The sequence below is a fragment of the Heteronotia binoei genome, chromosome 13 (genome assembly GCF_032191835.1).
Source record: "Heteronotia binoei isolate CCM8104 ecotype False Entrance Well chromosome 13, APGP_CSIRO_Hbin_v1, whole genome shotgun sequence".
Classification (NCBI taxonomy): domain Eukaryota; kingdom Metazoa; phylum Chordata; class Lepidosauria; order Squamata; family Gekkonidae; genus Heteronotia; species Heteronotia binoei.
The window spans coordinates 65,348,471-65,491,118 of record NC_083235.1 but is presented as its reverse complement, the minus strand read 5'-3'; the positions used below and the strand labels follow the sequence as shown (position 1 = coordinate 65,491,118).

Here is a 142,648-nt window from a genome sequence, read left to right as displayed (position 1 = left end):
TAATTTTATGTTGACCAATTTTTGGAAGCCGCCCTGAGCCACTTGTGGGAAGGGCGGGATATAAATCCTAAATAAATAAATAAATAAGAGGTACCGAGGGCATGGGGTGCTGCCTCGCAGGAGCACGTGCTGCGGCCGAGGACAGATTTTCAGCTCCAGCGTGTAGCACCTCTGGAGGCTCTATGCTCTAAAAACCTACTGATAGGCAGGCCTGCATGTGCACAGTCCCTATGCATGCCTGCGCAGAAGATACTCGATGAACAACAGTTATGGTAAGAGCAACTCTGTTTTTCACGGCAAACGGCGAGCGGTGCTCAGTTGTGGGACTATTTCCACCTAATTCGTTGTTATTACCTAAGGAAGCAGTTGTGGATAGCTACAATCTGTTTTAGTAATGGCTTTTTTTGTAGCAGGAACTCCTTTGCATATTAGGCCACACACGCCTGATGCAGCCAATCCTCCCAAGAGCTTACAGTACGGCCAGTCCTCCAGGAGCTTACAATATAAACAGCAATAAAAAAACAATTCTTGTATTTTATTGCTGTTTATAATAATAATAATAATAATTTTTAATTTATATCCCGCCTTCTCCGCCGAAGCAGGCTCAGGGCGGCTTGCATAACATAAATACAGTAGTACAGCAATAAAATTCATAGCAATTAAAAGTGCAATTACATTTAAAACAGTATTTAAACTAATAATTTAAAACCACAGTATGATATGGTGCTGCGGTCTTGGTATATGCATATAAACATAGTTTTCACGGCGATGATACAATGGTTCCACCTTAAAAGGCCAGTTGGAAGAGGATGGGCTTGCAGGCCCGGCAGAACTGATTAAGACTCCACAGGGCCCGTACCTCTTCTGGTAGCTGGTTCCACCAGTGGGGTGCTGTATTGTATTGTACAATTATATTGTAAGCCACCTTAGTTTCCAAGTCAGAAGTCAGCTAATAACTGTTTTAAATAAAATAAGCACAAGGAAATTCCTTATGTTTAACTACTTCTCTGTGGATGTGTCTCACATGACTGGCGTGAAATGTGTGACTGTCACAACCACAAGGACCCGTTGCCTGGCTCTTCCTCGACCGGCTGTCATCCTGTCAAAGTGATGGTTCTAATTTGGTGGGAAATGCCCACAGCGGGACAGAATCATGAAGAAATTATGGCACAATGAGTGTGTGATTGGGGATTTTGGGAAGGAATGTCTTTCTGGTATGAAAAGGAATTCCCATAAGCGTTTGGTGGCTTAGGCAGTGCTTGGTTTTAACATCGTTTTGGTATAAAATATGTTTTGTTTGAATATACATACTGTTTGGTATTTTTGTGTAGCTCACCATGTTTTTGCAGCTTTTTAATCCCAGCGAAGGTAGCCTTTCTTGTTTTATGTTGCTTGTCTGTTTTCCTATATTCTTGGTTTGATGTATTGTGATTACCTTAGAGTGTAATAAAAAGATATTTTATATAAAAAGTAAATCAGTCCCGTTACTTACGCACTCTCTCCCTGTGTGACCTGAAGAGTTGGCAATCCTTGTGCTTCGCACAGGGCTCTCTCTAAGCTGAGTTAGCATGAGCTAACGCACAAATTTTTTAGAAGATATTTTTAGAAGATATTGGATTTATATCCCGCCCTCCACTCCGAAGAGTCTCAGAGCGGCTCACAATCTCCTTTACCTTCCTCCCCCACAACAGACACCCTGTGAGGTAGATGAAGATATTGGATTTATATCCCGCCCTCCACTCCGAAGAGTCTCAGAGCGGCTCACAATCTCCTTTACCTTCCTCCCCCACAACAGACACCCTGTGAGGTAGATGAAGATATTGGATTAATATCCCGCCCTCCACTCCGAAGAGTCTCAGAGCGGCTCACAATCTCCTTTCCCTTCCTCCCCCACAACAGACACCCTGTGAGGTGGGTGGGGCTGGAGAGGGCTCTCACAGCAGCTGCCCTTTCAAGGACAACCTCTGCCAGAGCTATGGCTGACCCAAGGCCATTCCAGCAGGTGCGAGTGGAGGAGTGGGGAATCAAACCCGGTTCTCCCAGATAAGAGTCTGCACACTTAACCACTACACCAAACTGGCTCTCCGAGTTTTTAGCCTCCAGCTCGCACATTTTTGCCTTAGCTCAGGAAGGATGGCCGCAAAACAACTTAATTTATGCAGTAGCCAAATTGCTCGCTCACAATTTTAATGCCAGTAGCTCACGAAGTAGAATCTTTGCTCACAAGACTCCGCATCTTAGAGGGAGCACTGCAGCACTGCTACAGCCAGCAGTGGGGGAGAAGACAACAAGTCTGGTTTCTGCCTGACTTCAGCTCCCAGATCTGCACAATTACCAGTTGAGAGCAGAGCAAATCCCTGAGATTCTGGCAGCTTGGATTGGGGCTTGGATTGCTCCAAGCACAGTTGACAAAATACAATAATCATCCTCTCCTTCCACCCCACCCACCCCAATTTTCTTTGCTGGCACATCAATTATCTTCACAGGTCGATGTTTTATTTTTTTTCTAAAAGGTTTGGGTACCCCCCGTTTTCATTTGAGAAGAGGCCATCCTGGAATGCTGGCAGGCTTTAATATTTCTACACTGGGCAGTCTGTTCTTTCCTCTCCTGAGTCCCTGTTTTCTTGTGTCTCTTTCCGTCCACAGGTGGGAACTGAGTGGGATCTCAAGGAAAGGATCTTCCGCAACTTTGGTGGTCTGATTGGGCCTTTTGATGAGCCAGTAGCGATGCAGAAATGGTCACGGGGCCCCAACCTCACAGCCACCGTTGTCTGGATTGATCCCACCTACGTCATTGCCACATCCTATGACATCACTGTTGATGCAGAGGCGGAGTTCACACAGTACAAGCCGCCCCTGAACCGGCCTCTTCGCCCTGGTGTGTGGACCATCCGTCTTCTCCAGTTCTGGGAACCCCTGGGAGAGAGCCAATTCTTGGTGGTCCCGCAGACCTTCAATCGCAAGCAGCCTCTCAGGAAAGGTGAGCAGACTGATGTGGGAATAGAGCCACTTGCCTGGCAGTTATTCATGATCCTGTGTCATTCTGGCAAAATCTTGAGTACTAAAGACTCTGGGCCACTCTGAGCACACTTGCTGGCATCAAGTTTAAGGATTATCACTAAATGTGCACTCAGCAGAGACCACCAGTCAGATCCTTTGAAATGTATGTTTGATTCTCACATTTAGGGTTGCCAAGTCCAATTCAAGAAATATCTGGGGACTTTGGGGGTGGAGCCAGGAGACATTAGGGGTGGAGCCAAGATCAAGGCTGTGACAAGCATCATTGAACTCCAAAGGGAATTCTGGCCATCACATTGAAAGTGACGGCACACCTTTTCAATTCCTTCCTTCCATAGGAAATAATGAAGGATAGGGGCACCTTCTTTTGGGGCTCATAGAATTGGACCCCCTGGTCCAATCTTTTTGAAACTTGGAGGGTATTTTGGGGAGAGGCACTAGATGCTTTACTGAAAATTTAGTGCCTTTACCCCAAAAAACAGCCCCCCCCCAGAGCCCCAGATACCTGCGGATCAATTCTCCATGATTTTCTATGGGGATAAATCTCCATAGGGAATAATAAGAGTTCCCAGCAGACATTTCCCTCCCCTCCCCCTGCTTTCTGACGACCCTGAAGTGGGGGGAGGGTCTCCAAACCGGGGGATCCCCTGCCCCCACCTGGGGATTGGCAACCCTAGTTGCCATCCTCAAGATAGGGCCTGGAAAGCTCCTGGAATTATAATTAATCTCCAGACAAAGGAGATCAGTTCGACTAGAGAAAATGACTACTTTGGAGGGTGGACTCTGTATCCTTTTGCTGAACTAAATTCCATCCCCTTCTTAAATCCTGCCCTCCCACCCCCAAAATCTCCAGGAATTTTCCAACCCAGAGTTAGCAGTTCTACTCATATAACATTTGTATATTTACACTTTTAAAAAATCTAAAAAACTCTCTATGAGGTCCCCCCCTTTGGTATTTTTTAAATGTGTGTGTTTGCACCTGGAAGGCATGGTTACCTCTGGCAACTGCCCCCTACTGGAGACATGGAGGATATTCAGAGAGGTGGCTGAATAAAGCCTGCCTCTGTCCTCCCAACTGCTGGTATTTCAAGGAGGTCTCCCATCCAAATTAACAAGAGTTGACCTTGATTAGCTTCTGAGATCTGATGGGATCAGGCTTGCCTGGGCTATCCAGGTCAGGGCAAAAACAGTGTATAGGTTTTGACCCTTTCTTGGAAAACAACGCAAAATTTGTGAGTGTTATCTAAAAACCTGTAAAAAAAGATGACACAAAAATGCATTCATACTGGGAATCTGCACGATTACAGTCCTTAAAGTGTAGGTCTCCGATGTGGTGCCCGCTGATGTTTTTCCCAGTGCCCACCAAGTGTTTTTTAGAAAGTAGGTGGAGCAGGATGGGGCTTTTGCCCAGCAAGGTTTTTAATTGTGCAGATTTTTTAATAAGTTGCTTGAACAGCAACTGCCACCATAGCCCAAAGATCTTCACTGTCAGACTGAAGATTTCGGTTAAAACAATTTTATTTGGTAACATATGGTAACAAATTATATTTCTTGCATCATTAATAACTTCTTTTATCTATCCCATATATTACTTTCTACCCACCCCTCCCCCCGTTACTAGTCTCTTAAAATTCTTGTTAATTTGTCCATTTCACACCATGTCATAACTTTTACAATCCAATTCCATTCCTCTGGTATTTTTTCTTGCTTCCACAACTGCGCATATAATGTCCTAGCAGCTGAAAGCAAGTACCAAACTATAGTTCTATCTTCTTTTGGAAATTTTTCCATTTGTAATCCCAACAGAAAAGTCTCTGCAACTTTCTTAAATTCATATCCCAAGATCCTAGAAATTTCTTGTTGAATCATCTGCCAATACTTTTTTGCTCTTTCACAAGTCCACCACATATGGTAGAAAGAACCTTAATGTTTTTTACATTTCCAACATCTGTCTGGCATCTTATTATTCATCTTTGCCAATTTCTTAGGAGTCATATACCATCTATACATCATTTTAAAACAGTTCTCTTTAATACTATGACACGTCGAAAGCTTTATGGAGTTCTTCCACAAATATGCCCAAGCTTCCATCTGTATTTCTTTATTTACATTAATTGCCACTTAATCATTTGAGATTTCACTACTTCATCTTCCGTAGACCATTTTAAAAGTGGTTTTTATAATTTTGAAATTAATTTTTCATTGTCTCCAAGCAGAACTTTTTCCATTTCTGTTTGCTCTTTTCTTATTCCTTCAGTTTTAATGAATTCTCCACCAAACTCTTTATTTGTTGCATTTGAAACCAATCATATTTATTAGTCAGCTCTTCAGCAGTTTTTAATTCTATTTTACCACTTTGTATTTTTAATAGTTGATTGTATGACAACCACTTTTCTTCACCCATCTCAGCTGTTATTTTTATCACTTCGGCTAGCACTATCCATAACGGTTTTCTCTCATCTCCATATTTCTTATATTTCATCCATGTATTTAGCAAGTTGTTTCTTATATAATGGTGAGAGAAAAAGCCGTCTATCTTTTTTTCCCCATAATACATATAAGCGTGCCAGCCAAATTTATTTCCATGACCTTCCAACGCTAAGAGTTTTTTGTTTAACAACCTTATCCATTCTTTTATCCATACTAAGCAAATTGCTTCATGATATAATTTTAAATCTGGTAATTGAAATCCACCTCTCTTTTTTGCATCTGTTAAAATTTTCATTTTAATTCTTGGTTTCTTCCCCACCCACACAAACTCTGAAATTTTTCTTTGCCATCTATTAAATTGTTTACTGTCTTTCACAATCGGAATAGTTTGAAACAAATACATTATTCTTGGTAGAATATTCATTTTAATTGCTATTCTACCCAACAGTGACAAATTAAGTTTATTCCACTTTAACATATCTTCATCCATTTTACGCCATAGCTTCTCAAAATTATTTTTGAATAAATCAATATTCTTCATTGTTATCTCCACACCCAAATATTTTACCTTGGAGGTAACTTCACAGCCCGTTAGTCTCTGCAATTCTTGTTGTTTATTTATTTGCATATTTTTACATAGAAGTTTTGATTTTTCTTTATTAATACAAAGTCCCGCCAACTCCCCATATTCTTGTATTTTGACTAACAACAAAGGTGAGACTTGTATGGGGTTTTCATTTATAAACATTATATCATCTGCAAATGCTCTGTATTTATAAGTAAATCCTTTTACTTTTAATCCTTCTATTTCTTTATCTTCTTGAATTTGCATCAGTAATATTTCAAGCGTCATTATAAACAATAGTGGAGAAAGTGGACAACCTTGTCTTGTACCTTTACTAATTATCATGTGTCCCGCCCAGCCCGGGCGAGGACTGCGCGAGGGGGACCCCCCGGTGCCTGCCAGCTGTTCCAGGCCCCCGGCGCCGCCCCGAGAGCCTCCCACACCTTCCCAAGCCCCCAGGGCGGCCCCACCCCTCACCTGGGCTGACGGGGCGCCAACAGCCGCCCGAGCAACGCCACACAGCCGACGAGCCTGTCTCCGAGTCCGCGGAGCCTGGCCAGAGCGAGACGTCGGGGAGCAGGAGAGAGAAGCTGAGCCCAGCGCTGGGCAGAGAGGAGGGGAGCCGCACGACCCGTCACAGCGAGAGACGCCATACCCCAGCACGCTGCCGAGGTCCAGGACGCCCGAGGCACTCCCAGGCAGCCCAGCCCCAGCTCGCCTCTCCCGGGCGTCTGGGGCTTTGAAGGGGGGAGGAGCTAGAGAGGGGTGGAACCCAGGAAGGGGGAGGATTGGGATGGAAGCATAAAGGGAAGGGAGGCAGGAGGTCAGGGAGGAAGCTGGCCGGTGCTTATTGAGGCTGCCTCGCGAGAGAGAGGGACAGGAGCCGCAGCACAGCCAGGAGGGGAACGGGGGCCTGCGGTGAAGTAACCCGGCTCCCACCCCCTGTTTCTGAGACCTCCGGCGAATGCCACAGAGTGCCCGGGAGGGGCGACGGTGGCACCGGGAGACCGGGAGGGGTGCCCAGGGTGCGACATGTCTTCTGTAAGATCAGCATTTATACATAGCCTTGCACATTGCTCAGTATATATTGCTTTTATCATTCTTATAAAGCTTTCTCCCAGCTCCATTTTCTCCATTACTGCAAACATAAAATCCCAATTTAAATTGTCAAATGCTTTCTCTGCGTCCGGAAAGAATAATGCTGCTTCCTTTTCTGGATGTCTTTCATAATATTCTACAGTATTTACAACAGTTCTGATATTGTCTCTTATTTGCCTTTTGGGAAGAAACCCCGCTTGATCTTCCTTTATAAAATTTATCAAATATTGTTTAAACCGTTCTGCCAAGATTCTTGTATATATTTTATAGTCATTATTTAATAATGAAATTGGTCTATAATTTTTTACATTTGTAACATCTCTATCTTCCTTTGGAATCAACAAAATAACAGCTTCCTTCCACATATTTGGTATTTTCCCTTTTGTTCTTATCATATTCATCAATTTCTGAAGTTTCGGGATTAAATTCTCATTGAGGGTTTTAAAAAATTTAGCTGTATATCCATCTGGCCCAGGTGCTTTTCCATTTTTCATTGCATTAATTGCTGCTTCAATTTCTATTTTTTCAATTGGATCATTCAAAACTTTTCGCATATTTTCTGCTAAGGGTGCTATTTTTATCTTTTGTAAATACTCATCCATCTTTCCTTTCCTTATTTTAACACCTTTAAATAACTTGGCATAATACTTAAAGAATTCTCTTTTTATTCCTTCTTGATCTACCACCTCTCTTCCATCCACCACAATTTTATTAATAATTTTACTTTCTCTCTTTTTCTTCAGTTGCCAGGCCAAATATTTTTAGGGTTTGTTTGCTCCCTGCTGCAATCTTTTCAGATTCCATTCCAGTTCTTTATTTAACAAATGTCTCATTTGCGTTTGTAATATTGTAATCTCCCTTATAATTTTCTTTTTCCCTGGCCTTTTTCTCAGTTCCCCTTCTTTTTTTCTTTTTTTCATTTTGAATGTCCAACATCTGTTTTTCTTTTGCCCTCTTATCTTTGTTATTCAATGTAATCAATATTCCTCTCATTACTGCTTTATAAGCCTCCCAGACCGTCTGAAATTCTATATCCTCTTTATCGTTTATTTGGAAGAAAGCTTTAGTTTCATTTTCTAGAAATGGCACTATTTCTTTATTCTGTAGTAAATCTTCATTCAATCTCCATCTTCTCAATTTCTTAGACAATTTTATAATCCACATTATTGGGTTATGGTCAGCCCCAATTTTAGGTAAAATCTTTTTTCTTTGTTATAAGGCCTAAGTCTTTAGTGCCCCACAACATGTCAATTCTGGAAAAAGTTTTATGTATTGCTGAAAAAAAGGTATAGTCCCGCACTTCAGGATTAAATTTCCTCCATATATCCTCCAAATTTTCTTGTTTGACCAATTCAAAAAAAGACTTTGGCAATTTTCCTTCCTTATTATTTTTTTTACCCCCAGACCTATCCAGTGTGTTCTTAATTGTTCCATTAAAGTCCCCCATTATCAAAACTTGGTCATAACTCAGATCATCAAATTGTTGTATAATGTCCTTTAAAAAAGCATCATTTGCACAATTTGGTGCATACAGTCCCAATAACAACGGGTTTTTTGCATTTAATATTATTTCTACTGCTACAAATCTTCCATCTTTATCTTTAAACACTAATTTCGGCTCCAATTCTTGTTTAATATAGACAATCACTCCCCTTTTCTTCTGTTCAGCCAACGAATAAAATTCTAGTCCCAGTTGTTTATTCCATAAAAATTTGTAATCCTTTTGTTTGATATGCACTTCTTGTAAACAAACTATATTACAATTTTGCTTTTTAATCCTATGAAACGTTGCCTTTCTTTTTTGTGGTGAATTTAGTCCATTTACATTCCAAGATAATAATTTGTAATCCATCATGGTGCAAATTCTTTTATGTTCTTCATAAAACCTACGCAGTTCCTGTGTGCTTGTAATTGTAATTCTTTTACCTTGCAGCTCAAAGCTCAGACCTTCAGGTATTATCCATCTATACCTCATTTCATTGTCACGTAGTTTTTCTGTCAATTTTTTGTATGCTTTTCTGTCATTTATCACTTGTCTTGGCAATTCTTTCATGATTCTTACTTTGCTGCCTCCCACTATCAATGTCTTTTCAAAATTTTTATTCAAGATTTTTATTCAAGATTTTTCCTTTTGTCATATATCTTATAACCACATCTCTTGGTAGATTATTTTTCTTGGCATATAGTGAGTTCACTCTATACATATAGTCATACATGCTTCTAGTTCCTTCAGGGTCTTCCTCCAAAAATTCTGCAATTATTCTTATTATATATCCTTTCAAATCAGTCTCTTCATCCTCAGGTACTCCTCTCAGACGTATCTGGGTTTCCATCAATTTGCAGTCATGAATTGCCACCTTTTCTTGCATTTTTAACAAGGTGGAATCATGTACTTTCACTCTCTCTTCCACCTCTTGCACTTTCTTTGATGTTACCACAGTCTCATTTCTGAGATCTTCTATATTTTTCCTTAGCTCTTCAATGTATTTTCTAATTTCTTTTTTAGAAGCAGTGATCATGTCTCTCACCCCTTTCATCATCCTGGCTTCCATTGCTTCTAATTGCTCTTGCATTTTCTCCATTGAGGCAGTCCTTGCACGAGTTAACTTATGCTCTGACATTTAAAAAAACACCAAAAATTTTGACCTCTCCAAATTAAATTTAAACTATCAGGTTTGATAGAGTAAGGCTTGCCCTTTTCAATAAGCCTAATTTTGCTGTCCTCAGAGCCTCCTGGGCTCAGATATTAATTTTTAAAGTTTTTATTTCTTCCAAAATGGCGGTCGCGACTTTCTGCTTCCCTTTAAAAAAAATTTCTTTCAAAAGGCTTCTAAAATAATTATCAGCAATAATGTCCAATAGTATTTACTTTATAATTGTCACCTCTGTCAGCTTCATCAATTTTTAGTGTCCCGAACACTTTAAAAACTTTGTTTAAATTTTGACCTTCTAGCAATAGCTGCCAATGTTTTTCTATGATATTATAGTCCTAGAGTAGGCTAGCTGCTTCAAAGATTTCCCTTTTCCATCCGACACTTCCTGCTTTTCTTGCCACCAAATCCCGTTTTCACTGGTAAAAGGATCTCGCGATGTTTGAAGTATTTCCTGTGTTGACTGTGAGAGCTGCAAATCTGTGACGATGGGGCTTTTTCTCCAAAACCGCAAGTAGACAAAACAATAAATTCCTTTCCACTTTTTAGCACTGTCTTTTAAATTTACAAAGTTCAAATTTCACCCCTTCTCCCCTTCTTCTTCCAAACTTTCTGAATCTCTATTTCCCACCTTCTGATTTTATTTTGTTTAACTTTAAATAGTCCCGGAACGAAGATAGTCATCAGTACCTTTTTCTGCAGTTATCCAGATCCAACACCGGTCTTGTATAGCTTTAGATGTTTAGCAATCTCAAAGAAGGTTAGGATCCTGTCGAGCTTATGTCAAATAAATGACTCTGGAAACTTCTGCTGATGATGAATATGCAACTCGTCTCCGGAGACCCCTCAAAGCCTCAAAGCAGCCCCCCCCCCCCGACTTCCTTTTAGCCAAGGTAAATCTCCTCAGAGTTTCCTGTGCATATCTTGGACTGATCTCTGACTGAGAAAAGTAGGCAGTAGGCATTAAATTGCCTTCCACTACCCCGAACAGAAGCCCCAGTCTGCTCCCCTTCTGAGAAGCAATTCAGCTCGACATTTTCCAACCCCGGAAGCCTCTCTGTCAGCCTGAAGGTTTAAGTTGCTTGCATCACATTATCATGGCAGTAAAACCTTTGGCAAGTGGTGAACACAAGTAACAAACCTTTTGCTATACAGAAAACTCTGAACATTCCAATGAATCTTTCAGGAAACAATTTTACCACCTTTTTTAAATGAGAAAGAACCCTCTACACCTCCATCTTTTACTCTATTTCTGGATAATTCTTCCAAATGGCCATTGGTTGAATTAGAGGAAATCTTTTCCTTAATAAAAGGATTAAAGTTGGGTAAGACTTATGGCCCAGATTTGATGACCCTTGAACCTTTAAAAATATATTATGATTGGTGGGCTCCAATTTTGCAATGTTTATGATAGATTCAACTGGCAAATTCCTGAAAAAATCCCAGACAATTATAGACCGATTAGTCTGTTCACTATTTCTTCTTCTTTCTTGCTGAGAAATATTCATCATATTTTGATGGGAAATTGTTTACTTCTTTTGTGGATCTTAGGATGCCCTTTGATAACATCTCATGCACAAGGCTTTGCATCATATTAAACCAATTGTGACTTCCTAAGTAATTATTACATCTAATTGTTTCTTTACTCACTTCAGCTTCCATGAGAATAAGGTGTCCTATAACTGATTATCTTCAAACCCAATTCCAGTTACAAAAGGTGTTCAACAGGGATGTATTTTTGGCTCCAGATTTATTTAACCTCTGCTTAAATGATTTACCAAACAAACTACAAGTTAACCATTCTCATGTTCCTAGCTTGGCTCCTCATCCTATATTGCTTCTACTGTAAGCTGATGATGCAGCTCTTCTTTCTTGCTCAAGGATAGGATTAAGATGACTTCTTCAAGCTTTTGTTTCATACTGTTGTGATAATTTGCTTTCTATTAACTATGTTAAATCTAAAACAATGTGTTTAAAGAAATATCAAAATGTTAAACCCTTGGATAGGCATATGATTGAGCAAGTGTCAAATTTCAACTGTTTAGGTCTTCATTTCTCCTCTTCCAACAAGTGGAAATTTCATTTTTTTTCATCTTCTCAAGTCTATTAGAGTACACATAGCTACAGTTATGAGATTCTTTTCACCACTCAGGAAGGTAGTTCATAACTTTTGCTCTGGAAGTCTACAAAGCAAAACTTAGCTCTTTCCTGCGTTATGGAGCTTCAGTTTGGTTTCCTCTTCTTTCCTGAATCTACAGTCAACATTTCTCCATGCCATTTTTCAAGCATTTCAAGCAATTCCAACTTATAGCTTGGTTTTGTTTCCATTTTCTTGTAATCATTGAAATGAAAGCCATGGTGAAATTCAGATTTTTTTCCTACTAAACTAAGATTTTCTTCCAGATCTTTTAAAATGGACTGGACTTGATCCTTTTGTGTCTTCTTGGACACAGACTTACATTCTTCCATGAAAGACTTATATTCTTCCATAAGATCTTCTTTTATTTTTCCATTGATTTCACACTTTGCAGTATGTTCACACATTGCCATTTATTATATTTGGCAAAAATAAGGCTGTTACCCTACCCATAACTTATAATTTAACTGCTGCGTTAAAGATTTGCCAAAAGGTATAATTAATTCACTTGCATACAGGTGCTCTTTTTGCACCGGAATTAAAGATAAACTGTGTGTATGCAAAAAAATATTTTTAAATAATACATTTATTTTAAAAGGCGACTTGTTAAAATGAGCTTCTGCCTGAAATGGTGAAGTGTTACTATTAGAGTTATGCATGACATCACTGCCTGAGATTTTGTGGCTGATAGCCATTTTGCATTTGGCATACCACGCTGGGTCAGAATTCCAAAGGTGCCTGTAGGTTCAAAAAGGTTAGAAACCCTTGCCTTAAGGGGAAAAAAACCTTCATTTTTGCAGTGCATAATCATGGTCTTCCTGACTGGAAGTTATTTTTTTCTATTGAATTTTTATTACATGAAAACAGATTATAGCGCTTAAAAGATGAGAGTGGGATCAGACATTTTCGAGTAGTGCTCTTCCAAGAATGGAATTGTTTCGTTTTGTTTGTTTTCTTCCAGTTTACTTTAGTTTTAATCTCAGTATTTTAGATTTATCTTTGTATTAACTCCTTCCCTTCTCCATTTTAGGAGGTAGGGGGGAAGTAAGGGTTTTAATAAGCGAGACGAGGGAACATGTGAGGCAGCTGCTGACGTGGTTCCCCATTTTAGAGTTTTTAAATTTATGTTACTTAATTTGTTCTCATCGCTGTTCTCTCCCTTTTATACTTCTGTATTTTAGTTGGAGTTCTGCTGGATTGTGGAATGATCAGGGAGGAAAAGTTCAGCCTGCAGAACATTTGATTTATATAAAGTGTTAAGGAGCATTCTTGTGAGCCTCTCTCTTTTAGCTTGTCATTCGATCAGCTATCTCATTCATATTTTATTTTTAATCTTTCTCTATCAATCCTTATTTTGTTTCACTTTTTCTTTGTAGATGGAGTCAGGGCTGGTAGCTGAAAAGCTCCTCTTTCTCTGTTATTTCCTCCCCCCCCCCGCCCCTTTCAGTCATTCAATTACTTAATGCTAAGTTTTTGAGAAAAGGAAAGGATCCTCTGTTTCGGTAGTGAGTTCATTTGCCATATATGTTTATCAGTGAGCCTTTTTAAAAAAACTTTTTCATCCTACGATAATCTTACTTAGCTAGCTTGTTAAATCATGAAAAGAAGTCAGGGCTATTAGTTGTAAGGCTAATTTGAAGAGTCTTCTTTGGAACCAGTTGTAGCGTCAGAGGGGGGAATAGTTTAGCACATGATGGTTATTTATTTATATCACCTTTTGTTTTGTTTTGTTTTTAAAATGGTTCATAAACTCACTATAATTGATTCTAATCCTGAGGTCTCCCTTCCTAAGCAGAGGAAAATTGATTTATTGAATTTTCCAACTAGCCCTTGACACTCCAGCTCCATCTAAACTTAGTGGCAGTGACACTCCCAGAGACAAAAATAGTCTTATCAAAGATTTCAGGTTTTCACGGCTGGTAACATCATTAGGGTTTGTAGAATCTTTCGGGATCAAGTGGCGTGTTCTATGCACAGCAGCCAAGAAGGTCTGAGCGCCTGCTCCGGCTGCAACGCCACTGAGGATGTTCTCCGCAGCTGAGAACGAAACGTCTGGAAGGAAAACTTTCTCCAGTAGAACACGGCACTTGAGCCCGAAAGATTCTACAAACCCTAAAAATAGTCTTGTTTCATTCATAAAAGCAACATAATGGACACAGCTAGTACTACTCCAGCAGCAAGATTAATGAGAGTCCAGACAAAAAAGGATAGGATGATTACCCAGGGTTCTCAGAGCTCTCAAATTAATTTACAGACGGACATTCCTGTGACTAATAGCAACACAAACGTTAATAATTTCTAAAACTATCCCCCAAAATTTTGAGGTCTATGACTAATAGTATCAAAAAACTACACTCAGCATTTTCATGGGAAGTAGTAAACCAAACATGTTTCTGTAAATTTAAAAATAGAAAACAAACTATGGAATACTGACAACCAAAATGTAGACAACCAAAACAGCTCCCATTTACATGGGAACTGTCCCTCTTGAAAGACCATCTGGAGTGTTAAAAACCACTTGAGTTTTTTTATTACAGATTTCCGAAACATGGATAGATTTCACTTCTGTTGACCCTCTCTCCCTTGCTTCTTTTTTTCAACAAAGCGTAGTTTTAACTTTTAAAACTTTTGATATTCCTAGGATGATTCTTTAAAAAAAAATGAGATGCTGCTTAAATACAGAATTTATATTAATCGAGTCTTTAAAAATAATTTCATCCATTCTCTTGATGTGACTGATTCATCTGATGGAGAGAATCAGGTTTCTGTTAATAGGAAACCACAAGAAACATGCATCCAGCCAAACATAACCGTACTGATATAGAAACTAATTTTTTTTTATCTCCTAATTGAGACTTTAACAAGTGAACAATACATTCTTGCTGAAAGGCTCTACAATTTAAAGGACAAAACGGGGGGAAAGTTAAGGGAAGTTATACCTATTGACTCTAACTCACTTCGGGCAGCATCAAGAAGAGACCAAGCTGTCGATGAAAGTGTTAGGAGTAATGTGACACAGTCAGATGCAGTACTTTCAAACAGCAAAAACTGTTGAAAACAACATACTCTATGTGGCAGAAACTTCTTTACTACTTTGCCAGATAGCAAATATAGTAATCTCTAATGTGTCCGTTCTTAAACTGATTTTATGATTTTTGAGAATTAATCAATTAAAGTCATATTGGGCTCTGAAGTAGGGTTGCCAAGTCCAATTCAAGAAATATCTGGGGACTTTGGGGGTGGAGCCATGAGACTTTGGGGTGGAGCCAGGAGTCTTTGAGGGTGGAGCCAGGAGACATTGGGGGCGGAGCCGAGAGCAAGGGTGTGACAAGCATAATTGAACTTCAAGGGAGTTCTGGCCATCACATTTAAAGGGACTGCACAAATTTTTAAATGCCTTCCTTCCACAGGAAATAATGAAGGAGAGGGGCACCTTCTTTTGGGGCTCATAGAATTGGACCCCCTGGTCCAATCTTTTTGAAACTTGGGAGGTATTTTGGGGAGAGGCAATAGATGCTATACTGAAAATTTGGTGCCTTTATCTCAAAAAACAGCCACCCCAGAGCCCCTGATACCCGCGGATCAATTCCCCATCATTCCCTATGGGAATCGTTCATAGAGGTGCATGATGGCTCTGGGGGCAGGGCTTCCCCCGCCGGCCAGCTGGCTGGGGGAAGGGGGAAGCCTGTAAAACCGGGGGATCCCCCTCTGGGACCTGGGGATTGGGAAGCCTACTCTGAAGTCTATAGTTAACTGGAATATAGCAAAAAGAAAAGAAATCTACTCAACCCCACTACCCGTAAATATCTATAATTGGATCGCATCCTTGTACTTCTTGATGTTTTATTTTAAAAACTGTGTTCCCACTATCTCCCCCCACCACCACCACCTTTCCATTAGGCAGGCATCTTTTAAGGGCAGGGAGAAGGTTTGGGACCAACCACAGGTAAAATATAGAGTTCTGTGAACTCAAGGAACTCATTTTCCAGAGAAATATTAGTTTTAACACCCCCCCTTCCTCATGTAGGGCTCCAGTGGAATAGCAGAACAAGCGCTGAAGAAGACAACCAAAACTATCATATCACCCTATAAAAAAAGACCCTGAGACCCTGGAGAGCCACTGCTACTCTGAATAGACAAGGGGTGGGAGAAGCTTTCGGTGCTCAGCCATTTCACGTTTTTCCTTGTATCCTGGGCTTAGAGCATTTATATGTTTAGTTTCTGCTGTGATTCTTGTGCTTCTTTTTGCTGTGTTATTTTTAAAAAATTGTATTGACAAATTTCAGTATTCCCCCACCTTTCCATTTTAGGCAGGCATCTTTTAGTCCATTCTCTCTCTCTCTCTCTCTCTCTCTGGTCTAGTGAAAATATTAAATGAGTTTTATGATTTCTACTTCAAAGAATATTTAAAAATAAACTTTGATAAAACAAAGGTACTAATCTTCTCCAGGAGCTCCGTGGTGCAGAGTGGTAAAGCTGCAATACTGCAGTCCAAGCTCTCTGCTCACGGCCTGAGTTCGATCCCGGCGGAAGCTGGGTTCAGGTAGCTGGATCAAGGATGACTCTGTCTTCCATCCTTCCAAGGTCGGTAAAATGAGTACCCAGCTTGCTGGGGGGGAAGTGTAGATGACTGGGGAAGGCAATGGCAAACCACCTCATAAAAAAAAAGTCTGCCATGAAAACGTAATGCAACATCACCTCAGAGTCGGAAATGACTGGTGCTTGCACAGGGGACTACCTTTATCTTTTACCTTTTTTAATCTTCTGTAAGGACACATTCTTTATCCTTGTGTGGGAGCTCAATCAAGATAGTAAGAAATTTCAAGTACCTCGGGGTTATGTTTATAGAGCAATTATACATTTGGTTGTCAGATATGCTGCTCCATTATGGTATACTGGCCATATAGAACATCTTGATTTTCTTCAGATCAAATTCTTTAGAAACTGTTAGGTATTCCACAATGTATCTCCTCCTCCACCTTGCAATTAGAGCTGGTGCTTCCAAACCTGTCTTCTATTATTTATCAATCACTACATTTCGGTTTTCCCTTTTCAAGCCATAAATAGCTCCTGTTTTGTTTCAGTTGCTAATTTCAGATACCTCTGTGTCCATCTGGAGTAGAAATTTAGATAAACGACTTTCTGCCCCGATAGAGTGACATAAGGATGTAAGGAACAGTACTAGGAAAATAAGCTGTAAAATTTTTCAAAATAAGATCTTAAATGAAGATTGGTCCTTGGTGTTCAAGGACACAAATCATAAGTGTTTGCCACTCTTCATCCATATAACCATCGTACTTTTTTCTTGCTGGACTGTTTCTGCTGGTTAGAAATTGGCAAGGTGTAACACCTCAGACTCAGCTGAGGTAGATACAGGGAGATACAGAAGAATTCCTGCCCTTATTGTTCAGATCAAGTAGACTCCCCAGCTCGTATTGTTTTAGCAGGTTCCCAGAACAATACCACATGAAACAAATATATTACTCTTTGGGTAAAGCAGCTAACAACACTTTCTGAAAAGGAGACACTGCACTATCTGCTATCAAACAGATTGGCAAAATGTGTGAGAGAGGATAAGATTTTTCTCCATATAGTGTCAAGAGGGAACTGATTATTATTCTCCCATGTTTTTCTTTAGAAACTGTGGATGAATAGCTAATGGTTGTAAAATCTAGGGGAAAATAAAGAAAAGGTGAAAGAGAAGAAGGTCTAGAAACAGATAAACGATTAACCTATTCCAGAAAATTTAACAATGCTGTTAAATTTGTCACAGAAATGGACAATCATTAGTATTGTTAATGGAATAGTGGCGTTCTCTTGGTTTCTATAAGGGAGAGATGGGTTTCTTGTTGGTTGCGGTGGGTGTTTTCAGGTCTGTGTATTCAGCAATAAGAAAAATTCTGTGCCAAGGAAAAGGAAATTCCACCTTATTATAGATCGTTTTCTTGTTTTAACGGCTGTAAACTATTTAATGTATTTTAATATTCATTAATCTTATTGTTAGAATTTTGTGTTGTGAGCCGCCTCGGTGGGGAGGGCGGGATATAAATCGAATAAAATGAAATGAAAATGAATTAGCTGGACACATTAAACAAATCTAAATCTTTTCGTTATCTGCATCATTTATTCTGCTCTTCTTAGAAGCAGGGCAAAGAGCTATACAGGCACTGTCCTCACCTGTGACAACTGGAATGCCTGCTTAGTAGCTTGTAACAAAGGGTAGTCCTGCTTTACAGCTATAAAAGCATGGTTGTGTGACCCGTTTCTTTTAAGGGTACTGATCTCTCTCTCTCTCTTTTTAATTAAAGTAGATACTCCTGACAAACTAAATTGTGTCCAATCCCATTTTGAGGCGTTTTAAAATTTTATTTACTAATTTTGTTTCCATCTTTCCCAAGGGCCTGTTACAAAATATATTTAAAAAATCATTTGCCTGCCTATAAGGTTTTTCCCCTCCCAAATAACAGGGCTGTGGATATTACGCAACAGGAGGGAGGAGAGTCTAATGGTGACCTGGAAGATAAGGGGCTGGAAGATAGAGCTATCCTCTTCCAATTGGGAAAGATCAGGCATAGTCCCAGCTGAGCTCTCTAATCTTCTCTCTTTCTGTCTTAGATGATGGCAAATGGCTGCACTCCGGTCCTCCCCGCAATGAATACATGGAACAGAATTTCCAGGGCCTGGCTGGGATCTTGAGCCTGCCACGTTTGGATGAAACAGAGCGAGCTGCCCATCAGCACACACAGCTGGTGGGCAAGGCTCTGGAGAACTGGACAGACAGCAGCATCAGCAGCTTCTGGTTGGTGGCTGGCCTTTGCATGGCAAGTCCTTCCAGTTGCTCCACCCTGGAGCTGTGTAGCAAAACCTCTTGGAGTTCACTTTCCCCAGACCCCAAATCAGAACTGGGGGCCATCAAGCCTGATGGGCGGCTGAGGTAGCAGGGGCAGCCGGCAGCACATTGTTGGGAGCAAGGAAGCATCTACGCGGCAGGTGGGCATACGTTCCCCTGCACACACAAACACACACAGGGAGAACTCCAGACTACATCATCCTGTGATAATGCACTTGGGCAAATGCAAGAGAGGATTCTGAAAGCAGACAGCTATCTCCCTTTGTCTGTGGTGCACAGATGATGTAAAGATGGAGGTCCCACCCACCATTCTCAGGATTGGCCAGAGAAAACATGTGGATGGGAGGAGCTTACCTGTTCATGAATCCAAGCAATGGAAACTGAGCTGGCAGGTAAGCTGCTGGCTTCTTGGCTCCAACATGCTCTTCCCAACCAAGGATAATGTTCTACAAGATCAGGACTCATTGTTCCCAAATGGTTGCTGGCAAAGAATTCTGGGAAATGGGGGGGGGAGGGTAAGTTGGGAATGCAGGCAGCTAGGCTGTCACTGTGACTGTGTCCTCTGAGCAGCTGGTGCTGACTTGACGCTCGATTCCCATCTTCCCACCCCATCCTTTTTGGTTCATATTTTTTTAAATAAATGTTACGTGTATGTATAAAGCAAAGTGCAATAGAAACCACGGTCATTTCCCCCCACCACCTCCAAAGGGAGGATCTCAGTGTCTCCATTTTCTTTTTATACTGTAACATATCTTGTTGTCTTTGATTCTGTAGGCATGCAAAGAGGGCGAAATGCTTGGTTTTCTCCTAATGGTGCTCACAGCTTGGCTCTTGCTACAGATAATTAGAGAGAGGGAGAGGCTCTCTCCTTTTGTCCAATGCAGAACTACCCCTCTCAAGCACACACTTTAGCTAGAAGCCAGGAAGGAACCAGGCCTCTCTAGCTACTGTGCCAAGCTCCCGATGAACAGAGCTGCTAGTCTGTGCCAAACTGATGTATCTGTTCGAGCCCCTTCAACAGTGTCTCAGAACCCACCTGGTTCTTCCTCCTTTTGTTAGCCTGAAACCTGGTTGGTACTGTATTTGGTGGCCTCTCTCATAGAGCTTGGTAATGACTCTGCCTGTCCAATGCAAAGGGTAGTGTAGGGTATCTGTAGATATGTACTAAATTCCCCCACTTGCTCTCACGACGAATTCTCTTTCCACTGGGTCGGCGCAGTCTCTCTGCACCTGCTACATCTGCCACAGGCAGTAGTCAGCCCTGACTCCCCTATCCTCCACTTCCCCTCAGTCTGCTGGTTGGGTTTTGGTTTTTCATTTAACATTGTTAAATAAGTCATAATTTGTGTGTCTTCCCACACACACATACACATGCTCACACACCAGCTCTCTAAAGCTGAATGCGTTCCAGGCAAAAACAGTGTTTTTTCATCCTCTGGGATTGTCCCTGTTCTGTATTTAATGTTGTCCAATGTATGATTATATGATCCGTCATGTACAGCCCAGTTTTTGAGTGAACCACCCCCCCCCCCAGTTGAACTGGGGACAGCAGTGCCTGGGGCTTTTTTTCCTAACAGTGGTTCTAAAACAAAAGTGTTAAGGGAAAGGGGACTCCCCTCGGACAACCTTTTCCCCCAATGTGTGCCATATCAAATTTCAGAGCGAACCCCTAGATGATGACTTGACATGGGGATGAATTGTTGTTGCTGTCTTTTCAAGGGAGTTTAGAAAGTGGCTCTTTGTTTTCAGTTGAGCTAGGCCTAAGGTTCAGAGTTCTGATGTAGACCTGGCAAGATTTTTGGATCTCAGGGTTTGGATTGAACTGACCCTTTCATGAGAGAGGGCTTGCCTGCATTTTCTCAAAACATCAGCGTTTTCTAGATCAGACATGAAGATCATAAACAATATCTGGCCTTTACTTTAAGATGGCTTGGGTGGTGCTAATGTTTTTTTAAAGGAATGGCTCTTTTGGAATGGGATTTGCCAGACCCAGAACTCCTATGCAGGGGAGGGGGCGGGGCTGGTTAATTTGTTCTTTTGCTTGAGATCTGCATATCCCTAGCCACCACATACTACCCATTGTTTTTGATAATGGTAATTAGCCCCTGCCTCTAGAAAGTGGACTCATGAAATGTATTTTTGTGTTCTGAGCCAAGGGGAGGGTTGGACTAGGCAAGGCATTAAACCTGTTCCAAAGAATGAATGCCGAAAGCTTTGTGTTGGAAGCATTGTGTAAAGTTGTCTGAAATATGCAACACAAATACATCTATATCTCTACAGTGTGAACAGTGTGAATTCTTGAAGCCAGTTTTTCTCTTCGTGTGCTCAAGACACACCCAAATGGGTTCATTTTGATTGTGTAATCTAGAGCAGGGTTTCCCAAACTTTTCTTTCCCGTGGCCCAGTTATTTTTACACTTCTCTTTTGTGGCCCACTAAAATTTGGGGGTGAAGCCGGGAGACAGGAATTATGCCATTTCCGGTGGTGTCAAGGACCAAGTGATGTCACTTCCGGGGCACACTGAACCAAAACTCCACCTTTTCCTGTGATGTCACTTCCATGGCAGCCCCCCAGACCTTCCTCTTCTTCAGAAGTAAATTCATTTTCAGAAAAATCTCTCTGAAACTCATGCTGAGCCAAAATGGGGGTGGAAAGTGGGCAGTCTTCTCACCTCTACACTTGCAAGCATGTTCATGTTCAGTTGCCTGCACCACCTACACATCCCTTCCTCAACAGCACTAGCCAGTATATGCAATTGGGAGTGCTGTTGCCATTGCCATCAGGAATGCCAGCACTGTGTACCACCCACACTGGGCCCTGGCAGCTATTCTACCTCAAAATATGCTGACACATTTAGTAGGCCCTTCCTTCAGCTGCAACTACTGGAACCCTGCCTCAAGCTACAACCAAGCTTGCTTGGTTTCAAGAAAATCTTTCAACAACTATTTTTCATACTTTTTGTTGTTTGAAACACAGGGAAATTGCTGTGAAAGGTAGCAGAGAATTGTATTGCAATTAATGAAATAATTTCAAGTTATATGAAGTTCATACAAGCTTTTCTGCAATTATCCCAAAAAGGATATTTATGAGGGGCTTGCAGCTTTTTACTGGCTGTGTTTCCCATGCCTTTAAAAGCAACCTGTTGTGCAGATACTTAGCCAGTGAACTACTTTCATCCTTTTTAATATCTACAGGAGGAGTTTAGTTTTGTGTCAGATAACTGTTAAAAGCAGAACCAGTAAAATGATGCCAAGTTCATAGTACCATCTCTTCCAGTGCTGTTGAGGTATACCGCAGTAATTTCCAATAATCTCTTTCTGCCTCTCACCTCTTACTCTCACTCACTCACACAGAAATCTCATAGAAGGCCACCTGGCTACAACTGGGGGTGCCAACTTTTCATTGGTAGAGCTCCTATGCAACAACAGTATGATGAACAGAAAAGTTTCATCCAGTAAAAACGGAAGGAAGGGAGGAAGGAAGGAAGGACATGGAAAGAAAGAACATAAACATAAGAGGAGCCATGTTGGATCAGGCCAGTGGACTATCCAGTACAAAATTCCGTCATACAATGCCCAAAAAGCACCAGTGGGACCAGGGCACTAGAAGCCCTCCTACTGTTGCTTCCCCCCCTCCCAGCACCAAGAATACAGACAGAGCACCACTTGCAGGGAAAGAAAGAAGGGGGGGAGCAAAGAAAAAAAAAAGCCTTCCTCACCATCAGATGACCCCAGCCAGCAATAATTCTGCCCAGGGGTTGTTTGGTTTTTTAAAAAAAATAGCTACTGGAATGCCCACTTCCCGCCCCTCCCGGCTGAAAAAACACACACCCTTCTTTGCCACCCAGGCCTCCTGGAGAAATCTCCCCAAAAGAACATACTGCAAGGCACATGAAAGCTCATACCTTGAAGAACGCTTCATTGGTCTAAAGTGCCGGTGGATGCTAGCTTTTCTCTCAAACACTGGGAGTGAGGGAGAAGGAAGGGGAGGCAGCACAGCTCCTCTCTGCACAACACGGGGATGGGGCGGGGCTAGCTTTGACTTTTCTTGTGACCCGGTAGTGAGGCTTCCGTGGCCCGGTACCAGGTCATGACCCTGCAAATGGGAAACACTGATCTAGAGAAACACCAGCCTAGTGACATCATGCTACTAGAATAAGATACAGGGAGAAGAGAGCCCAGTGGTCAAAATCAGCTTCCATTTATCCCAGCTATCTTTTTATTAGTGTGAAGTCTTAGATGTAGTCTAGGACCCAATCGTACTTCCAATGTAAAATCTTTGGGGTCCAGGCAGTCTTTGTGATTGAGAATGGGAAAGGGAGGTGCAGCGTCATTCCTACCCGCTTTCTCCAGCTCCAAAGTATCTCCTAGCTGGGGCTTCGGAGCTCTCTCATCTTCATTAAAGTGTTCCTAGTCCTTTGCCCATGTTGCCTGCCTAAATTCCCCAGGTAATATAACTCCTTTAGCCAGCACTGTACAAATTAAAACATATTTCACCTCCATTTGTATTTTTGTTTAGAATCTGAATTTTCTATTTTGTAAAATCTGGGACATTTTGGTAAAAAAAAATTCATAGAGCACCAAATATAAACCATTGTGTTGCCTTGTGTTGGAACTTACCAGCTTGGAGGTTGAAAGAAATTACCTTTGAAAATTATCTGAGATGCTATCTCCCCTCCCCCCACGAATGGCCTGTCATAGTATCTTCAGATTCACAGTAAATTGTTGCTACAAACTGGACTGTAGGGTCTTGTGTTCATACTGATGACGCAGTATGTGGAGATGTGTAACGTCAGATTTCATTTCCTGGTACGCTCTCTGTTTTTAATAATGACAATATTTCTAGTTATCACGGTTGTGGAAAACATGGGCCCTTTTGAAGTAGAGCTTGGGCAAGATTCAACAACAAGAAGAAGAAGATATTGGATTTATATCCCGCCCTCCACTCTGAAGAGTCTCAGAGCGGCTCACAATCTCCTTTACCTTCCTCCCCCACAACAGACACCCTGTGAGGTGGGTGGGGCTGAGAGGGCTCTCACAGCAGCTGCCCTTTCAAGGACAACCTCTGCCAGGGCTATGGCTGACCCAAGGCCATGCTAGCAGGTGCAAGTGGAGGAGTGGGGAATCAAACCCGGTTCTCTCAGATAAGAGTCCGCGCACTTAACCACTGCACCAAACTGGCTCTCCACAACAGTGATCCAATGGGACGGGCCGTGCCCATTTGCTTCCGTTATTATCTGCTCTGAGCCTTGGGATGCAGCAGGCTTGGAATCCAACTCAAAAAAACCAAAATGTGTTCCTCTTTGGCGCCAAATAAATCCAACTTTGGTTTATATGCAGATGGTACATGTATTGGGCACAGGTGGGAAGGAGCACATGAAAGAGATGATCCAGGAACTGTGGTTCTCCTGACCTGGATGGATGAACAGCAAGTGGTTGCAAGTGTTGAATGAGATCCTTGTCAGACCACTGTGAAGGAAATGAATAAATTAATCTTTGCAAAGTGCTCTGAGGCCTCTTGCATCAAAATTGGTGTAGCACTGTCAAGCGTGATTAACCTTGCCATATCGCCTTTATTACCAGCCTGCACACTACTGCACTCTAGGGGGGCTGAGCGAGGCTGCCTACACTCAGATATTGTAATCATCTTTTGATGAGCCTAATGAGGGCTCATTGAGTAAATGTGGCACTCTTCCAAAACCCATTCAGCAAATAGATTTTGTAACAGCACCAGGGAGACGGACTCCTTTTATTGGTAACTAAGCAGAGTTGGGGTGGGGAGTATTAAACAAAAGCAACTTCTGGATTTTTGTGTGTGTGTCTTCTTAATGCTAGGTAGACATAGATATGCTACCATACCTTCTTTTGCCTAGTAACAATTGCAAAGATTCTGAATTATGATTTCATCTTTTTTTCTGGCTGGTGTACCGTACGCCAAACGCACCAGCCAGCGCCTTACCGTCCCTGCTCGAGGCGGCGACGGGCTGGGCGTTGGAACACCCAAAGTTGGTAATCCTGGGTGACTTCAACGTCCATGCTGATGACCCGACCTCCAGTCAGGCGACGGACCTAGTGTCTTCCATGGCGACGCTAGGACTCTCTCAATTTGTTACAACCCCCACTCACCAGGCCGGGCACATGTTAGACCTGATCTTTGCGGCTGGGGTTACGGTGGACAATATAACGGCTGAAGTGGTGCCATGGTCGGACCACCTCGCCCTCAGGGCTCGTGTAGATATGCCACCCCAAACCTGTTTAGGCGACGAGCTCATTATGGCTCGCCCGCGGAGCCAGATGGACCCGGAACGGTTCCAGATGGCTCTGCAGGATCCCTGGTCCTCTGGCGATTCTCTCAATGGCCTGGTGGAGACCTGGAATAGCCAGCTCTCTAGGGCCATTGATGAGATCGCACCTCGACGCCCTCTACGACCTCGGACTAGGCTGGCCCCGTGGTATACCCCGGAGTTACGCCAGCTGAAACAAGGTCTTAGACGGCTAGAGAGGCAATGGCGGCGTACCCGTGATGAAGCAACTAGAACATCTTATAGGAAGTTTATGAGGTCCTGTGAGATGGCAGTCAAGGCCGCAAAGAAAACATACTTTGCGGCTAAGATTGCGTCTGCAAATTCGCGCCCGGCACAATTGTTTAGGATAATTCGGAATTTTACTACATTGCCACAAGGCAACACAAATGTTAAGGAATTGGAGATAGGCTGTGAGGCTTTTGTGAACTTTTTTGCAGACAAGATCCAGTCGCTCCGTCATGACTGCCCTGCCAATTTAGATACAGTAAGTGAACTCGAGGCCCAATGTGTGTCTTCTAGTTTGATCTTGGACTGCTTCGACCCGCTCAGCTTGTTGACAGAGTCCTTGTCACTGCACGCCCAACAACTTGTGATCTGGACCCATGCCCCACCTGGCTAATTAAGGCTTGCCAGGAGGAGCTAAGATGTCCTATACGGGACATCATAAATAGATCTCTTTCAGAGGGCTTCTTTCCAACACCCCTGAAGGAGGCAGTGGTCCGCCCTCTCCTGAAAAAAGCTACATCAGATCCGGCCGAATTGGCTCATTACCGGCCAGTCTCAAATTTGCCCTTTTTGGGCAAAATTATAGAGAGGGCTGTGGCGTTGCAGTTACAGACTTTTCTGGATGACGCTTCCACCTTAGATCCATGCCAGTCCGGCTTCCGCCCGGGCCAGAGACAGTTTTGGTCGCCCTCATGAATGACCTCCGGCAACATCTGGACCGAGGCGGCTCAGCGGTACTGCTGCTGTTAGACCTATCGGCTGCATTCGATATGGTCGACCATCGGCTGCTGACCCGCCACCTCGCCGATGCAGGAATTCAGGGGCTAGCCTTACAGTGGCTTTCTCCTTCCTTGAAGGTCGGGGACAAAGGGTGGTGATTGGAGGAGAGCTGTCCTAGAGACACCTACTTAATTGTGGGGTGCCTCAGGGGGCAGTTCTCTCCCCGATGTAGTTTAACATCTACATGCGCCCCCTTGCCCAGATTGCCTGGAGGTATGGGCTGGGTTGCTACCAGTATGCTGATGACACCCAGCTCTATCTATTGATGGACGGCCGGACTGACGATGTCCCTATAAATCTGGACCGGGCGTTGCAAGCCGTGGCAGGTTGGCTCAGGCTGAGTGGGCTGAAGCTGAATCCAGCGAAGACAGAGGTCCTTTGCATGGGTCGCGGCGGGCCAAGAGGGGAGATCTCCCTACCAACCTTTGATGGTGCGTCACTGATACCAGTGCGCAGGGTCAAGAGCTTGGGAGTGCTACTGGAGCCTTCCTTGACAATGGAAGCCTAGATAGCTGCCACTGCTAAATCTGCCTTTTTCCACCTTAGGAGGGTGAGGCAGTTGGCCCCCTTCTTGGAACGTAGCGACCTGGCAACTGTGATCCATGCAACGGTCACCTCGAGGCTGGACTACTGTAATGCCCTCTACATGGGGCTGCCCTTGTACCGAACGCAGAAATTACAGCTAGTGCAGAATGCAGTGGCCAGGCTGTTAGTGGGGCTAGCACGGTGGGAACATGTACAGCCTAGGCTGCGGGAGCTGCACTGGCTGCCAATTGTGTACCGAGTTCGTTACAAGATGCTGGTTATTACCTTTAAAGCCCTATATGGCCGAGGACCTGCCTACCTTAGGGACCGCCTCTCTCCATATGTTCCCCAGAGAGCACTGAGATCTAGTTCCCAAAAACTTCTACGAATCCCTGGACCAAGGGAGGCCAGACTGAAAACAACGAGGGAGCAGGCCTTCTCTACAATGGCTCTCCAATGGTGGAATCAACTACCAGAGGAGGTGCGAGCCCTGCGAGACCTAAATCAGTTTCGCAGGGCTTGCAAAACCATCCTCTGCCAACTTGCATTTAAGATGGAACCCGGGTAATGACACCTAGCCATCCTATGCATATATCGAACTGTAGCACTTTAATCTGTAGTCTATAATATTTTAATTGTTTATTTAACTTAATTTGAATGTAATTTAACTATATTTTAATTGTCTTTTATAGTAATGATTGTATTTTATTGTAATCATGGTATATACCATGTCCTGTGAGCCGCCCTGAGCCCGCCTTGGCGGGGGAGGGCGGGATATAAGAATAAATTTATTATTATTTTCATTTTCTGGGGTCACCATAATAAGAACATAAGAGAAGCCATGTTGAATCAGGCCAATGGCCCATCTAGTCCAACACTCTGTGTCACACAGTGGCCAAAAATTTTATATATATATATATATACACACATACACTGTGGCTAATAGCCACTGATGGACATCTGCTCCATATTTTTATCTAAACCCATCTTGAAGGTGGCCATGCTTGTGGACGCCACCACCTCCTGTGGCAGTGAATTCCACATGTTAATCACCCTTTGGGTGAAGAAGTACTTCCTTTTATCCGTTTTAACCTGTCTGCTCAGCAATTTCATCGAATGCCCACAAGTTCTTGTATTGTGAGAAAGGGAGAAAAGTACCTCTTTCTCTACTTTCTCCATCCCATGCATTATTTTGTAAACCTCTATCATGTCACCCCGCAGTCGACGTTTCTCCAAGCTAAAGAGCCCCAAGCGTTTCAACCTTTCTTCATAGGGAAAGTGTTCCAGCCCTTTAATCATTCTAGTTGCCCTTTTCTGGACTTTCTCCAATGCTATAATATTCTTTTTGAGGTGCGGCGACCAGAACTGCAGACAGTGCTCCAAATGAGACCGCACCATCGATTTATACAGGGGCATTATGATACTGGCTGATTTGTTTTCAATTCCCTTCCTAATAATTCCCAGCATGGCGTTGGCCTTTTTTATTGCAAACGCACACTGTCTTGACATTTTCAGTGAGTTATCTACCACGACCCCAAGATCTCTCTCTTGGTCAGTCTCTGCCAGTTCACACCCCATCAACTTGTATTTGTAGCTGGGATTCTTGGCCCCGATGTGCATTACTTTGCACTTGGCCACACTGAACTGCATCTGCCACATTGACGCCCACTCACCCAGCCTCAACAGGTCCCTTTGGAGTTCCTCACAATCCTCTCTGGTTCTCACTACCCTGAACAATTTAGTGTCATCCGCAAACTTGGCCACTTCACTGCTCACTCCCAACTCTAAATCATTTATGAACAAGTTAAAGAGCATGGGACCCAGTACCGAGCCCGCGGCGCCCCACTGCTTACCGTCCTCCACTGCGAAGACTGCCCATTTATACTCACTCTCTGCTTCCTATTACTCAGCCCATTTTTGATCCACAAGAGGACCTGTCCTTTTACTCCATGACTCTCAAGCTTTCTAAGGAGCCTTTGATGAGGAACTTTATCAAAAGCTTTCTGGGAGTCAAGGTAAACAACATCTATCGGGTCTCCTTTGTCCACATGTTTGTTCACCCCCTCAAAGAAATGTAACAGGTTAGTGAGGCAAGATAATAGTCTTGTTCTCTCCCAGGAATTGTCAACTAGTGCTTTTTGTCACATTAAGACCTGCCAGATGATCTGTGCCCAGACTTTGCGACCTGACACTGTCTCTTTTTTGTATTTTTTTGTGTATGTGTGTATTTATGTGTGTGTGTACACATATATATATACACACACACACACACACAGAGTGTCTGTGTGTGTGTTTGCACCTGGAAGTTATGTTGACCTCTGGTGACTGACCCATACTGGGAGCCTGGAATATATTCAGAGAGATGGCTGAATGTTCCTGCCCATGCCTCCTGACTGGGTATCTTAAGGATGCCTTCCATCCAAGTACTAACCACAGTCAACTCTGCTTAGCTTCCAAGATCTGATGAGATTGGGCTTGCCTAGGCTATCCAGGTCAGGGCCTGATAGTTTATCTTGAAGGGCACATCATAACTGGCCATACGTGATAAAAGTATTTTGGTTTTCCTCTTCTGCCTGTGTGCCCTAATCAAGAGTGTGCATAAAAAAGGGTTTGATCTAAAAGGAAAGACAATAAGGGAAAGTTCTTTTGGCCCAGGTGTGTAAAGGCAGAAGGGCTGCCTCAGCATCCTCCTGTCGCTCCCCTCCCCATCCTAGCAGCTCATAGAAGCGCGCACAGGAGAAGGAGATGCAAGGGTAGGAGAGGATATCAAAGCCATTCTATCCCTGTGCTTGTACTGCCTCCCTAAGGCTATCAAATGTGGAGATGTTCTAGCTTAGCTAGAAAGTCTTACCTACAAGCTTATGAAATTAGGTATCCCTGTTCTAAATTAATTGATTCCATATGACCATGTAAATTATAGACCTGGAAGGATCTTAATTGACCTATATCACACACAAAGCCAGCTGCGTTCCATCTGTTTTGTGCCATGAAAAAAATCCTATGAAGAATTCATAGAATTCAGTATGCTAATACTGCCATCTTTCATGACTGCAAAAAGAGGGGTCCATTTTAAATCCATCTGCTTGTTCTGCATCACAAGAGAGTATTTGATGATGTGGGCGATTCTTCCTAGCGGGGCTGATCAAACGGCATTTTGGGATTTGCTGCGGGTTTATCTTCCCTTCACTATAAAGCTGCATGAAAGAGTGCATGTTTGTTGAACGTCTCTGTTTTGGGGAAAGGCTCAAAAAGAATGATTCCACATTGCTGCCGGGCAGCCTCCTCTTAGAACCCCCAATGCTGATGTCACTAGTTGGTATGCAAAGCCTGCTCCACAGAGACGGTGTAAAGAAATAACAATTCTCACAACAATGTGCTGAAAGTATAGTAACTAGGGATGGGCACGAACCAAGAAGATGGTGGTTTGTGTTGGTTCATGGTTCATTTGATTTTCCAAATCAGTTTGTGGTTTGTCTGGTTTGGAAGGTGGTAGGACAACCCCCTCACAAGTTAGAGATGCCAAACTTGCAGGAAGTTTTCAGCAGGCTCTCCACCAGCCCTCCAAGTTTGGCAAAGATTGCATTTGGGATGTCCACGTTATAATTTTCCAAAGCAGGTGCTACCAAGAAAGCTCAGCTCTAGCTTCAGGTTTGGTCCCTGAAACCACAGCAAGGAACACCTTAGCAACCAGGAGACATGTTTTTTTTTTAAATGTCCCACAAGAGGAGTCCCTCAAAGCCTCCCCTAAATCAGCCATACAGCAAAGAACAACTGAATTAACTCTTTTTCTCTTCATGCTGAAAGTGAAAGCAGCTGAGTTGGTGTGGTATTATACTGGTATATAATCTGCTTCCATAGAGCAGAATGGGAGCCCTTTGGTAGGCTCCCAGAGCTGCCAATCAAGCTATGGACAACTGCTTTGAATGTTTCTAGAACTCTCCACAAGTCCACTCCCAGCGTTGCCTAGGAAATGACTGAATCAGCACCAGGCTGTCAAACTGCAAAACACATTTTTGGTTTGGGAATGATGCAATCAAATGAACCTGTTCAAAGTGAACCACAAACCAACCTGGTTTATGCTCGAACTATGCTTCATTTCTCAGCTAATGCCCATCCCTAATAGCAACTAGAGTCCATGGCATGCCCTTTGGCACCACCAATCATGGTACACAAAGCCCCATGACAGTCAGTCAGGGAAGCAATTGACCAACAAGGCATAACCTCATGACCAGCTGTTATCTACTCACACATCACAACAAGGGAGAGAACATAGTGCATCCCACCCCCCTCTGGATGCTGGCATAGCCAGAAGGAATCCTGGTACAAGTACCTCTAGCTTTAATTGTCTCCAGACCAGCAGTCACACACGGTGGTGAAATCTAGCTATTGGCTGTCTTGCCCCTCCATAGCTAACTTGCCATCGATAGCCCCAAGAGAATGCCAAATACTTCTCCTGCGTAAGGGTTCAAGACTTGGAGTGACAGCTAAGCCTTTTCCCAGGCAGAAGAATATGAACACCTGCAGATTCACAGAAAGCATACCTGTCAAGCACACAACTGGCTGCAGAAAGTCTCCCATGTGGAACCAGAGGGTACAGATCCTGGTGGAGGGATGCTGGCAAAAAGGCAAAGCCCAGTTTTTGGCCCGCAATAGGTCAATTACCAAACTGGAATAGGCCACATTATTGCATGGACTCGGGAGGAATCCTCTAACCCCACACACAACTGAGCATACAGGAACCAGCACAGCAATAATAATAATAATTTCAATAAGGCATTAAGAGACCCCAGGCAGGCCTGGTGTCAACACCAACCACATAGACCAGGGCAGGGAGGACTGCAAATACAATCAATGGAAATGTACAGGTATGGCTCACCTGTATGGGGTGGATTGCCCTTGCATCCCAGTTGGAGAAGTACCCACTTGGGTATTTGTGTCCTGAGGTGGAGTACCGTTAGAGGTCTCAGCAGAGTAGCATTAGATTTCTCCTTTGCCTGGTCATGCATAGTGTTCCCTTGTTGTACAAAGTCCCCTTTCTCTAGAGTCCCTAAAACCTCCCACCATGTGCTCTTAAGTGTGCAAAGTGTGAGGCCAAAGAAATACAGACCCATGGTGTTTACCATAGCATCTGAGTTATGTTTTCGCTGAGAGTTTTATAGTGAATAGGAGAGCTGGGAATGGCTGCCGACTTTGTGTCACGGGCTGGGGCCAGGCCAGGCGAAGTCCAGGGGCAGTCCAAGGTCTGTAGCTGGGTAGCAAGGAGGGTCCAAAGCATCAAAACCAAATCACAGTCCAGGTATCGTAGGTCAGAGGTTCAGAAGCCGAAGTCAGGGGGTCCAGAAGCCGAAGTGGATGCTAGAACGTCACGTAAGTGACTAGTTGCTTCCACAAAGCCGCCTCTCAAAGCCCACAGCTATATAGCCTTCTGCTGTCTGTTGCCCATTTGAGCTAATTGCTGACTCAGAGGGCAGCCAGGATCCTGCTGAGACTCAAGCATCCTCACTCCTAGAAGGGCCAGAATCCTTTCAAAACTCAGGGCTCAGGGAGCGTCTTGCTCATGAGCGTGCCGCCCTCCTCCGATCCCTGAGGTCCTGACGAAGGCGGTCACGCACACGAGCCACCCGAGAGGGCGAGGCAGGGGGGCTTGGATCTTCTCCAGCAGGAGGCAGGGGCACTGGTGCAGGTGGCAGGGGCACAGTTTCTTCTGCAGGCTCGGCTTCTTCTGCAGGGTCCCCAGCACCCATGACACTTTGGAGTTTGGGGTCAGGGTAGGAAGCTGGGGGCAAGGAGCTTGTATTTTATTCTATATGTGTTTTATTGGGATTTGCAAAAGGTACACCAGAGTTGTGAGTGGCATAACATTATGCCAATGTCAGGGGCTGCTGCAGGCCGAGGAGGGTTTGGATACCAATTAAACTTGGCTCTGTTCTAGGTATGCCACGGAAACTGGCCATGTGGGGGTGCTGGCATATTAGGAGTCTTGTCAGCGTTTGGCTTAATCGTCATCCTCGGCCATTCAGAGGTAGTGCTTACAACGGCGCACTAAATTTATAGTGTATGTCGACTGTTCTATGATAGCAAAATTAACATGGGATAGGAAACCAGAAGACTGTGCACAACATTTCCCTTGCATGTTGATCATCTCGATGTTGGCAAAAGTGGGTGAGTTGCGATAGGTAAAGTGTGGCGTATTTATTTCATGCGTGAAATTGGCAGTCCATCTGCACGGCCGACTCAATTTGAGTAATTGCAGCAAAACACACTCTAATGCCACCCTGCACACATGATAATGTACTACACTTTTTCTTTCGCAGACATTGGCACTTTCCAGATTGCTTTAATGTTCCATTTTCATTCCCTGATGATACTGGGGAGGTTTTTTCCTTGTGTCCAGACAACTTCATTAACATCCCAGTACTGCCCTAGTTTTTCCTCATTTCCCCTTGTTCTTTTTAAAACTAGTTTTCCTGTACTTTTTTATTGCAAAACGAATTTGCAAGATAACCTCTTCCTTGGCATCTGAACATTTTCCTCCACCTCGAGGATTGCTGCACAAATCCACCCAGAAAGGGTGGGCTTGGGCAGCTTTAAACAAAACAAAAAAAATACATGCTAGCACCTAAAAGTGTCAGTGCTGGAGGACACCTGCACTGAAACTGGGAGGCCTGACACCAGCAGCCAATCATTGCCCTCCTTACCATTCTTTCAAACTTAACAGCAAATTCTAGCATGTCCCTGGAACCCATTTCAAATACATTTTAGTATCAAGCACACTCTTTAGTCCAGGGGTGTCAAACGTGCATCCTAGGGCTGGATCAGGCTCCTAGAGGGTTCCTATCAGGCCTGTGAGCAGGTCTGCTTCCTTCTCCCCCTCTCTTGCTTCCTTCTGTGTCACAGCTTGCTTTGCCAGGCTTGCTCAACCGCACAGGAGCTACAGAGCCGAGCCTCTATTTTCTCCATTGACTGAGGCTCCTCCCTTGGGGAGGAAGGGGGGAGGGATACCTTGCTTTGCCAGGCTTGCTCAACCGCACAGGTGCTATGGAGCAAACCCTCTATTTTCTCAATTGGCTGAGGCTCTACCCTCTCCTCATCCCCTGGGGAGGGAGGGAAAGAGCCAGAGCTTCCTTTGCCTAGTTCCCTCAATCACATGGGAGAAATACAGAATCTTTGTGTTTGTCTGTGTCCTTTATACAGTTTATATTTCTGCTTTCTGGCGTTACATTTTATGACACACATGGCTAGGCTTCCCAATCCCCAGGTCCCAGCGGGGGATCCCCCGTTTTGACAGGCTTCTCCCCGCCCCCAGCCAGCTGGCCGGCAGGGGAAGCCCCGCCCCCACAGTCATCCTGTAGATTTAGAGCTCCTGCAGGTTTAGAAACCTGCAAACAGTTTTTAAAATGTGTGCCTTTAAGGCTGAGCAGGAAGTAGGGAACAGGAAGGGCTTCATGGGAAAGGAGCAGTAACAGTTTCCTCAGAGAACGGCCCCTCCCTTTCTTTTGCTTTCGTTTTCAGGGCAAGTAAAGTTCTGCAGGTACAAGACCCAGTAAGTATTTGTGCATGTGAGAGAGGGAGGGGGCAGGGGATTCCCTGGTTTGGAGGCCCTCCCCCCCCCCTTTAGAAAGCGTGTGGGGGGAGGGAAATGTCTACTGGGCACTTTATTATTCCCTATGGAGAAGGATTCCCATAGGAAATAATGGGGAATTGATCCGTGGGTATTGGGGGCTCTGGGGGGGCTATTTTTTGAGGTAGAGGCACCAAATTTTTAGTATAGCATCTAGTGCCTCTCCCCAAAGTACCCCCCAAGTTTCAAAAAGATTGGACCAGGGGGTCCAATTCTATGAGCCCCAAAAGAAGGTGCCCCTATCCTTCATTATTTCCTATGGAAGAAAGGCATTTGAAAAGGTGTGCCGTCCCTTTAAATGTGATGGCCAGAACTCCCTTTGGAGTTCAATTATGCTTGTCACACCCTTGTTCCTGGCTCCACCCCCAATGTCTCCTGGCTCTACCCCCAAAGTCTCCTGGCTCGGCCCCCGAAGTCCCCAGATATTTCTTGAATTGGACTTGGCAACCCTACACATGGCCTGGCCTGACAAGGTCTCATTTATGTCCGATCCGGCCCTCAGAACAAATGAGTTTGACACCCCCGCTTTAATCCTTCTCTGCAAGAAGCGGTGAGTCTGATGGAGAATACATAGCGCAAATGGGTAGGAGGTGTAGGGTCAGATTAAAAGGCATGCCTAGCTATGTTGCTCAGTTCATTCTTCCACAGATACTCACAGTTCACGAGCCAAAAAAACCCTCTGAGCCATTTTAACCATTTGTGCAAAACTTGGAGCTAGCAGGATAGAAAGTGTAATGTACTGAGAACCGAGGCGGTTTGAAGGCAACATAGTTTATTCAGTAGCACATTACAAGAGAGGGAACACGAGACCCGGGCCCTGCATATACATTACCCGGAACAGCCCCCTCATCCGACCAGGCCAATCCTGGTCGGTCAAACTTCCCGCCACAGATCTTGATGGGCGGAACGACAGGCAAGCTCCATCCGGGGACCCGAGGGTCGCCTTCAGTAGCGATCGCCATGCGGCCTGGTCCCTTATGTTCAATACATAACAGAAAGGCTTTCAATACAGCTCATTTTCATAAATACCACCAGGCTAGGGAAAGGGGGTGGAATATCTTTGGATGCACCGGGGGAAAGGGGACCCACTCTGATGGGAAGGGGAATCCAGGGCTTCTTTAAGTGCAATCAAAGGACACACAGTCCATGGGGTCTCCTTGAGGCTATTCCTCGCTGCGACGTGTCAGTGCATGCACCAAAAAACCCTGAGGGGAAAAAGCAGAAAAACAATTCTCAAATGTGAATCCGAACAGATGGAAGACTGACGGGGAAAGACCGAAGCAAACGTGTCAGTGTGGATTCATCGTGCCCATAGCGTGGTCATCAGAACTGTTATGAAATTAACAAAACCCCAAAAGGCTGCAGCAATCTGGAAAATGCCATTCTCTCCATGGAAGAATGTACTGCATATTTACGGTCCTTGGGTTTTGCGGTTGCAGTTCTGTTTCTTTGATGTTCCAGATATATACTTGCTATTCTTAAGCTTTCAGTGTAATTAGGCTTACAGAGATAATGGCGCGTTCAGGTCACTCTGGATGCTGTCATGCCTGTTAGATCCCTTCAGTACAATATGAAATAGTTTCTCAAATACATCTTGAAATAGAGAAACAGCAGCAATCTTTACTGGTGAAAAGAATTGAGATATTGCAGGACGCTAAGCCTTATATTAAAACTTGAGATATATGTCAAAGTTGCTAACTACCTATATGGTTTACGTGCAATACTATGCACATCTACACTCTTCAAGGTCCATTAAAATGTTCCAAATTAGTCTTGTCGGTCCTGATTCGGATACAGGGGTGCTCTTAAGAAGCCCTTGGTGCCTAGCTAAATTTCCTATATCAGTTCACTAATCTTCTGGCAAGAGGTACACCTGAACTCTCTCGGCTTGGCTTCGCGAACGAAGATTTAAGAAGGGTGCAATAGTCCACGTTTGCTGCAGGCTCGCTGGTGGCTGACAAGACCAATGTGGGACAGGCAGGTCCGGCCACAGCGGCTGCAGGGAAAAGTCTGATTTAGGGTTGGTGCTGTAGCAGTGCGATTCTTCCTCAATCTCCTTTTGTCCTCAAGACCAGCTATGCGTGCGTTCTCAAAGGAAGAGACAGCCTGGTGGATGGTGTGCCTCCATGCTTTGCGATCTGAGGCTAGGTCAGACCACTGGTGATGGTTGATGTGACAGGTGCTAAGGGATTTCTTCAAGGAGTCCTTGTACCTCTTCTTTGGTGCCCCTCTATTTCGATGGCCGGTGGAGAGTTCGCCATACAGGGCAATCTTGGGAAGGCGGTGGTTTTCCATCCTAGAAATATGCCCTGCCCAGCGCAGCTGCGTCTTCAACAGCAGTGCCTCGATGCTGGTAACCTCTGCCCGCTTGAGGACTTCAGTGTTGGTCACAAAGTCACTCCAGTGGATGTTGAGGATGGTGCAAAGGCAGCGCTGATGAAAGCGCTCAAGGAGTCGCAGGTGATGACGGTATAAAACCCACGAACCTGAACAGTGTTTTGGGATCTAGTGCACAAGGAAAAATATTACTAGAGCATCTTGTCTCCCTTTATTTTTTTATTACAAAGAACTTTACTATTAAATAACTTTAACAATACAATGTTACCAGCTATTGATTTTACATAGATCATTAAAAGAAAGCTATTATTTGAACCTGTTAGTTATGTATTACAGAAAGTAAGAAGGTCACAAGCAAGGAGCATCTTCAGAGTTCTTCCAGATCAGTTTATTCTCCCATATTTATAAGTTTTCAAAGTCACTCTGCAGCAATAGCTAGTTGTCCCACCAGATAGGTCTCATATGCTTGCCTAATTGTATCTCCAAACACCATACAAAGTTACTTATCTTGTCGAACAGCTTCTTAAAAGATATGAAAACTGCATTAATTCTTCCTACTTTTATCACATATTAAAAATAACTATTACACATTTCTCTTAGGTACGATTGTCTGTTGGACTCCAAGCATTGCTTCTGTCTTTGGACTATATTTTCACTTCTGTATTTAATTGTGCTTTCTTACCATTCTCAAACACTTGTCACATTTGGGCCCCAACCAGGGGTGAAATTCTAGCAGGAGCTCCTTTGCAAGTTGTAAGCTCTTGGAGGATTGGCTACAGCAGGGGTGTGTGGCCTAATATGCAAAGGAGCTCCTGCTAGAATTCCACCGCTGGCCCCAGTACATATTAAACATGTTGGCTTGTGAGTTGAGGGGGTGCTCAAAACACCCAGCCACTTTGCATTTTTACTCTGGGCTCCAGGCTCATAGCATTGATTGTAGAAGCAGGTTGGGAAAGGGGTCCCCCCCCCTCCAAGCATCGTGGGGGCATCTGCCCAGCATTGCACCACTGGCTCTTTGATCCACCCATGTAGGTTTCCCTTTGCACACATACACCCACCCATCCATGGCTTTGCCATGAGGACACACGACCTTGGAGCTTATCAGCTGGTGTCCTTATAAAAAATATCTCTGATGCCTGGCGTTATATGTTATGGCACACATGGCCTGCCTGACAAAGCCGCAGTTGTTGTAACAAATGAGTTTGACACCTCTAACGTAACTCCTTGCATTGAACTTAAGAAATGTTTGGGTAAGTGAATCAGCATATAACAATGCAGTTTTCTTCTTGCCAAAATTCGCTTATATATCCACTCCCTTATTGACTTCAGCACACATCTCTTGCAAGGCAGTTTTTCTCCTTAACACTTTCTTCTTCCATCCATCCTTCTCTCAGATTCCAGTTTTGCAGGCCCTTCTCCATTGCTCCCCTTCCCTTAGCTCTCCTGCCTCTATGAATCCTGTTACTTATTTCCTGCTTCAGCTTCCCAGTCCATAGCCTCTCTGTTCCCATCTTCCAGCTAACAGCATCCATTCCCTTCCGTCCCTATCACTTAGGGAAGTCCCTTCCCCTTCCAAGCCAAATAGGGTTGCCAAGTCCAATTCAAGAAATATCTGGGGACTTTGGGGGTGGAGCCAGGAGACTTTAGGGGTGGAGCCAAGATCAGGGCTGTGGCAAGCATAATTGAACTCCAAAGGGAGCTCTGGCCATCACATTTAAAGGGATGGCACACCTTTTCAATGCCTTCCTTCCACAGGAAATAATGAAGGATAGAGGCACCTTCTTTTAGGGCTCATAGAATTGGACCTCGTGGTCCAATCTTTTTGAAACTTGAGGGGTATTTTGGGGAGAGACACTAGATGCTATACTGAAAATGTGGTGCCTCTACCCCAAAAAACAGCCCCCGCAGAGCCCCAGATACCCACAGATCAAGTCTCCATGATTTTCTATGGGAATAAATCTCCATAGGGGATAACAGAGTTCCCAGCAGACATTTCCCTCCCCTCCCCCCGCTTTCTGACGACCCTGAAGCGGGGGGAGGGCCTCCAAACCGGGGGATCCCCTGCCCCCACCCGGGGATTGGCAACCCTAAAACCAAATTGTCCTTCATGTTCTTTAAAACTGCCACTGTTTGTTAACATGTTGCTTTCTCCTTGTCTCTTAAGAAGTAGAAGTGCTCATGAACACCCCCGGGCATCACAGCAATCCAGTGAGTGTTTGATGGCCAGTATTTACCCTGTCCTGTATATAAATTACAGTATATTGCAGGTAAAGGGCAAGAAGAACTATGGCACTTATTACAATGTTTCACCTCAAAATGAAAGCAAGGTCTGCTTGATGAGGACAAGTTCATCATGCATTAATTCCTTTACACCTTGTCCAATCATTTATAAGCTGAGAAATTCCCAATGTACTGTGCTTAGAATATCCTGTGTCATTTCTACAGACAAGTCCAAGTGTCGCGCTGTGCAGAAGATGCTTGGGGGAAAATCTGTTTCTTCTGCAAGCAAATGAACAGATGGTCTGCATGTCACACAACAAACATTTGATTCCGGATATAAATGTAGCAGAATCAGGAGAGCGAGCCTCCTGAAACCTCTATAGGTCACCAAGAGCAAAATTCACATAAACACTACTGAAAGATGTCATGCCAACGAGTATGGTGTGAGTGACATAGTTACAGACCCAATGTACCACCTGATGCACTCAAGGAGTTTCCCTCTCTTCCAGAATTTCTAAGACCAGAAAAGTCTGGTTTGCCAGATCCTTTCCTGGTAGGCAAGTCTTGGTAGACAATTGAACCCTAATGTCTACCTTATCAGAGGAAGGAAATATGGCCGCTTTGCTGCACCACCACCACAAGGGCTCACAGCAATCACAACAAAAGGGGCTTATTTAATGTTGGACTTTGAAGTGCTGTGAGCCCTTATGGTGATGGTTTATACTATTTGGCAGTATGGCTCAGTGGTCGAATTTATTTTCACTTTGTTGCATCACCACACTCTCAGCACTTGTACACTACTGCACCATGGTCCTCTACATGTTCTCAGATGCCGTTGGTATTTATGTGTTTATCAACTGGGTCATTGATTCCATGCTCTTTTCTTGAGGAACAAATGAGAATAATGAAAGTTCCTCTTGCTAGACAATAGTAAATCAAATACTTAGTTATTCTAATTGCACACATCCTCTAACAGGAGTTAAGAACTAATGCAAGTAGACTTAAGTTTCTAGGAAGAAACCTCTGTGCAGTTCTTTCTAAGTTCAGACGAAGATCTAACAATTGTTACATGAGCAAAAAGCGCAGGGAAGATACCATTTATCTCTCTCAAAGGTGACCACTTGGGACATCTTCACAAGATTGAAAATTCATGGACTCAGAGAAAAGAAACTCTGTCCAAAGGATTGCATCTCCTGATAGGAACCAATTACATCCCTATGGTCAGTTTCTACAAGATTTCTCCATTCTCTCCCTCTGGCCAATCCAATAATTAGGCCAGTTTTCTGGAGGAGCCTACAGGAGGATGTCCATGGATGCGTGTCTTCAGTTGGCTGATCCTGTTACTGTCCTGTTTGGGAGAGCTTGCAACTGAAATCGCAAAGCTATTTTGAAGGTGTTAGGTTGTAAAAGGGTCTGTTCAGTTCAGTACCTTTATTGGCATACATTAAAAATACAGCAATGAATACAGATTGAAATGCTTCTTCAGATTTTAAATACAATAAAAAGTCACCCAGTAAGAGATCTTATCCTATGCTCCCTGTTCATCCTAGCAATTGAAAGATACCGTGCTACAAAGTAGCACACTAAACCTGCTGACCAATTGGAGTTGCCTCCAAAAGTCCCCCTTTTGCTGAATTAATCTAAAAATCCCACTAAAAATGGAAGTGTGTTTTTCGACTATGGGAGAGCCCTGGGAAAGGTACTGGCGACTGATTTACAACATAATTATGATCAACAGCCTGCCTTCAAGATCCTTTTTTGGAATATTGCGGGATGGAGGAAGAAGGCTGACTGAAGTTGATTTTCTAGTCTTCCTTAAGGAGGTTGATAATAGTTTGTTCCAAGAAACCTGGACCCAGTGTAAAATCCAGCTAGAGGGCCACAGATCTTGTTTGATTCTGGCCTCTAAATCAAAGCATAAGGACCATTTTGTAGAGCTGGTTTGTATTGCTTGGTTTCAATTCAGATTAAGGCTGAGTTTATCACTTTGACTTCCTGCTCTTCTCTGGTCCAAGCCATTCTTAAATTGCCAGCTTTAAGCTTGACTGTGATTAATATAAAGGAGTCTAATAACCTTACATGTACAATCCCAGAATTACATCATTCTATGCTTTTGTAATTTAATTCTATTCTTTTTGCCTGTTTGGCATATCAGTTGACTTAAGCCATTGAGAAAAGGTGGGATATATATATTTCAATAACAAATAAATTGTCACATCCTTGGGTCTAGATGGACTGCTGGGTGCCTTTTCTTCTACAAAGAGCTGAAAGTTTGGATAAGGATTCTCCATTGCTTTCATCAGTGCAGCAGGAGATTTCAGCAAGACCAAAATTTTCAGACTATCCCTTAGCTGCAAATTAACACCCACCACTGGCACAATTTATGAGAAGTTGACTGCTTTAAGGAGACTTTTCTCCCAAAAAAACAGTTGAGGGGAGGCAGAATTGTATATTCACATTTAAATTTTCTGCATGAAACTGGTTAGAAGACTGCACCGGTTTGGTGAGAGCTGGTTTGGTGTAGTGGTTAAGTGTGCGGACTCTTATCTGGGAGAACCGGGTTTGATTCCCCACTCCTTCACTTGCACCTGCTGGAATGGCCTTGGGTCAGCCATAGCTCTGGCAGAGGTTGTCCTTGAAAGGGCAGCTGCTGTGAGAGCCCTCTCCAGCCCCACCCACCTCACAGGGTGTCTGTTGTGGGGGAGGAAGGGAAAGGAGATTGTGAGCCGCTCTGAGACTCTTCGGAGTGGAGGGCGGGATATAAATCCAATCTCTTCATCTACCTCACAGGGTGTCTGTTGTGGGGGAGGAAGGGAAAGGAGATTGTGAGCCGCTCTGAGACTCTTCGGGCGGGATATAAATCCAATATCTTCTTCTTCTTCTACTGAAGTGGAAATGATTTTACAATTTACATGATTATTTAGCCCAATCCTGCACTTGTTGATTTTTAGCAAACTATGACTGACTAAAATCTCAATGATTTCACTGGAACCTGACTGGGTGGTATTCATCACCGGTAAATTCTTGAATCCATTTTATTAATCATCCGTCATGCCTTTTGTGTGTGTTTGCTGCAATTTCAGGACCAGTTTATGATACTTTAAAAAATATGCTTTTAAAAGTATGCTTTATTCACAAAAGAAAAGTCATGGCACAATCCCTTAATCCCCAGCTAAACCCAAGCATGTGAAAGTCAATAGTGAATGCAAACTGTCTCATTGTGTATCCCCACCCTCTTCTCCTATTATTTTTCCCAGTATCAACTTCCAGACTGTTAACCTGTTTAGGGCAGCAAACTGTTGTTTTATACTTTGAACAAGCACTGTGCCTGTTGGAAATAAGAAACAGGAAGATTAATCATAGAGGGCATAGCAATAATGCAAGAATTCAGTACTTTTTTGTAGAAAAATCCCAGCAGGAGGTCATTTGCATTATTAGGCCACACCACCTGGCCTGGGAGCATGCGGCTGCCACATGGCGGATCAGGCCAGCCTGAGCCATGGCCAGAATTCCGCTCTGTGGGCTCCAGCAGAAAAAAAGCTACACAGAGACACACTTCCTCAGCAGCAGCCAGTTCTTTCTCAATAGATAGATTCAATAAACAGACAAACAGACTAGACTGATAGCTGGTTGGCGCTGAATGCTTTACACTACTTGTTCCATTCATTAGCAACAGTTATAGGAAGTAAGTTATTAATATTTACAGTAGAGAGAAAAGAGAAATTGAACAAAGCCTGTAGCTCAAGACAGAGTAGGGAATCCAGGTGGTGCAGTGGTTAGAATTTTGGAATAGGACCTGGAAAAGTCAGGTTTGAATCTAAGGTTGCCAATTCCCAGGCGGGGGCAGGGGATCCCCTGGTTTGGAGGCCCTCCCCCCGCTTCAGGGTCGTCAGAAAGCGGGGGGAGGGAAGGGAAATGTCTGCTGGGATCTCTATTATTCCCTATGGAGATTTATTCCCATAGAAAATAATGGAGAATTGATCCGCGGGTATCTGGGGCTCTGGGGGGGCTGTTTGTTGAGGTAGAGGCACCAAAGTTTCAGTACAGCATCTAGTGCCTCTCCCCAAAATACCCCCCAAGTTTCAAAACAATTGGATCAGGGGGTCCAATTCTATGAGCCCCCCAAAAGGTGCCCCTATCCATTATTTCCTATGAAAGGAAGGCATTAAAAAGGTGTGCCGTCCCTTTCAATGTGAGGGCCAGAACTCCCTTTGAAGTTCAATTATGCTTGTCACAGCCTTGATCTTGGCTCCACCCCTAATGTCTCCTGACTCCACCCCTAAAGTCCTCAGATATTTTTTAAATTGGACTTGGCAACCCTATTTGAATCCCCATTTGTGCCATGGAAGCTTGTTGGGAGACCTCGAGTCAGTTGCCTAATTTATCACACAGGGTTGTGACTTGAGTATAAAAGGGAGGAGAGGAGAACAATGTAAGCTGCTTGGGTCCCTCTCCATGGAGGAGAAAAGGCGGGGTATAAATGTTAAATAAATAAACCCAGGTCTCTCCCCCCTGCCCACTCTAATGAATACAATTGCAAATCTATTTACTGATTTTAAAGTATAGTTTCCTTTTCTGCCACCGGTGGGAAGCTCTCCAGTCCATCAGTTTAGGGCCCGAACGTGCTGAGTGTCAGTTGTAGGAAGACAGTTTTCTGGGGCTTATAACACCCCCACCCCGCCCTTCACATGAAGAGCACCTGCAAGAATTAGAAAAAAGAAAACTGCCTTTTACAACAGTCACTTTAAAAACACACACGCATGCATCAGGGCATCCAGAGCAGGAGTGTTATCTCATTTTGATTTCACCAAGGAATTCATGCCGGGAGATAGTAACCTCCAATGGTGGCGGCACTTTGAAGCTGAGATGATGATTTCTTGGAGACAGGGTAAAAGCCGGAATCGGCCGGAACAGCCCCAAATGGGCATAAAACAATGTAGACTGTCACAAAAAACACTGGGATGCATTACAGACACTTGAGAATAATATTCTAGAACAGAAAAAGCAGAACTCACACATCCTTAATACCCTGTTCCAGGCCAAAATGCCTCTGGAACACCCCGGAACAGGGCGGAACGGGCATCAAACAACCTGGGCTGCCACAAAAAACACTGGCATGCATTACAGACACTTGAGAACAATATTCTAGAACAGAAAAAGAGGAACTGACACGTCCTTATTACACAATTCTGGGCCAAAATGCCTCCAGAACAGGGCAGGACAAACATCAAACAACCTGGACTGCCACAAAAAACACCGGCATGCATCACAGACACTCGAGAACAATATTCTAGAACAGAAAAAGCGGAACTCACACGTCCTTATTACCCTGTTCTGGGCCAAAATGCCTCCGGAACTGGCTTTAAACAATCAATGGAAGAACATTTTGGAAATACAAATGCAAAAATGTAATTCTGTTATTTTCCTGTTCCAGGCCAAAATTAATCCAGAACACCTCCAAACTGGCTGGAATGGGCATTTAATAAGAAAGCGTAGCACTAAAAAATGTGGGATTCATTGAAGGCGCTTCAGAACAACATTTTAGAAATCCAAATGTAGAAATACTGTGCACTTATTAACCTGTTGTGTTGAAATGCCTCTAGAAATATTGTGTATTCATTTCCTCTTTCCAGGCCAAAATGTCTCTGAAACAGGCCAGAAAACTCATTAAACAATAGTTCCTGCAAGTTCCCTAGGTAGAGCTAAGAGCCACAGAGAGATAGGAGATACATTCCTGCAGATATGGGGGATGTCCTGGTTTGTGGAAAAAGCTGAAAAATAGAATTAAACATGGGAGTCTGTGATGCATCGAAGTGTTTTTTGTAGGAACCCAGGTTGTTTGATGCCTGTTCCGGCCAGATCCGAGGTGCTCCAGAGGCATTTTGGTCCAGAACAGGGTAATAAAGACGTGTGAGTTCCGCTTTTTCCATTCTAGAATATAGTTCTCGAGTGTCTGTGATGCATGCCAGTGTTTTTTGTGGCAGCTCAGGTTGTTTGATGCCCATTCGGGGCTGTTCTGGAGGCCTTTTGGCCCAGAACAGGGTAATAAGGACGTGTGAGTTCCGCTTTTTCTGTTCTAGAATATTGTTCTCGAGAGTCTGTGATGCATCAAAGTGTTTTTTGTAGGAACTCAGGTTGTTTGATGCCTGTTCCGGCCAGTTCCGAGGTGTTCCAGAGGCATTTTGGCCCAGAACGGGGTAATAAGGATGTGTGAGTTCTGCTTTTTCCATTCTAGAACACAGTTCTCGAGTGTCTGTGACACATGCCAGTGTTTTTTGTGGCAGCCCAGGTTGTTTGATGTCCATTCCGGCCTGTTCCAGGGTGTTCTGGAGGCCTTTTGGCCCGGAACCGGGTGATAACGTGCGAGTTCCACTTTTTCTGTTCTAGAATATAGTTCTTGAGTGTCTGTGATGCATGCCAGTGTTTTTTTGTAGCAGCCCAGGTTGTTTGATTCCCGTTCCACCCTGTTCTGGGCTGTTCCAGAGGAATTTTGGCCCAGAACAGGGTAATAAGGACGTGTGAGTTCCGCTTTTACTGTTCTAGAATATTATTCTCGAGTGTCTATGATGCATGCCAGTGTTTTTATGCCCGTTGTGGGCTGTTCCGGCCTTTACCCTATCCCGATTTCTTGGAGCATTTCCTCTTGTGGATTTCCATGGGATGCACGAAGCATTTCCGTGCTCCGCTACAGGATGCTGCGTTATGTTTGTTGCAACGTGCTCGCCCAGCTCGCTCTCTGAGAATGTGATGCATCCAACGCCTCCTCCAGTGAGCAGTTTAGCAATCTGGGTGATCGGTTGTGGCGGGGTTTGCATCCGAGTTTCTCTAGAGCTGAACGCGCTCGGTCGTGCTAAATACACGGGGCTCGTTATAGCGTAAGAAGTAGTCTCTGTGAATATATTAAAGTCAGGGTTCGATAGTCCTCGTGATGGTTTCAGATAAAAGTTCCCATGCCTGCACGATTTTGCTCCTCGAGCTGCCTGGAACCGATAACCGAGGGCGGGGATATCAGGGCAGCAGGTATAATGGTACATAATAAAATCCATTGATAAAGGAACGCTTGAGGAGGCGGAGAAGAGTGTTCCCGTGCTCCCCACGTGCACAGTTTCTATGACGACCGCCGACACAATGTTCTATCCGGAGAACGCCGCGAGTCCCACTTTCAACCAATAGGGGCCAAGAGCGTTGAGTCAACGCCCAATCAGGAGCGAAACCTGGGTTATTGGAGCAGGAAGGAGATAGAAGGTGCAAAGATCTCGTGGTGAAGCTAGCGATAGCCTTGCGGCTCAAAGGGATTCCCGACCCTCCACCCCAAAAAGTCTAGCGCGATCTGATCTTGTCAGGGAAATCCCAGCTCCGGCTGATCCGCGCACTCCGATCTACTTTTGACGGAGCTGGAATATGTGGTATGTGGCAGGGCAGAACTAGCCCGGCTGGGCAAGAGATGCCGGATGGAACTAGCCAGGCCCGGGTAGGTTTTTAAAGTACTGTAGGCTTCGTCGAGGCAAGGCGACTGGATGGGATCCGAAACGAGGCATGCCTTATACAGAACGACTCCCATGAAGAGTGGGAACCGGATACAAGCGGAGCAAAACCTGCAGGAGGAAAGGAAGATCGGAATCAAGACTATTCGGTGGAACAGTGAAGCCGGCTTTTCCAAGCACGGTCACCTTTGGTGACAGCTTCGTGGGAAGACAAAAAAAAGAGGAGGGGGAAGTAGCTGCTGTTTATTCCAGAGTCCAGACGTGACCAAAAGAGATTTCAGGGCCAGACTTGCAAGGGACAGTAGTCTGCTAATGAAAGGAAAAAGACGGATGGAATTCACCAGGCCACAACAGGTTAAACTGGGGAGGAGAGCTTTCCGAATCCAATCTCAGTAGAACACAGAAGAAGAAGAAGAAGAAAGCCGGCAGGATCTGACCAAGAAAAGGGGGAGAAAGCAGAAACCAGCGTTGCTTGAATGGGCTCTGTGGTGGGGGGCGAGTGCTGACTGGAGCTGGCTGGCCAGGGCGGAGGACAGGGCTTGTAGGAGACTGAATCAGGTTGCCCTGGCAAGGGTGCTTACATATGGAGCTGCCAAAGTAGAGGACAGTTCAAGACAGATGCCCCCAGAGATGATGGAAACCAGTGAGGCACCATCCCGTGAGCCCACTGCCAGTGTTCCCATGGACAGCAATATAGCGGCCATTATCATAGCTACCAGTGAGTACTTGCATGCCTACCTCTGTTTCTTACATTGAGTTAGGTTGGGGGTTCCTCTTGGAATAAGGTTGCCTGCAGGAAACACCCTCCATCGCTCATCCTTCTCGCCCCTTGTTGATGCATTTCAAAGTAAGTGCTGTTTCTCTGTAGGTAACAGGTATATGGTTCTGAATCTGGTCTGCTTAGGACTGGAAATGCTGGTGGTTTCCTCAGTGTATGTGATAAACCCAGTTCTTAGAAATTGATTTCCACAAGAGCCAGGTAAACCTCTGTGCAGCACTGATTCCCCAGGTGACTGTAGGCTTTGTAAATTACCTGTATATCCTTTGCAACCATAAGGAATGTAGGGAGTTGTGGGGTTTCCTTCTAGGAACCGGACTCAAGAAGAATCATCGCTCTGGGCCTGGTACAAATATCTTCACACCAATTGTGCCTGGCATAAGTTTCATGAGTAATTGCATTTTTTCAGATTCAATTTTCTTTCTAAAAGACATAAAGCATACCCTAAGAATAGGCTTACAGCTTGGGCCATCCTCCCCAAGGCTATTGAACCCCTTCCTTCCCCTTCCTCCAGATGTCTAGGTCCTGGCTGGGAATGTTGGTTTAAAGCGTGTTTTCATGGGACTTACTTATGCTTCCCATTTAGAAACCTTCTGTAGGCTAGAGATGTGGTCCACAGTGACCCACAATTCCCCCAGGCCTTTGTTTAGGTTACAGAGGGGAATTAGCATGGGGCTGTGTGTGGGAGCAAGATGCTTGCAAGAACTGGATGTGCCAGCTCAGTGCATCAAGCTCTAGTTCAAAAACCAAAAACTGTATGGAGGAAGACAGGAACACTGTTCCAATCTAGAACACAAACACCTTTGTGTTTGTGTAAATGTGTGTGTGCGTGTGCGCACGTTCATCTTCTCCACCACCTTTTCTTCAGTTATTTTAGGAAGAAGTTCAATAGAAAGTATTACAGGCTGAATAATATATCTATCAGATAACCATATTTTGGTGCAAAAGCAAAACATGAGATCCACAGAACTGTTTTTGCCTGATGAAGATTTCTGTGAAATTCCAGGGTTTATGTATTCCTATACTAATCCAATTCCTGTACTTATGTATTCCTATACTAATCCAAGCTGGTCTAGTAAGAGATATCATTTTATCCCCTTTGGATCTCTTTTGCATAAAAAGACAGTGAGAAAGTTTGCAAATGGAACTGGGATCCTTCACAGACCAATTGCTGAATGGAAACAGAAATTTGGGTTCATTGAGTAGGCATGACTGGCTTTGTAATTTATCTGTTATATATTATTGTAATTCTCCTTTTTCTCTGGGATGTCAGAGTGATACAAGTGTTTTGTATTTCACTAAGTGCCCCATGCTCTATGATAACCAACCTAATGTAGTCCAATAACAACTATTAGTTTAATAACCCAACTATAATGGATGGTGAATCTGTGTCTTCTCAGAAGCCTCCATAGAAGGAGTTTCAACTCCTTTTTAGAAAGAGGTAAACTCCTCTGTAGAAGCAAAATATAGATTTGAACCCTGAGACATATTTAAAAAGCAGGTCATCACCTAGACCTGCAGTCCCCATTTTGGAACTGTTGGCATCAGAGTATAAAACAAAACTGGTCTCTGTAGTGGGATATCAGGCAACATTTGTTTATGTTAATTGGTGAAATCAATTGACTGAGTTTGGGTTTCCAGTCTCTCCTTAATTTTTAGTGGTATGACTGTAGTGCTGCAGTTTGGGGAGGGACGGTGGCTCAGTGGTAGAGCATCTGCTTGGGAAGCAGAAGGTCCCAGGTTCAATCCCCGGCATCGCCAACTAAAAAGGGTCCAGGCAAATTGGTGTGAAAAACCTCAGCTTGAGATCTGGAGAGCTGCTGCCAGTCTGAGAAGACAATACTGACTTTGATGGACCAAGGGTCTGATTCAGTATAAGACAGCTTCTTATGTTCATGGGGAGGGACGGTGGCTCAGTGGTAGAGCATCTGCTTGGGAAGCAGAAGGTCCCAGGTTCAATCCCTGGCATCTCCAAAAAAGGGTCCAGGCAAATAGGTGTGAAAAACCTCAGCTTGAGACCCTGGAGAGCCGCTGCCAGTCTGAGAAGACAATACTGACTTTGATGGACTGAGGGTCTGATTCAGTAGAAGGCAGCTTCATATGTTCTTCATATGTTCAGTTTTCCCAGATTAGCACCAGAAATATTGATTAAAAACAGGACATAATTTCAGCACAAATGTGAAGATCCTTTTACTTCATACTTCTACATGGCTGAAGGCATGTGTGTGTGTGTATTTGCAGATTTAAGAGGGTAAACAAAATTGCTTCGCAGAGCAAACTCTTTAGCATTCGCTTCTGAGCGCCTCTTTTTTTGGATGCCTGACACAATGCCGATATTAAAATGAATAATTTCTCTGAAGTAACCGGATCAGTTGAACTACAAGGAAATGAACAATCATCAGCTGACTTTTTACAGAAGCAACCAGATTAGAATCAAAGTCTTCACTTTCTGGTGAAGTAAAGAAATATTAACTTCTAGAATTAATGGATGGGAGAAACTGAAGACATGTAAAAGAAGAAGTCACAAACCAAAGTAAGTTGTGGACCAGGGGTGGCCAACGGTAGCTCTCCAGATGTTTTTTTGCCTACAACTCCCATCAGCCCCAGCCATTGGCCATGCTGGCTGGGGCTGATGGGAGTTGTAGGCAAAAAACATCTGGAGAGCTACCACTGGCCACCCCTGTTGTAGACTGCAGCTGCAGCATTGCAGAATTGTGGGACTGGAAATAAGATCCATTGCGTAACAACAATATTATTTTCACTAAATTTGGTGGTTGCAGAATATCATCAGCGCTGTGACTTTGCTTGTGGTGTGCTTGCCTCTTGCTAAGCACTACCAAGAGCAAAATAAAGGCAGGCCCTACAGAATCACAATCTAAGAAAAAGGGATACAAAGGAAAAGGGTGAAGGAGGGATTAAGGAAGACAGAGAAAGACACTAATAGGAAACCTTGCTGCAAAGGGGCGGGGAGTAAATCTGTGTTTTATGAAAGATGAAAATAAAATTATCAGTTAGAAATTAGGTGGCAATCCAGGGCAGAAGTTGGATGCAACTGGGAAACAAAATATAATTTAGTGGGTTCCATGCAATTCTGATCACATATATAACACAAAATTTGACCATTTAAAAAAATCAAACCTTTGCCAATAAATCAGAGCATTCCAAATTCCGTGACTTGACAAAGGCTTCCTTCTGATTTTGGGGATAAAACTGAGCTGTGTCTAGGCTGTACGAATTCAGACTGCGTACTCTCCCAGCATTTCACAGAGAAAAACAGGAACACAAGTGTTATAGTTCAGTTCTTATACCAAGGATCAATGCATGGCTTCTAGATGTGCATTCTCATCATTGCTGTGTTAATTCATGCTACCTTACCTGCTTTCAAACTCAAGAGACTGTTTTGATTAAAAGCACCCTAGAAAAAATTTAACAAGTTATCCACAATCCAAATATACTGTGGTGGCTGCAGCGTATGAAATGGCAGACTGTGCATGGTGTGGTGAATTTAGTGTTCATGCACAAAGATTGTCTCTGTAGCCACTCCCAAGCTTTACATTCCAGAAACCCTTTGGGAAGCAAATTCACCACTGGGAAATGACAACTAGCAACTCTCACTAGGGTTTTTAATAAGGCATCCCTCAAAAGCACGAGTAAGACCAAGAGGACGGGGATGTAAGAGGGACTGCTCCTGGAAGACAGAAGAGTTACATTAGTCACTATACCAATATACTGTTCTAAAGAAGAAATAAACTCAGATACAGAGGTTGTATTCTTGGTGAGAATACATATGTAAGTACTAATGTAGCGTTTGTAGTAATAATAAGAAACCAACTGTCAAGCCCTAGTTGTTTTTTCGTCCTTGGTATTGTAATAACTTGTAATTCATCAGTTTCCCTTTCTAATATGTTCCTGAAGTTCCTTTGCAATAAAACAGCTACTTTGTGGTCACCTACTGAATGTCCTGGAAGGCTGACGTGTTCTCCTACAGGTTTCTCCTCCAGGTTTCTCAGTTCTGTGATTCCTGATGTTAGATTTTTGTCCATTTATCCTTCGGTGTAAGGTTTGTTTAGAGAACTGAATTGCATTGTTGGCACTTAGCGGCATATACAGTGTTAGACGATGAGCATGTGAATAAGTCTGAGATGGCGTAGTTGATGTAGTTAGGTCCAGCAATTGTGTTGTCTCTGGTTGTATGTGGTAGCAAAACTGGCATTTGGGTTTATTGCAAGCTCTGGTACCAGTGTCCTCGTTCAAATTAGATATTGCGTTATTGTAATAATAAAATAATAATAATAAAATTTTATTTATACCCCGCCCTCCCCGCCGGGGGAGGCTCAGGGCGGCTTACAGGGTGTGGCAAAAGCCATGTTGAACAGTAAAACAATAAACATTTCTATACCATTTAATATTTACCATTGTGTTTACATAATATAAAAGTCTAAAATCAATCTAAAATAATCTCATCTTATTGCTATCTCGGTTATATTGATGTTAGTGATGGCATGGTGTTTATTTCAGGCTCCATCTTGGAAGGCTAGCCGAAAGAGGGCGGTTTTGCACGCCCTACGGAATTGGCTAATGTCCTGTAGGGCCCGCACCTCTTCCGGCAGCTGGTTCCACCATTGGGGTGCTTTTATAGAGAAGGCCTGTTCTCTAGTTATTTTTAGTTTGGCCTCCTTTGGCCCAGGTACTTCCAGTGCTCTCTGGGGAACATATGGAGAGAGGAACATATTGTGAGTGAGGAGTTGTTAGAAATCTCCTTAGTGAGGACTAGATTCTTTTATGATTGAACGGAATGGAATATTTAAAGTCTGCTCCAATAAATGGTGTAATGTGGACTAGCTGAGGTTGGGCTGTGAAACCCAGTACTATGCCTGACCTACCAAAGACCAATGCTTCCCATCTTTCCCAGCTGTGACCACCATATCTCTCCCTCTGCAGAGACTTTTCCATCACATTTTCCATTGTCACTGCATCATTATTTTGTTTAAGTAAGAAAAATTCCCAAGCCCATAATAAAGAAAGGTCCAAAAAGTACCTGGGCATTTTCTAAATAACAGTCCATGGCATCTGGATTTCCCTCTTTCAGAATCTCAGTCTGGATGTTTTCGATACAGAATTCACGACAGCTAGATTGAATTACTTTGAAATCAACCACTCTGACCTCATTACACTGAACCATGTTTATCCATACTGCCCCCTCCTCTAAGGGCATCTCCTGGTATGAGTTCTGTGCCGCCACATTTCTGTCACTGCCGTGAGATCCCCAGCTCTGCATAACAAATGAGCTACCCTTCCCATCAGGTTAAAAAAAAATTGTTTGGAGGTGCGCAATTGAGCAGTTGTATCAATAGAGCAAACAGGGTCATCAGAAAGCAGGGGGAGGGGAGGGAAATGTCTGCTGGGAACTCTTTTATTCCCTAGGGAGATTTATTCCCATAGACAATCATGGAGAATTGATCCGCGGGTATCTGGGGCTCTGGGGGGGCTGTTTTTTGAAGTAGAGGCACCAAATTTTCAGTATAGCATCTAGTGCCTCTCCTCAAAATATCCCCCAAGTTTTCTATGGAAGGAAGGCATTTAAAAGGTGTGCAGTTCCTTTAAATGTGATGGCCACAACTCCCTTTGGAGTTCAATTATACTTGTCACAACCTTGCTCCTGGCTCCACCCCCAAGATCCCCAGATATTTCATGAATTGGACTTGGCAACCCTATATTGGCAAGGTTACGCATCGGTATTATCAGGAAAAACTAACAGCATATGCATAGTCCAGGAAAACCACATCTGAAAAGTCCCTTACAGATTAGCTCAAATGACCCAGATGAGATTGTGCTTCAAGCAAAGGTAAATGGGGTGACCAAGGCACACTCTTCCAGAGGTCCTGTAGAGTTAGCAAAATCAAATCCAGGTGAGCTTTGGATCGTATACATAAGGAGAAACTGTCCCTTCCCACCCCCGACTGAGTGCAAGTGATTTGTCAATCAGGAGATTCCTTTTAGATCTTTTAATATAACAATCGGTAGATCCTGAATGGGAAATATTTCATTTGCCTCTTATTAGGAGTGCATACTATTTTGGCCTATATTTTAAGTGCGAGAGAAAGATAATAAAATGCCAGAATCACAGGCCCAAATTACTTGTTATGGGAAGAAATTCAGGCATAACCACCTTCCCATATCTTCCCAATAATGTGAAACTGCAAAAACGTGTGATGCGATACCATTGCATTATTCCCCCCCCCCTCCCCTCAATCAGCAGGTAATGAAGTAGAAACACTGACTTAATGTTGTCCCATCATACTTGTTCAACAACATAGTTTCTAAAAGTTCTGAATCAGCAGAACCACCCAACTTTGTCTCCCTGTAGCAGAGACAATAGGATCAGAAATTCGTTCTTAAGTCTATTTTGGGCTACTGCCTCCTGAAAAATATGAGAAAAGCCTAGGTTTGCCAAGTCCAAGTTAAGAAATATCTGGGGACTTTGGGGGTGGAGCCAGGAGACTTTGGGGGTGGGGCCAAGATCAAGGCTGTGACAAGCATAATTGAACTCCAAAGGGAGTTCTGGCCCTCACATTGAAAGGGCCATCACACCTTTTCAATGCCTTCCTTCCATAGGAAATAATGGATGGGGGCACCTTCTTTTGGGGCTCATAGAATTGGACCCCCCTGGTCCAATCTTTTTGAAACTTGGGGGGTATTTTGGGGAGAGGCACTAGGTGCTATACTGAAAATTAGGTGCCTCTACCTCAAAAAACAGCCCCCCCAGAGCCCCAGATACCCACGGATCAATCCTCCATTATTTTCTAGGAGAATAAAAGAGTTCCCAGAAGACATTTCCCTCCCCTCCCCCCCACTTTCTGACGACCCTGAAGCGGGGGGAGGGCCTCCAAACCGGGGGATCCCCTGCCCCCACCTGGGGATTGGCAACCCTAGAAAAGCCTGAACCCTGCCCTTGTGATTGCCTGATATAGCTTGTGGCCCTTCTTTGCATTGGTCTCATGATCAATTTTGTGTGAGTCAAAAGGTAGCTTGTTCATAAATCTGCAGACGATTGGCTATTCAAATAGACACCTGTCTTTTAAAGATGATACAGAAGCTTCTTTTTTACTCATAACGTGGCATAAGTCATAGGGATGCCAGCCTCCAGATGGGACCTGGGGATCCCCTGGAATTACAGGTCATCACCTGACTAAAGAGATCAGTCCCCCTGGGGAAAATGGATGCTTTGGAAGGTGGACTCTATGGCATTGTACCCCACTGAGGTCCCAGTCCTATCCAGGCTCCATCCCCAAACCTTCAGGAGTTTTCCAACCTGGATCTGCAGCCTTACCCCCCATCCCCTGCCAGTGGCCTAAATATAGATTAGTTTAATTTAACTTTCAGATAAGGTCACAAGTCACGAGTCCGCAAATACGTTGATTTGTTTCTTAACTTGGTTTATACCCTGCTTTCCTTTCCTGTGAGAACCCAAAGCAGCTTCCATCATCCTCTCCATTTGATCCTCACAACCACCACCCTATAAGGTAGGTTAGGCCAAGAGTGTGTAAGACTGGCTCACGATCACCCAGCAAGCTTTCCATGGCAGAGGGGTGATTCAAACCTGGGTTTCCCAAATCCTAGTCCAATTTTACATACACGGTTTTATGTTGAGTGTGGGGATGCCGAAGTAGGAATGCAGGCTGGAGCTTTCACGGTGGCTAAAAACCTCATTTTTGCAATTGATACTTTCAGTCTTCCAAGGGATCCTGCATGAGAGGCCTGAGGCTGCTATTTACCACTCACAGCTCATTTCTGCTGGGATAGATTCCCTGAGGTGCAATGGGCATCACTGCAGCCTTTTGCCTTCTTACTCTCTGTCCTGCTCTCATGGGCTTTAAACTCACTCTTGGTTCCACCAGAAGAAAACTGAAATTTCAGCAGAGACAATGAGCCAGGTGCTAGTTTCAAGGATCCCCGTTAACTTCTGTTGTATATTTCCTTTCCCCTCGTCTTTGGTAGCAGTTTCTTCTTCCGTATTCATCGTGGCCATTTTGGTGCTGCTGCTGCTTTTGTATCACCGGGACCCTCTGTGCTGCCAGTTCCTGTGCTCCTGCCGTTTCTTCCAGAACCCCAGTCAGTATGTAAGTATCATCTTCTGCCCTTTTCTAGCGGTTTTATCTACCTGCGTTGCCTACCCAGCATCCAAATCCCTCACCCCCTTATCCTCCAACTTGGATAAGCAGCGTTATTTCTTTGCGCCTTGCTTTTCATTGAAACAAACCCCCCGTTGCACTCCCCATGTGCCTTTTGCAGGGTGCCTTTGCCAGGCCTGGCTGCACTGTTTGCTCCAAATAGCCTCCTTTTTGCTCTCCCCTTGTTGGAAAACTGCTCCGAGGCTGCTTGTGGCTCTTTCCTGCTGACTTACAGCGCTGGGCCCCAAAGGAACGCTGAACCTCCCTGCTCATTTCCCCACTCTGTCGACAAACAAAGCCCTTTCACCTGAGTCTGTCTCCAACTGGCACCTTTTGAGTCAGGATTGGCCTGTCGGGGGGTCCATTATTCAAGTGGGAGAGTTGGGACAAGGAAACCGTTCAGAGGGACTTTTGTCACCAGGGCAATGACGGGCTCCCTCTGTGAAAAAAAAGAGACAAGCCCCTCCCTCCTGTTCTAGCACTCTTTTTTCCAAGCCAGGCCTCCTTCCTCTTGCTGGGATGGAGCTCAGCAGGGAATGCTACTGTAAGGCACCGGGTAAATACAGACAATGCCACTTTCAGCTGCTGGTATCCTGGCAACCGGCATTGTACTTTCCACAGCAAATGAATTGGGAACAGGCAGCAAGAGAACATATTCTCCCTAGTTCCCCCTCCTCTCTTGTACACTCTTTGTCAGGGCTTGTTTGCAAGCAACTTCGCCTGAATTCTCCACCACCATCCACAAAAGACCCCAACCTTAACGTGTGTAGATTTTGTTTTCAGGGTTGCCGCTGCTTCTCTAGTGGGGGAGTAAACCCCTTTGTTAATGTACATATGTACAAGTGCAGAGGTGCCTGAGCTCTGGTTCAGTTTATTAAAGCATGGGGCGGGGGGGCTAGGCTGGATGGTCTCTAGATTCCTTCCAACTTTGAATTCTATGATTCTGTCATTTAGTTCAGAGATATGCAGCCAGTCACCTGTGGCTCTTTGATGAACATATATGAACATATGAAGCTGCCTTACACTGAATCAGACCCCCCCTGGGTCCATCAAAGTCAGTATTGTCTTCTCAGACTGGCAGCGGCTCTCCAGGGTCTCAAGCTGAGGCTTTTCACACCTATTTGCCTGGACCCTTTTTCGGAGATGCCAGGGATTGAACCTGGGACCTTCTGCTTCCCAAGCAGATGCTCTACCACTGAGCCACCGTCCCTCCCCTGACCAGCAGTGGCTCTCCAGGGTCTCAAGCTGAGGCTTTTCACACCTATTTGCCTGGACCCTTTTTTGGAGATGCCCGGGATTGAACCTGGGACCTTCTGCTTCCCAAGCAGATGCTCTACCACTGAGCCACCGTCCCTCCCCTGACCAGCAGTGGCTCTCCAGGGTCTCAAGCTGAGGCTTTTCACACCTATTTGCCTGGACCCTTTTTTGGAGATGCCCAGGATTGAACCTGGGACCTTCTGCTTCCCAAGCAGATGCTCTACCACTGAGCCACCGTCCCTCCCCTGACCAGCAGTGGCTCTCCAGGGTCTCAAGCTGAGGTTTTTCACACCTATTTGCCTGGACCCTTTTTTGGAGATGCCGGGGATTGAACCTGGGACCTTCTGCTTACCAAGCAGATGCTCTACCACTGAGCCACCGTCCCTCCCCTGACCAGCAGTGGCTCTCCAGGGTCTCAAGCTGAGGCTTTTCACACCTATTTGCCTGGACCCTTTTTCGGAGATGCCGGGGATTGAACCTGGGACCTTCTGCTTCCCAAGCAGATGCTCTACCACTGAGCCACCGTCCCTCCCCTGACCAGCAGTGGCTCTCCAGGGTCTCAAGCTGAGGATTTTCACACCTATTTGCCTGGACCCTTTTTCGGAGATGCCGGGGATTGAACCTGGGACCTTCTGCTTCCCAAGCAGATGCTCTACCACTGAGCCACCGTCCCTCCCCCTAATGATTGATGCGTTACCTGGGGCTCTTTCTCAACACGGCACCCTTCCCATGTTCCAGAAAAGTGGGCAAGGTTGTTGTTCAGTACCACTTGTGGTTGGCAGGGGGTTCCCTTCTTAAGCAAGCCGCAGCTGCAAGGACTGGAGAATGGGTAAGCTGCGAGCCTTCCTGAACGGCAGGCCTGGCGCCAGGGATGGAAGCGAAGCGCCCATCCTCTCCAGCAACCTCCCCTTCCCTGCAGCTTCCTCATTCTCATCCCAGCACTGGGCTTGCTGGGCGTCCTTGGACCAGTCACACCCTCTCAGCTTAACCTACCTTGCAGGGTTGCTGTGAGGCTAACATGGAGGAGAGGAGAATGATGGTAGTTGCTTTGGGCCCCTGTTGGGGAGAAAGGCAGGATCCAAATGAATTAAATAAATAAATAAAACCATTGTCTGTATGTAGGCTTGCCAATCCCCAGGTGGGGGCAGGGGATCCCCCGGTTTGGAGGCCCTCCCCCCCCCCCCCCCGCTTCAGGGTCGTCAGAAAGCAGGGGGAGGGGAGGGAAATGTCTGCTGGGAACTTTATTATTCCCTATGGAGATTTATTCCCATAGAAAATCATGGAGAATTGATCCGAGGGTATCTGGGGCTCGGGGGGGGGGGCTGTTTTTTGGGGTACCAAATTTTCAGCATAGCATCTGGAGCCTCTCCCCAAAATATCCCCCAAGTTTCCAAACTAGTAGACCAGGGGGTCCAATTCTATGAGCCCCAAAAGAAGGTGCCTCTATCCTTCATTATTTCCTGTGGAAGGAAGGCATTGAAAAGGTGTGCTGTCCCTTTAAATGTGATGGCCAGAACTCTCTTTGGAGTTCAATTATGCTTGTCACAGCCTTGATCTTGGCTCCACCCCTAATGTCTCCTGGCTCCACCCCCGAAGTCCCCAGATATTTGTTAAATTTGACTTGGCAACCCTATATGTATGTGTTTGGTGGGGGGGGGTCACACAGTAGTCATGTGGGCCTTTTGGCTTCCAGTAATTGCAGATGAGCTGCAGAGCCACATGAACGTATATTTAGATGTTTCTATTCTGTTTGTCTTTCAACGAGGACTTAAAATGGCATACAGCAAGCATCCTATCCCCTATTTTTTCCTCACAACGACCCTGTGAAAATCGACTGAGAGGGAGTGGCCCAATATCAACCAGTGAACTTTTCTAACAGAGTCAGGATTCCAACATGGCTCTCCCAGTTCCTAGTCTGATGCTCTAACAAAGGATACCACACTGGGTCTCCTAGCCAGGTAATACAAAAACAACAATAACAAACCAACCTCTCCAAGGCTGGTTTAGAAATGGCCAAGTGCAGAACATTTCTTATTAGGATTTGCCTAAAATTGCCATCTTTTTTTCCCCTGGCAGTACTCCTGTGCTTTTAACAGTGACCTGATGTGCAGAAATATTGCAAGTTCTTCCTGTTATAGAAGAACATGTGATGATGGGTAGCTGTTAAAGGCACAGAAAAACAAACTGGCAGAAAAACACCCTGGCAACCTTGGTTGCCATCATGCTAGGATTGCCGTCTTCTTCTCAGTCCCACTCTTGTTCAGCGTACAAAAGCAGGCATTAATTTCACTCTCCGTGCCATGGGAAACTGCGGCTGCTGATTGCTTGCCCAGGTTGGTTCTCCTCCTTCTCAATTGGCAGCCCTATCTCACACCCTGATCCTGAGCAAGAACCACAGGAGAAGAAAGTTGACCAAGAAAGATCCTCTGCGTTTTAGGGACTCTACTCACTCTCTGAGTGGTGGCAGGAAGGGCTGATTCATCCTTCCGTTTAAACAGAACAAGAGCAGGATTATTAAACAGGTTAAAGAAGGAGAATGGAAACTGCTTGGGACTAAGGAGCATAAGGAGCGAGCCTGGCATGGGGATCATGTCTACTATAATTGAAAATGATTCTTCCACACTTCTCTCCCATTTAAGACCTACAGAAAAGATGGAGAGCCAGGCAGCTGTTTCTCAGACCCCGGGGAAACTGCCCATGCCAAGCACAAAATTAGTGAATGAGGCAGGTTGGAGCGTCTTAAAAATGAATAGTATCTCTGTCTGTTGGCTTTTCAGAAGGCAACTTTGGCAAATGGCAGCAAAAAGTCAGAGCCAGGCTCTGAGCACACTCGCTGCCACGCACCACCCCGACTGCCAAGGCTTGGAAAGCCTCGATGAGGTTGAAAAGACAGGGGGCATGCTCGGAGCCGGTTCTGAGCACGCTTGCTGCCATGCCCCCGACTTCGCCGAGGTGGGTGAGGAGAGGCTGCCACCTACTTGGCCTACTCCCACACACTGGCCCTTTCTATATCCTTGAATTGTGGTGCCCAAAACTGTCAGTTTTTTGCCAATTTGGGGCACCACAATACCATCACTTCATGTGATCTGGACACTATACTTCTGTTGATAGAGCCCAAAATTGAATTTGCCTTTTTAGCCATTGCATCACACTGCTGATTCATGTTCAGAGTACGGTCCACTGAGACCCCTAGATCCTCTTCTTTTCCTTGATTCAGTCGTAATTTTTAGATGGTCAGGGGAGCAGGAGTTCTTAAGAGAACCTTTCTCTGGGAAGCTCTGTATAGCAGGGTGGCCAACGGTTAAGCTTCCCAACCCTCCCGCCCTGGCGGGGGACCCCAGGGTTTCCACACTCTTCCCCCGCTCCCCAAAAAAATGGAAGCGGGGGGAGGGGGGAAATGGCGAGCCGCTGCCGCCCCCTCCCTGCCCAGTGAAGCCGTAGGCGGCGGGCCCGCCGGCGCCCAGCAGCAGGAGGCGGCGGCGGAGGAGCTGCCAGCTGAGGGCCTCGCCGGCGGCGTTGGCGCAGCAGAGGGGCAGCAGGAGCGTGCCCCCTTGCCTCCGAGGGTGTCCGCGCCAGGGGCCGCTCTTTCCCGCGCTCTTCTTCCAGTCCTCCTCAGTCTCAGCTGAGGCGGCCGCGGTGATTGCTGGGTGGGGGTCTGGGAAGGGAACGAGAGTATCCAGAACCATCCGCCATCTGCTGCCCCCTCCCCGCCCAGTGAAGCCGTAGGTGGCGGGCCCGCCGGCGCCCAGCAGCAGGAGGAGGCGGCGGAGCTGCCGGCCGAGGGCCTCGCCGGCGGCGTTGGCGCAGCAGAGGGGCAGCAGGAGCGTGGCGAGGAGGCTGCGAACCGCCGGCGCGAGACTGACGCCTAGCGTACCCCCTTGCCTCCGAGGGTGTCCGCGCCAGGGGCCGCCAAAATGGTGAGCGATTCCTCAGGGGGAGAGGCGTGGGACCCCCAGGGGGGACCCCCGGCTGTTAGCCCCCGACTGTATTTCGAGGCGCGGACGCTCTTCGGGGACGCACGACCCTTCTTCTCCGGACGACCCCCCGAGGACCACATCCCACAACCACCATTTTCCGGGGATCCAATTCTATGAGCCCCCCCGAAAAGGTGTCCTTATCCTTATTTCGAAGGGAGGGAATGCATTTAAAAGGTGTTCATTCCCTTTAAATGTGATGGCCAGAACTCCCTTTGGAGTTCAATTATGCTTGTCACACCCTTGCTCCTGGCTCCACCCCAATGTCTCCTGGCTCCGCCCCCAAAGTCCCCAGATATTTCTTGAACTGGACTTGGCAACCCTACCAACGGTAGCTCTCCAGTTTTTTTTTTTTTGCCTACAACTCCCATCAGCCCCAGCCAGCATGGCCAATGGCTGGGGCTGATGGGAGTTGTAGGCAAAAAAAAATCTGGAGAGCTACCGTTGGCCATCCCTGCTGTATAACATTTAAAGTTTGGAGGGCTACCCCAGTATAACCTCTGCTTTATCAAACAACCCTGGGCGAACTACCTTTTGTGAATAAAGCCTTTCATGTGTCATGAATTCAGGCTAAAGCGGCCCAGGATGACTCCTGTCATCATGGCTAATTTTATGCCATATATAAACAGGTCATATCAAGACAGCTGGGCTGCCAAGTTCCCACTGGTGGCGGAGTATTCCCCACACCCAGCTCTCATTTTCCACTTCTGCATCTGCATGAGAAAAATAATCTTAACAGATTCCTCTTGGGCGATGGCATGATATCTCTTCAAGGGGACACCTAGAAGTGAGATCAGTCCACTCTAGGAATCGCAGGTCTGTGATTTTACCATAGAGTTTTTGGCAATTCCTAGAGCAGTGTGACATCATTTCCAACAGAAATTACATCATGCCATGCTCTTGCCTCATGTTTAGTGCTTTCAAAACTGACCTTTTTTTTTTGGTCATAATCCCAGTCATCCAATCTTGGATGTGTGGCAGCTTGCTGTTAATTAATGTCTTCAAATTGACTCTGCTGCTTAAAGGCCTGCCACATTGTGATGAAAACTGGTGTTGCTATTTCTCCACTTTTTCTAAATTTCGGAGTGGTTATCGGCTGTGGAACTTGGATGCAGCTAACCATACGCTTTCACCTTATAGTCAACAGCAGACCCCTTCAGATACGAGTAACTATATGGTAAGCTTTTATATTATTGTGCAGATCCTGGTTATCTGAATGAACCTTGATTCCATGTGTTTGATAAAATGGCCAGCTGGTTGTCTCTGTGGGTGCACAGATGACACAGTATAATGATGAGGCTGCAGCTCTTGGGTAATTATTAGCAGACAAAATCCTCTCCTTCCACATTTACCATCTGAAAGGCTTCTGAAAGTGGATTTTCAATAAAACAAGAATAGGCACGGGTCAGGCCACACCTGGAGTATTGTGTGCCATTCCGGAGGCCTCGCTTCAAGAAGGATGCAGACAGAATGGGGTGGGTGCAGAGCAGAGTGATCAGTGGCCTGTAGACCAAGCCCAGGAAAGCCTGAGTGACCTGGGAATGTTAAGTCATCAGAAGAGGAGGTTGAAGGGGGACATGATTGCTCTTTTTAAGTATTTGAAAGGCTGTCACTTAGAGGAGGGTATGTTTCTGTTGGCAGCAAAGGATAGGGCTCACAATAATGGGTTTAAATTAAGGGCAGGAAGGTACTGGCTGGATATTAGGGGGCGGGATTTTATAGTAAGATTTGTTCAACAGTGGAATCGGCTACTAAGGGTGATTGTGAGTTCTCCCTCCCTGGCAGTCTTTAAACAGTGGTTGGACAAACACTTGTCTGGGATGCTCTAGGCTGATCCTGCATTGAGCAGGGGGTTGGACTAGATGGCCTGTATGACCCCTTCCAGCTCTGTGATTCTAGGCTTGCCAATTCCCAAGTCCCAGCAGAGGTTCTTTCGCTTTCCCAGACTCCTTCCCACCCCCAGTCAGCTGGCCGGTGGGGGGAAGCCCCGCCCCCAGAGGACCATGCGCCCTTGGAGGCTTCAGTCTCCGATTGAAAGGCTTCCTCTTGGGATGATGTGTCTGTGTTACTTTGAAGAAATTGGCAGCAACTCATGAGTAGAGACGCCAATCTGTCACTTCAGAGTCGCCAGAAACGGGAGAAGGGGGGGGGGGAGGGAAACGTCTGCTGAGCACTTCATTATTCCCTATGTGGAGATCGATTCTCATAGGGTATAATGAGGAATTGATCTGGAGGTTTCAGGGGCTCTGGGGGAGCTGTTTTTTGAGATAGAGGCACCAAATTTTCAGTATATTATCTAGTGCCTCTTCCCAAAGTACCCCCCAAGTTTCAAAACGATTGGACCAGGGGGTCCAATTCTATGTGCCCCAAAAGAAGGTGCCCCTATCCTTCATTATTTCCTATGGAAGGAAGACATTTAAAAAGGTGTGCCGTCCCTTTAAATGTGATGGCCAGAACTCCCTTGGAGTTCAATTATACTTGTCACACCTTTGTACCTGGCTCCGCCTCCAATGTCTCCTGGCTCCACCCCCAAAGTCCCCAGATATTTCTTGAATTGGACTTGGCAACCCTATGTGATTCTGTGATTCTATGGACGGGCGTTGAAAATATTGGTCTGCAGATGGCAATGAAACAATTGGGCTACTTCAGAGCATTCATGTACAGATTGGCCTTGGAGAGCTTTGGGCCATGCGAATCTCCACCACATGTCAGGTTATTTTGCAAACAGTAAAACATGCAACACCTGAATCTTATTTGCTTATGAACATATGAAGCTGCCTTCTACTGAATCAGACCCTTGGTCCATCAAAGTCAGTATTGTCTTCTCAGACTGGCAGCGGCTCTCCAGGGTCTCATGCTGAGGATTTTCACACTTACTTGCCTGGACCCTTTTTGGAGATGCCAGGGATTGAACCTGGGACCTTCTGCTTACCAAGCAGATGCTCTACCACTGAGCCACCATCCCTCCCCATGAACGTATGAAGCTGCCTTATACTGAATCAGACCCTCAGTCCTTCAAAGCCAGTATTGTCTACTCAGACTGGCAGCAGCTCTCCAGGGTCTCAAGCTTTTCACACCTATTTGCCTGGACCCTTTTAGTTGGAGATGCCGGGGATTGAACCTGGGACCTTCTGCTTCCCAAGCAGATGCTCTACCACTGAGCCACCATCCCTCCCCATGAACATATGAAGCTGCCTTCTACTGAATCAGACCCTGGGTCCATCAAAGTCAGTATTGTCTTCTCAGACTGGCAGCGGCTCTCCAGGGTCCCATGCTGAGGATTTTCACACTTACTTGCCTGGACCCTTTTTGGAGATGCCAGGGATTGAACCTGGGACCTTCTGCTTCCCAAGCAGATGCTCTACCACTGAGCCACCGTCCCTCCCCAAATTATGGCTCACCTTTCAAATCCCAGATTCAGTTTGCAGAGCTATTGGAAGCCAAGTTTGTTATTTTTGCTCAAGAAGGGATCAGTGGGAAGACCATGAAACCCTCCATGCAACTGATACAGTGCCTCTTGTTCAGACAACTGCGGAAGTTTATCTCAGAGCAATGGGCATTACAGGAAGAAAGGAGGATTAAAAGACGATGAAATGCAAGCTGAGATCTTGTGGTCAAGCGAAGCTTGGAAGTGGCCTTCCCCCCTGGCCATACTCCTACACAACCCCATACAATCCACTACCCCTTAGTGTCCTCCTCTCATCCTGATGTGGCTCACTTACAGAGATTAGTTTTCACTAGAGGAAAAGTATCCAGCCAGAAGGCAGATCTTGACCTGTTTAAACCCTGCTCTTAATATTTGACAAATCATTTCGTTTTGCTTAGGCTTACAATAGCTCTGCGGTATTTGAACAGCAGTGACATAGCCTTAGAAGTGAGCAGTCTTTCATCAGTGACCACATTCATCCTTGCAAAGTTTCTCCGCTCCATTCTTGCAGTTACACAACCTGTTGCTCCCTCTCTGTGTGACTCTCCACTCCTTCCCTTTGTGCTTCTGTGCCCTTTTGCAGGTGCTTATTAGTTAGTGACTCACTGAGTTCAAAGGGGATGGAAGTGGAGATGGGGATCGGGCACTTCATTCTGGGGATCACCAGGCACTGGTGCTTTAGACCCCCTGATTATACTCAAAGCAGACTGCTCTAGAGAAAAACACCTGCAGGGATCAGAGGTAGGAAGGACGAGTGCTGTGAATTTCTATAGATGATTCACTATTATCTACAACCAAGATTCTTTGATCAATGCTACTGGTGCTGTCATAATTCCTCTGATACGAATCCTTAGCTTACTGCATGGTGACAGGTTTGCTGGCAAGAGGAAGTTCAGCTTTCTTTAACATGGCCTGAACATCTTGCCATTTCTGCTAGTATTGCATTTGATGACACACACCGTGAACATATGAAGCTGCCTTATACTGAATCAGACCCTTGGTCCATCAAAGTCAGTATTGTCTTGTCAGACTGGCAGCGGTTCTCCAGGGTCCCAAGCTGAGGTTTTTCGCACCTATTTGCCTGGACCCTTTTTTGGAGATGCCAGGGATTGAACCTGGGACCTTCTGCTTCCCAAGCAGATGCTCCACCACTGAGCCACCGTCCCATACCGTGTAAGCAGTATGGTATAATAAAGAAAAGGTGATGGGTTCACCTCATGGAAACCACCCTGTGGAAACCATATCTGGCATAATGGGCTCTGTGGACTCAGAAGATCACTGAAAGACACCAGCCTTTGGCAGGCTAAGAGTGGGTTCAAATGTCATGGAAACAAAAAGGAGATGTCCCTTGGTTTGTTGGCCCAGACATAGGCCTCATTTGTCCTTCGAGGGTTCTTCCACCCTGCTGATGATGAGGAGTGAAGATGGAAATGTTGTCCCTTGAAGGTATAAAAACACACGTCCAGTCCTGCTAGATAAGAGAGATGTGAAAGCAGAACTACATGTTTTTAAAGGCTGCTTCATCTCATGTTTGATTCCCCCATATTATATATTTCAACTTATGTTGTGCCAATGTGTCATGATAATTAACATTTCCCTCCTGGGGCAGAAGATGGGAACCCAGCATCATGACATCATGACATGAGATAAGTTGAGCTAGAGGTTACGTAGAAGAGGAGGGGGAGAACTCCATATGAGACTGCTTTTTTGTATGTGTGAAAGCTGGTGTGTGCATTCGTGTGTGTGTTTGTGTGTGACATGTACCATCGCTCTGAGAGGGTGCTTAGAGAGGCTGGTTATCACAAGCAGATTTCCCATTTTAGAAACTATCAAAATCCTCCCCTAATTTCTGGTTCACCTCTTGCTTTCCTTGTTGACATCGATCCAACATATTACTTCCTCTGGTTGAATTCGAAGGGCATATGATATACGGATGTGCCTAAAGTAAAGAATAACACCCCTTCCAACCCTCCCAGCAATTAACACAGAACAATGGGCACATTCAACAGCCAGTTTCCTTATCACTACCCTTCCAGGAAGCCCCACCAAACAATGGGCACACCCACAAACCAATTGCCCTTTCACCACACCCCCTCCAGCCTAGAAATAGCAGCTCTCCAGCAGCCCTGGCCCCACTCAATGCAAAGCAGCCAAGAAGGTCAGAGTGCCTGCTCTGGCTGCAACGCCACTGAGGATATTCTCCGCAGCTGAGAACGAAACGTCTGGAAGGAAAACTTTCTCCAGTAGAACACGGCACTTGAGCCCGAAAGATTCTACAAACCCTAATGATGTTACCAGCCGTGAAAACCTGAAACCTTTGAAAATAACTGAAGAGTTACTGTTTCCTTTAGGAAGCTTGTTGTCTTTGTTCTCTGCTGTGTGCCACTTGCAATATCTTGACACATTACCAAGAAGTCCCCAACAGGAAAGCTCATTCGTATTTGAATTTCCTTCCCTCCCTCTTCTCATTATATAGGATTGCCCTCCTCCATACTTCAGTAACAACCAGAGATTGGCGGGGCTCCAGCCTGGAACTCAGCGTCTGGAGAGCACGGCTGAAAATTCTGGCACTGTACAGGTGGGAGAAGACCTCTAATGATGGGGTAGAGCGTTTGTAAGAAAAGCTTGACATGTGTGGGAAGCTAAAAAAAGCACAAGAGAGAGGGTAGAAGTAAGGAGGGTTCATGTGGATGGAACTGATCACACGGTCTACAGTGTTATTAATCAACTATATGTTTGCGGTCAAAGTTCAGCATGCTGTCCCTCTACACTACACTACCTTATCTTGGGACTGCTGAGACTTAGGCTGCTCACGGATACTTTACAGTGCAGGCCATTAGACTGTTTTACAAAATGGAGCACTGCATTTCAAAACATTGGATGCCTTATTAGCCCTATGGGATGCGGAATGGTATGGTGTAGCCCCATCTCATCAGATCTCTAAGCAATGTCGGTACGTGGATGGGGGACCACCAGGGAAGACTCTGCAGAGGAAGGCACTGGCAAGCCCCTTCTGGTTCTCACTTGCCTTGCAGGCCTCTTGCTGAGGTCACCATAAGTCAGTTGCAACTTAGTGGAACATATGCATGTGCCCCTACAACTAGAGGTTTTAATAGAGTGTTAATCTACTTGATAGTCAGTCTATTTGATAGAAACTGGTTCTGTGAAAAACATCAGGAATGGCTTTGCTCTCTTCCAGTCTGGTGAGTGGCGAGATGGAATAAAGTAGTCGCACTGCCTTCCAGGTGGTGCACATTGGGTAGAAGTAGGTGTGTTTCTTCCTGTTTAGTACAAAAATTCCCCATGCAAAAATTGGAATTATTCTGGGAGGCTACAAAAAAAGCATGTGTAGTTAGTTGCTTATTTTGCTAGTGCCACAGCTAACATTAGGAGGGAGTTGGTAATGGCTCGCAAGCAATTAGGTTTAATTTTACTGCATGTGTAGGTTTCAAGTTTTTTATTGCTGCACATTAACTGGTGTTTAACTTGACAATTGATGTACATCGAGCCACAAGGAACAGTTGTTCTTAGACTGAACCTCTTCAGACTTTTTTTTGGGGGGGGGGGGGACAGCATGTTTAAAGGCCCGTACCTAGGGTTGCCAAGTCCAATTAAAGAAAAATCTGGGGACTTTGGGGGCGGAGCCAGGAGACTTTGGGGGTGGAGCCAGGAGACACTGGGGGTGGAGCCAGGAACAAGGGTGTGACAAGCATAATTGAACTCCAAGGGAGTTCTGGCCATCACATTTAAAGGGACAGCTCACCTTTTTAAATGCCTTTCTTCCATAGGAAATAATGAAGGATAGGGGCACCATCTTTTGGGGCTCATAGAATTGGACCCTCTGGTCCAATCGTTTTGAAACTTGGGGGGTATTTTGGGGAGAGGCACTAGATGCTATACTAAAAATCTGGTGCCTCTTCCTCAAAAAATAGCCCCCCCAGAGCCCCCAATACCCACGGATCAATTCCCTATTATTCCCTATGGGAATCATTCTCCATAGGGAATAATAGAGTGCCCAGTAGACATTTCCCTCCCCCCTCACGCTTTCTAAAGGGGGGGAGGGCCTCCATACAAGGGAATCCCCCTCCCTGCCCCCTCCCTCTCTCACACACACACACACACAAATACTTACTTGGTCTTCTTCCGGAGAACTGTGCCTGCTGTGAAAACGAAAGCAAAGAAGGGAGGGGCCGTTCTCCGAAGCCCTTCCTGTTTCCTCCTTCCTGCCCAGCCTTAAAGGGACAGGGATTTTACAAACTGCTCAGGAGCTCTACAACAGGAGCTCTATAGGTATGTTCTCCCCCCCTCCACACCCCCCCCCCCCCGGTTCTCAATTTTTGAAGACCGGGAGATTAAGCTGGGAACCCAGAAGTCTCCCGCTAAAGCGGGGGGATTGGGACCCCTACCCGTACCCCAGAGTCGGAAACAACTGGTGCTTGCACAGGGAACTACCTTTACGTGGGGAAGAATTCCCTGTGCATAGAAAACATGTATGTCAGGTAGAAAGGAGGCTAGCCTGTAACGGGGCAGAGGAGCATCCAAATATATGGTTCCCCTAATCTATAGTCTTATATTGTACAATCCAAAAGTAGTGTAGAAGAGGATTCTGCCACATGTATAGATTGGCTCTCCCTTATTTATTTGTATGCATTTTTCTTTGGATGTTCAGAATTCCTTATTAAAATGTGATAGCAAATAGCTCATATGTGTAAATTACATGGTTTAGCAATGCTCTCACTTCCCCAGATGGCTCTTCTCCGCAGGGAAAATCATAACTGTTCCTGGTGCAGAGAGGAACAGCATGACTCTGACGGAGACACGGCTCCTACCTCTGTTTTCAGATGGGAAGAGGGCAGCATGTGCATGCACACTTTGAACAGCTAGGGCTGCCATAAACATGAGGGGGAGGAATTTCAGTCCAGCTGGTTTGTTAAGAACATAAAAACATAAGAGAAGCCATGTTGGATCAGGCCAATGGCCCATCCAGTCCAACACTCTGTGTCACTCAGTGGCCAAAAAAATTATATATACACACACACACACTGTGGCTAATAGCCACTGATTGACCTCTGCTCCATATTTTTATCTAACCCCCTCTTGAAGCTGGCTATGCTTGCAGCCGCCGCCACCTCCTGTGGCAGTGAATTCCACATGTTAATCACCCTTTGGGTGAAGAAGTACTTCCTTTTATCTGTTCTAACCCGACTGCTCAGCAAGTTCATCGAATGCTCACGAGTTCTTGTACTGTGAGAAAGAGAGAAAAGTACTTCTTTCTCTACTTTCTCCATCCCGTGCATTATCTTGTAAACCTCTATCATGTCGCCCCGCAGTCGACGTTTCTCCAAGCTAAAGAGCCCCAAGCGTTTTAACCTTTCTTCACAGGGAAAGTGTTCCAACCCTTTAATCATTCTAGTTGCCCTTTTCTGGACTTTTCCCAATGCTATAATATCCTTTTTTGAGGTGCAGTGACCAGAATTGCACACAGTATTCCAAATGTTGTAAGGGAATGGCCTGGCAGCAAAAACCCCCAACAACCTTCTTTAAAGAAATCAGCAAAACAAAACAAAAACAGCTCTCTAGGGGCTCTCCATTTGGGAGACAGGGCTCTTTAACCTACCTGAGGGTCCCAGCCTATTCTAATCCAGCATGCTAATCGCTACACCACACTAGTTCTCTGGATGGCCTTGTAAGGTACCTTCAGTGCTCTTTACATATTTGTTAGCCAGGTGAGTTTGTATACTCAGGATCTAGAACTGTCTAAAGCAGCTTTTGAAATTGAGGGGGTAGGAGGATAACCCTCATATTGGCTTTGACCTTGAACTACCTCAGTCTCTGGATGTGCCATAAACATTAATCCAGTGTGGCTGCAATGCTTAGTGGGATTATACTCATTGAAAGCAAAGCTTCTTGTAAACCCATCCAGCTAAGCAATATGACTGTCATGGAACAAGGAAGTGACCTTAGTTTGTGTATCCAGGGAGACGAACTCTTCTGTGTTGGACCCCCCAGCAGCTATCAGCTGCCTCCATGGGAACAGCCACGCCTGCCAAGCTACGAGAGTGTGCGGAAGAAAGATCGGCAGCGGGAAATCCACCAGATGATTGCTGAAAGGTTTGGTTTGTGGGCAGAAGTCTCTCAAGAGGTGAGAAACCTTCACCAAAGCTCTTTGACTGTTCAGGCATCGCCCTGCATCACGTAAATGTACAGAATTGTTCTATTTGTAGGGTTCATTTGTATAGCTTGTGTGTAGCACTCCTTGTTGTGATATTGTAGGACTCTGCTCTCTCTCTCTCTCTCTTCAATTGCTTTTTTATCTCTTGGAAAAGGGACGTGATGTACCAGGAGGCTCCAGAGCTTGTTTACATTCCTTATGGTTAATGATTCATGGAGTATCTTTGGAAAGGTAGCATTTCTTCTGTCTTCCACAAGGAACTGAAGCAGACGTAGGGGGCAACCATGGGTCAAGTGCTTGCCTGTATATTCCGTCATGCCAATTCTCTGTGTGAATGGGCTGAACTTGTGTGGCAAGTGTGTTTATACAAGAAAGAGCATGGGTGGACGAGGGTCACATCTTTTTACCCATATCTGCCATCACATCCCTTTCAACCTTACAGTATGAGTTCAGTCCAAATGGGCAGATTCCCATCAGGATCCGGACTAGGGTTGCCAAGTCCAATTCAAGAAATATCTGGGGACTTTGGGGGTGGAGCCAGGAGACTTTGGGGCGGAGCCAGGAGCAACGCTGTGACAAGCATAATTGAACTCCAAGGGAGTTCTGGCCATCGCGTTTAAAGGGACAGCACACCTTTTAAAATGTCTTCCTTCCATAGGAAATAAAGAAGGATAGGGGCACCTTCTTTTGGGGCTCATAGAATTGGACCCCCTGGTCCAATCGTTTTGAAACTTGGGGGGTACTTTGGAAAGAGCCACTAGATATTACACTAAAAATTTGGTGCTTCTACCTCAAAAAACAGCCCCCCCCCAGAGCCTCCAAAACCTCCAGATCAATTCCCCATTATACCCTATGAGAATCGATCTCCACATAGGGAGTAATGAAGTGCTCAGCAGACGTCCCCCCCCCCCATTTCTGGTGACTCTGAAGCGAGGGATTGGCCTCACTACTCACAAGTTGCTGCCAATTTCTTCAAATTAACACAGACACACCATCCCAAGAGGAAGCCTTTCAATCGGAGACTGAAGCCTCCAGAGGTGAAAAAGCACATGGTCCTCTGGGGGCGGGGCTTTCCCCCCGCCGGCCAGCTGACGGGGGGCGGGAAGGAGCCTGGGAAAGCAGAAGAACACCCGCTGGGACCTGGGGATTTGCAAACCTAATCCAGACAGAGATTAAGATTAAGAGATCTGGGAATCATTTCAACTACCTTTTATTCAGCTCTTGCCTTCTGCCAATTATTCCAACACATTAAGGCTGCAGGCCAAAGAAGACTTACATGGAAGAAAGTCTAATAGAACTTATGACGCTGCCTTATATTGTCTAGCTAGCCTGATCTTGTTGAGACTGTGGACACTTTGGGAGTTTTTAGGACAAAGAATGGGTTCCACCACAAAATGGCTGCTATCTAGGGCTGATCCTTCCGAAATTTGAGAGGGTGCAGGCTAAGCATCCATCTGCAATGTAGACAACTGTTTGTGAATGGGTGTTTCCTACTTCCTGGGTTCTTTTGAAGCACCTCTTGCTCCAGAGAAGTGGCGGCAAGCTAGGACTGGCTCTTTGCTTTGGGAAAGGAACATTTTGTCAAAGAAGCAACTGGGTGTGAGGAAAGAAGAAGATATTGGATTTATATCCCGCCCTCCACTCCAAAGAGTCTCAGAGCGGCTCACAATCTCCTTTACCTTCCTCCCCCACAACAAACACCCTGTGAGGTGGGTGGGGCTGGAGAGGGCTGTCACAGCAGCTGCCTTTTCAAGGACAACCTCTGTCAGAGCTATGGCTGACCCAAGGCCATGCTAGCAGGTGCAAGTGAAGGAGTGGGGAATCAAACCCGGTTCTCCCAGATAAGAAGAAGATATTGGATTTATATCCCGCCCTCCACTCCGAAGAGTCTCAGAGCGGCTCACAATCTCCTTTCCCTTCCTCCCCCACAAGAGGCACCCTGTGAGGTGGGTGGGGCTGGAGAGGGCTCTCACAGCAGCTGCCCTTTCAAGGACAACCTCTGCCAGAGCTATGGCTGACCCAAGGCCATGCTAGCAGGTGCAAGTGGAGGAGTGGGGAATCAAACCCGGTTCTCCCAGATAAGAGTCCGCACACTTAACCACTACACCAAACCAGCTCTCCTGCACCAAAGCCACTGATGGGTACCTTAGTGCCTATGTTAGGGAGTATCACTGAACTTTATCCATGTCATCTACTCTGAACAGCAGCAGCTTTGCAAGGTCCCAAGCCCAAGGCCTCTCCCAGCCCTTCTACCTAAAATATGCTTAATTGAAGGCACCAAGAATGGAGCCAAGGAACATCGGCATGCAAAACCTGTTTTCCACCATTGAGCTATGAGCATTGTTCCCTTGCAAACATACAGTAATGAACAAGGAGCTGTTCACATGCAACTTCCTTTAACGCATGTCTCTGGTTACTTCATTGTTGTCTATAGTACCAACCCAAACTGGGGAGAAAGTGCAGCAAAAACTTAGAATAATCTTGCCCTAAACTGGATAGCCCAGGCAAGCCTGATCTCATCAGATTTCAAAGGATAATCAGGGCTGGCTGACAAATACTTGGACGGGAGACCTCTGTGAAATACCAGCAGTCATATGAAGCTGCCTTATACTGAATCAGACCCTTGGTCCATCAAAGTCAGTATTGTCTTCGCAGGAGGTGGGGCCAGACTTTATTCAGCCACCTTTCTGAATATCCTCCACGCTCCCAGTAAGGGTCAGCCACCAGGGGTCACCATGACTTCCAGGTGCACACACATTGGGCGTTTTCGCACTCACCTTCAGCCGGCGCGACCCCCCTCTTCACCGCGCAGGATTTGCGCGGATTTCGCACGTAAAGCCACGGAGCAGCCGGAAGAGCTGGAAACTCCCGGCGCTTTTGCGGCGCAAACGTAAACCGCCAAAAAGCAGTTTCCGTTTGCGCGGCTTTTGCGCCGGGAGTTTCCGGCTCTTTTGGCTGCTCCGAGGCTTTAAGTGCGAAATCCGCGCAGATCCTGCGCGGTGAAGAGGGGCGTCGCCCCGGCTGAAGGTGAGTGCGAAAACGCTCATTGAAAAAATACAAAAAATACCAAAACACGCCCAAAACTCCACGAGTAATCATAATTTCCTCTATGCTGAGTTCTCTTTGCCCCCTTCAGGAGAGCAGACGTGTTGATATGCAGTAGAAGTGCTTGATTCAAATGAGACCAAAAGGATTTTCAGGGTCCGAAGTTTCAAGAGTCAAAGTGCCCTTCTTCAGATAAAAGTGGGAATGGTGATCTCTTATATTGCCGTCAGAAGGTGGGAGGGGAAATTAATAGAGCGACAGCACAATCCCGTGCAGGCTAACTCAGAAGTAGGTCCTACTGTATTCAACAGGGCTTACTCTCAGGCAAGCATGCACGGAGTGCACTGAAAGGCATTTGTGTGCTTCTCTGTTTGAGTGTCTTGCTGTGGTTGAGCTCAGTTTGTTTTGCGCCACAGCTTGCTCACCAAGCCCTGAATGTACACACAGTTTTTGGATACCTTATTGCTTATTGCTTGCGGAAAATGTGGTTAGGGTTGTAACACGTGAGCCTATCAACATTACAAATTTAAACTAGCTGCCTTCTAAGGAAGGGAATAGTTATTCTATTAGGTGACTAGGAATCTTGAATCTCCAGCATTTTCAACAAGTTGCATCTTTTGGAGTCCAGAATCTGAGTGACGCTGGAAAGAGAGAGAGAGAAATCTTTGTTTCGGATACATGAAACTAGCACAAGGGAGAAAACATTGCTTCCAGGGTTCCATTCATCCCTCTATTGTTTCTGTTCACAGATCCTGCAGGTTTTCATAGTGCTTCAGAAATCAGCAAAATCTCTTTGACCAGAAACAATAATGAGGGGGAAAAAGAACGTGGTGTCTACTATACAGGAAACTGTTTCTACCAAACCAGTTCTTTCAGTTCTCAAAACCCATAGTCATAGCTTGAACTGAATCCTATTCCAAACACATTTAAATTGGGAAGGGAAAGTAGTATTGTTAGCTGCCCCTGAGTCGTTCTTATATGATGAGAAAGATGGGGTTGAAAAGGTTTAAGTCAGTCAATGGCAGAACCAAATCATTTTTTCAAATGGATGTTGACATCTTGGGCAGTCACTGTCACAGCAGAATACTGGAACTTCTCAATTAAAAATTAAAAATGTTTTAATACATGAATGAATTAAAATACTCTGTGCAAAGGCCCTGTAAGGTCTGTGCAAGAATGCCAGTCTTTCCAGCCTCCTCCTTGCCCAAACAGTTCCTTCTGGCTATGGGGAAGTTTATTCCTAGGGTCATGGGACCTGTGTGGGGTAATAGCCATGCAAGTCAGAAAGCCACTGTGGGAAGGAAGTGATGTAGTTCCCTCCTTCCTCTTTCATCAGCAAAACTCCACACATACAAGACACAGAAGGGAGCAATTTTGTCCTCTTCCCCTCCCCACCCCAGGTTCCTCCACACAGGTTTGAGAACCTCAGGAATAAACTTGCCCTTGGGACAGAAGAGACGCTGGGGAAGCTGGACAGATGGAAGATGGGCAACTACCAGTACCTTCTCCTGATGGCTCATGGGATCCAGTTTCCTAACAGCACAATCATATGCACAGTTACTCCTGACTCCAGCCCATTGAAATCATAGGACTGCATTGTTACTGGACTTGGCTGCAATGCAGTCTGTTGGGGCCAGGACCAAAATATGGAAAGCATTAAAATATTCAGATTGTTCAGTTGATTCTGATGGCCTAGTCCTATAGTCAGCGTATCAAGAAGTAATTACTGCAGTGCAAGTCAGCACTCTTAAGCTTTATGTACAAGTTTCTATTGGGCACTTTATTGCTTTCCCACAGATAGGCGAACCCTCATAACAGCCCACGACCTAGATAAGAGGAGGCCTGGAGTGGAAAAGCAGGAGCACGTGTTGGGAGGGAGTCCATGTTATAGTTTCGGATTTCAAGTCTTTGTACTCAGATTACACACCTGCCCTCATGCATGGCAGTAAGAGTAATGCCCTCTCACCCCCAATTCTCAGATTCATTTTCATGGGCCTCTGAAGCCTGAGAGATGTCTGGAGAAAGGAAGGGCTTGACAGATGACTGATATGAATGCTCTGGCCAGAGAGCTTACCCTAGGAAGATAAGGGATAAGCCCCTAGGATAGGACCAGCTATTGAGATTCCTTAATTAAAGGCCCAGAGAGGAGTTCCCCCCCCCATCCCTGCTCCTATAAATAGATAATGCTGGACACTTTTACCTGGCCAAAATCAATTCAGCCCCAAATAGGGAAAGGGCAGCTAAGGAGTATTTTAAGTTGTGTGCATTTCATAAATGTATGTTTTAAAACAATAGATATATGCTCACTGTCCTGTTACTACCCTTCCATATGCTAGTTGAACATTCCCTAGCACAAATTCAGACATGGCCTAATGTAGCGTTGCCAATCCCCAGTTGGAAACCAAGGAAACCACAGTGTATAGATTGCTAAGACCAGGAAACCACTGTTTAATAACAGTCTTATATCTTCATATTATATTTTATCTGTGTTATTCAAACAATTTCACACTAAAATATATTTTACCATTCAAATTGAACCTATATACTATACTATACTATACTATACTATACTATACTATACTATACTATACTATACTATACTATACTATACTATATCTTTGAAACATATTATTTGTATACATACAAATTGCCACTATACAGAGTCACTCAATATCAGAAGCAACAATTCAACTAGTCCATCAAATCTTAAAAGTGATAGTCCATTTATCCAATGCGGAAACATCATACTGGTTTTTCCACCTGCTAATGTGCTGCAAAAATCCTGTACTGAAGTCTGCAGATGATGACCAGATCAGAACTTGACGCATAGTTAGGCAGTAAGACTTCTGTTCAACAGGTGCGGCTACATGATTCCTGGGTAAAGTTTGTGTTTCATAGACCACTTCCTCTGGCTGCAAACTTACACCGGAACTAAAAAAATTAACAATCCGTTACTATTAAAACTGAAAAAATGAAATTATAACAATATTTCAAAACCACATTATAGCTATGAAAAACAATGGACGAGTTGAATTCTTGCTTCTGATATTGAGGAACTCTGTATAGTGGCAATTTGCATGTATACAAGCAATATTTTTCAAAGATATAGTATACATTGGTTAAATTTGAATGGTAAAAATATATTTAGTGTGAAATTGTTTGAATAACGTAGATAAAATATAATATGAAGATATGAGTGTTATTACACAGTGGTTTCCTGGTCTTAGCAATCTTCATTTGGGGGCAGGGTTTAGTGGCCCTCCCCCCGCTTCAGGGTCATCAGAAAGCGGGGATGGGTAGGGAAATGTCTGATGGTCACTACATTATACCCCGTGGAAACTGATTTCCATAGGGTATAATGAAGAATTGATCTGTTGGTATCTGGGGCTCTGGGGGGGGGGCTATTTTTTGAGGCCAAGGCATATTTTCAGTATAGTATCTGGTGCCTCTCCCCAAAATATCCCCTAAGTTTCAAAAAGGTTGAACCAGGTGGTGAGTTTCTATGAGCCTCAAAAGAAGGTGCCGCATATCCTTCATTATTCCAAATGGAGGGAGGGCATTTAAAAGGCATGCGGTCCCTTTAAATGTGACAGCCAGAACTCCCTTTGCAGTTCAGTTGTGCTTCTCACACCCTTGCTTCTGGCTCCACCCCCAAAGTCCCCAGGTATTTATTGAGTTAGACCTGGCAACCCTACCTAACAATGAGCCAATCTTGAACTGTCCATTTGAGTAGATCTCCTTCCCACCCACCCCCCACCCCCCATAATTTTAACCCTGTATGTCCTCGGCTTTATAAAAACTTACTTTTAACTTTAGAGGCCCATAGACCTAGGCATGTTGTCCCCAAGTAACTGTGGCCTGCTATGTTAAGAGTTGTTTGGAGAACATCAGATCTTATCTCAAAGCTCTGGTGACCTAGGTGGGTGACAGGGATCCTGCCCTTTCCTAGCTGCATAGAAGATGGAACTTGAGCAGATGAGCTGATGCAGCTTTCCCCATCCCTTCCTTAGAAACGACACCTGAATAAAGTCCCTTTCCTACACAATAGTTAGATGAAGATATTGAAGATATTGGATTTATATCCTGCCCTCCACTCCGAAGAGTCTCAGAGCGGCTCACAATCTCCTTTCCCTTCCTCCCCCACAACAGACACCCTGTGAGGTAGATGAAGATATTGGATTTATATCCCGCCCTTCAATCCAAAGAGTCTCAGAGCGGCTCACAATCTCCTTTCCCTTCCTCCCCCACAACAGACACCCTGTGAGGTAGATGAAGATATTGGATTTATATCCCGCCCTCCACTCCGAAGAATCTCAGAGCGGTTCACAATCTCCTTTACCTTCCTCCCCCACAACAGACACCCTGTGAGGTAGATGAAGATATTGGATTTATATCCCGCCCTCCACTCCGAAGAGTCTCAGAGCGGCTCACAATCTCCTTTCCCTTCCTCCCCCCCCACAACAGACACCCTGTGAGGTAGATGAAGATATTGGATTTATAACCCGCCCTCCACTCCGAAGAGTCTCAGAGCGGCTCACAATCTCCTTTCCCTTCCTCCCCCACAACAGACACCCTGTGAGGTGGGTGGGGCTGGAGAGGGCTCTCCCAGCAGCTGCCCTTTCAAGGACAACCTCTGCCAGAGCTATGGCTGACCCAAGTCCATGCTAGCAGGTGCAAGTGGAGGAGTGGGGAATCAAACCCGGTTCTCCCAGATAAGAGTCCACACACTTAAGCACTACACCAAACTGGCTCTCCAGTTAAAAAGTACAGGGAGCCCAGCCATCTTGCTGTTTGGTTTGGAGTACCTGCCTGTTGTCCCAGTTCCACTTCCATTTCTGTTATTTCTGCTTGATGATCTTTGAAGTATCCCCCAGCCCAATAATTCTCTGATTAATCAGATGGCAAATCAAGACAGAACGGGCAAAGGTTTATTATACTGGAAGCTCTTCCGAGTTTTATTGCACAACATCAAGGGTCAGCACATAAAATCAGAAGCAGTCGCTAAAACAAGAACGGTCAGCAAATGAAACCTAAAGAGATTATACGACTCCTTAAAGCTATTTTTGAGAAGTTACATCATAACACTGTGATAGGTTTGCCTGAGCATATCTACAGTGTACTTTTTCTTGAATTGGATGAAGCTGCCTTATACTGAATCAGTACATTGGTCCATCAGAGTCAGTATTGTCTACTTAGACAGGCAGTGGCTTTCCCAGATCTGAGATGGAGGTCATTCATATCTCTTAACTACTCAATTTTGTAAAATAGAGGTGCCAGGGATTAAACCTGGGTCCTCCTGCATGACAAGCAGATGCTCTACCAATAAGCCAGGGCCCCTCGCCAAACTGATCCAGCAGAGGGTTTCTGTGGACAGAAGGATGTCCACCTGCAGAGCTCAAGGGTCCCCTGTCTCCCAGGAGCAGTGTTTGGGGGGCATCTTGGGCTGCAGTTTGGAGGGGGAAGACAGTTACATCCTTAGTCTGGAGATCCTTTGAATGGTGGAAATGCTGTGGTGGATCCAAGTCAGTGAATGGTGGAAATGCTGTGGTGGATCCAAGTCTGTGCAGCCACTGCAAATTTAGCAGTTCCACGAGTGACCTCCTTTTCTAGATTTGACAAGAGTTTAAAAAGTTAGACAAATCACCATCATAATGCATATTGGCTAACAAATTCACCCTACTTAAGCTCATCGTGTATACACATACAATGGCATAGATTTTCCAATACTGGAGCGTCACAGGTGCATAAACGTTCAATCAGAGTTCTCCAATAGTGCTGCTCTAATGTCCTTCTGTGAACCCAATCAACCCATCACACCAGGTGCCAGTTTTGCGTTCGGAATTCAAACAAGCTGCATCACAGGCCAATAAGAGATAGTGAGGTAAATGAGTTAATGGAACCACAATAGCATTTAATCTTTAACTCTTTACAAAAGACAGCCACTTTTTTCCTTTTTTTTATCTGCATGTGAGCATTCTCTACTGTACCATTCCCAGGGAAACACACAAAACTGAGGCTCTGGCCACTAGTACATCCCCCCTCCGCCCCCCGGCCCGGTGGTGGCTGTAGGAAAAACTGCTGCCAAGCAGAGGAATTGGTTCTAGCCATATTAATAATCACCCAGTTCAGACAGGAACAAGCTTCCAACGAAAGTTAGGACAATTTGCAGACCGCAGGGAGGGGAAAATACGTGATGGGAATGATTTCTCCTTCCATTCACTGGCAATGCTTTTCCAGCAGTGTTTCCAACTAGGAAAAATAGAAGCTAGTTTAAAAGAAGAACACAGACACGTGGCCATTTTGTGCACTATGCGGCAAGCCCAGCTTTGCTACGAGGTGTGTATGCAGCAAGAAACGGCTGCAATATCTGGCTCTGATAGATGTACCTGTATGGTACACACTTGTCACTTTACATTTCTAGGTGCACTAATTTTTAAATAACCTCCAGGTTGGGCAATTCCTGGAGTTTTCCAGAAGGAGCCTGGTGGGGCGGGGTTTGGGAAGGGGAGGGACCTCAGCAAGGTATAATATCAAAGAGTCCATGTTCCAAAGCAGCCATGTTCTCCAGGGAAACTGATCCCTGTTGTCTGGAGATCAGTTGTAATGCTGGGAAACCTCCAAGCCCCACCTGGAGCTTAGCAACACTAGTTATCCAAGAAGACCTGGAGTTGGTCCACTACTGCTGCCTCAATCACTTTGCCTAGGAAGGGTATATGAGGGACTATTGACCACATCATTTTTATATGGTTGGTTTTACAACAGTGGATGGATAAGGGAATATGGGATTAATCTTTGATTAAGGGAATATGCCCTGATTTAGTGACTGATATATGAAGAAGAAGATGATGATGATGATATTGGATTTATATCCCGCCCTCCACTCCAAAGAGTCTCAGAGCGGCTCACAATCTCCTTTCCCTTCCTCCCCCACAACAGACAGCCTGTGAGGTGGGTGGGGCTGAGAGGGCTCTCACAGCAGCTTCCCTTTCAAGGACAGAGTCTCAGAGCGGCCTACAATCTCCTTTACCTTCCTCCCCCACAACAGACACCCTGTGAGGTGGGTGGGGCTGGAGAGGGCTCTCACAGCAGCTGCCCCTTCAAGGACAACCTCTGCCAGAGCTATGGCTGACCCAAGGCCATTCCAGCAGGTGCAAGTGGAGGAGTGGGGAATCAGACCTGGTTCTCCCAGATAAGAAGAAGATGATGTTGGATTTATATCCCACCCTCCACTCCGAAGAGTCTCAGAGCGGCTCACAATCTCCTTTCCCTTCCTCCCCCACAACAGACACCCTGTGAGGTAGGTGGGGCTGGAGAGGGCTCTCACAGCAGCTGCCCTTTCAAGGACAACCTCTGCCAGAGTTATGGCTGACCCAAGGCCATTCCAGCAGGTGCAAGTGGAGGAGTGGGGAATCAAACCCGGTTCTCCCAGATAAGAGTCCGCACACTTAACCACTACACCAAACCGGAGTAGTGGTTAAGTGTTAACCAGTTACTAAGGGCTTGTTTATGTGATCCTTTCATGACTTTAGCAGCCAGGATGGGCAAGGATCCAGAGCATGAGTAGTGTCCTTCACACATCCCAGGATCTTGTCTACTTCCATCACAGAAACTGGGTCAAAATGGTTCATAAACATCCAGTGGGAGGGGCTTTCATTTCAGCATCCCCATCTAGACAGCCCAGTTGCTCCCAGTAAGGTCTGCTGTGGTGCAGGGCTCCTTTTAAATGCACACCTGGCTAGGTTCAGGTCACGCCTTTTTACATACCAGGATCAAGAAGCAAAAAGCATGGAAGGCATTCAGTAAAAAATACAGCAGCCAGTAGTTGATCAAACCAATATTTTAAATTAATAATTACAAAAAAAAAAAAGATTCACAAGAGCAAGTTCTGGGAGAGCAACTACCAAAAATCTAATGAACTCCCTGCTACTTACAACCTCTCTTGATTCAGTGAAATTTTATTTCATTACATTCTGGAATTGTCCTCATCAAAGGAAGCCCCTGGGGAAGATTTGGTGTTAGGATTGCCAGTCCCCAGGTCTGGGCGGAGGATCCCCCAGTTTTTCAGGCTTCTCCCCACTGCCAGCCAGCTGGCCGGCAGGGAGAAGCCCCGCCCCAACAACCACCATGTGCCTTCAAACCTCCGCAGGCTTAGAAGAGGTTTGTAACTGTTTGTGTTTCTGAATGTGTGTGTGTCTTTAAATCTTGGCAGGAAGGCTGCAGGGGGGTGGGATGAAGAGACAACCATTTTGCTCTCAGTTCCTCTGTTTGAGGAAAACTCCACCCTGTAGGCTGTTCTTTCATTTTCCTATTAGTCTGAAAAAGTTGGTGGAAATACAGCAGATGGTTATATTCAGTAATGTGAGTGAATTACCCCAGTGAGATCACAAAAGTTTGTGCTTGCTGTGTTTATTTTGGCTGTTTTGTGAGAGTGTGTGGGTTCACTTTCATTTAGTGGAAGTTTAGCTGCTGGGGGATGAGAAAATGAAGTCTCTGTTCAGGGAAACTGCACTGCTGTATTGTTATTTATTTTAGGGAATGGGAAAGTCTCCCAACTCCACCCCCAAAGTCCCCAGATATTTTCTGAGTTGGACCTGGCAACTTGGTGTCCCCTTGAAGTATATAACTTAATGCCCACTGGTTGTGCCCAATATTAATAAGACTCTTTCTGAAACTGATAACAACTGCTTACTGGAAACAAAATTATTATCTATCCAAATTTATTAAAAGGGTAATAGACAAGATCCTGCTATCACTCAATCAGACTTTTGGATGTATCATATAAGTTATGTATTTGTCATCTTTTAGCCAAGTTATTTATTTATTTGATTTATATCCCGCCCTCCTTGCCAAGGTAGGCTCAGGGCGGCTCACAAATTTGAGGTCACACAGTTACATTGTGTGACCAAATAAAATAAAACAATAAAAACATAAAAACAATTTCTAAAAACATCTACTTATGCTGGTATCAAGGTTTCAGACAGCGATCTGAATGGTGGTTAGCCATTCTCAGAGCTCCTAGGATCGCGATAACATAAAGAGGTAGACCATCGGTGATGTTTCTATGGGCCAATCCTGCTGCTGCAGATGTTATCATTATAAAAATGTATGGCGGAAAAGTGCTGTTTTGCAGGCCCTGCGGGACTGTGATAGCTCTCGCAGGGCCCTGATCTCATCCGGCAGCTCATTCCACCAGCTAGGGGCAGCAACGGAAAAGGCCCTGACTCTTGTTGATTTGAGCCTCGCTTCTCTGATGCTGGGGACTGTCAGCAGGTTTTGAGACCCGGACCGAAGTGCTCGCTGGGGCATATGCAGGGAAAGGCGGTCCCTAAGGTATTCAGGACCCTGGCCATATAGGGCTTTAACATTAGAAGACTAGAAAGAATGAACCATATTATTTTTTAAAGCCAGAACAAGCCGGTTTCATAAGGGACAATAGCACAATTGATCAGTACATTGAGGACACTGAGGAAGAAATTTTAATGCAAGAAAAATTAAAATTTCTCTCATTTTAAAAATGACCTAATAATTCTCTCGAGAACACATTTGCAAGTGTATATTTCCAGATCATGCCTTCTACCTACCTTTTTGGCAGATTTCATAAAATCTCTGTAGAGCAATGGCTTTGCTCGTACCGTTATGTTCATGTCAAGATATGAAGCACTATGTTTAGATCGCCCACCTTTTGGAATTATAAGAAGTAAACTTCTTAGATAAAAATATGGAGCAGAGGTCCATCAGTGGCTATTAGCCACAGTGTGTGTGTGTGTGTGTATATATATATATATATATATATATATTTGGCCGCTGTGTGACACAGAATGTTGGACTGGATGGGCCATTGGCCTGATCCAACATGGCTTCTCTTATGTTCTTATGAGACACAGAGCGTTGGACTGGAGGGGCCATTGGCCTGATCCAACATGGCTTCTCTTATGTTCTTATGTGACACAGAGTGTTGGACTGGATGGGCCATTGGCCTGATCCAACATGGCTTCTCTTATGTTCTTATGAGACACAGAGCGTTGGACTGGAGGGGCCATTGGCCTGATCCAACATGGCTTCTCTTATGTTCTTATGTGACACAGAATGTTGGACTGGATGGGCCATTGGCCTGATCTAACATGGCTTCTCTTATGTTCTTAAACTTTTGGGTCAGTTTGTTATTAACTTCTTAGGCTCTGACGAGTACATTACCTTTTTTACAGGCAGATGCACTCCCTTACGTTACTTTTTTTTCAAAATGGCTACTTTTATGTTTTTTTTATTTATTAAAATCAGAAAGTTCATATCCTCTGCTTCATAAGGTATTTATTTAAATTGTAGCCTTCACTTTTAAGCAGCGATGAGTACTGGGTACATTTTAAATAATGATTAAATGGAATCTATAGATTATATCTGTATCTCAAGTGTGTTGTAACGCTGTTTGCTCATTCTCATGCATGTCTCTGTCTGATGTTTATGTTATGACCTATGGTTATAACATTGACTTCATTCTCATCAAAGGACCATCCGTGTCAGCAAATGACACCCACCCCATGCTCAGCTCCCCACCGCTGTATATCTGAACAAAGCATTGGCAAAAGCAATGTTATAATCACTCATGGGTCATGTCTGAGGAGGCTAATAGACTCCATTTCCTTTCTTTCCCCACAGTTACCACCTCCCTATGAACAGGCCTTGAGGTATCCCGCAGCGTTATCAGGAACTGGAGCAGGTTCAGAGTTGTCAGCCAGACAGAGCTTGCCTGACATGCTCCAAGCCTCGCCCACATTCCAGCCTCACAGAAACACTTCCGTATAGGCTGGGTCAGTCCCCTCAACCGCCTCTGGGACAGCACGAAGCATTTGCTTTGTGGGTTTCCGTCCCACAATGCACTCTGCTAAACCCTTTTCCCAGTGCAACAGTAGCTGAAAGGAAGTGCTCGGTCTAGAACATTCCAGACAAAGTCAGCCAAGTTCTTTGCTAGCACTGAGAATGAACAACGCAAGATCTCTCTGGAACCGAGCCTGAAAATTGCTATGTAATGGAAGAAATGACTTGAAGAATAGAATCTCTTCTTTTTTGAGGGATGAGAGGTTGGGGAAACCGCTATCTGGAATGGTCTAGATCCAGGGAGCCCTGCCACCCAGTATAGAAAACTGGACCTTAAGGATGCTTTCCTGCCCTAGAAATAAATGAGCCAAGTACATATGCTTCAGGAACTTCTGCTCCTGTGGGAGTGATATATTAAACAAAGCCAGTCAGAAGATTACTATGTCCTTTTAAACAGACAAAGTTTCCTAACCAAAGAACATCCTTGGAGGACACACAGGGAGCATCTATGAGCTAAAAAGGCACCTCTGTGAAACCCCCCCAAGAACTGCCAAACCTTCGAAGTATTAAACCTCAAAAGGACAGCATTTCCATTGTCTTTTGGGTTGAACTCTTGATAAGTGACTTGGAGCTTTGAGTGACGGAATGAATGTATCTTGCCCGACAACTGTCTCAATCAACTCAGCCTTATCCCTTGGACAAATTCCAGTGGGATTCTCCTCCACTTCCTACCCACCCCCACGATGCTGCAGGACAGTTTTGCAAGTCCAAACAAGATAGATGGTTTAACAACGGGTAGGATCTGTGTCCTGTGCAGCAAACTTTTCTGCAGTAGGTATTTGCGACAGATGGGCAAATAGAGTTAACAGCCCAAGCTTTAGACCATACCCTATAGCTGAGAAATGTTTATGTGCAAAGAAAAGAGGAGACTCCTCCCCTGGAGGAAGATGGTGACGGACATCTTTGTTGATCCTGCCTAAACGTTTGTCCATTGGAGCGCAGACAATCTTGTAAAGTATAACTTTTGATTTTTGTTAATAGAGGTCTTTTTTTTTTTCTTTGGCAAATAAGCTTTTCAAATGTCGTTCCCAATGCCGTTGTTTAAACTACAACAATCTGATGAGGAAATGTCTGGAACTTCCCTCTCTGGTCCAGTGAGTCATCTAAGAGATGGTGGGGGGGGGGGAGAAACATATCAAGACTGGGAGGGGCTCTGACCTAGCTGTGGAAAGGCAATCAGGTGACATCAGAACGGATGAAGACAGCAGCACCCTGAATCTTACCCAGGCTGAATGGACTGTTGCTAGCAGGCCTCAGCCTACGAAGTCCTTGGAGACATTTGACTCAGGGATGCATCCTCCTCTTGGTCCCCCAGCAAACGCTTCCCTTTGCCTACTTAACCACAGGTCAGCGATTTGTCAGCTCTGTTATGCCCAGTTAGTTTTCCAGGGTTTTCCTTTAACTCAGCATTTGCCGAGGTTTCGCGTACCCTGCAGCAAATAGCGTGTGGACTCTTATCTGGGAGAACCGGGTTTGATTCCCCACTCCTCCACTTGCACCTGCTAGCATGGCCTTGGGTCAGCCGTAGCCCTGGCAGGGGTTGTCCTTGAAAGGGCAGCTGCTGTGAGAGCCCTCTCCAGCCCCACCCACCTCACAGGGTGTCTGTTGTGGGGGAGGAAGGGAAAGGAGATTGTAGGCCGCTCTGAGGCTCTGTCCTTGAAAGGGCAGCTGCTGTGAGAGCCCTCTCCAGCCCCACCCACCTCACAGGGTGTCTGTTGTGGGGGGAGAACTGGGTTTGATTCCCCACTCCTCCACTTGCACCTGCTAGCATGGCCTTGGGTCAGCCACAGCTCTGGCAGAGGTTGTCCTTGAAAGGGCAGCTGCTGGGAGAGCCCTCTCCAGCCCCACCCACCTCACAGGGTGTCTGTTGCGGGGGAGGAAGGGAAAGGAGATTGTGAGCCGCTCTGAGACTCTTCGGAGTGGAGGGCGGGATAGAAATCCAATATCTTCTTCATCTTCTTCTTCAAATAGCTTTAACTGTGTTGGTGCCATCGAACTGCTTGACGTTCCTAAAAGGTAAGGAGGGGGTCTGCGAATAGGAGAGAAAGGGCTCTGGAACTCTGTTTCTGAAGCTGGCCTCCAATTTGGCTATAATGATAATTTAGCGGAAAAAAACGTTTGTCTAGCAAGACTTGGTTATGTTAGATGCAGGGTCTCTGGCCAGCCATTCCACACGTTTACTTATACTGACTCACGCACGCTTGCAGACCATCATTGCTCATGAACACCAACCGATTGCGTTTCCTTTGCACACAAATACATCCATACACCATAGCCCAATATTCATCTTACTTATCCAAAAATGAATTTCTTTGAATTGTTTTGACTACAGGCAACGGCACGGATTCAACTGTTCCATACCCAAAATGCAGTTTTCATGTGTAGCTCTCTCTCCCAAGTCCCTTCCAACCCGTGGATTTGTAGGCTGCAGTAAGGCCAAGGAGGTGAAATTGCCATCTCATTCCTCTCCCATAGCTCCACCAAAGAAAGAGGTGGCTTTCATCCCCCTGTCCCTCTTCACTCCAACCCAATGACCGACAGTGCGTTCCTCCGCCTGGACCACACAACCCCCGTGAGCACAATATTATTACATTTGCAATCAGAGTAAAGTATTTAAAAATATCCTAACCTTTGTAATTCATTCCATTTTTCAGAAGCTGGGGTTCTTGACTACAGAATGTGAGACAATCGCAGGATAATAGAATCTAGATTAACTTGTAAAAGCACAGCTGGGAATGAAATCTGGGTTTTCTAAGGGCGGTTTTGGACGGTGCACACACATTTTTCAAAAGGTCCCCAGGCTCCTAGCACAAGATAACATGCTACACGCCCCATAATGCCTTAACACTGTGGATATTAGTCAGGCAATGTGAAGTGGCTTTGCACCTTCTGTTAAACTGCCTCTCTAACCAATGTATTAGTTTGCTGAGCACACAACTGACATCACACAACACACAACTGGTTTTACCTAATACACAAAAGCTGCATTTCACACTGTCCTTCTATGCCCACATCTTTCACACATGAAAATAATTGCATGCCTGCATTTTTAGACATGTGGACAGCTTTGCAAAATAACCCTGAGCAACAAATACTTCTGATGTCCAAAATCACTCCTGAGGTTCAAAGAGTTCATTCCCCTACCCCACCAAGTGCTCTCATTATTGCAGTAACCTTTCAGCACCCACCAAAGGACAAAGGGATGTAAGACATTCTCCTTAAATGGCTCCGCACAAGGAAAAATTGACAACCTCTTATGGTTTTGAAAACCAGTCTTGACATGGTTTATTTCCCTGACAGTGCAACAGTGACCTCCAGAATATATACATTAATACATTGCTGGAACGTTGCCTCATGCTCTAACTGCGGTCAACCAGCAATCACTAGAGTTGAACAAGAGCGACTTGTTCACAAATGCAGCCTTGCAGAATCATCCTCGCTGGGGCTCAGGTCCACCCAAGCAATCCTTTGCTGCGTCACAGCATGCTGACCAACTTGAAGCTTCCCACCTCGACAGTGGGGACCACGTTGATAAAAGTCTTATACAGAACGGCTCCCCTGGGTAGCTGGGGGATCATCTCCTTGCTCTCCTTGCTTCGGGGACGCGGCACATAAACCTCCTTGGTGAAGCGCACCATCCCATCTTCTAGCGCATACAGATACTTCTTCCGGCCCAACCCTACCTGATACAGGCAAACAAGACGAGAATGAGAAAGGGGAAAGGGTGGCTTCTGGACCAGAGTGCACGCAGCTTCTGATAGTGTATGCCATGCTTATGGTTTGTCATACACACAAGCAACTTAAAAGTCCTGGCTACTTCCCCATGAGAACGTCAGCTTTCATAATCATGGGTTGTTTTGTTGCACAGACACCCGTCAGGCACGAAGTGATAGCATACACTCAAAAGTCCTCGACTGTCAGATAAGATCACAAGACTATTTTTAAACTGGCACCTGCCCTCTATTGTTCACATTTCTCGACAAACACCTCCCAGCCTTTCCATAAATAACGTTATAAATCCATCAGATTTTGTACAGGAACCCAGTTCCAGGGCAGCAGCTCAATTCCAACCAACGATCGATGTCTGATCTCCTTGGACTGTGTCAGGGGAACTCAAAGAATAAACAGGATGTCTTATGGCACCCAAGCTTTCATGGACTGCAGCTCACCATGTGCAATGGGCGTCTGATGAAGGGGCCTCTAGCGCATAGAACCTTCTGCTAGAAATAGTAATTAGTCGCTAATGTGCCACAAGATTCCTTTTTTGGTTTTGTTGCAACAGACTAACGAGGCTACCTCTCTGGAACTAACACAGAGTCTTGCTTAAGAGGGAATCTAGGTTTGGCTTGATTTTCAACTCTGTGTGTTACACGATTTTGCTTAGGCATTGTTCCTGGCATGGTTCAGATGCTCTATGAGAGCAAGTATTTCTCTAAGTAAGAAATGACATTAATTAGAAAAAGACTGGGATTTGTGTTATGGAACAACATAAAGCAAAACTCCCTTTTAAGCACACTTTGGTTCCCCGGTTATCAAAATTAGTCTACTGTACCATGAGGCATCTGATCACATCTTTGTTGCCCCACACAAATACAATACAGCAATGACCCAGTCTGTTCTAAATCTGTGACTGTACAATCATTCCAACATTACCTGGGTCACTCAGATACATGAACTGTGCCTACAAATACATGGGATTAGATCCTGCCAATCAAATTTAAGACTTAAACAACCCAAAGGGTTATGGTGACCAAAATTACTAAAATATAATGCACTACAATCCCAAACTTTATGGGTAAAATATAGTTACACATATACATCTATATATGGAACAATCTCAATACAATTATAAGTCCACTAGAATTTCACACTATAAAGTGGAGTTCCAATGTCAAAGGAGGTCGACTTCATATCCAGAGCCAGTTTGTTGTAGTTTGTGGACTCTTATCTGGGAGAACCGGGTTTGATTCCCCACTCCTCCACTTGCACCTGCTGGAATGGCCTTGGGTTAGCCATAACCCTGGCAGAGGTTGTCCTTGAAAGGGCAGCTGCTGTGAGAGCCCTCTCCAGCCCCACCCACCTCACAGGGTGTCTGTTGTGGGGGAGGAAGGGAAAGGAGATTGTGAGCCGCTCTGAGACTCTTCGGAGTGGAGGGCGGGATATAAATCCAATATCTTCTTCTTCTTCCATCCTGCTTCGAAGTTTCTTCCAGCAAAGGTAGACTCTACAGTCCTCTCTTCAACAGAGATAACTTTTCATATAGTACATTCACAAAGTCTTGTTACTTTACAGAGAGGCAACAGCTCAAATGACGGCTCAAGGCCTTCGAAGCAGGATATGAAGTCGACCCCCTGTGACACTGGAACTCCACTTTATAGTGTGAAATTCTAGTGGACTTATAATTGTATTGAGATTGTTCCATATATAGCTGTATATGTGTAACTATATTTTACCTATAAAGTTTGGGATTGTAATGCATTATATTTTAGTAATTTTGGTCACTGTAATCCTTTGGGTTGTTTAACATCTGCAATCTTGAGTGGCTTCTCTAGTTTTTTTCAATCAAATTTTAGACCAGGTGATTTTTGTTGACACACTCCCCTCTCCCCCCCCCCCCCCAGGCAAACGTCATGCTGGTTTTTCTAGGATTCCCCTGTCCCTCATGAGCAGCGTCTAGCGGGGGGCACTGTGGGTTGCAAAGGGAGGGGGACTGCAAGAAAGTTGCACTCTGCAAGGGGAAATCTTTTCAAATGCAGAGATTTTTGGCGATATTCAAGCTATGATTACAAAGAGGCTCAAATTTCTTATTATTACGGCGCAGCAACCAGGATTCAGCACGAGGCAAAGGAGGACACACAAGGTTGGGCCAACTGCTGGATGAGAAAAAGGATCCTGGACAGAGAAAAAAGGGTTTTGAGCACAGGGTTGGCAAGAAGAATTTAGATGAATTCTGCACCCCCAAGACATTTGAAAAAATACCAGCAATGTTTTCAGGCTAATGCCCAATAAGATCCAGGAAACCAAAGATGGTGCAAGCAAGGTTTCAATTAAACTACACATGGGAAATACTTACATGAGCCCCTGGATGCCAACGAAACACTCGCTGAGTTGCCAATATGTTGCCTGCATGAACTAATGCACCTGCAAATGAGTCAGATAAAATTATAATTAGAAATAAAAACGAGCCCTCTTTCATCTGTACATGCAAGCTGAATAGGAACTGTTTTCTAAAGCAAAAAGTTAACCTACAGCATTCTTCTTTAGGAAGAAACACCCTATGATCTGATTTTTAAAAAAATATATTTGTAAACCCTACAAAGAAAAATCTGGGGCTGAAGCTCTGGAAATCCTTATTTTTGATCTCAGATGCCTAGACTGAGCGGGACATTACTTGACAGTGATGAGGGAAAGGCACTTTGCACATGCTCATAAGTACTTTCTTCAATCATTCCAAGACCAAGCTCTTGCTGTAATTCTTGTTTTCCTAACATGTGCTCCAGGGCTTTTTTTGGTAGAAAAAGCCCAGCAATAATTCATTTGCATATTAGGCCACACCCCCTGACACTAAGCCAGCTGGAACTGCGTTCCTACTCAAAAAAAGCCCCGGTGTGCTCTAATTCTTTGCATATTTTCTCCCACCATCACACAATCCAGTTAAGATAATGATATTGGTTTTATATCCCACCCTCCACTCCAAATCTCAGAGTCTCAGAGTGGCTCACAATCTCCTTTACCTTCCTCCCCCACAACAGACACCCTCTGAGGTGGGTGGGGCTGGAGAGGGCTCTCACAGCAGCTGCCCTTTCAAGGACAACCTCTGCCAGAGCTATGGCTGACCCAAGGCTATGCCAGCAGGTGCAAGTGGAGGAGTGGGGAATCAAACCCGGTTCTCCCAGATAAGAGTCCGCACACTTAACCACCACACCAAACTGGCTCTCTAGACTAGAGGCACACTTAACCACTACACCAAACTGGCTTAAGGATGTACATCTCACGTTTCTCATAGAAAAAGAAAATGCTCAGTGTGGGTTACTTGGGATCCAGACCCCCCCCCCGCCCCCAATCTGTATGACACCATCAGTGTTCATGGTGTTTTCTAAAATCCCACAAACATGGTTAACATGTCTCTTCAAGTTGCTCCCTCCTGCAAATTACACCCCAAGAAAGGATAAGATTGAGGGGCACATATTTTAATTAGCTGTACTTTGCTGGTGGGCGTTGGCTAACTGGCTGCTGCCACCCGGTGGCCAGTAGCACAAGAGACACTCAAGCAGGAAAATCTTGGGAAATGGGGATGGGCACAAAACTCATCACAAACTTGAATTTGTCACAAAAATCGCCTGGTTTGTGAGCCAAAGGTTCTGTATGTGCATCTGGAATTAACCTTCCAGGTTTTCACAGAGGTTCCTAAGGTTCTTATTGGCAGTTTGTGCAACAGACATGCTGGCACAGATAAATTAATCGTCAGAGAAATGGAGGGACTTCTGCAGCCCTGGAAACACCGGGGGAGGGACGGTGGCTCAGTGGTAGAGCATCTGCTTGGTAAGCAGAAGGTCCCAGGTTCAATCCCTGGCATCTCCAACTAAAAAGGGTCCAGGCAAATAGGCATGAAAAATCTCAGCTTGAGACCCTGGAGAGCCGCTGCCAGTCTGAGTAGACAATACTGACTTTGATGGACCGAGGGTCTGATTCAGTAAAAAGCAGCTTCATATGTTCACCAATAGTGGCCTCCAAAGCCTGACAGGCAGGCAGCACTGGCTACCAACAATTGGAGCAGATATATACCCCCAGCTCACATGCAGCTGTTTTACTTTGCAGCCGGCAGAGAGGAGAGTGAGAGAGAGAGAGGCAGAGAGGAATGGGGAAACCGAAGTCATTCCTCAGTGTGGAAACAGAGGGGTTGGGGTGTTTGGTGCTTACTCAGGGCTCTGAAACACCTTTCCATCTGCTCAAGCCAAGCAAAGGGGGCTCAGCTAACCTTGGCTGAAGACCTACACTCCTCAGTGGGATTTCTGAACCCTCAATTTCTCCCCTCCCCCTTTTTGCCCTTTGGGCCCTTGGGACTCTCAACGTCTGTACCTCTGAGCACACGCCCCTTGACTTAACATCACCAGCTGCCCTTGCTGTGCCTACCCTTCATTTTGGTTTCCCAACTCTCCAGCCCCCTTTTGTGCTACACTACCTGCTAGATCCCCCCTTTTGCACTTTGGACCCTAGGATCTTGACTTCTGCACCAGTGGGCACCCTCCCCACAGGGCTTATCATCAGCTGTCCTTGTTCTGCCTGTCCCTTGTCTTGGATTTCCAGCTTTTCACCCCTCCCCAGGCCTCCTGCAGGGTCTCCCACCCCCCTTTGCACTTCAGACCCCAAGATCCTCTGCGCCTCTGGGTACTCCTCCTGGTGTTCTCATCATCATTTGTTCTTGCTGTGCTTATCCCTCATCTCTCCACCTCCCTCACGTGTCAGTCTTCCTGTTGGGTCCACCCCTTTTGCCCTTTGGACCCTAGGATAATCAACTTCTGTGCCTTTGGGCACACCTCCTCTACCGGCCTTAACATCAGCTGCCCTTGCTGTGCCTGCCCCTCATCTCAGTTTTCCAACTTTCCGCCCTCCCTCCTGCTCCAGACCTCCCGTTCAGTACCCCTCTTTTGCACTTTGGAACCTAGGATTCTCCAGGGGAGGCAGGTGGGTGACCCCCATCTGCAGCAACAATGTCTTCAGTGAGAAGGTGAGCCGTTCCCAGCTCCTGCCAAGCCAATCCTCACTAAATTTTGAGGGCAGGTAAAGGGGCATCCTGGGGAGATTTGCCAGTCAGAAGCCTCTCGCTTGCAGGAGGGCTGTTTGAGACACTCCTCCTGAAACTATGTCTGTGATTTTCCCAGACAGCACTTTCCTAGGGGTGCCTGCTTTGAGGGACAGTAACTCAGCTCCCCTAACTCCAATGCTCACCAAACTTGGAGGGCAGGTAGGGGAAAGTCTGCTGGAGATGTGCTGTGAGTTTGGTATCTCTAGTCCACAGGGTGGCTGTTCTACTGCATTATGAACCTCACAAAATGAATCGGTTTGGTAAACGGGAAGGTTCATGAAACCCCATGAACTGCGATGAGCCTCCATGTTCCTGGTTCATGCCCACTCCTATTTGAAAACGTATTCGAAACTCTTAAAAGTTAGCTAACAAGAACCTAAGCAGCTGAAAAAAAGCCAAGTGATTTACCCTCCGTTTTTTTTAAGCCATAACGTTTCCCAGGACTTTTCCCCCCACGATTTTTCGAGCTGCCTCCACTCTTCTTTGATGCAAACCTCACTGCAGCTGCGGTTGTAGGAGGCATGAGCAGAACTGTGACCAAAGAGAGAGACAGGGACAAAAAAAAAATCGTTATTTAGACCAAGAAAAAGCTCACTCAAGCCCAATTCTTAAGACTAAAGATAAGTTTATAATATCCTTCAAATGCCAAAAAAGTCAGTGCAGGGGGGAAGGGAGCAGTCCCCATTTGAAGTCTCAGAGCAAGCATTAGTTTACATGTATCTCTATCCTGCTTTTCTCACCAGTCAAGACCCCAAGCAGCTTTAGAACATCATTCTCCCCTCCACCACATTCCCACGATAACCCTGTGAGGTCGTCCAGGACGAGACTTTGTGATAGGTTCAAGGTCATGCATCAAGCTTCCATGTTAGAAGTGGGAATTAAATCTGTGTCAACGAGGGTCCTAGTCTGCCACTCTTACCTACTCCGCTCCTCTGGCTCTCCGGTTCAGACAGAGTTTAGAGAAAGAAAGGCCCTTGTTTCTCAGCACCCAGCATCTTATTCTGCAACAAGGTCTCCATTTCAAGAAAATCACAAACTGCAAATTTCTGGGCTCTGCCTGCACAAACGGAAATCTTTTTCTATCTCTTCCCCAGCCCCCAAGATAGAAAGACCATGGGGTAAAATGGGGAAGCTAGGGAGAAAAATTGCAGGATATTTCTCCTCACCCTGGGATATTATTTTCCCCCTTTTCTCCAGTGGGAAAAAATGAAACTGTACGAGCAAAAATCTTGTTAAGACAAAGTTTTATGCATTCAAGATGCACACAATGAAGATTTTTATATAAAACATTCGACAGTGTTATTGAACGGCAAATCCTGTGTATTCTGCAGACATATGCAACACATTTTTAAGACTGTGCTTATTGTTTAAAGCAACGTCACCCCAGAGTCGGAAACGACTGGTGCTTCCCACAGGGGACCTTTCCTCTACTTATTGTTTCAATGCAATTTGGTCCACAATTTACTGTAGTGTATGATGGAAAACATTATTGAAGGGTTCCAAGTTATAAACTTGTATCAGGTCCCACGCATCAAACAGGTCACACTGGATCTGATCTTTGCTAGGGGGATAGAGAAGAGCCCAGTTGTTATGGATATAGTATCATGGTCAGATCGCTCCGTCCTGAAGGCCCGCCTGGGCAACCCAACCCTTCCCTGCCTAGGCGGCAACCTGATTTATGCTCACCTGCAGAGACGAATGGACCTGGATCTGATTCCCCTGGGCAGCTCATTAGATGAGCTGATAGAGGACTGGCATAGCCATCTTTCTGAAACCACTGATGAAATCATTCCTCAACATCCTTTTCATTCCTGTGCCAAAATAGCTCCCTGGTACCCTGAGGAGCTACAGAGGATGAAACGGGAACTTAAGACAGCTAGAGCGAGTTTGGCAATGGACTCATGAAAAAGCTACAAGAGCTTCTGAAATCCTATGAAGTGGCAGTAAAGACCTCCATTGCATCTGCTAGCTCTTGCCCAGCTCAATTATTTAGGGTAATTAGGTCATTATCCTTTCCCATAGAGAGATCCCAAAATGTTAGAAATTTGGCAATTAGATATGGGGCATTTGCAAGCTTACCCCCCCCCCCCACCCACCCCAATAAAGTCTTGTTGCTGTGCCAGGAACTGCCCACCAACTTTGATACAGTATGGGAACTGTGGGTCTCCTTGGTTATCTTCAGGTCCACTGCTGGACCAATTCAGCTTGCTCTCACAGGCTGACATCGAAAGGATTCTGGATGCTGTGAAGCCCACCAAATGCCTCTTGATCTGTGCCCATCATGGCTGGTAAAAGCTGGTGGTGATAGAACATGGGTTCCCCAGGTAGAAATTATAAATCTGTCCCTGATTTCAGGGGTCTTCCTGTGAAGGTTAAAAGAGGCAGTGGTGGGACTACTCCTAAATAAAACTTCTTTAGATCCCACTGATCTCTCCAACTACTGCCCAGTTTTGAACTTGTTCCTGGGTAAGGTAGCCGAGAGAGCAGTAGTGGAACAGCTCCAGATTTCCCTTGATGACACTTCTGCCCTAAACGCCTTCCAATCCAGAGATAACACTGGTTGCTCTCACAGATGACCACTGCACACAGCTGGTGACATTGCTTGATTTGTTGGCAGCATTTGACATGGTCAGCTATGATCTATTGACCCACCACCTTACTGATGTGGGAATTTGAGGAACAGCCTTGCAGTGTCTATCAGGGGAGCTCATAGTCGATCACCACCAGCTTTTACCAGTCAAATAGTTTGGCCAAAGGATTGGCGGCCATGGTGGGTTAGCTAAAACAGAGCCACCTGAAATTAAATCAATCAAAGATGGAGGTCCTGTGGCTGGGCCAAGTTGATTCAGGGCTGAAATACCAACTCACGGCTCTCGACAGTGTGCCATTAATACCTACGACGGCTATCAAGAGCCTGGGTGTGATCCCGGATGCCTCCCTTTCAACGGAGTCACAAATTAGTTAAAGTGGCATTTTACCATTTGCGCCAGGGCAAGCAGCCGGTCCCCCTCCTGTCTCCTCCAATTTAGCCACAGTGATCCATGCAACAGTCACCTTCAGATTAGATGACTGTAACTTGCTCTATGTAGGGCTGCCCTTGAGACTGCAACTGGTCCAGAATGCAGCTGTGCTTGTCCTTACGGGAATGTCCTTCAGAGCTCATATTCAACCACTGCTCTGCCAGCTGCACTGACTCCAGACTGAGTACTGGATCAGGTTCAAGGTCCTGAAACTTTAAAGCCCTAAGCAGTCTGCAACCAATATACCTTTGGGACCGCCTCTCCTAGTATACCCCTCAAAAAGCACTATGCTCAAGTGACAAAAATCTTCTGGTAATCCCTGGCCCCAAGAGCATCTGGCTGTCCTCAACCAAAGCCAAGGCCTTTTTGGTCCTAGCTCTGACCTGGTGGAATACTATTCTGGGTGAAATCCAGGCCCTGCGGGATCTAAAGAAGTTCTGCAGGGCCTATAAGACAGTTGTTCTGCCAAGCGTATAGTTGAGGGCAGTGACAGTTTTGGATTTTGATTAACCTCCCCCTTCCTCTTTTTCCTCCATACCAGATAGTTTTTAGATACTTACTCCCCCTGAGATTTTACACCATCTATTAGTTACATATGAAGCTGCCTTATACTGAATCAGAACCTCGGTCCATCAAAGTCAGTCTTGTCTACTCAGACTGGCAGTGGCTCTCCAGGGTCTCAAGCTGAGGTTTTTCACACCTATTTGCCTGGACCCTTTTTTGGAGATGCCGAGCATTGAACCTGGGACCTTCTGCTTCCCAAGCAGATGCTCTACCACTGAGCCATCGTCCCTCCCTTATGTTTTTGACTTTATTTTATCGTTTTACTGTAGTTACTAAATTAGAAATGTGAATGTTTTAGATTGTATATTGCATTTTATCATGATGTTACCCACTCTGAGCCTGTTCACAGGGGAGAGCAGGCTATAAGTCTAATGAAATAAATAAACAAAATTTAACTTGATATCCAAATTAATGTTTCTGTTTTCAATTTTTACTTTTCGCCTAACTGTTAAGGTACCACAGAATGTGAATTCAAGTCAGTTTTGCTTGGAGATAATTATTGGCTGCACTCCCAAAATTACTTCCCAGGAATTACACCCCATTATGGAGCTTATTTCTGAGTGGATCTGGTTTGGATTGCTCTCTAAGGTTGTATACTTTTACATTTCACCAATATGCCACAGTACAGTATAAATAACACATTTTATATTGTTAAACCAGCAATGTAAGTTTAGGCTTCATTTTAAAAAGTAATGATTGTATATATTTGAATTTATCCTAAAATGTGGATTTTTCTCCCAAAGAAAAGGGTTTGCAGATTCAAAATTTTCAGAAGTTTTACAATCTCTGTTCTGCTTTTGTATTTACCAACCAGTCTGAGGAACAACTCAAAACTTTGTACTCACTATAATATTTAGGTTGGTTCTAATAAAAAAGCATGTGTTTTGTTTTTTGTTTTTTCCCCCCTTGTGGAGTGCTGGCCGAATGCCCACCCATAAAGGTGGTACAGTCAGCAGGCAAGCCGCCACATTCTGCACCCGCTGCAGTTTAGATCAGTCTCAAGGGTAAGCCAGCGTAGAGCGAGTTACAGTAGTCTAGTCTGGAAGTGACCGTCGCATGGATCACTATAGCCAGGTCCTGGGGGGATAGATACGGTACTAGCTGCCTGATCTGCCAAAGATAACAAAAGGCAGACCTACCAACCAGTCTGAGGAACAACTCAAAACTTTGCACTCACTATAATATTTAGGTTGGTTCTAATAAAAAAGGCATAAGTGTTTTGTTTTTTGTTTTTTCCCCTTGGATCAAAATGCTCCCCCCAACAATTTTTATCTCAAGACTGTCAGAAAGGCATGGCTTCTACCTTCCACAAAGCCCCTGAAGAGCATCCTCTCCCAAAACCCACCCGTCCTCTCATTTTTATCAGCATTCAGCCCAAGGAAAAGTTCTCTAGAACTCAAATGCTAACTTGACTCTTAGCTTTTTTTAAATAAAAAGCATTATGCTAATACAAGTGTTTGGACGTTTTTCCTAATGGAATAATACAGCTGCATGCATTTTTTTGTTAAAGGGTTAATATTTACTAATTTTTGGATTAAAAATTGGCTGCTTCACAAAACGTTTCTCACATAAATACATACTTTTGATAAACGTGCACGTCATTTTCAATCAGGAACACCATGACGCCTTTGACCTTTACTTTGTGGGGCTTCAGTTAATTCTTTTGCATACAATTAGCAGCCAGGACCGTTTCACCTCTAAACCTTTCTGCTCAGCTCTTTTAACTATCAGGTTGCTAAAAGAATACTACAGCTCTAGTAATTTCCTCAGGCAAATTAAACACAGGATTAATTTGATCTTAAATTTTCCACAAGCACATAGGGAGTCACATTAAAGGATTAAGGAGGAGGGCAATAGTTAACAAAGAAACATAAAGCCGAAATATGAACAACAAAGGGCAATAACCTACATCAGAGCAGAGGACATAAGGCTCCTGCTCAACAATGTATTAAGGTCTATTCACATATTTGTATGTGTTCTGAATCTCCATCCCGTGTCATTACACACATTGGTGAGGATCCAACAGAGTATTTCCACAGATGGAACTGTTTCAACCCACAGAGCACAACTCCCCCAACCAGTGTTCCCTCTAAGCTGAGTTAGTGTGAGCTAGCTCATACAGCCCAAAATGCCACCTTAAATCTTCTGACCACAGAAATACTCACTCGGATCTGTGCTCTTGTCTCCATATACTGATGTAGAGTTTAATGCAAGGTATATGCAATCACTCCAGCATTCTTATGCTGAATAGGTAGCACCTCCAGCCCACTGCTGAGTGATAAAAATATCCCAATGTTTAGGTGGTAGAAGAAGTGCGGTTATCATATCTTCTACGGTGGGGTAGTGGAATCATGCTTACCTGACTATTTTGGGGTATGACTTTTCTCCCTGCATACAGGGCCACGACAAGCACAATTCTGCTGCTCAAGTACAATGAATTTAAACACAAACATGTACAATCTGAACAGACCCTCTGCCACTCATTTGGTGAATAATTTAAAAAAAAAAATCTTCTGCATCAGTGCTATAAACCTCTCTTGGAGGCCTAGAATTGGAAGGATTAATATAAAGGCCAGCTAGTCCAACCTCCTACACGGTGCAGGAAATCCAAGGAGCTAACCTTCTTAATTAGACGGCTGTCCAGTCTCCGCTTGAAGACCTCAAGTGAAGCACAGCCCTTCACTGGCAAAATGCTGTTACCATTGGAAAGAGTCTGCTAATGCTTAGCTGAATTCTATCCTCCTATGATTTAGTCACGGCCTCCGTACGTTTATCTAAATCCTCTGTTGAAGTCGTCTGTGCTTGTAGCCGCCACCACCTCCTGTGGCAGTGAATTCCATGTGTTAATTACTCTTTGGGTGAAGAAGTACTTCCTTTTATCCGTTCTAACCTGACTGGTCAGCAAGACTTTGTCTTCTTCTATGCGACAGCCCTTCAGGTATTTGAAGAGTATAATTAGGCCTTCTGATCTTCAGGATAAATGTTTCCAATTCACTCAACCTTTCTTCTGAACCCACTCCAATTTCCAGCGTCCTTAAAATGTGGAGGAGCCCAGAACTAGCCCCAATGAGCACTGGCAAGTGCATGATAGCCTAAAATTACACGCACACACCACCACCACAGACACTTTGCTACAGAATTCACCACTACTCTCCCAAATGTTTCAAAGATGAAGGAAATCCTTCTGGAATCTGGGGAGCCTTTTCTTGACCAGTAAGAGTGATGATATCAGAAAATATCCAACATGTAATTCTTAACAAGAGACCTTATTACTTAAAAGCTACATGAAACAACACCTCATGGTACCCAGTTTGGTCCTCAATGGGAAAGAAATCCTTCTGGAATTTATTTACACTCCACCAAATTCAATCAGACACTCCATGCAGGCTTCTCAATGACATGTGTGTCGAAGCAACAAAGTCTGCACATATGCAAGTAAAATGCACAGGTATGTTTCAGCAGCATGTACTATGCATGCAAATTACAACCCCATACACTGTGCAACTCCTAAATTTCCCTAAAAAAAAAACCAGGCTAGACAACACACAAGCAAGCAATCTTGCCAAACTTAGTAAGTCTGGTGGTTCCAATCAAACCTGTGTTAAGAGAAGCCATGTTGGATCAGGCCAATGGCCCATCCAGTCCAACGCTCTGTCACACAGTGGCAAAAACCCCAGGTGCCATCAGGAGGTCAACCAGTGGGGCCAGGTCACTAGAAACCCTCCCACTGTTAACCGCCCCCCCCTCCCCCAGCACCAAGAATACAGAGCTTCACTTGCCCCAGACAGAGAGTTCCATCTACCTTGTGGCTAATAGCCACTGATGGACCTCTGCTCCATATGTTTATCTAAATCCTCTCTTGAAGTCGTCTGTGCTTGTAGCTGCCACCACCTCCTGTGGCACTGAATTCCATGAGTTAATTACACTTTGGGTGAAGAAGTACTCCTTTTATCCGTTCTAACCTGACTGGTCAGCAATTTAATTAAGTGCCCACGAGTTCCTGTACTGTGAGAAAGGGAGAAAAGTTCTTCTTTCTCTTCCTTCTCTATCCCATGCATAATCTTGTAAACCTCTATCATGTCACCCCTCAGTCATAGTTTCTCCAAGCGAAAGAGCCCCAAGAGCTCTAACCTCTCTTCATAGGGAAAGTGTTTCAAGCCTTCAATCATTCTGGTTACCCTTTTTATGTAAGTCACCTACCACAACTCCAAGATCTCTCTATTGGTCAGTCTCCACCAGTTTGGATCCCATCAACATGTATTTATAGTTAGGATTTTTGGTCCCAATGTGCATTACTTTACATTTGTCCAAGTTGAACCTCATTTGCCAAGTTGATGCCCTCAACAGATCCCTTTGGAGTGCCTCACAATCCTCACTGGTTCTCACCACCCTGAATAATTTAGTGTCATCTGCAAACTTAGCTACTTCACTGCTTACTCCCAACTCCAAATCATCAATGAACAAATTAAAAAGCAACGGACCCAGTACTGAGCCTTGTGGTAACCCCACTGCTTAATACCCTCCACTGTGAAAAATGCCCATTTATACTCATTTCCTGTTGCTTAGCCAGTTTTTGATCCACAAGAGGACTTGTTTTTTTACCCCATGACTATTGAGCTAACTTATGAGTCTCTGATGAGGAACTTTATTAAAAGCTTTCTGGAAGCCAACATCTATTGGGTCCTCCTTGTCTACGTTTGACAAGACCTTCCCTTACAGAACCCATGTTGAGTCTTCCTCAATAGCTTTTGTTCAGCAACGTCCCTACTAATTCTGTCTTTAATAACGGTTTCCACTAACTTACTTGGTATTGACGTCAGACTGACTGGCCTGTAATTTCCCAGATCTCCTCTGGAACTCTTTTTGAAGATGGGGATGACATTAGCCAACTTTCAGTCCTCAGGAATGGAGGCAGATTTTAATGATAGATTACATATTTGGAAAGCTCTAAGAAACTTTATGAATGCAGCTCTGATTTCCAAGTCCAAAAAAAGCAATTAATACCTTTCATCAAGGCAATTAATAACTAACATAAAAAGACAGCTGCCAATCTTCTTTCCAACCCACAACCACTGGTTTTTTTGTCAGGCTAATAAAACAAAACAGAGGTCAAGGGGGAAAAGAAGTGTAATATTTCAAGTCAGGAACTTTCAGGCCTGAAACATGGGCGAGTTGTGCTTCAAAAACCCTGAACATTTGCAGTGTGAACGGCTGAAGTTACCTAACGCTAAACCGTTCCATTCTTTTGATGGATGTTGCTGGGTAATGCAGTGATCCCAATCTCTTTTAACCATAACTATCGCACTTAGAAATCCCATCGTTTTAAAAATGAAGGCTTCAACAGCCCTTTCGCGTGCAGGATTAGCAATACTTAACTAAAGAAGCGCCCACTTCTGCATAGGATCGCCCGGTTTAACTATGACCCCCATGCATCCTTGTTCGGGAGGCAGTCCTACTGAATTCACTCCATAGGGTTTACTTTTGAGCAAACATCCATAGGATTGGGCTCTTGTCACTTTAGCAGCGGAGAGCGCAAAAGTGGCCGTAGCCATCCAGGGTAAATCAACATGGGTCAGGATGGCGCACGGGTCTTCAGTTCCTCCTGCATACCCACTAGGGTTGCCAAGTCCAATTCAAGATATATCTGGAGCCAGAAGACTTGGGGGGGGGGGGGGGGTGGAGCCAGGAGACATTAGGGGTGGAGCCAAGATCAAGGCTGTGACGAGCATAATTGAACTCCAAAGGGAGTTCTGGCCATCACATTTAAAGGAACGGCACACCTTTTCAATTTCTTCCTTCCATAGGAAATAATGGAGGATAGGGGCACCTTCTTTTGGGGCTCATAGAATTGGACCCCCTGGTCCAATCTTTTTGAAACTTGGGGGGTATTTTGGGGAGAGGCACTAGATGCTATACTGAAAATTTGGTGCCTCTACCCCCCAAAAATAGCCCCCCCAGAGCCCCAGATACCCACAGATCAATTGGCCATGATTTTCTATGGGAATAAATCTCCATAGGGAATAATAGAGTTCCCAGCAGACATTCCCCCCCCCCCGCTTTCTGACAACCATGAAGTGGGGGGAGGGCCTCCAAACCAGGGGATCCCCTGCCCCCACCTGGGGATTGGCAACCCTAATTACAGTGTCTTGCGCATTAGTAAGAGCTATAAAAGTAATATTCCGTCTGCCCCAGTGATTTCCTCATGCTAGGGTTGCCAAGTCCAATTCAAGAAATATCTGGGGACTTTGGGGGTGGAGCCAGGAGACATTAGGGGTGGAGACAGGATCAAGGCTGTGACAAGCATCATTGAACTCCAAAGGGAGTTCTGGCCATCACATTTAATGGAACGGCACACCTTTTCAATTTCTTCCTTCCATAGGAAATAATGGATAGGGGCACTTTCTTTTGGGGCTCATAGAATTGGACCCCCTGGTCCAATCATTTTGAAACTTGGGGGGTATTTTGGGGAGAGGCACTAGATGCTATACTGACAATTTGGTGCCTCTACCCCCAAAAAACAGCCCCCCCCAGAGGCCCAGATTCCCACAGATCAATTCTCCATGATTTCCTATGGGAATAAATCTCTATAGGGAATAACAGAGTTCCCAGCAGACATTTCCCTCCCCTCCCCCCGCTTTCTGATGACCCTGAAGCAGGGGGAAAGCCTCCAAACCGGGGGATCCCCTGCCCCCACCTGGGGATTGGCAACCCTAATACCCACCCCTGCTGGCCTGCTCCCCCCCGCTCCCCGTTTCCCTTCCCCAGCCCCTCCGAGGCCTCCCATCCCGCCCACTCCAACTCACGTTGACTGCTAACCGGCCTGCTCCAGAGGAAGCGCAGGCTGAGCAGCCCCGCCATTGAGCCTTCCTTCGCTCGAGGGTTCTCCAAGCCGGCCCCCTCTGCTTCCGGATCCGGCGCCAAGCGGATTTTTGAATGCAGCCGCCAATTCCGGATTGCTTTGGCTCTCTCGTTTCCCCGCGTGCAGGGCAGACTCGGCAGTTTACCCGAGAGTTATCCTCGTTCGCTGCTATCAAAGCCCCCTGCTGCTTATTCCCAAGTAGTGAGAGGAGGTTGCGGACTGGTGCGCGCCAGGCGCTCTGAACGCACCCAGATGTGACTTCCCTTGCCTTGTTCTGAGCCCCGGTTCTCGTGCTCAGAGCAAGGCTGAGACTTGGTGAGTGCTGGATGCAAAGGAAGCTGTTTCTTAAAATGGTTTCTTAAGCGTTCTCAGGGTGGTGGATGAATGGTATAATCCTAATGCAAAATTATTCCAGTCTAAAAGCAATTATTTCAGCGAGTTTGGACGGGAATAAGCAGTGTGGTTCCCCAGTAGCTGTCTCTGGATCAGTGTTCACAAACTGTGGCTCAAGATCCAAAAGTTGGTTGGAACAGCACAGATGGGTTATGGGGGCCAGGAGGGAAGAGGATGAATAGGGTAGTCAGAAGAAATGGGGTAGTCAGAAGATGGTAAATTTGGGGTTGTCTTTGCCTAGGGTACATAGCAGCCATGAAATATTGCCGATTATTCAGTACTGTTAAAGATTTAAAAATAATATACATGGAAAATTTAAATGTTAACTGATATGAAATTCCTGCCTTTTCTATAGGGGAGGGAGAAAGTAGCATGGAGTTACTTTGAAAGTGGGTCTGAGAAAGTGGAGTACATTTAGAAATAATATCTTTAAAGCATCTCAGAACCTCTGCCCTAAACTAAGGATTGGATTGACCTGAGTCCTGAACATTATGAATTGTTTGATTAAAATGCTGGAAGTCTGACCCCTCAGCTAGGCACTCATAGTACCACATCTTCAAACTTCTTAATATCCTTCTCTGGAGCTTGGGAACTCTGAAACATGACAACTACATGAAGAACATGAGAGCCCTGCTGGATCAGACCAGTAATCCGTCTAGTCCAGCGTTCTGTCTCACACAGTGGCCAACCAGTTCTTCTGGAAGGCCAACAACAGAGCATAGAGGCCCAGACCTTCCCTGATGTTGCCTCTTGTCTCTGGGATCTAGATATTTAGTGACTGAATGTGGAGGTTCCCCATGATCACCATAGCTAGTAGCCACTGATAGACTTATCTTCCATGAATCTAGCTAATCCCCCCTTAAAGCTTTTTATTCTTGTGGCCATCACTACATCCTCTAGCAGCAAATTGTGTATCATATTCTTTATTTCAGAACATTCTAGAGGATGTGGTACATAGTTGGTAGATTTTCCTCTGCCAGCTGCCCTGCATAAAGAGAAAAACTTCAAACGACTGCTCTGTAGTAACTTTCTATAACAGGCAACATCTTTCTACAGGGCAAATTGATTAATGTGGTGGAAATCTTCTTGTCAGAGAACCCAAAAAATATTGGAGATTCTTTTCCTATAGATAAGACAAGAGTGTGGTCTTCCAGCTTAAGGTCTTGTAGCTGCCAGTGACTTTGTTGTTCTTCCTTCCTCAAATGCTACCTAGTTCCACTGCCCTGTGTTCATCGTATGAAGGTATACACGATGTTCCCAGAGGTGGGTGACAGTGAGGATGAGGAGCTACGCAGCTTTTCTTTTCTAAAGAAGCCGCTACCTCTAAGAGATGAAGTCGTTGTGCTCTGCAGCTCGGATTCTGAGGACTCATCCACTCTGTCTCCTGCATGGAAAAAGGCCTGTAGTGGACAAGATTTGGCCAGAGCTGCTACTCAGCTGAAAAAAATGTCAGAACTCAGCAATGAAAGTGAAGAGGAAGAGGACCTGATGCCCTTGGCTGAAAGACTCAGGAAGAATCTCTTAAACGCCAAACCTTCTACAGCTGGGGCCTCATTTACTAGACTCCAGGAACCAAGAAGCCAAGTCTTGGTTGGGCACAAAAGGCTATATTCAAGTGATGAGCAAGTAGCCACTGATTGCTTGCAGCCGTCACAACCCAGAGACATTCAGAGAAGAGCTGTACCCAGTACTTGGGAGTTGTCAGATAGTGACCAGGAAATGGCTCCCAGGGTTCCTAAGAAACAATCTGTGAACCAGCTTTCAGTTTGTCTTTCTCAGTACTCCGAAGAAAATGGAAGCCACCTAATGGCTGAGATGAGCCTGAAGTCATTCCCTCTTCAGACAGAAACGAAACACAGCCAGGAGGAACTTGACAAAGATCACCAAGCCGCCATAAAGAAGAGAAAAGATCAAGAAACTCAGAAAAGGCTACGGGAGCAGGAAAGAGAGAGGAAGAAGGCTCTTGCCAATCTGCGGAAGGCTCAGAGACCAGAAGAGTGTCTGAAACACATTCAAGTAGTGCTGGATCCAGGTATTGCTCTTTAATTCCTAGCTCTGTTAGGAGTTAATCCTTTACCTTCCCTACAGATCCTTGATCTCTATCCCCACTTTAGGTCTTTTACAGGTAGAAGGTGGTGGGCAATTGCTTACCATTCTGCAATCCATGGACTGTAGCTACATCATTGCAAATCAAGTTGTCCCCTGCAGTATTACCTGGAGAAGAAAAACTGGGATAGCTCAAGTAAGGAAGCACAGATCTTTCCTCTTTCTTTCTATCTCTAGCAAAATGGCTATGTTGGCAGGCTGTTGACTGCCAGTGGTATTTCTTTGGTGACTTTGTTGCTCTGACAAATCTTAACTTGTACTTCAGGGTTTTTACTGAAACACGTGCACAAAATGATACATTCCTTTCCCGGCAATATTTTCTGTGTTACCTGAGCAAATATCTCAAGGGTTATCTCCTTCACCATTTATTGTCAGTTGTAGGTCTGTACCCAACAATATAAACAATTGAGCTGTGAAGCACCTTGTGGTAATTTTTTTGAGGATTCCTCCAGAATAGAATTCCAGCATTGAAGGTTTCAGTAGGTAGTAATAGTTCTCTGGATCCTTATTACCTCTGGATCCCCCATCTCCTCACTAATTAGAGATTGCTCTCTAAATCTGAATTTCATTCCAAAGTAATTTTTTGGAGGATTCCTCCAGAATAGAATTCCAGCATTGAAGGTTTCAGTAGGTAGTAATAGTTCTCTGGATCCTTATTACCTCTGGATCCCCCATCTTCTCACTAATTAGAGATTGCTCTCTAAATCTGAATTTCATTCCAAAGAAAAACAGATTCCACCGTCATTAAGTTGAATGTTGTTTGTGGTCCAATTTGCTTCATATAGTTTGATAAACAGCTTTATTCTGTAGCTACCATCAGATAAGTTTAATGGATATATTGCATAGTAGTAGAATGCATTTATGAAGAATTTGGCTTTCTTTGTTAGACCAATTTCAAAGGGTAGCTATGTTGGTCTGCAGATTTGAGTCCTGGAGCACCTAGGAGACCAGCAAGAGTTTTAGGGTTATAAGCTTTTGAGAATCAAAACTCCTTTTGTTAGATTCCTATTTACGTCTGATTAAGGGAACTTGGACTGCCAAAAGTTTCTACCCTGAACATCTTGTTGGTCTCTAAGCTACTCCTGGACTTCGTTAGACGAAATGCACAGTAATTCTGCAGTGGTGTCTTTCCCCTGAAAAATTGCCGTTATATTTATTTGTTTTCTTTACCTGTAGCCTGATTTTCTCACTGAGACACGAGGAAGATTACAGAGTATAAAAACAATGCACTAAGAGAAAAGATAACCATGCAAATGTGACAGGATTAGGATTACAAAATCAGAAAACAATGCAAACAAAAGCTGGTATAAGCTGTGGCACACTTTAAACAATGCAGAGAACAGAATTCATTTTTGTATTTTCTTTGGGTTCTACTCTCTTATGGTCTTAAGTCTGTGGTGTTTGTGCCTGAAGGCTGACGAAGACAACTGGATAGAAGAACCCAACATCCTTGTTCTTGTGCTCCTAGAAGACTTTGTCTCCATGATCCAAAACTATAAGCAGGTGAGGTCACTTCTGGTTGTTGTCCAGTTAGCAGTGACAAGATTTGTGGTGGCATTTGGAAAGAGGGTGAGAGAGAGACCAAATGCTGAAAAACTGCAGGGGTCTGTTGTGACAGTCTTGGAAGCAGGTTTGCAGATTGTGAATGCTTTGTTTAGTTGGGAAAGATTTGCTAGTTCATGAGTCAGAATCTTTAATCCTAAAGTAGCTTTACTTGCAGAAAAGACTGATAACCATATGGATCTGGTTGGAGGTTGTGGGTTTTTGCTTTGGCCCAAAAATGTATAGTCTGTCCTTTTTTAATAGGCTAGCATGGATGGATCCGGCGTGACTCTACAGAGCTTTGTGGCTAATGTTAAGAAGAAAATCCCTGGGAAAACTCTGGCAATGGCTATTGTGGAACTGGAAAAATACTTCAGGTTAGAATTGTTTGTTGCAGAGATTTATATCCCCACCCCCACCCCAAATTGGTTTGGCATCATGGTAGTGTTTTTGTAGGAATGGGTACTTTTCCTGCTTTAGAATTCACTCAGCTGTCATCTGAAGGGGGACATGTTACTGGCACGTTTTCTTAAGAAATGATGGCCTGTCAGCATGAATTCCTGGCAGACCCTACTCTTTACTTCACATTGAGCTTTTTCACACAGCCTATGTATTCCAATATGGAAGCTGGTCAGTTACTGAACAGTAACGGGTTTCTGCTGGCATTTCAGACAGAACCGACTCAGCAGGTATAAATGTCAGCGGGGGAAGCCACAGATTTCTGTGGGTTGTAGTTGGAGAGCGGATTGTCTGGTTTAATAGGTTGGTGAGTGTTTTGTCAGGAATTGTGAGGAGGATGAGTGGGTCAAGAGGTGTAGTTTGGAGTGAGCAGGAGATTCTGGATCTCCTAGCGGTATGGGGAGATGATGAAATCCAAAAAGTCTCAATACTGTTGTGATGGAAACCATGACTATTACAACAATAGAACTAATAGAACAATAGCCTTCCACACAAACCATTGGTCTCACCAATCACTGTTGGTCTGTTCTCCCACTGAAACCTGCTGCCCTATGGGCAACCCCTCTCCAGGTGGCAACAGCCCCCACCCCCAAAAAAGAATTGCCTCAGAGTCATCTACAAACCAATCTCATTCCCCTGTGTGGGCATGGAAGTGACAGCAACAGGTGACAGACCAATGCCTGGTGCCCTGATCTCCTGCTTGAACTGTGTATCCAATGGGGCACCTGTTACCAAGTTTCAGCGGCGGCGATCTCTGGCATCTCAATGGAGCCCAGGCATCCCTATAGTGGTGCTGTTGTGAGACGTCGTTATAGCGCTATAGCAATCTTAGCCCGACGTTCCAAAAAAAAAAAAAGCTGGAGATCGCGCGCCGGCAGGTGAAAACGGCTGATGCTGGTGGAGGCGAGATAAAAGCGGAACAGTGTGAAATGGCTCGGTTCAATCACGGAACCGTATCGGGGGAAAAAACATGTGTCCGAAAACTCCCATCCCTGTCTCGGATTACTGCAAGGCAGCACATTACTGACTCCCTTCCGGCTTTCACTGGTAAGTGTGAAAAGGCCCATTGTGTCTTGGCATGTAAAAATCTGTTTTGTATATTTGCATCATTCAGCAGGCCTAAATTTTCTGGCAAAGATGTGCTGGGCAAAAAGTCAAAAATAAATCAACAGGTCAGAGACAAAACCCAAGAATGAAGAATTAAAAGATTGACTCGTTTCCCTCCTTTCAGAGTATCCAACTAGCATTGTATTACAGGATATAGTATGCTTTGGGATCAGTTTTAGAATGGATATGTTTTGGTTGGTAAAGTTGTTTCCTGTGGTAATTATTGCTCATCTCAAGTGTACAATGCGGCTGCAACTTGCTATCGCTCCTGCTGCTGTGTGTGGAGTAGTGAACCACAGAACGAGAGATACGGTACATTTGTTACTTTCCCTCACAGGCAGCTGCTCTCACTTTCCCATTCTTCCGGGAAGGCAGAGACACAACAAGGGGTAGGGGGAAGGGTGCTGGAAACACCTCCTTTTCCCAGCCTCATGGGAAGGCTGCAGACAGGACAACATGGTTCTGCCAGGCCACATGCAGACCGTCGGTTGTGCTCTCATGCAATAGACATATACAACATATTTCCGAGCACATGTTTAGAAGTGAATTATTTTGTCCGCAATTAATATGCCAGAATGTTGATGAAGATAATAGTTCAGAGCTTTTGATTTTATGAAGTTTAACACTATTTAGATATGCCATTGTTCTTATTTATGGCCATGTAGGACTGTTTCTGTCCAAATTACACGATTCGTTTTCTTTGCTACACAACATGTGTTTACTATTTTCAACTTTTTCCTTACCACTCAGTCAGTCCAAACCAAGATATATTGATAGCACAGGGCACAGTCAACAGCACTTTCCACCTCTAGAATTGGCTGTTTGTATTTTTCATTGTCGAAAGTTAAGGCATGTATCCTTTTAAATTTCATAAATCATGCAAAATAGTACAAATTCATTTGCTAATTAAGTTATAAAGGATGTGTTTTATGTTTAAAGCAGTTCGAGACGTTTCACTTTCATTTTTTTTCAAAGCAAAATCTCAGGCTTCAAAATTTCTTGGAAGTTTGACACCTTTAGCCAAAGCGACGCTAAGTTAAAGAAGTCCTTCCCATTGTTGAATATCAAAAAGGTTTATTGTACAAGCCCAGAGCATATTTTCCTGGGAAGAAATTCAAAATTGACGGTGCTGTAACTCAAACTCAGTTTCTTTCTGGCATGGCTGTGTGCTTACTGAGGCAATCATACTTGACCGAGAGCTTGCTTGCAGTTCAGCCACTCGTTATACTCCTGCCCCTTTTTTTCTGATAACAGACTATTAATTTAAGTTTTTGTCTTTTAGTTATCACAAGCAGAAGCAACAAAAGAGACTGCAGCAAGCCCCACCAAGCAGAAGGGAGGCACAGGAGCTGGGTAAACAAAGGCATCGGCAAGGGAAGGGCATTCCAACCCCAGAGTTATCCAGAGTGGATGTGGAAGAAGTGAGTTTGGAGCAGCAGGAATGTGTATTTTATGGAACGTCTCTGCAATATAGTTGAGTTTCTTCCTGCAAAGAATTATAACCTTCAGCTGCTAGCCATTTGACCCTCAGTCCTTCATGTGGATTGGTAGGTTTGGATTTGCCACGGCTGAAGCGCACAGCAAAACACAGAGGCTGAAGAGACCAGCCAAAACTGATTTACTTATTTAGGAGATAGATAGGCTGCCAAGATGGCTAACAAAATACAGAAATAAATAATAAAACATAAAATCATAAAAGAGCCATCAAATTGCTGATTTTTTTTTAAGAAGCCACAGAAGGACATAAACATTTTCTCAGTTAAAAGTAGTAGTCATAAAACAGCAATAGCCATAAAAGCAATATGTAGGCTGTAAAATAACTAGATGAAAAAGGTGGGACAAAACTTCTATAGTTTCTTTCTTTAGAAATTTATCCTCTTTGTTTTTGCCCGCAGAAGGATCCAAAGTGGCTTATAACATCGTTCTTCCTCCTCCATTTTATCCTCACAGCAACCCTGCGAGGTAAAATAGACTGAGCAAGAGTCAGCTGGCAAGCTTCCATGGCAGTGGGGATTCAAACCTGGGTGTCTCAAATCCTGGAGAGCCAGTTTGGTGTAATGGTTAAGTGTGCGGACTCTTATCTGGGAGAACCAGGTTTGATTCCCCACTCCTCCACTTGCACCTGCTAGCATGGCCTTGGGTCAGCCATAGCTCTGGCAGAGGTTGTCCTTGAAAGGGCAGCTGCTGTGAGAGCCCTCTCAGCCCCACCCACCTCACAGGGTGTCTGTTGTGGGGGAGGAAGGTAAAGGAGATTGTGAGCCGCTCTGAGACTCTTTGGAGTGGAGGGCAGGATAGAAATCCAATTTCTTCTTCTCCTTCTCCTCCTCCTCCTCCTCCTCCGTCACTCTAGCACATTGGTTCTCTGTTAAAGCCAGGATAGCAAAGTGTTCTGGCCTGATGCCTAAATGGCGGTATAGAGATGCCAAATGGGCCTTCTGGGGGCATTCCAAAGATAGTAAAGGGGGAGGTAGCCTTCAAATGCAGAGGTATTATGACTGATGGTCAGTATTGTAATTCAGACTGGCAGATAGTTTGGTTGAAGACTGGAGAACCAGCCTTGAAAAGCAGCTTGACTAAGCTTAGATTCTCTACTTTCTCACAGAAGGTGTAATTTTTTTAAGGTGAGGGGAATGGTTAAGACTGTGTACTGTACCAAAATAGTGATTTGGGTAGTAGCATTGTCCCATATTCCAAAGGTAGGTTGTTTTGCTCACCATTTAGTCTTTGCATTTGCAGGCTTTAGTGAGGTTACAGCTTCCCATGGGCATCCAGATTCGAGTCCTGGAGAGCTGGAAGGAGTTTGCCGATTTTGTCGTCATGTTCACCAAGGCTGTAGCTGAAGCACCATTCAAGTGAGTGAGGAAATAAATACACTCATTTCTCAGGGCATTTTCTGGGGATATGTCAGCAGCCTCAATTTAAGGGGATGCTGCTGCAGATGCAGCCACCAACCTCCAAGACAAGACCTTTCACTTAAACCTGAAATACTCATTCTTGAAGTAGGGCCTCAATGGAGGTCTTCAGGGTGTCAAGTGCCTTGCCATTTTTTCTGTTTGCTGAAGAATGTTTCCTCCTGTCTCCTCACTCTTTTGCTGCAGCTATCTCTTTGTAATAGTTATCTAAATTCCTTGCATTGGTCTGAGGGGTTGCTAAGGGAAACCAAGGTCACACCTCCGGATTAGGAGCACCTGCGAAAAGGGCCTGGGAACGTCTTGGGGGGAGGGATTGCTGCTTCCCGCTTTCTTGCTTCCTGCTTTCCTTTGAAAATGTAACGGTTTAAGTTACCCTATATAAGAGGACAAAAAGCCTGCCTTGCCAGTCTTTGCAAAGTCCATCCTGCCTATATACTGCTGTCATGAGTCAATAAACAACCATTGATGAAGTGGACTGTTTGTGCTGTTTGAACTGCTGGGGTCTTGACACAGGGCAGCCTGAGGTAAAGTCCTCTGTGTAGCAGTTCTCCTTTGGCATCACCTTCTTCAGTTTGCTACTGTTGCCACTTTAGGCCTAAATATCATCTAGGACAGGGGTGTCAAATATGCGACTCGGGAGCCAAATCAGGCCCCTGGAGGGCTCCTATAAGGCTCCCAAGCAACTGGCTCTTGTCTGCTCCCTTCCCCCTCTCTCTTGTTTCCTTCTGCCTCTCAAATTGCTTTGCAAGGTTTGCTCAATCACACAGGAGCTACAGAGCAAAACCTAGATTTTTTCCATTGGCTTAGGCTCCTCCCCCTCCTGGTCCCCTGGGGAGGGAGGGAAAGAGCCAGAGCTTCCTTTGCCCAGTTTCCTGGATCCCATGGGAGAAATAAAAAGAAAGCACCTTTAAGACCAATAAGTGCTAATGTTTAAAGCATGTTTTATTAAGTTTTTTTTTAAAAAAAGCATCTAGTCGTGTGTCCTTTAAAAAGTTTATATCTCTGCTACCTAATCTTAAAGAGGTACACACATGGCCCAGCCTGACATGGCCCAGCCCGACAAGGTCTCATTTATGTCAAATCCGGCCCTCATAACAAATGAGTTTGACACCCCTGATCTAGGAAGCTTGTATAGACCCCTGCCAAGATTTCTTATATTTGCCTACCTTTTCCCCCCAACTCCACTGATTAGCATCAATACCACTTCCTGTTTCACTCTCCTCTAGGACTTTGCCTGAATCAGCTCCATATTTAGATAGCATCACTTGCTGGGTCCTTGTGTTTGCAGGGCATGTTGACAGTGTCTTCCTTCTAATATTTTATTTATTTATTTTAGTATATTTCTATTCCGCCCATTCCCCGTAGGGCTCAGGGCGGAGTACAACATATGATAAAATAATACAATAAAAACATTCTATAAACAGACACTCACCAGCACTCAGATTACCATGTCGTCACATATTGGCCAGCCTAGCCATCTCACATCATGGCAGTTTTTATTCCATTTCCTAGCACAGATGACAGTACTGGGCGGGGAAGCCAACCAGATCAAGAATAGATACCCGCAGCCTCAGCTAAAAGCCTGGCGGAACAGCTCCGTTTTACAAGCCACTATGGAAAGCTAATAAGCCAGGTAGGGCCCGGATCTCAATAAGGAGCTGATTCCACCAGGTTGGGACCAGGACTGAAAAAGCCATGGCCCTAGTTGAGGCTGGGGACGGTCAACAGATGTTGGGAGGCCGAACGTAATGACCTCCTGGGCATATATGGAAGGAGATGGTATGTTGGTCCCAGGCCGTGTAAGGCTTTAAACGTTAGAACTAAAACCTTGAAATGGATCTGGTACTCAATGGGCAGCCAGTGCACACTGCGGAGTGCTGGCCAAATGCCCACCCATAAAGGTGGTGCAGTTAGCAGGCAAGCCACCACATTCTGCACCCGCTGCCGTTTCCAGATCAGTCTCAAGGGTAAGCCAGTGTAGAGCGAGTTACAGTAGTCTAGTCTAGAAGTGACCATTGCATGGATCACTATAGCCAGGTCCTGGGGGTATAGATATGGTACTAGCTGCCTGATCTGCCGAAGATAACAAAAGGCAGACCTGGCAAACATTGTGATCTGGGCCTCCATGGAAAGAGAGGCATCCAAGGTCACTCCTAAGCTCTTCACCTGTTGGGCTGGCACCAATGTGGCGCTGTCCAAAGCTGGGAGCTCGATGCCCATACCCACCCCACCCTGACTCAGGTACAGGACCTCTGTCTTAGTTGGATTCAATTTCAGCTAGCTGTGTTGTAACCACCCAGCCACAGCTCCAAGTGCCTCAGACAACTGGTCAGGGGTGGCGACTGGCTGGCCACTCATCAACAGATAGAGCTGGGTGTGGTCAGCGTACTGTTGGCAACCCAGCCCAAAACCTCGGGCAATATTGGCGAGAGAATGGCTCCCTGCGGCACTCCACATATAAGTGGATGCCACAAGGAAGTCTGCTCACAAAGCATCACCCTTTGTCCCAGTCCCCAGAGAAAGGAGGAAAACTGACTTCCGGGGTTGGAAAATGCCGAGCTGAATTGCTTCTCAGAAGGGGAGCAGGCTGGGGCTTCTGTTCGGGGTAGTGGAGGGCAATTTAATGCCTACTGCCTACTTTTCTCAGTCAGAGATCAGTCCAAGATTTTTATTTATTTATTTATCTGGGATTTATATCCCGCCCTTCCCACCGAGTGGCTCAGGGCGGCTTACAACATATATAAAACTAACATAAAAATATAAAATTACACTTTAAAATTAACATTTCATAATATATAATTAAAATCAAACATTTGTTATAACTATACATCATTAAAACAGACAGCGGTCGTGGAGCTACACTCTATTCAGCTTCAGATACAAATTCAGTATACAGTATACAGTATTCAGTAGTCGGTATACAGGGCTGTTAGTTGTGGGCCAGCCGGAAGAGGACTGTCTTACAGGCCCTGCGGAATTGGGTGAGAATTGGGAGCCCTTACCTCCTCCGGCAGCTGGTTCCACCAAAATGGAGCCATTACAGAGAAGGCCCGGTCCCTTGTGATCTTCAAGCGGGCTTCCTTTAGCCCAGGGACAACCAAAAGATTTTGAGATCCCGATCTCAGTGCTCTCAGTGCTCAGATATGCACAGGATATGCACAGTGCTCTCAGTGCTCAGATATGCACAGGAAACTCTAAGGAGATTTACCTTGGCTAAAAGGGAGTCCCGGGGGGGGGGGGGGCTCCTTTGAAGGGTCTCCAGAGACGAGTTGCGTATTCATCATCTGCAGAAGTTTCCAGAGTCATTTATTTGACATAAGCTCGACAGGATCCTAACCTTCTTTGAGACTGCTAAACATCTAAAGCTATACAAGACCGGTGTTGGATCTGGATAACTGCAGAAAAAGGTACTGATGACTATCTTCATTAAGGGACTATTTAAAGTTAAACAAAATAAAATCAGAAGGTGGGAAATAGAGATTCAGAAAGCTTGGAAGAAGAAGGGGTGAAATTTGAACTTTGTAAATTTAAAGGACAGCGCTAAAAAGTGGAAAGGAATTTATTGTTTTGTCTACTTGTGGTTTTGGTGAAAAAGCCCCATCATCACAGATTTGCAGCTCTCACAGTCAACACAGGAAATACGTCAAACATCGCGAGATCTTTTTACCAGTGAAAATGGGATTTGGTGGCAAGAAAAGCAGGAAGTGTCAGATGGAAAAGGGAAATCATTGAAACAGCTAGCCTACTCTAGGATTATAATATCATAGAACAAACATCGGCGGCCATTGCTAGGAGGTCAAAATTTAAACAAAGTTTTTAAAGTGTTTGGGACATTAAAAATTGGTGAAGCTGACAGAGGTGACAATTATAAGGTAAATACTATTGGACATTATCGCTGATAATTATTTTAGAAGCCTTTTGAAGGAAATTTTTTTTTTAAACGGAAGCAGAAAGTCGTGACAACCATTTTGGAAGAAATAAAAACTTTAAAAATTAATATCTGAGCCCAGGAGGCTCTGAGGACAGCGAAATTAGGCTTATTGAAAAGGGCAAGCCTTACTCGATCAAACCTGATAGTTTAAATTTATTTTGGAGAGGTCAAAATTTTTGGTGTTTTTTTAAATGTCAGAGCATAAGTTAACCCAGTGCAAGGACTGCCTCAATGGAGAAAATGCAAGAGCAATTAGAAGCAATGGAAGCCAGGATGATGAAAGGGGTGAGAGATATGATAACTGCTTCTAAAAAAGAAATTAGAAAAGACATTGAAGAGCTAAGGAAAGATATAGAAGATCTCAGAAATGAGACTGTAGTAACATCAAAGAAAGTGCAAGAGCTGGAAGAGAGAGTGAAAGTACATGATTCCACCTTGTTAAAAATGCAAGAAAAGGTGGCAATTCATGACTGCAAATTGATGGAAACCCAGATACGTCTGAGAGGAGTACCTGAGGATGAAGAGACTGATTTGAAAGGATATATAATAAGAATAATTGCAGAATTTTTGGAGGAAGATCCTGAAGGAACTAGAAGCATGTATGACTATATGTATAGAGTGAACTCACTATATGCCAAGAAAAATAATCTACCAAGAGATGTGGTTATAAGATATATGACAAAAGAAATGGTGGGAAAAATCTTGAATAAAAATTTTGAAAAGACATTGATAGTGGGAGGCAGCAGAGTAAGAATCATGAAAGAATTGCCAAGACAAGTGATAAATGACAGAAAAGCATATAAAAATTGACAGAAAAACTACGTGACAATGAAATGAGGTATAGATGGATGATACCTGAAGGTCTGAGCTTTGAGCTGCAAGGAAAAAGGATTACAATTACAAGCACACAGGAACTGCGTAGGTTTTATGAAGAACATAAAGAATTTGCACCATGATGGATTGCAAATTATTATCTTGGAATGTAAATGGACTAAATTCACCACAAAAAAGAAAGGCAACGTTTCATTGGATTAAAAAGCAAAATTGTAATATAGTTTGTTTACAAGAAGTGCATATCAAACAAAAGGATTACAAATTTTTATGGAATAAAAAACTGAGGCTAGAATTTTATTCATTGGCTGAACAGAAGAAAAGGGGAGTGATTTTCTATATTAAACAAGAATTGGAGCCAAAATTAGTGTTTAAAGATAAAGATGGAAGATTTGTAGCGGTAGAAATATTAAATGCAAAAAAAGGTTATTGGGACTGTAGGCACCAAATGGTGCAAAGGATGCTTTTTTAAAAGACATTATACAACAATTTGATGAACTGACTTATGACCAAGTTTTGATAATGGGGGACTTTAGTGGAACCATTAAGAACACACTGGATAGGTCTGGGGGTAAAAAAAATAATAAGGAAGGAAAATTGCCAAAGTCTTTTTTTGAATTGGTCAAACAAGAAAATTTGGAGGATATATGGAGGAAATTTAATCCTGAAGTGCGGGACTATACCTTTTTTTCAGCAAGACATAAAACTTTTTCCAGAATTGGCAGAAATGGTAAATTCGAAACTGGGTGGTAGTTGGGCCAAGACCCCAGGGTCTGATGGTTTTTTCAAAAGCCCCCTTCAGTTTCTCTGGGAAGGCTCCTGTTGAAAGGGAGAAGTTGACAATATCACCAAGAATTCCTGATACCATCCTGGCTGGCTTTCACCAACCAGGATGGATAGGGATCCAGGGGGCAAGTGATAGGATCTTGAGAAGTATCTGGTTCTGAAACATATCTGAGGGCTGCAATTGACTGAGGCTCTTGAATACATTTTCTGCTTTCAGGCATACAAATGCTGTTATAGGAAAGACAGCTTGCCCGATGGTAGACCCTCAGGGGGGTTGCTCCTGCCGCCCCACTCCTTGAATTGGGTTACAAGCTCAGTCTGAATTTCTTGTGTTTGAAATGCCTTGTTTGTATTGGGATTTTCCTTCCCTTGCTCATTAGAGTGCATTTCTCCTTTGTACCTTTTACAGAAGAGAACGGGATAAACCCAGCTTTTCCTTCTGCTTGGAAGGTGACTGGATCGGAGGTAAAAAGGTAGACTGCTCTGGGAAGGGGCTGCTACAAGTCTGGAAGAGACAGCTTCAGCAGTTTAACCGGGTCAGTCTAGAGATGGCCAATGCCATTGTGGCCAAATACCCTTCTCCACTGCTCCTTGTACAGGTAAGTTATTCCGCTGCAATAAGTCTAGTTTCGAGTATTTCATGTGTAGGCATGAAAGCTGAATGTTTATGCCATGTCTGCGTGTTGAAATTCTCATTCTGTTTTAAAAATCCAACTAAGTCCATGGTCCGCACAGGGAGTTCTGGAAAGAAAAATAAATCAATGCATATTTGTCTAACTTGTAGAGCTTCTGTAGTGTGGAATATTCATAGTCCTGAAAAAATGTAAGTGTTGCACATTACTATACTACCTGATGGGAGACTTATCCCAATATATTGGTCCCATGCTACTTCTAACATGGTTCTGGTTTCTAAATTGCACTTTCATAGAATGTTGGCAGCAAAGTCTGAGGAAAATACGTGCTAGAGCCACTTTCACAGTCGTGAGATGGCATTTGTGACTTTTTCAGGGGTACAGCAAGGTACATATGGAGCCAGGAGTGAAACATAGCTTTTCTGCTTTCTCTGACATGGGCAGTAGAGGGCAGTCTTTCTTATGCTTCAAAATGGCTTTAGTCAGATCCTATTAGAAGGCTTGCAGGAGTTTTTTTTTAAACTGACTCGTTAGCCTCTCATGATTTTCATCTCATCTCATCACAAGATTAGAAGTTACTCTTGAGTATCTAAAGCATCCTGTGAAATATCTATACACCTTTTGTTTACTCTCCCAAAAGGAGATTCTACTGCTTTGGTACATAGTTTATTTCACTACTCACGCACTAAAATAGTTTGGAATCCATTTCGAATGTCAGGCTAAACTTCAGCTGTACAACCCAACCCCTAGCAGCTGTCTACTGCTGTCATGGGTAGAAGAAGATGATGATATTGGATTTCTATCCCGCCCTCCACTCCGAAGACTCAGAGTGACTCACAATCTCCTTTACCTTCCTCCCCCACAACAGACACCCTGTGAGGTGGGTGGGGCTGGAAAGGGCTCTCACAGCAGCTGCCCTTTCAAGGACAACCTCTGCCAGAGCTATGGCGGACCCAAGGCCATGCTAGCAGGTGCAAGTGGGGAATCAAACCCGGTTCTCCCAAATAAGAGTCCGCACACTTAACCATTATACCAAACTGACTCTGGGTAGAAAGTAGGAAGATGAATCTCTGGCTATGAGTAGGTAAGTAAACAAATAGAATGGTTTAGGTTGTACATTTACTGTTAGAAGTGGTTTCTGCATCACAACCATGATGCATTGAGGTTGCCTATTTGGGAAAACATGAAAATTCAAAGTCAACCTGACCATTGCTACACGACACACATATTCCTTCAGTGACTCCGTCTTGATCTGTGTTACATTTAGGCCTACAATACTACCTCCTCTGAACAGGAGCGACAGAATCTTCTTGCAGAGATACCTGTACGCCGTGGTGATGGTGTGACTGCCACTACAAGGCGGGTCGGTCCGGAGCTCTCCAAACGGATTTACTTACAGATGACTTCCTATAATCCTGACCTTTCGCTGGATGAACCGAAAACACATTGAAGCAGACTCTGTGTACAAACTCTTTGTTTTATTACTGGGGCGAGGGAACATTAAACACTTTTGAAAACATAAAAGCTGCTCAGAACCTGGAAAGGAGAAGTGAAGCCCTGCTTACAGATGTCTTCTCAACCAACAATCTCAAATCCACTGCAACTAATCGAAAACTTACTTTCATGTGTGAGGTGAATGGTGACAGTCTCGCAAAGCGACTGTTAGCCATAACCCATGAGCAGTAAACGGCTATCATGCACTGTGAATGTTAACCTCAAAGCAGAATAGTGGAAGTCTTGTCTTCACATATTCTTGTTGCGGTGTAGAGCGGCCCATTCACTGAACTGGAAGAATATTCTCCTTTCCTTCCAGAGGTTATATGTCTTAAATTGCACATTCTTGTTTGCAAAAAGCCCAACCTCTAATCTGTGCATATTGGATTTAGAAGTTTGATCATACTTCAAGGCACAGTGGATTATGGAATTCACATAACAACAATTTAGAGCAGGAATGGGATTGTTTTGAGCTAAGTCTTTGAGGGTATGTAGTGGCTTAATTTGATAACACAAATATCACTGTCTCCCTTATGCTGCTTCCCAGCTAGCTCTCTCTTTGGGCTTGCGTGTTCAAATCCTATGCATGTTAGTTTTACCTGAGATCTCACTAGGTTCAATGGGATTTGCATCCTAGTTAATTCTGCTTAGTGGAAAGCATCTTTCATAGATACCTAACAGCAGTTTTAAGTATGGCTAAAAACTGCTAAGCGCTTAGTAAAGTTTGACTGAGAAAGCTGCCTGCACAACTTGGTTTCCCTAGCTTGTTTAACAGCTGAATAATAAGCAAGTTTTATGATTCATACACCAAGCTTATGAGTATCAATATATATATTGATGTATGGGTAACTCAGCCATCCGACATAGTGTTTGTTCCCTATAGCAATACAGCATTAACAACTTCGTATACAAAATTTTCCTAAAAGATGACAAATGTGTATCCTCACAGAACAAGACTAGTTAGGCATAAAGGCCCTCCTTGTTTTTTCTGTAGGCCAGAGAAAGGAAATAGCAACTTCTAATTAGCCACAGCAGCTGCAAGGAAAGAGAACCGGGCAGTGATTCTGTTCTGTTTGAGGGAGTCACCGAAGCCAATGCTGAATGACTAAAGGCCATTTTCACCAGAGCACGATTCCATAGGAATCCCAGCTGTGCTGATATCGAAACAGTTGAAAGAGATGCTGACAGTGGAAGAGTTGTTCAGGGTTGAGCCAACATGGTTACTGCTGGGAGTTAGGCTGCAGGACATTCCGCATGATTCTGTGGCTTTGCAAAATGGTGACTGCATCTTCATAGAGCACGTTCACACTGACGCACACAGATTTGTGCTGCAGATCCGTAACCTTGCAAATAGCCAAAGTACTGAGGGCGCACAGCAGCAGGAACAGCAGCATCTTCAGCAGGATTCCAGTCCACGAACGTTTGTTTTCCGGTTGCTTCGAGGAACGGGAAACCGAGAGTTCTTTAAAAATGGGAGAAAGAAAAACAAGTGAGCTGAATATTAAATTCTCTTCTGCATAAAAATCAAACAATCCCCTTTACTAAGAAGCTCTGGAACCAGCTTAATGGGAAATGAACACATATCCTATTATAAAAAGATAAAAATTCATTAGGCAAGGGTGACTAAAATATATACCTGGCATTTACTATAAAAATAATAATAATACTTTTTATTTATATCCCGCCCTCCCCGCCAAGGGCGGCTCACAACATAATAAATACAATATACAATAAAACCATACATAATAAATACAATCACAATTGTAAAATCAGCATTAAAACATTAACAACTTACATTAAAATTAACATTGTGGTGCTATAACTTAGGTCTTCAGTAAAATTCAGTGACTAAAATATGTCCAGCGAGACTTTCTTGACTCGGCACTAGGTCCAGCAAGACTTTCTTGACTCACTAAAGGAGTACTACTGGTTTTGTTGAGGGCCAAGCTGGATTCATATCCATCTGTTCAATCATGCATCACTGTTAATGCATTAACAGAAACCCGACAGTGCACAAGTTTGTCTGCTACTTTCTTATTATCAGCCTTCAGCCATATACAAGGACACACTGCAGGGGAAATTTTTGAATATGCATTTCAGCTTCCACACTTTAATCAGAACTGTTAACCAAGGATGCAAACACTATTATTTTTGACATATTCAGCAACCTTAGCAACTGTTCTTGCCCACTAGCGTGGTGGGAGGGCGGGCTGTCTTTATTTTTTATTGTAGTGTTTCTTACTAGGGAAAATAAATGCTCTGCACTAACAGATTCCCAGCAACCAAAGCTAAAAAGATTACAGTTCCATACAGTAAACAATAGTGGCTGACAGAAGACAAGTGTCTGATTCAGTACACGGCAGGTTCTTCATATTGTCTTTTCCCATATTCAGAGTTGTCTATGCATCTTGTCAGGTAATTTTGTTTTAAAGGAACATTCTGAACATTAATTACAACAGAACAAATGTAATGTTTGGTCAAACTGTGCTGTCTTCTCACTCTACTGAATCTGAGGCTAGTGCAAATGAAGACGATGATATTGGATTTATATCGCATCCTCCACTCCAAAGAGTCTCAGAGTGACTCACAATCTCCTTTACCTTCCTCCCCCACAACAGACACCCTGTGAGGTGGGTGGGGCTGGAGAGGGCTCTCACAGCAGCTGCCCTTTCAAGGACAACCTCTGCCAGAGCTATGGCTGACCCAAGGCCATGCTAGCAGGTGCAAGTGGAGGAGTGGGGAATCAACCCGGTTCTCCCAGATAAGAAGATGATATTGGATTTATATCCCACCCTCCGCTCCGAAGAGTCTCAGAGCGGCTCACAATCTCCTTTACCTTCCTCCCCAACAACAAACACCCTGTGAGGTGGGTGGGGCTGGAGAGGGCTCTCACAGCAGCTGCCCTTTCAAGGACAACCTCTGCCAGAGCTATGGCTGACCCAAGGCCATGCTAGCAGGTGCAAGTGGAGGAGTGGGGAATCAAACCCGGTTCTCTCAGATAAGAGTCCGCACACTTAACCACTACACCAAACTGGCTCTCCAGGCTTACAGCTTTTTGACCAACTATTTATTCCAGAATCAGGAGGTCCACTTCAAAGCTGAAGGCTGACACACTGAGTGGAAAATATCTTTTCGCTAATACCAGGATTGCCCAGTTATATGTTATGTTTAAATACCAAACCAGATTTTAAAACTGCTTTGCTTATCTATACAGGCTTTCACCCTTATTTAATTTCCCAAGAAACAGGCTCCTCAGTTTTAGATGACAAATGGTCTCTGGCACCTTAATTTACACCTTTGCATTTTCAGTAATGGCAGCACTGAAGCCATTTTGCATTTATTTATTTAAAGGTCCTAGAATTGTAGTGATTGATATAAGCTCTTCACCTGCAGTTAAAGGGCTGTAAACCACTGATCAAATTTGCAAAAGCTTAACTGCACTCCTGTTGCACTACTATTTATGCATAAGCACACACATAGTTTTGTACTTACTTGGATTCTCACCATTTTCTTTCTTTTTATGTTTATCCATTTCCTGCTTTGCCGCTTTCTGAGCATCGTACTCCCTTCTCCTGCGTTCCTTCTCTTCTGCTTTTTCCCTCTTCCGCAGTTCCCGCTCTTGGGCCTCCCTTGCTCGTTGCTCCGCTTCGCGTTTCTTCTCCAGTTCTACGCATTTAAGCAAATGCAAGGTGTCCTCATTCATTTTAGAAAGCGTTCCCATCAGATACCCTTCATCACATTACACTGACTTATGAGCAGAAGAAGAAGAAGAAGAATTGCAGATTTATACCCCGCCCTTCTCCCTGAATCAAAGACTCAGAGCGGCTTACAATCTCCCATATCTTCTCCCCCCACAACAGACACCCTGTGAGGTAGATGAAGATATTGGATTTATATCCCGCCCTCCACTCCGAAGAGTCTCAGAGCGGCTCACAATCTCCTTTCCCTTCCTCCCCCACAACAGACACCCTGTGAGGTAGATGAAGATATTGGATTTATATCCCGCCCTCCACTCCGAAGAGTCTCAGAGCGGCTCACAATCTCCTTTCCCTTCCTCCCCTACAACAGACACCCTGTGAGGTAGATGAAGATATTGGATTTATATCCCGCCCTCCACTCCGAAGAGTCTCAGAGCGGCTCACAATCTCCTTTCCCTTCCTCCCCTACAACAGACACCCTGTGAGGTAGATGAAGATATTGGATTTATATCCTGCCCTCCACTCCGAAGAGTCTCAGAGCGGCTCACAATCTCCTTTCCCTTCCTCCCCCACAACAGACACCCTGTGAGGTAGATGAAGATATTGGATTTATATCCCGCCCTCCACTCCGAAGAGTCTCAGAGCGGCTCACAATCTCCTTTACCTTCCTCCCCCACAACAGACACCCTGTGAGGTAGGTGGGGCTGAGAGGGCTCTCGCAGCAGCTGCCCTTTCAAGGACAACCTCTGCCAGAGCTATGGCTGACCCAAGGCCATTCCAGCAGGTGCGAGTGGAGGAGTGGGGAATCAAACCCGGTTCTCCCAGATAAAAGTCCGTACACTTAACCACTACACCAAGCAGGCTGTGAATGAACCCAAACGTGTGACAAAATCCATCCGCAGGGCCATTTGAGCAGCAAAGAAATGCCGCTAAGTCATTTCCAATAAGTCATGCCAATAGTCATAACATTAAATTATCTTGTGGAAATATCACATGACATCAAATCCTGGACAAAGAATTCTCACTATTATATGTTTGTTCCACTCCCCACCCCCCAAAAGGCAGCAAGGGTATCCCTCACAATGATCTCATCAAATGGAATAATAGGCTGAGAAACCACAACTGTCCCAAAGTTAACCTGTGTGCTCTGTAGTCAACTAGCAATTTCTATCATTAAGGCCAGTATTTTACCCAGTTGCCTTGAGCTGGATAGCTCAGGCTAACCTGACTTTGGAAGCTAAGCAGAGTGAGCTCTGGTTACTACTTGGATGTGAGACCACTGAGGAAGTGTAGATTACATGGAGGCAAGCCAGGACAAATTACCTCTGAATACCTCTTGCCTTGAGAACCCTGCGGGGTCTGGGATGGCATTATAAAAGTCCTGACTCTAGCTGGCATACTACATGGGCTTTCTATCAGTTGTTCGAAAGAGAAAATACTCATACATTTTTTCAAACGTACAAAACATGCTTGTGTAATTTACTTTAAAATGTCTACATTTCTATCGAAATACTCAACAAGTCACGCACAAAAAATAGTACTACGGAGTCAGTCTTTTCTTTGCAGAGTTGCACTCCCCTAAAGGAACAGGACTGTTATATGTGTGTTGAGGGGCTGCTGTTAGATCCATGCCTATAGATGGAGCCCCAAGTTTCCACTGTGGCAAATAGTGTCTCTTCAGCTGTGCCCATTCCTTGAAAAGAGAGCTTTCACCATGGTTATCCATGCTTCATTAACTAGATTAATGTAATGCATTCTCTATAGGACAACCTATCAAAACTACCTGGAATCTTGATTCAGGTTGGCAGCTGTGTTGGTCTGAAGCAGCAGATTGAGTCCAGTGGCACCTTTAAGACCAACAAAGTTTTATTCAAGGTATGAGCTTTCTGAGGAAGTGTGCATGCACACAAAAGCTCATACCTTGAATAAGGTAGGTGGGGCTGAGAGAGCTCTTACAGCAGCTGCCCTTTCAAGGACAACCTCTGCCAGAGCTATGGCTGACCCAAGGCCATTCCAGCAGCTGCAAGTGGAGGAGTGGGGATTCAAACCCGGTTCTCCCAGATAAAAGCGCACTTAACCACTACACCAAACTGGCTCTAAGTCTGAATTTAGCTACTTTACTTTTACAGATCAATGTGGCAAGATCTCCACTCTGCCTCTCATCCATTTTATGTATGCATTTTGAAGAGTGGCTTTGGAACGGTATTTTTCATGCCTCTGATGATGAAAATGAGCTCTTACATCACATAAATCACAAAGATTTCTATACACCACAGCTGGATAACTAAAAGTTTACCTCGTTCTGCCTGTAATTTTCGTTGCCTCTCACGATCCAGCTCAGACTGGATAGACTTCATGTACTGCAGAACCTTTGAGACCCAAACACAACTTGTATGAGATTTGATTTCTCGGTGATGTCTTTCGCACAGAAACAAGAAGGGTAGCCGTATGTGGCAACAGGAATACAATTTCAGCCCATGAAACCCAAGCCTAACTAAGGCAAGATGCGCTAAAGCAGAGCAAATTTGACTTTCTAGTCTTGAAGGAGACTGTGTCTCTGGTTGCTTTCAGAAAACAAGGACGGGAAGACCAAGGGTTATATCTTGTCCACCTCTTCAAGCTTGCAAGGCAAGGTCATCTTCCCACATACATGGAACAATTTATGCAATGCAGAGCACAGTGCCCCACAAGCAGAGAACAAAAACACAGAGGTGCCTGCCCAGCAAACAACACCAGACGAATGAAGCAAGTGAGCAAAGTCACACATTAAAAAAGGAGGAAAGAAAAAAACAGGCCTCTAGCCAATTTGCTCTGGGAAAGAATTCTTTCCAGAAAAGCTAACAGTTCAGCTGGACCTTGAACGTCAGCATGGAACTGTTTCACCCATGGCTCTTCAACAAGGGACTTCATCCTTACAATTTCCCCTATGTTTGCTCTTGAATCTTGAAGCTAAAAAAAAAAAAAATCAGGACCAGCGGCAGCTTTAATGAAGATCAATACCCATGCATACGTCCACAACATCCTGCAGAGCACAACGTCAAGTACCAGTGGTAATCTACCCTTCTCATCTCCCTCATGTGGCCTGTAAATATATCAGCACCAAATTTCTCTAGAGTCACCTTTAAAATGCCATTAGGTATTTCCAAGACCATCATATGTGCATATATGCTGTAGCAAGCCTAAGCTGGAACAAACTAAATTAATTTGGAACATATATAAAAATTAACAAACTGCTGTATATACATATTGAATGCATCATTTTTTCTGTGCTTTATAATTATAATTATTGCACTTAAGCCTTCGAGTACAACAGGTAAAAATCCAAAAAAAAGTAAATTCTCCTCTGTCACTGAAACACACCAGGAAACCTCGGGCCACTCATTCTCTCTCCACCTAACTTACCTTACAGTGCTTTCTGTAATGAAAATAAAACGGGACAAATGGAGAAGTATGTCTCCCTGAGCTTTCTGATGGAGAGCTGGGATAGAAATGTCATAAAGAAATCCCACTTCAATCAATCAAAAACTGACGGCTGGCAGAACTCAACTACAAATGACAAAGCATTCGTCAGGGATTCTCAGCAGAGCTGAATTCGGAAATGATGGAAAGATGCCTGGCTGCTTCCTGCCCTTCTCTGATGGCCACCTTTTGAATACAATGTAGCTGTATTCTAGAGGATGCTACACTTAAGATTATGCAAATAACTATATTCAAAAAAATAGTCAACAATTATACAAACAATGCAACAAGTAATACAAAAAAACCAAAATGCCAGACAGACTCCTCTGTAGGTGTTCTGCTGGTAAAATAGGTGCAAAAGTCCAAGCAGTAAACTCCTTTAAGCATAAGCACAGAGCTCTCTTTGTAACTCAAGGTTCCATTCTCACTTGTTGTGGATGTGCTATAAATCAAATGTAGCATATAATACAACGCGATTTCCGGATATCTGCATGTTTCAAGGATGAAGCCCCTCGTCAGGTGGCTTCCAACTATCTCTGATAGTTGGCAAGAGTACTTAGCTGGAATTTGAGTTCAGGCACAATGGAGGAATGCAAGCTGCTTTCTGAGGAAGCAACAGCTTTTATGGAGGCAAACGGAAGGTGTCTAAATAAAAACAAAATGCAAACAAGTTTAACTTACCCTAACAGCAGCCTGCTTACACTGCTTTTCATCCAAGCAATCTCCAGCTACCTTAGCCAGTGTGGGATCTAGTGGGTTGTCCTTCAGATCCAGCCACTTCAGGTTCTGTTAAACAGAAACAAACACAGGACCAGACCAAGTCAATGGCCAATATTCTCCATGCTTTATTCCTTGACATTATTACTTCTCCTATTACGACTACTCAAAAGGCCCTAGATCCCGAGCAAACTTGAGAAACATACAAACATTATTTTTATTTATTTATTTATTTATTCTATAATTTATATCCCGCCCTTCCCACAAAGTGGCTCAGGGCGGCTCACAACAACGACAAAACAATAAACAAGGTAAAAAGTTAATACATTTAAAGTCAAAACATTTAAAAAAACCTAAAAACCTTAAAATCTTAACATTAAAGCTATCCAGTATATTTCACTAAAATCTGATAAGCTACATTTATCTAGTCGGCATAAGCTAACCGGAAGAGGGTTGTCTTACAGGCACACTAGGGTTTGTAGAATCTTTCGGGCTCAAGTGCCGTGTTCTACTGGAGAAAGTTTTTCTTCCAGACGTTTCGTTCTCGGCTGCGGAGAACATCCTCAGTGGCGTTGCAGCCGGAGCAGGCGCTCTGACCTTCTTGGCTGCTGTGCAATCACTCAATGCACAGCAGCCAAGAAGGTCTGAGCGCCTGCTCCGGCTGCAACGCCACTGAGGATGTTCTCCGCAGCCGAGAACGAAACGTCTGGAAGAAAAACTTTCTCCAGTAGAACACGGCACTTGAGCCCGAAAGATTCTACAAACCCTAATGATGTTACCAGCCGTGAAAACCTGAAATCTTTGATTAGGCACACTATCTCACAGAGCAGGCGTAACCCCTTATTTCTGGAGCCTTCTAGACAATTCTCATGCTGTGAGACAAACAACAGCTTTTGAGGCTTTAGTTCTACTATGGAGGCAGCAGAGAAGTCATACGCTGCTAAACCCATACCTGCTAGGGAGGTGTTAACCCATTAGCAAGACGAATAATTACCCAAGCTTTTGGTATGGAATGCAACAGCTGCCGGTAGCAGAACTTTTAAAAAGTAACACTACACTACAAATACTAAAATTATTGTGAGAGGAAACGAATGTCAATAACAGAACGACAAAATAGAGACCAAGAGTCTCCAAGCCTTTGGAATTCTGACACGGGAGCAACTACAAAATGGATGACACAGGCAGCAGAGTCAAACATGCAGAAGAAGCCAAAGTGCAGGGGAGAAGAGGGTAATTTAAACAAAAAATTGAAAAAGAGAAGTGAGACAGAATACAAACAATATTCTGGTGGCAGCTGCTGCTGAAACAATATTATTTTAGCTGCACAGTCGATTAGATATCCAGTGGCCACTCAGAAGCCCTGCTGGGCAAGACTGCCCCCCCCCCCCCCCACATTTTCTAAAAATAGTTGTTGGGAATCTTGGTGCCCATGGAAGCCATGCTGGGGACCTGACCTGAAATAGAGACATTTGTATCAATACTGGACTTTCATGCAACAGTTCCTATGAGAACAATAATGAATGAAAAGCAAGGTAGCAATATCAAAGTAGTAAACTGATGGTTGGAAACAGTTACTCTGAAATTATGGCAATTTTTACTGCTTGTGGAAACAGAATATGGGAGGGAACAGCCTTCCATACAAACCATGAATTTAAGAAATAATGGCTACCTGGCCAATCTTAAGAAACTAACTTCCCTGCCCAAGAGGATGTATATATTTACTAGATATCTCTATTGATAAGGCTATATAAATTACAGGGGAGATCACAATTATTAATCTTAAAGAATCAAACCATTAAAAGATATATAATTTCTTCACACAGGGACAGGAACTTAATAGTGAGGTTTTTCAGGGGCTGCTATAAAAGTTTTCCAGAATGTGAACTTCTACCCACATTTACCAAGAAAACCAATTTTCACTAGAGAAATAAAAAATGAGATGACTTTGAACATGCTCTGGGCTGAAATCCAAGACTAGACTTAATTTGGAGAAGGGGGGAATGAGTGAAAAAAATTACCTTGAGTTGTGCAAAACTGACCGGCAAGGTAACTAATCGATTGTTCAGAAGGTCCAGGTGTTGCAAGTTAACCAAACGACCAAAGTCCGAGGGCAGCTGCTGAAGCTGATTTTTACTCAGGTCCAATTTCACCAAGTGGGTCAAACTGCAGAAGTCTGACTGGAACCAAGATACAAGTGAAAAAGAGCTCAACGACCATCTTATCTAAAAGCTGAGACATACAGAAACCTGAGCTGTGGCAGACAGAGCAAAGAGCACAAAAAGAGCTAGACACACTGGTCTCTCCAAGGTTCTAACCTTCCTCCAAGAATCTCAGGGCAACCTTATGAGGTAGATGAGGATGAGAGATGATGACTAGCTCAAGGGCATCAACAAACAGTACTATACTAAGCAGAGTTTCACCTTTCTAAGCCCGTTGCTGATGATAGGCTTAGAAGACTGCAACTACAGTATGTTTCAGTTGGCACTGCCAAGCTTTGAGACAGAGTGGGAATCTGAATCCAGCACTCACCAGTCCATCCCAACCATTATGATGAGGATGATGATGAGGATGATGATATTGGATTTATATCCCGCCCTCCACTCCAAAGAGTCTCAGAGCGGCTCACAATCTCCTTTACCTTCCTCCCCCACAACAGACACCCTGTGAGGTAGATGAAGATATTGGATTTATATCCCGCCCTCCACTCCAAAGAGTCTCAGAGCGGCTCACAATCTCCTTTACCTTCCTCCCCCACAACAGACACCCTGTGAGGTAGATGAAGATATTGGATTTATACCCCGCCCTCCACTCCGAAGAGTCTCAGAGTGGCTCACCATCTCCTTTACCTTCCTCCCCCACAACAGACACCCTGTAAGGTAGATGAAGATATTGGATTTATATCCCGCCCTCCACTCCAAAGAGTCTCAGAGCGGCTCACAATCTCCTTTACCTTCCTCCCCCACAACAGACACCCTGTGAGGTGGGTGGGGCTGAGAGGGCTCTCACAGCAGCTGCCCTTTCAAGGACAATTCCTACCAGAACTTTGGCTGACCCAAGGCCATGCTAGCAGGTGCAAGTGGAGGAGTGGGGAATCAACCCGGTTCTCCCAGATAAGATGATATTGGATTTATATCCCACCCTCTGCTCCAAAGAGTCTCAGAGCGGCCTACAATCTCCTTTCCCTTCCTCCCCCACAACAGACACCCTGTGAGGTAGAAGAAGATATTGGATTTATATCCCGCCCTCCACTCCAAAGAGTCTCAGAGCGGCCTACAATCTCCTTTCCCTTCCTCCCCCACAACAGACACCCTGTGAGGTGGGTGGGGCTGAAAGGACTCCCACAGCAGCTGCCCTTTCAAGGACAACCTCTGCCAGGGCTATGGCTGACCCAAGGCCATGCCAGCAGGTGCAAGTGGAGGAGTGGGGAATCAAACCTGGTTCTCCCAGATAAGAGTCTGCCCTTTCAAGGCCAACCTCTGCCAGAGCTCTGGCTGACCCAAGGCCATCTCAGCAGGTGCAAGTGGAGGAGTGGGGAATCAAACCCGGTTCTCCCAGATAAGAGTCCACACACTTAACCACTACACCAAACTGGCTCTCCTACATATTATATAAGACTGTGACTTCCCTCATGCTAAGAGTACAAACAGAAAAACAGACCACACACTGAGCTTCAATCATACAAAAATATTAAAATCACAGGTCCTGTAGTTCACCAAATGGATCGACATTAAGGATGGGCACAAATCCAAATACGAATCACAATTTGTGCCTAAAATAGCCAATTCATGGTTCGTTTCAAATCTGTTTGGTACTTGTACTACTTGCTCTATGCACAACTCGCAAAACAAAGTGGTTTGTTTTGGGGGGAGTTCCGTCTGTGTTGTTATTTGTGGGGGGGTCTCATGCGCTGTGATGTGCCTGGTGCAACAGCATCACTTCCAGGTGATGTCATCATGCCATGCATCATGCCAATTACGTCAGTGGCGCACTGACGCTTTCTAGCCCTCCCGAACCAAACAAATCAACGAACCACAATTGTTCAAAAAATAAAAACACGAAACAAAATCAATCACTGATTCGGGCAAAGCAATGAATCCCAAAATGAAACGAACCACTCTTTTTGTGTTTCATGCCCATCCCTAATCAACAGTCTAGTTCCAGAAACTTTTGACCCCAACACTCCTTCCCAATTTAGTCCCTTAATATCACTAACTTTCCAACATCCTCTGTTGGCACATTTGTCACCTCTCACAACTGTAGCTGTCCATACACATCGAGATTAAAGGATCTGACACCAACAGATGGCATATATCCGTTCATTCTCCAAAAAAAGGTGTGCTCCATGTATTTCTCACCATATGCCACTGATCAATATTAGGACCATACCAAACGCATGAGAATTACAACTACCGATATTAGTACATACCCACTGTAAGTAGGCTTTATTTAACCAATTTCTATATCAAAAGACTATTAAAAGGGTAAGGTTATTACTTACTGGTAAACAGGTGAGGTTGTTACAGGACAGGTCCAAAACAGTAGCCTTTGGAAGCCCTGCCTGAAAGAGAACCAAAGAACCAAATTAATTCTATCAGCTAGCTACAAGATTTTGTTAAGACTGAATAAGGGCAAAAGAAACCTCAATGATGCAGTTTTCAGTTCTTCACTTGCCACAACATAGATAAAAAATTTTCAAGCAGCTTTGTGTTTTAAATAACCAAGGAATCATATATTACAAATTCTGGTTATTATCACAGACCGTCCCACTGATGCCATTTCTGTGTTTCAGCTGTGAGATATGTTAAATGAGCTAGAGAAGAAACGTCGACTGCGGGGTGACATGATAGAGGTTTACAAGATAATGCATGGGATGGAGAAAGTAGAGAAAGAAGTACTTTTCTCCCTTTCTCACAATACAAGAACTCGTGGGCATTCGATGAAATTGCTGAGCAGACAGGTTAAAACGGATAAAAGGAAGTACTTCTTCACCCAAAGGGTGATTAACATGTGGAATTCACTGCCACAGGAGGTGGTGGCGGCCACAAGTATAGCCACCTTCAAGAAGGGTTTAGATAAAAATATGGAGCACAGGTCCATCAGTGGCTATTAGCCACAGTGTATGTGTGTATATAAAATTTTTTGCCACTGTGTGACACAGAGTGTTGGACTTGATGGGCCGTTGGCCTGATCCAACATGGCTTCTCTTATGTTCTTAATGCACAGCAGCCAAGAAGGTCAGAGCGCCTGCTCCGGCTGCAACGCCACTGAGGATGTTCTCTGCAGCTGAGAACGAAATGTCTGGAAGAAAAAACTTTCTCCAGTAGAACACAGCACTTGAGCCCGAAAGATTCTACAAACCCTAATGATGTTACCAGCTGTGAAAACCTGAAATCTTAGAGAAGCAACTGTTCGTTTGAAAGCTGGCTGCCCAAGCTAAACAAATATTTCTGCTCACCTGGTCATTTATTTGTTCATCATCAGCTCTAGAAAGAGAATTTGTTAACTACTATTTGCTTACAGGGATCAAGAGGAAATGGTAACCCAGTAGCAGCACTCATGCTATTTAGACTGGGATTCCTTTTCATTATAGTTCTCCTACAATTACTTGCACATACTTTGGAAACAAGGTGGCAAACCAACCTACCTTTATGCCAGTTCTGTTCCCTGAAATGTATAGACGTTGCAGATTTCAAGGCTGTTTCTTCAAATTGCGAAAAGAAATATATATTTTCAAGCAGATAAACTTACAGTTTAAACTTGTTTTACAGGTAAATATAAAAGTGTGATAGAGAAATTAACCAACTTTTCAATGTGTATACTAGAGCCATTACAGATTCCTACAGTCTCTAGACATGTATTACTATCCATAAGGAAACAGATACCAACCAGCTCCTTAACTGGCACCTCGTTCAAGTCACACAAACTTAAATCCAACTCGTTGCCTTCCAGTTTGTCCTTCAGATTCACTCCTTTTCCTCCAGTTTTTGCCATGGTGTTCAATGAAGCAGATTCTGTCCAAGCAGCCTGGAAAATGCTTGTGTCGCTAAGGAGACAGAAAGGGTAAAGGTAAAGGGTACTAATCATGAACTCCTTATACTCACTTCTGAGTCAACATGCATAAGAGCTTACTGTACAAGAGTGGCAGTATCATGAAGCAATGCACCTGGCTTCTCACTAGCAAATGTTTTTCTTTAATTGCCATGTTAGCATTACAAAAATCTTGTGCTGTTGGTATGACACCAGAATCCTTGAACTATCCACTCTCCAACCAGCTGTATGGCGGAAGTACTGTCTCCCAGGGAAAATATTTGGTCACCATGGCCCTTGGACTTTTGCCAATACTGCTGAAGTTCACACTACTGATGCAGGAGGATTTTGTAACATAGCAATCTACCACGTATTAAACCCTGGAAAAATCTATTTCCTATCATCTCCAGCTCTAAGGATGCTGCTACAGCAGTATTAATCCAATCTGTACCTGGGAGAGTAAAGAAACATCCCTTCTATTCCCCATCATTAGGACAGCAGCTGCTGCTGCTGGTATCAAATAAGAGAGTGTGGGGCCCTATGTAGGAGAAATAAATTATGCATGAATTTACAATTTTTTATACACAATTATGTACAATTTTCCCCAGACATTCTCTAGCATTGTTTGTAATTGCTTGCCCCATCCAAAATTAAGCATGCTGCAGTCTGCCTATCACTGTTTACAATACTCAGTTTCCTGGAGCTGTCTTTCAGATATCTAGCAATATGCCTCACCAGGAGTTATGCAGGGTGTCACTGCATCCTGCAGCAAAAGCCAACTCACCCAATGTCAAAGCAATGGACAGAATTTGTCCCTCTGTCTGGGACAGTGATGCTCATATTCTTGGTGCTGGGGGGGGGGGGGGAGGACAGTGGGAGGCCTCTAGTGTCCTGGTCCCACTGATGGACCTCCTGATGGCACCTGGTTAATTTGGCCACTGTGTGACACAAGAATGTTGGACTGCCTGGGTCATTGGCCTAATCCAACATGGCTTCTCTTATGTTCTTATAGGCAGTTGTATTCTGAAGCTCAGGATCTTACTTTCCCCCAACAAATGACTAGTTACATAGAAAACAACAAAGAAGTCTACTTGGGGACACCACTGTATTGAACACCTAACTTCAATTACATCAGTGACTTCTGCCATGAGGAACTGAACTCACCCATTCATGTCTATGGAAATCTGTCACTGGTCATTCTAGTGTGTGAGAAAATGCTGGAATAAAGTTAGGAAGTTTCTTAAATTAAAAAAAATACATATTCACAGCCTGTTTCTAGGGTAATATCTCACTTTCCCTTCCCTAACATGCTGTGTGCCTTTAACAAGGGTGTGACATGCAGAAATTCAGCAGGCGACACTTTCCCCATCATCAGCCACTCTAGTGGGGAAAAAAAAAAATCTGCACCTGAATTCCGGCCAGTCAGGGAAGAGAAGAACCTGCGCGGAGTGGTTCATTATTCGCAGGTCTTCCCTGAGTCAATGAGTTTTTATTGCACGACGGCCAACCCACGTGTGGGCGCAAAGCAGCGATCTGGAGGCTTGGATCCCCTCGCCTTGCCCTTTGGGGATCTCTGGCACCTCTTGCCGCACACGTGGCAACCACGTTTCCCTCCACGCCCACGGACTCCACAATCCCCTCGCATCCAGCGCCCAGAGATGCTCCTCCCAGCCGCACAGCACAAGGCAGACGTGTGCCAAGCAGCAGCTGCCCCCACCCGCCTCGACTCCAGCAGCTTTCCTGGATGGGGGAGAAAAGCAAGGCTGGTGGGCAGAGGCACGCAGCCGCTGCCCCGCTGGAGATGCAGCCCCAAAGCAAAGCGCGTCTCCCGCTTAGGAGAGGTGGCGGCTGCTGCTTCCAGCGCCACACTCACCTCGCCCCCACGCGCCTCCTGCAGCTCTTCCCGTGCCAGCCACTTCCGCACCCGCCTCCCCTCTCCGGCCTAGGCAGCGAGCAGCGAGCAAGAGCGGCGGGGAAAGGACGAGGCATCGCCCTCTGGAGGTGGTCGAGCTCCAAAGCGGCTTAGGAGGTCTTTTGGGTGGGCGGGCAGGGAAGGTCAGGAAAGGGCGCGTGTTGAGTCCGTGGAAGAAGAAGAGCCCCGTGGCGCAGAGTGTTAAAGCTGCAGTAGGGCAGTCCTAAGCTCTGCTCACGACCTGAGTTCGATCCCCGGCGGAAGCTGGGTTTTCAGGTAGCCGGCTTCAGGTTGAACATATGAAGCTGCCTTATACTGAATCAGACCCTTGGTCCATCAAAGTCAGTATTGTCTACTCAGACTGGCAGTGGCTCTCCAGGGTCTCAAGCTGAGGTTTTTCACACTTACTTGCCTGGACCCTTTTTTGGAGATGCCAGGGATTGAACCTGGGACCTTCTGCTTCCCAAGCAGATGCTCTACCACTGAGCCACCATCCCTCCCCTAATATGAACATATGAAGCTGCCTTCTACTGAATCAGACCCTGGGTCCATCAAAGTCAGTATTGTCTTCTCAGACTGGCAGCGGCTCTCCAGGGTCTCAAGCTAAGGATTTTCACACTTACTTGCCTGGACCCTTTTTGGAGATGCCAGGGATTGAACCTGGGCCCTTCTGCTTACCAAGCAGATGCTCTACCACTGAGCCACAGTCCCTCCCCTGCTCTCCAGGGTCTCAAGCTGAGGTTTTTTACGCCTACTTGCCTGGACCCTTTTAGTTGGAGATGCCAGGGATTGAACCTGGGACCTTCTGCTTCCCAAGCAGATGCTCTACCACTGAGCCACCGTCCCTCCTGCATATGAAGCTGCCTTCCTCTGAATCAGACCCTGGGTCCATCAAAGTCAGTATTGTCTCCTCAGACTGGCAGCGGCTCTCCAGGGTCTCAAGCTGAGGTTTTTCACACCTATTTGCCTGGACCCTTTTTTGGAGATGCCAGGGATTGAACCTGGGACCTTCTGCTTACCAAGCAGGTGCTCTACCACTGAGCCACCGTCCCTCCCCTGCTCTCCAGGGTCTCACGTTGAGGTTTTTTACGCCTACTTGCCTGGACCCTTTTTGGTTGGAGATGCCGGGGATTGAACCTGGGACCTTCTGCTTACCAAGCAGATGCTCTACCACTGAGCCACTGCCACCGTGCCTCCCCAGGTTGGCTCAGCCTTCCATCCTTCCAAGGTCGGTAAAATGAGTACCCAGCTTGCTGGGGGGAAAGTGTATAAAAGACTGGGGAAGGCAATGGCAAACCACAAAAGTGTGCCGTGTAAATGTTGTGATGCGAGGTCACCACAGAGTTGGAAACGACTGGTGCTTGCACAGGGGACCTTCCCTTTCCTAAATCCGTGGAAGCAAAAGTGGGGGACGGGTGGAAGTGGCAGGGGAAGCGTGTCGTATGCCTACTGATTTAGCAGTGTGTCGGAATAAACGCCTTGCTTCCCTTATGGAATGTGTAAGTAGGGATGAGCCAAACAAATTGAGGAGAAAGGTCCGTGCATATCAGTGTGTCTGTTGGGGAACAGAAGGTTGTGACCTTGAAACTTCAGGATTATGTGGGCAAATAAAAGATAAAAGTTTGCCCCAAACAGCACATTCTGCTTTGCCACCACACTTTACCAAAATATAGACTCAGTTTGATTGGCTCTTCTAGAGGGGGGGGGGGTGTCGTAAAAGGCAAATGTTAACTGGTGGATGTCTGTACTGTTGTGTAAATAATTTCTTTTAGAAAGTAAAAAATAATCTTCACATGCTAAAGTTTTAGGCCACACAATCCGGCCTAGACTTTAATGTGCTTAAAAAGTTATTGATTGATGAGGGGGGCTCTTTTTCTAGCAGGAGCTCCTCTGCGCATTAGGCCATGCCCCCTGATGTAGCTTAGAGCGCTCTTAGTACAGGAGCACTGGCTACATCAGGGCGCGTGGCCTAATATGCAGAGGAGCTCCTGCTAGAAAAAGAGCACCAAATCAACTGTAAAGCATGCTTATCTCTAAATCAGAATAAAGTATTGATGTTGATGTTCAGTCGCACAGTCAAGTCCAACTCTTTGCGACCCCAAGGACAAAGTCACGCCAGGCCCTTCTGACTTCCACCATCCTCTGAAGTCTGCTCAAATTCGTGTTTGTTACATCAGTAACGCTGTCCAGCTATCTTATTTTTTGCCGTCCCCTTCTTCTTTTGCCTTTTGTCTTTCCCAGCATCAGGATTTTCTCCAGGGAGTGCTCCCTTCTCATTTGGTGGCCAAAGTATTGGAGCTTCAGTTTCAGCATCTGACCTTCCAGGGAACAGTCTGGGTTCATTTCCCTTAGGACTGACTGATTTGATCTTCTTGCAGTCCAAGGGACTCTCAAGAGACTTCTCCAGCACCACAGCTCAAAAGCATCTATTCTTCTGCACTTGGCCTTCCTTATGGTCCAGCTCTCACAACCATACATTACTACTGAGAATACCATCGCTATATGGACTTTTGTTGGCGGGGTGATGTCTCTACTTTTTATTATACTGCCCAGGTTCGCCATAGCTGTCCTCCCAACGAGCAAACGTCTTTTAATTTCATGGCTACAGTCACCATCTGCAGTGATCTTGGATCCCAGGAATGTGAAGTCTGTCACTACTTCCATGTCTTCTCCTTCTATTTGCCATGGTGTGATGGGGCCGAATGCCATGATCTTAGTTTTTTTGATGTTGAGTTTCAAGCCTACTTTTGTGCTCTCCTCTTTCACCCTCAACAAGAGGTTCTTTAGGTCCTCCTCACTTTCTGCCATTAGAGTGGTATCATCTGCATATCTGAGGTGGTTGATGTTTTTCCCGGCAATCTTAATTCCGGCTTCTGCTTCATCCAGGCCAGCATTCTGCATGATGTATTCTGCATATAAATTAAATAAGCAGGGCGACAATATACATCCTTGTCAAACTCACTTTCCTATTCAATCAGTTGTTCCATATCCTGTTCTGACAGTTGTTTCTTGACCCTTATACAGGTTTCTCAGGAGACATGTGAGGTGGTCTGGAACTCCCATCTCGTTTTAAGGACTTGCCACAGGTTGTTGTGATCCACACAAACAAAGGCTTTAGCGTAGACAATGAAACAGAAATAGACGTTTTTCTGATACTCCCGTGCTTTCTCCATAATCCAGCGAATGTTGGCAATTTCATTTCTAGTTCCTCTACCTCTCTGAAAACCAGCTTGAACTTCTGGTGGTTCCCGATCTACATACTGCTGAAGCCTAGCTTGTAGGATCTTTAACATGACCTTGCAGGTATGTCAAATGAGTGCAATGGTGCGATAGTTTGAACATTCCTTGGCATTACCCTTCTTTGGAATTGGAATATAAACTGATCTTTTCCAATCCTGTGGCCACTGTTGCATTTTCCAGATTTGTTGACATAATGTGTGCATCACTTTAACAGCATAATCTTTTAGGACTTTGAATTAGCTCAACTGGGATACCGTCATCTCCGCTCGCTTAGTTGTTAGTAATGCTTTCTAAGGCCTATTTGACTTCACACTCCAGAATGTCTGGCTCAAGATCAGCGATGTCATTGTCATGGTTGTCAAGGACATTGAGATCCTTCTTGTATAATTCTTCTGTGTATTCTTGCCATCTCTTCCTGATCTCTTCTGCTTCTGTTAGGTCCGTACCGTTTTTGTCCTTTATCATGGCCATCTTTGTATGAAACGTTCCCTTGATTTCTCCAATTTTCTTGAAGAGATCTCTTGTCCTTCCCATTCTGTTATTTTCCCTATTGCTTTGCATTGTTCCTTCAGGAAGGCCTCCTTATCTCTCCTTGCTGTTCTCTGAAAATCTGCATTCAGTTGGGAGAATTTTTCCTTTTCACTTTTGCCTTTCGCTTTGCTTCTTTCCTCAGCTATTTGTAAAGCCTCATCAGATAACCACTTTGCTTTCTTGCATTTCTTTTTCTTTGGGATGGTGCTGATTGCTGCCTTCTGTACAATGTCACGAACCTCCGTCCATGGTTCTTCAGGCACTCTGTCTATCAACTCTAGTTCCTTAAACCTATTCTTCACCTCCACTGTATATTCATAAGGGATGTGATCAAGGTCATACCTGAATGGCCTAATGGCTTCCCCAGTTCCCTTCAGTTTAAGCCTGAATTTTGCAATGAGTAGTTCATGATCAGAGCCGCAGTAAGCTCCAGGTCTTGTTTTTGCTGACTGTAAGGAGCTTCTTCATCTTTGACTATAATCTGATTTCTGTGTTGCCCATCAGGTGATGTCCATGTGTAGAGTCACCTTTTAGGTTGTTGGAACAGGGTGTTCGCTATGACCAGCTTGTTCTGTCGACAAAACTCTATTTGCCTTTGCCTGGCTTCATTTTGTTATCCAAGGCCAAACTTGTCCGTTGTTCCGGTTACCACTTTGGCATTCCAGTCCCCTACAATACAGTACAGTAGAACAGAACAATGTATGGATGTGGCCTAGCTGTTATCCAGCCTCTGATTCTGTAAGCATTTTCCTTTCTATCTTAGTCAACAAGACCAGTTTCTATCAGTCATGTGAGGCTCAGATATGAGTTTTGGGCCACCTCCAAGATAAAAACAGAGCAGCAGAGGGCAGAACCCCACATGACCTGTTCACGCTAATTGGGATCAACAGCAGCATCAGAGAGACAATACATACATTTCTGGCTCCCTTTATAGAGCCCAGTTCAGACTAGGAGTATTTTGATACAAGGATCGCCCTTTTTAGTACTCAGGCTGTTTTCCCACTCAGATGTTCATTGTCCAGAGTGATTTCATCCCACCACAAAACCCAGCTCAGTGAAAGAAGTAAAACACGCTCATTCGTAAGATTGCCGGCTGTAATTTGGGAAACTCTAGGGTTGATCAGCCAGGAGAGGCAGTGGGACGCTGGTCTGTGATAAAACTTGAAATCGCCACACATACACACAGAACCATAAAAGTGAAAAGAGGCAGGAGACAAGGAGGGAGAGGGTCCTGGATTTACTCAGGCACATCCACATGCACAGAGGCTACCTTAAGCACACACTGATTTTGTAACTGTAAAACGCACTAGAACGGAATGTTTTCCTTAAAGGTGGCTTTGGGCCATATATCCTGGCAGCCACTGCACATCTCTGTCTTAAGGAGATAAATCTGGCAGAAGCAGGGTCGGTGTATGGGAGTAAGCAAAGTAGACAGGCACCCCGATGCATGACTCTGGCTCCTCCTGACCACTGTCCCCTTGTCTCATCACCAAGCTGCCCTCAACAAAGCCAAGCCACCCCCCTCTCCCCGATGTGTGACTTGGCCTCCCACCTCATCCTATCCTGCCACTCTCCTTCCTGGCATGGTCGGCGAGCACTTCTTCTCACAATTTTTCCTATAACTCATCGCGGGTTTTTTTGAAACATTAAAAACCAGTAAATTAAAAATGTGAAAAGTTTAAGTTTGGCACACTTTGAGCCTGCCTCGGCGGGGAGGGCGGGGTATAAATAAAAAATTTACTTTTACTTACTTTACTTCAGTTTTCCTATATTTTGAATGGGGGGGGGGCACTCGTGGGTGATTTGCCTAGAGTGCCAGAAAGTCTAGGCCTGGCCCTGGGCAGAGGCATCCAACCTTGTAGGACAAAGGTGCTTCCCTCACAAATGTTCACATTATAAAAGTTCTAATTGCCTCAATAGAATCTCATAACAATACAGTGCAAAGTACAGATGGCATTGAAACTGTAGATGGAAAGTGCGTTTCAGAAACATGGTATCTGCGTGACCAGCACATGCAAGTAGCATTGGTAGGGAACCTGAAGAATAAAATGTTTTGATAGAAGCTTAGAAGCTTCACAGGGTATTACTTTCCAGGATATATTTATGCAGAATTGCCATCTTCCAGGTGAAGTCCAGAGACCTTCCAGCATTATAACTGTCCCCAGCTTTGCAGAGATCAGTTCTCCAGAAGTAGATTCTTTCAATCAATCAATCAATCACCTTTTATTTATATCCCGCCCTCCCCGCCGAAGCAGGCTCAGGGCGGCTAACAACAAGATTCAATATATATTGTTGTATATTCAATATACATTGTTGTACAGTACAACATTTTAACTACAATTAATTAAAATCTATTAAAATTCTAAAAACAGTAAAATTAATATTTTGTGCTATTACCTAGATGGCGAACTTACTTAGCGGTTCCAGTCAGTTCTTAGCAGTTTCGAAGGCCATTCGAAACAAGATGGTCTCGCAGGCCCTGCGGAACTGTTCAAAGTCCCGCATGGCCCGCATTTCTTCTGGGAGCTGATTCCACAGCTGTGGAGCCATAACAGAGAAAGCCCGAGTACGGGTACTCTGGAGCTTTACCTCTTTTGGCCCGGGGATAGTCAGCAGGTTCTTCCCTGCTGATCTCAGTGCTCTCTGGGGTTCACACGGGGAGAGACGGTCCCTAAGGTAGGCAGGTCCTCAGCCATATAGGGCTTTAAAGGTAATGACCAGCACTTTGGCAGTATATACTGCTGAGCTCCCACCTTCTGCCTTGCCTCTTGCTGGATTCCATTGGGCCAGGGACACGGTTTGCATTGCCTTGCATGAGGCTCAGATGCAGGACCAGATTAACAAATAGGCCGAGAAGGCACCATTTTATGGGTCCCCATGCCTTTAGGGGCCCTGGGTCAGTCCCCCCCCCCGTTTTCCCCCTGCTTGCAGTCCTCCCGGCCAGCAACTGAGCTGCTCTTTGCCCGACTTGCCTGGTGCGGCTGCTGCTGGCATCGTCACCAAATTTGCCTCTCCCCTGCAGCTTTGTGAAAGGGGCTTTTGACAGAGTGCCTTCTGGCTGCAGCGGGGCCACTGTCTGTGGGTGGTGGGGCGGGCGCTCCAACTCTGAGATAATTTGCAAGGGGGCCCCTGAGATTTCGACTGCCTGGGGGCCTCCACGGGGTTTAATCCGGCACTGTCAGCTGAGCCAGGTGTTACTGTCTGCCTAGTCTTGTGTGGGGCTTGTCTCAGGTACTGCCATTGCATTGCGTTCCATAAGACTTGGCTAGGCTGGATGTCAGTGTCTGGCTCACCTCACTCAGGCTGAGCCAGGGGTCCATGTCACGGGCTGGGGCCGGGTCAGGCAAAGTCCAGGGGCAGTCCAAGGTCTGTAGCCGGTGAGCAAAGAGGGTCCAGGGCGCCAAAACCGAATCACAGTCCAGGTATCGCAGGTCAGAGGTTCAGAAGCCGAAGTCAGGGGGTCCAGAAGTCAGAGCCAAAAGCCGAAGTGGATGCTAGAACGTCAGGTAAGTGACTAGTTGCTTCCACAAAGCCTCCTCCCAAAGCCCACAGCTATATAGCCCTCTGCTGTCTGTTGCCCATTTGGGCTAATTGCTGGCTCAGAGAGGCAGCCAGGATCCTGCTGAGACTCAAGCATCCTCACTCCTAGAAGGGCCAGAATCCTTTCAAAACTCAGGGCTC

General features: G+C 44.9%; 5 protein-coding genes across 13 annotated transcripts in view; 3 read left to right on the top strand and 2 right to left on the bottom strand.

The window, feature by feature from the left end:
- XYLT2 (xylosyltransferase 2) overlaps nt 1-21,026 on the top strand; it is a 71,307-nt gene extending 50,281 nt beyond the window's left edge. For both annotated transcript variants that reach the window (XM_060252219.1, XM_060252218.1), the window contains exons 10-11: nt 2,647-2,980; nt 18,515-21,026. In XM_060252219.1, coding sequence (XP_060108202.1) covers nt 2,647-2,980; nt 18,515-18,837 — 657 coding nt within the window. In that variant the 3' untranslated portion in view covers nt 18,838-21,026. The remainder of the gene's footprint in view (nt 1-2,646; nt 2,981-18,514) is intronic.
- A 25,649-nt stretch (nt 21,027-46,675) lies between these two features.
- LOC132581320 (uncharacterized) lies at nt 46,676-84,613 on the top strand. 4 transcript variants are annotated; one of them, XM_060252510.1, is made up of 5 exons: nt 46,676-46,963; nt 55,022-55,143; nt 66,329-66,430; nt 69,830-69,994; nt 83,723-84,613. In XM_060252510.1, the coding sequence occupies exons 1-5, from the start codon at nt 46,864-46,866 to the stop codon at nt 83,867-83,869; spliced, it is 636 nt and encodes a 211-aa protein (XP_060108493.1). In that variant the 5' UTR covers nt 46,676-46,863; the 3' UTR covers nt 83,870-84,613. The 4 variants fall into 4 exon arrangements, with proteins under 4 accessions (XP_060108493.1, XP_060108494.1, XP_060108495.1 ...); XM_060252511.1 differs by having other exon boundaries at nt 55,025-55,143; nt 83,723-84,612; XM_060252512.1 differs by lacking the exon at nt 83,723-84,613 and adding an exon at nt 73,819-73,901.
- A 2,582-nt stretch (nt 84,614-87,195) lies between these two features.
- On the bottom strand, nt 87,196-103,266 carry MRPL27 (mitochondrial ribosomal protein L27). 2 transcript variants are annotated; one of them, XM_060253478.1, is made up of 4 exons: nt 103,135-103,266; nt 93,156-93,278; nt 90,015-90,082; nt 87,196-87,624 (listed from the first exon to the last, which is right to left on the bottom strand). In XM_060253478.1, exons 1-4 carry the CDS (start codon nt 103,187-103,189, stop codon nt 87,418-87,420), a joined length of 453 nt encoding a protein of 150 aa, XP_060109461.1. In that variant the 5' UTR covers nt 103,190-103,266; the 3' UTR covers nt 87,196-87,417. The 2 variants fall into 2 exon arrangements, with proteins under 2 accessions (XP_060109461.1, XP_060109462.1); XM_060253479.1 differs by having other exon boundaries at nt 93,156-93,251; nt 103,135-103,247.
- Nucleotides 103,235-119,413, top strand: EME1 (essential meiotic structure-specific endonuclease 1). 4 transcript variants are annotated; one of them, XM_060253474.1, is made up of 9 exons: nt 103,235-103,505; nt 104,797-105,615; nt 105,698-105,825; nt 107,103-107,192; nt 107,496-107,608; nt 110,080-110,218; nt 111,534-111,649; nt 117,667-117,856; nt 119,157-119,413. In XM_060253474.1, the coding sequence occupies exons 2-9, from the start codon at nt 104,820-104,822 to the stop codon at nt 119,337-119,339; spliced, it is 1,755 nt and encodes a 584-aa protein (XP_060109457.1). In that variant the 5' UTR covers nt 103,235-103,505; nt 104,797-104,819; the 3' UTR covers nt 119,340-119,413. The 4 variants fall into 4 exon arrangements, with proteins under 4 accessions (XP_060109457.1, XP_060109458.1, XP_060109459.1 ...); XM_060253475.1 differs by having other exon boundaries at nt 103,236-103,505; nt 104,516-105,615; XM_060253476.1 differs by having other exon boundaries at nt 103,239-103,505; nt 104,713-105,615.
- On the bottom strand, nt 119,347-133,319 carry LRRC59 (leucine rich repeat containing 59). The gene is made up of 7 exons (XM_060253477.1): nt 133,144-133,319; nt 131,756-131,815; nt 129,276-129,434; nt 127,222-127,326; nt 125,378-125,450; nt 122,876-123,049; nt 119,347-120,845 (listed from the first exon to the last, which is right to left on the bottom strand). Exons 1-7 carry the CDS (start codon nt 133,246-133,248, stop codon nt 120,604-120,606), a joined length of 918 nt encoding a protein of 305 aa, XP_060109460.1. The 5' UTR covers nt 133,249-133,319; the 3' UTR covers nt 119,347-120,603.
- Nucleotides 133,320-142,648: the final 9,329 nt, after the last annotated feature.

What these genes read in the sequence shown, in the direction of transcription:
- LOC132581320 (XM_060252510.1), top strand. Translation starts at nt 46,864, where the DNA reads ATGCCCCCAGAGATGATGGAAACCAGTGAGGCACCATCCCGTGAGCCC. An exon ending in GGCCATTATCATAGCTACCA is followed by an intron (nt 46,964 to 55,021) that starts GTGAGTACTTGC and finishes CGTCTTTGGTAG; the next exon opens with CAGTTTCTTCTTCCGTATTC. An exon ending in AAAATTCTGGCACTGTACAG is followed by an intron (nt 66,431 to 69,829) that starts GTGGGAGAAGAC and finishes TTGTGTATCCAG; the next exon opens with GGAGACGAACTCTTCTGTGT.
- MRPL27 (XM_060253478.1), bottom strand. Translation starts at nt 103,189, where the DNA reads ATGGCGGGGCTGCTCAGCCTGCGCTTCCTCTGGAGCAGGCCGGTTAGC. An exon ending in CAGGCCGGTTAGCAGTCAAC is followed by an intron (nt 93,279 to 103,134) that starts GTGAGTTGGAGT and finishes CTTTGGTCACAG; the next exon opens with TTCTGCTCATGCCTCCTACA. An exon ending in GTTGGCATCCAGGGGCTCAT is followed by an intron (nt 87,625 to 90,014) that starts GTAAGTATTTCC and finishes TGCCTGTATCAG; the next exon opens with GTAGGGTTGGGCCGGAAGAA.
- EME1 (XM_060253474.1), top strand. Translation starts at nt 104,820, where the DNA reads ATGAAGGTATACACGATGTTCCCAGAGGTGGGTGACAGTGAGGATGAG. An exon ending in GAAAAACTGGGATAGCTCAA is followed by an intron (nt 105,826 to 107,102) that starts GTAAGGAAGCAC and finishes TTGTGCCTGAAG; the next exon opens with GCTGACGAAGACAACTGGAT. An exon ending in CTCCACTGCTCCTTGTACAG is followed by an intron (nt 117,857 to 119,156) that starts GTAAGTTATTCC and finishes TGTTACATTTAG; the next exon opens with GCCTACAATACTACCTCCTC.
- LRRC59 (XM_060253477.1), bottom strand. Translation starts at nt 133,248, where the DNA reads ATGGCAAAAACTGGAGGAAAAGGAGTGAATCTGAAGGACAAACTGGAA. An exon ending in ACAACCTCACCTGTTTACCA is followed by an intron (nt 129,435 to 131,755) that starts GTAAGTAATAAC and finishes TCTTGGTTCCAG; the next exon opens with TCAGACTTCTGCAGTTTGAC. An exon ending in AGAAAATGGTGAGAATCCAA is followed by an intron (nt 120,846 to 122,875) that starts GTAAGTACAAAA and finishes CCATTTTTAAAG; the next exon opens with AACTCTCGGTTTCCCGTTCC.